At 34.5% G+C, this 119,597-nt stretch overlaps 6 protein-coding genes and 1 pseudogene across 9 annotated transcripts; 4 read left to right on the forward strand and 3 right to left on the reverse strand.

Moving 5' to 3' along the window:
• Window positions 1-14,945: 14,945 nt before the first annotated feature.
• LOC122297335 (protein DYAD) lies at window positions 14,946-20,795 on the forward strand. 3 transcript variants are annotated; one of them, XM_043107372.1, is made up of 8 exons: window positions 14,946-15,103; window positions 18,290-18,673; window positions 18,764-19,138; window positions 19,232-19,280; window positions 19,354-19,437; window positions 19,590-19,936; window positions 20,029-20,149; window positions 20,241-20,795. In XM_043107372.1, the coding sequence occupies exons 2-8, from the start codon at window positions 18,372-18,374 to the stop codon at window positions 20,364-20,366; spliced, it is 1,404 nt and encodes a 467-aa protein (XP_042963306.1). In that variant the 5' UTR covers window positions 14,946-15,103; window positions 18,290-18,371; the 3' UTR covers window positions 20,367-20,795. The 3 variants fall into 3 exon arrangements, with proteins under 3 accessions (XP_042963306.1, XP_042963307.1, XP_042963308.1); XM_043107373.1 differs by having other exon boundaries at window positions 20,032-20,149; XM_043107374.1 differs by having other exon boundaries at window positions 19,354-19,425.
• A 558-nt stretch (window positions 20,796-21,353) lies between these two features.
• Window positions 21,354-49,409, reverse strand: LOC122295900 (tetratricopeptide repeat protein 27 homolog). The gene is made up of 20 exons (XM_043105175.1): window positions 48,838-49,409; window positions 48,588-48,723; window positions 47,878-48,209; window positions 46,819-46,900; window positions 46,411-46,735; window positions 44,848-44,906; window positions 43,146-43,235; window positions 42,915-43,006; window positions 42,698-42,796; window positions 42,512-42,589; window positions 41,413-41,497; window positions 41,271-41,329; window positions 41,087-41,156; window positions 40,845-40,936; window positions 30,145-30,207; window positions 29,951-30,017; window positions 23,123-23,398; window positions 22,588-22,704; window positions 21,956-22,108; window positions 21,354-21,815 (listed from the first exon to the last, which is right to left on the reverse strand). The coding sequence occupies exons 1-20, from the start codon at window positions 49,392-49,394 to the stop codon at window positions 21,720-21,722; spliced, it is 2,928 nt and encodes a 975-aa protein (XP_042961109.1). The 5' UTR covers window positions 49,395-49,409; the 3' UTR covers window positions 21,354-21,719.
• Window positions 49,410-50,127: 718 nt separating this feature from the next.
• LOC122295901 (calcium-dependent protein kinase SK5-like) lies at window positions 50,128-56,291 on the forward strand. The gene is made up of 8 exons (XM_043105176.1): window positions 50,128-50,387; window positions 50,462-51,176; window positions 52,908-53,051; window positions 53,178-53,330; window positions 53,430-53,542; window positions 54,852-55,019; window positions 55,105-55,329; window positions 55,827-56,291. The coding sequence occupies exons 2-8, from the start codon at window positions 50,624-50,626 to the stop codon at window positions 55,977-55,979; spliced, it is 1,509 nt and encodes a 502-aa protein (XP_042961110.1). The 5' UTR covers window positions 50,128-50,387; window positions 50,462-50,623; the 3' UTR covers window positions 55,980-56,291.
• A 7,097-nt stretch (window positions 56,292-63,388) lies between these two features.
• Window positions 63,389-65,802, reverse strand: LOC122297399. Its single transcript, XM_043107447.1, has 3 exons — window positions 65,730-65,802; window positions 65,441-65,598; window positions 63,389-65,300 (listed from the first exon to the last, which is right to left on the reverse strand). The coding sequence occupies exon 3, from the start codon at window positions 65,277-65,279 to the stop codon at window positions 63,501-63,503; it is 1,779 nt and encodes a 592-aa protein (XP_042963381.1). The 5' UTR covers window positions 65,280-65,300; window positions 65,441-65,598; window positions 65,730-65,802; the 3' UTR covers window positions 63,389-63,500.
• Window positions 65,803-74,894: 9,092 nt separating this feature from the next.
• Window positions 74,895-78,512, forward strand: LOC122297057 (annotated as a pseudogene).
• Window positions 78,513-84,263: 5,751 nt separating this feature from the next.
• Window positions 84,264-96,174, forward strand: LOC122297581 (cleft lip and palate transmembrane protein 1 homolog). Its single transcript, XM_043107692.1, has 12 exons — window positions 84,264-84,604; window positions 85,288-85,434; window positions 85,620-85,734; window positions 85,865-85,959; window positions 89,927-90,030; window positions 91,332-91,369; window positions 91,830-92,065; window positions 92,631-92,724; window positions 92,822-93,012; window positions 93,459-93,678; window positions 95,111-95,278; window positions 95,866-96,174. Exons 1-12 carry the CDS (start codon window positions 84,398-84,400, stop codon window positions 96,015-96,017), a joined length of 1,767 nt encoding a protein of 588 aa, XP_042963626.1. The 5' UTR covers window positions 84,264-84,397; the 3' UTR covers window positions 96,018-96,174.
• A 701-nt stretch (window positions 96,175-96,875) lies between these two features.
• On the reverse strand, window positions 96,876-102,482 carry LOC122297580 (protein SUPPRESSOR OF GENE SILENCING 3). 2 transcript variants are annotated; one of them, XM_043107691.1, is made up of 6 exons: window positions 102,302-102,482; window positions 99,820-100,877; window positions 99,356-99,650; window positions 98,725-98,969; window positions 97,592-97,749; window positions 96,876-97,494 (listed from the first exon to the last, which is right to left on the reverse strand). In XM_043107691.1, the coding sequence occupies exons 2-6, from the start codon at window positions 100,840-100,842 to the stop codon at window positions 97,263-97,265; spliced, it is 1,953 nt and encodes a 650-aa protein (XP_042963625.1). In that variant the 5' UTR covers window positions 100,843-100,877; window positions 102,302-102,482; the 3' UTR covers window positions 96,876-97,262. The 2 variants fall into 2 exon arrangements, with proteins under 2 accessions (XP_042963625.1, XP_042963624.1); XM_043107690.1 differs by having other exon boundaries at window positions 99,820-100,848; window positions 102,302-102,481.
• Window positions 102,483-119,597: the final 17,115 nt, after the last annotated feature.

Consider the following 119,597-nt stretch of genomic DNA (forward strand, 5'->3'; position numbering starts at 1 on the left):
TGCTCAAATTGACTATACCTTCTACATTTAAGCACCGCTGCCCAAGAAGTGTGTGATCCTCAAGAAAGTCGATTCATCACAAGGCAGGACAATGCTCCTCTGGCAATTAAACCCATACTCGTCAGCAGCTTTTTCCAGCAGTTGTTGGAAAATGGTATTCTTCAAGAAAGATAGAGGAATTACAAATCTTTTCAGTTCTTTGCCCACGTAAACCACGAAGTGCCCCTTTGGTGCTCTATCTGTCCCCTCGTTTTCAATACGTTTACTGCCCATTTTTTGTCGAAGACTCTTTAACGACACTGAAATTGATGTAGAATTGAGACTGCATGAATGTGCTTAAAATGCTATCCTCTATATCTCTATATATATGTATATAGGAGGAGAAATATCTGGTCGATGACTCGATGTCAACAAAAAGGAAATAGTAACCATTGGAAAATGTTGACAAAGTACGGCAGAAAGAGGAGAGAGGGAGGAAGGGGGATGGGGGGGGGGGGGGGGGGGGGGGGGGGGGCGTGGGAGAAAAAATGGTGGTTGTTAGTGCTGTATGTTGTTCCATGGAAACGCGTTTCCCCAACACTGAATGCAGTAAAACAGTACTAAAGTACTATGCCACTAAAATTCCAACTTGAATGACTTAAATGCAAGCTTCACGTACGAAAAGCATGTGGCTAACAGCTTCTCTTGACTCAACTCATCATTCGTGCCTGCTTCCATCGAATTCAAAAATGTGTGGAACTGTGAAAAAGTACCCTTTGAAACGACTTAACATATTGAATGTATGTCTTTTATCTATATAGACATGAATAATCATGTCTTTTGGTTTGATGTCTCAGTCTAAGTCTATCCTCAACGTACGACCAATTTCTTTGTGCCTGTGAGGTGCCGACTAGTCTTATAATTAGTAATTGTCTTGAGTTTGGTTCTGTCTTCTTGGTTTAATCAGAAAGTCATACTCTAGCAAAAAGGAAAAGTTTGCAAGTTATTCTGCCTAGATTTAATAAAAAATCTAACAATCTGTTTGGTTCATGCCTATAGGATCGATGTGATCTATATTAAGCTCAAGATTCAGAAATTAATGCCTAGCTGATGAACAACAATGCTCACAGAATTTGCTTCTGGGTATCATATTGTGCTAGCTTCCCATCTCTAACTAGGATCATGATCTGGAATTCATGTTGTAATTAATTTGATTAAGATGATCATAAGACGCGTGGATCCAAATTAAGTCTAAAAAAATGATCATACAGTATGACTTCCGGCTGCCTGCCCATGTGCAGCAGATCGAGCATTAGACAATGGACATGATCAGTACGTAAGATTTGAGTTTTTGAACCAGATCATACAAGGGAGTACTACTGGCCAGTCTGTCCAAGCAATGTTGACTACCGATCATGTATATAGAGAATTACTCAGTCGACATAATTAGAATCCTTCAAAAGTTATTTTACAGTACGCTGATTTGTCGGTTAGTTTGAGTTTTTTTTATTGAGTTAAGACGGACATTTTCATTGCCAAGTCTAGCTTATGTAGATGTAGATACCAGTTAGAAATGGAGGACTTGAAATTCAAAGAATATTGCACGACATTTATATGGACCATATTCAAAATTAAACTCGAAGGAAAATTGATCATGAAAACTCTCATGTCAGCAGCCTTCATGCATGCACCTCCTATCATGTTATCAAATGAAGAGCTCGATCTAGTATCGAACGCGTACAGTTAATTCGCATGTACCCAACAAACACTCAATTACAGTTAATTCGACACAAAAAATAATAAAATAAAATTGAATAACGTGTTATGTTATCGATCAAAAGGTCCCTAACCATCCCTACCGAAAGGAACCCGTCATTTGAGGTTTTGTGCAGTCCAACTTGAGGATCACTGCGTTGCCATGGTAAGGAGCCGTGGCGTTTGGGGGTATGCTAGCTAGCTGCATCTTGTTGTTTTGAGTTATGATGGAAAACTCTACTTCCTAATCAGCTTGATGATCTTTGGTTAGGGGAATAAGCGGATAGGAGCCTATGGATAGTTCGAGTTGTTGCTAGCCAGGAATTTTCATTAGAGTCGGTTGTGCATGGGCGTGGGGACCATGTACATGGGGTATAATATTATGGGTGTTAGAGTTGATATCGTTGAGCCTTCTGGAGCCATGCGTATCGATCGGAAGAAGACAAGTCGAAGAACATGGATCCCATGCGAGGCGTAGGCTACACATGAGCCACACGCACTGAACGGTTAATTGGCTACGTACGTTTCTCCTAGTTTCTAAAGGATCGGCAGCCGATGAGTGCAATGGAGCAACGCGTGTAGAGCTTTGGACATCACAAGGTAGTAGGCCATCTAGCTCTAATAGCACTCGATCCCAATGGTTTTTATATCTTGTTTTTCAAAATATATTACCAAAGCCCAGATTTTCTATCTTACCTAATAATTCTTACAAAATATTATATATCAGCTTATTTAGTTCTTTTATATCATTGAAATAATTTTTTTAATATTATTTTATTCATTTTAAATATTTTTTCTAACTATCAATAAATTTGCAATATTTTCATATCTTTTTATATTTGTAATATCTTCTCATATATAATGTCATATAATTATGTCCTATACACACAAAAGAGAAATTTATAAGCTAGACAAAATTAAAAATAATTTATTTTCAAGAATTGTGTGAGAATATTCTTATTAGAGCCTGTGCACCTGCCTCAGAGAATAGCACCTCCTCAGAAGCTTCCAGAATAAAATCCCAACGGAATGCCAGCACCAACTCTGACAAATAAGATTCCTTTAGCACATTCTAGAGAATGTTTTACATGTCTATAAATACTGAATAGTACTCATAGCAGAAGGCAGAAAATCCTTTTCCATTTTCGGTTGTAATACCTTTCTGTATACACTCTTGTGTTGATGAATTCTATTTGATGAATTTAATCAAATACAGCATGTGCACTCTGTTTTTAACTTACTTCAACTTGGTATCAGCAGCCTGCAAGGACTAACGTCCATCCTTTCTTCTCCGTTTCATCATCTTTTCTTCTCCGATTCATCATGGCACCCAAACACACTTCTCCCAATCCTTCTATCACTAATTCTGCAGCTCAAATCATCACTATTAAACTCTCCACCGACAACTATCTCCTTTGGCAAGCTCAAATTCTTCCATTTCTAAAAGGAAATCAGCTCTTTGGGTATGTTGATGGAACTATACCCATGCCTCCCTCCACCATTAATGACGCCCCCAACCCAGAATATACTTCCTGGATCCTTCAAGATCAATTAATCATATCAGCCATTAACTCCTCTCTCACTGATACAGTGCTCTCCCACGTCTTAGAGTGCTCTACCTCTCGTCAAATATGGCAAACTCTCCATGGTCTCTACTCTGCTCAATCAACAACTCACATTATGCACACGAAATTTCAGTTGGCCACACTTAAAAAAGGGTCTGACTCTATCTCTGTGTATTTTCACAAAGCTAAGGCTCTTTCGGCTACTTTGAATGCCGCAGGCCATCCTCTACAAGAATCTGAATTTCTCATTTACCTTTTGACTGGTTTAGGGACAGATTTTGAGTCGGTGGTATCCTCTATTACCACTCGACCAGAACCTCTTACCACTTCACAGGTTTACAGCTTCCTCGTCAATCATGAGTCATGTCTTAATCATCAAACAAATTCTCTTCTCTCTGCTGTGTCCTTTTCTGCTCACTCCACAACTACACGCCCTCCAAATCAGTTTTCCTCTGCTAACCGTGGTCGTGGCCGTAGCTTTCGGCGTGGTCGGGGTGGTCGTTTCTTCCATCCTTCCTCTCCTAATTTCTTTCCTCCTCAACAGACCAATCGTCCTACCTGTCAGCTATGTCACCGAGTGGGTCACTCTGTTGTCACTTACTATCATCGTTTTGATCATGCATATCAGTCCCCTCCTCCCTCATCCTTTACTGCTAATTTTTCCAGCTTTCCGAGCTCTTCAACTTCTTCAAATAGTTGGTTTCCTGATACCGCTGCCTCCACTCACTTCACGTCGGATTTCTCTAAACTTAATATGGATTCCATTCCCTATTCGGGACCTGATCAAGTGACCATTGGAGATGGCTCCTCTCTGGCCATTCAACACTCTGGCTCTGGATTACTCCCAACTCTTTCTGGTAATTTTCTCCTTCGACAACTTCTTCATGTTCCTTTAATTTCTAAAAACTTATTATCAGTTCGTCAATTTTGTTTAGACAATTCTGTTTTCTTTGAATTTAACTCATCTGGTTTCCTTGTGAAGGATATGCATTCCCAGGAGGTACTTCTTCAAGGGCCCGTTAAGAATGGTCTGTATGTTCTTTCAGATGATCAGGCTACCTCTCCTCTGTCTCCGCATGCTTTTATTGGTGAACGAACTACTCCACATATCTGGCATTCTCGACTCAGTCATCCCTCTTCACGTATCACCTCTCTCACCATCCGACGTCACAACCTTCCTGTCACCTCTACTTCTATCCAGTCTCCTTGTTCGGCATGTCTCCAAGCTAAATCACATGCTCTACCTCATCCACCCTCATCTTCTCGTTCTACATTTCCTTTTCAGTTATTGTTTTTAGATGTTTGGGGACCTGCGCCTGTGCTGTCCTCTAGTGGTTTTCGATATTATCTTTCTATTGTTGATGATTTTACGAAATACATTTGGCTTTTTCTGTTACATGCAAAATCTGATGTCTCTTCTATTTTTTTATCTTTTGTTAAATACGTGCGAAACACCTTTTCCAAAAATATAATTGCCATCCAATCTGATTGGGGTGGCGAGTTTCGCCCCTTTCATGCCATTTTGCGAAATCTTGAAATTTCTCACCGAATTACATGTCCATATTCTCATGCACAAAATGGCAGTATTGAACGACGTCATCGTCATATCGTTGAAACTGGTCTTTCTCTTTTAACCCAGTCTTCCGTGCCTACCAAATATTGGGTTGATGCTTTTCAAACTGCAGTTTTTCTTATTAATCGCATGCCCACTCCAATTCTTCATTATGTGTCTCCCTTTCAAGCTCTTTTTAATTCTCCTCCTGATTATTCCTTTTTACGTGTTTTTGGTTCTGCTTGTTGGCCTAATCTTCGTCCTTTTAATCGTCACAAATTAGATGTAAGATCTCAGCTATGTGTCTTTTTAGGATACACATCTAATCACAAAGGATATAATTGCTTGCATATTCCCTCTGGAAAAATTTATATTTCGCGTGATGTTCGGCTTGACGAGACCAATTTTCCTTTTGCTTTGTCTCCTGCTTCCACTCATCCGGTTTCCTCTCTTTCGGCCTCTCCTAATCAATCCATTTTATTCCCTTCTTTTCCACTACAGGTCACTCCTAATACCGTCCCTCACCTCACGGCCCAGTCCAGCCCACACTCTAGTCCTACACCCTTTAACGCCTCACCACACTTCACGGCCCAGTCAAGCCCACAAACCAGCCCTTCCCCGTCTACCTCAGCACCGATTACTCGCTCACACACTGCAGCCCATGAGCCCTTTCCCTCTAACCCTACCCGCCCGATACAAGCTCCAGATAGCATCTCTCCCAATTCCTCTCCAGCGCCGTCAACCATTTCTTCTGAAAATCCATTGCCGCGCGCTGCCTCTTCAACTCCCCTCCTTCCTCCTTCCTCCAACACTCACCATATGCTTACCCGGTCTAAAGCCCATGTTGCTCGACCCCTACGACGCCAAGATGGGACCATTCCTTGGCCACCATCGAAACCATCTGCCTCCCTTACAGAAACCTCTCCCATTCCAGATGAACCCAGCTCGTTTACGGAGGCCTCCAAATTCGCTGTCTGGCGTGCTGCCATGGCTAGTGAGTTTGAAGCTCTTCTCAAAAATCAGACTTGGATCCTTGTCCCTTCTCATCCGAACCAAAATCTCCTAGGTTCTAAGTGGGTTCTTAAAACCAAACGGCTTGCCGATGGAACCATTGAGCGATGTAAGGCTTGCCTTGTTGCAAAAGGGTTTCATCAACAAGCTGGGCTTGACTACTCGGAAACGTTCAACCCTGTTGTTAAACCAGTTACCGTGCGCCTCTTAATTTCCATTGCAGTGACCAGACGGTGGCCTCTTCATCAGTTAGACATACATAATGCTTTCTTGCACGGGGACTTGGAGGAGGATGTTTACATGCAACAACCAACTGGGTTTGTCAATTCTGATTTCCCTACTCACGTTTGTAAATTGAAAAAATCAATTTATGGTTTGAAACAAGCCCCTAGGGCTTGGTTTTCGAAACTTAGTTCTAAATTGATTGATCTTGGTTTTCGTCCTTCACTTTCTGATTCCTCTCTGTTTATTTTCACTTCTACAGCTACGTCCATTTATATGTTAATTTACGTAGATGATATTATTGTTACTGCCTCAGATTCGTCTCTTATTTCTGATTTTATCTCCTCTCTGTCCATGTTTTTCCCTGTAAAAGATCTAGGCTATCTTAATTATTTTCTGGGTATTCATGTTAGTCACACCGCTACGGGTCTTTTTCTCTCCCAATCCCGCTATATCTCTGATTTATTAACTCGGACGAATATGCATGAATCAAACCAGTGTCCACCCCCATGTCATCTTCATCTAAACTTTCAGCTCTTGACGGCTCCTCTTTTGAAGATCCTCAACTGTATAGAAGTGTTGTTGGCAGTCTCCAGTACCTCTCATTTACCCTTCTTGATATCTCATTTGCTGTGAATAAAGTCTGTCAGTACATGCACTCTCCCCGTAATTCTTATTGGCAAACTGTAAAACGTATACTACGTTATCTTCGCCTCACCATCTCCTTTGGTCTTTTCTTCTCATCTGCTTCTTCTTCTAAACTTACTGCTTACTCCGATGTTGACTGGGCTGGTTGCCCAGATGATCGAAAGTCAACCGGTGGTTTTTGTGTATATTTTGGGTCTCATTTAATATCATGGAGTTCCAAGAAACAACCAACTATAGCCAGATCCTCCACCGAAGCTGAATATAAATCTGTTGCTAACACAGCTTGTGAACTTTTGTGAATCCAATCCTTGTTAAAAGAACTAGGAGTTTTTATCTCTGATGCCCCAAACTTGTTATGTGATAATATTGGTGCGACCTATCTTTCAGTTAATCCGGTTTTACACTCAAGAACTAAACATGTGGATCTCGACTATCATTTTGTACGGGATCGTGTGGCTAACAAATCTCTCACTGTCTCCTTTGTTCCAAGTAAAGAATAGATTGCTGATATTCTCACTAAGCCACTCTCCTCAGCCCGCTTTGCACTCCTACGTTTAAGCCTCACTGTTCTCCCAGTGCCACTTGAATCGCGAGGGGATATTAGAGCCTGTGCACCTGCCTTAGAGAATAGCACCTCCTCAGAAGCTTCCAGAATAAAATCCCAACGGAATGCCAGCACCAACTTTGACAAATAAGATTCCTTTAGCACATTCTAGAGAATGTTTTACATGTCTATAAATACTGAATAGTACTCATAGTAGAAGGCAGAAAATCCTTTTCCATTTTCGGTTGTAATACCTTTCTGTATACACTCTTGTGTTGATGAATTCTATTTGATGAATTTAATCAAATACAACATGTGCACTCTGTTTTTAACTTACTTCAACAATTCTCAAGATATTCTTGATTATATTACAAGAATATCAATTTTCGATAATTATGAAAGAATATTCTCAACTCTCAAGATATTCTTGAATATATTATGAAATATAATTTATTTTGAAATACTCAAAACTTTAACTATAAATAAGACCGTTTATTCTAAAGTTTCACCAACATTTTCATTTTCATTTTTTTGCACAATTCTTCTAGTTTTGCTTTCTATACACTCTTTTTGGGTCCTATCTTTGAAATTTTCCCTTCTTTGTTGTCTAATGATAAGTTGGCATTAAATTTACTTCTTACTCTCGCATAAGAATGATTGGGTAGTGAAAGAGGCTTGGCTCAACGTCACACCGTAATCCTATTCCATGCCACACATTCATATGAAGAAGTTCTTTCAAAGGCCATGCCAACGCCTTTTCTTGAATTATTTTGCTGAATCACCCATATAACCTATGAATGTATTTAATTTATAGGAGGTTTCGAATGCAACGTCCTTTTTTTTTGCATACTCATGCTACAATCAAAGCGTACGAACTATATTTTGTCCAAAAAGAAGATGTTGCTAGAAGGTTTGGGCGTTCCTATATTAAAAAAATAACTTTTGCAATGAGAGTACTAGCTTTTGGAGTGTTTGGTAATTTTGTGGATGAATACTTAAGGATTGCAAAAAATATAACAATCGAGTGTTTGAAGAAATTTTTTAAGGCTATCATTTGCATATTTTCCCATCAGTATTGGAGGTCACCAAATAATAGCTAGATTGCTAGTTATTGGAGAAAGTCGTGGGTTTTCAAGGATGTTAGAGAGTATTGATTATATGTATTGGAAATAGATTTTTTTTTTTATAGATAAAAAGAAGTTTTATTGATCCACGTAAATAGTACATAGGAAGTATATAAGAAAGAGCCTAATTACAAACTACGTGCTACTAGTAGTACCATACAAATCATTAAGACTCGTTCCATTTCATACAATAGAAGAGGCCCAAAGCAACAAAGTATGAAAAAAGAAATCTCTAAAACTGTCCGAAGAGCATTCCTTATCCTCAAAATAGTGACAATTTCTTTCATTCCATGTGCACTATATTAAACATAGAGGTACCATCTTCCATATCGTAGCGATCTGGTGATTGCCCTTAATCCCTCGCCAATAAGACGATAAATCTATGATCCTCTTAGGCATGACCCATGTGATACCAATCCTCAAGAAGATTGCATCCCACAATACCTTAACTATTTCGCAATGAAGAAAAAGGTGATCCGCTGATTCACCGTTACATTTGCACATGTAGCACCAATCCATTATGTAGAGTTCACGCTTTCTTAACTTGTCAATTGTTAAGATTTTACCATGGGAGGCCACTCAACCAAAAAAGGCAACTTTGAGGTGAACATTGCACCTCTAAATGCTTCCAAGGGAAGTCATTGAAGGAGTAGGTCGACAACGCTTTGTGATATGAACGAACTGAAAATTTCTTGTTACTTGTGCAGGTCCAGAGTAATCTATCCTCCCTTCCTGCCTTTAACTTTGGTGCATATAACACTTTGTAGAAATCAATGATGTCTCCCATCTCCCAATCATGTACAGCTCTAATGAATCTCATGGACCAACTAGTAATGGGATAAGTATTATTGCACATATAATCAACCATAGAAGAGCCTTGATCCATCGCAAACATATAAAGAGAGGGGAAAGAGTTTTTCAAAGCCACATCCTTGCACCAAATATCATGCCAAAACTTGATCCGCGTGCCCCTTCCCACCTCAAATCTGCAGTTGCCGAGAAAGTAATCCCAACTCTTTCGAATAAGTTTCCAAACTCCCACCCCATAAGCCCCTCTAACTTCATTAGAGCACCAACCTCCCCAGACACTCCCATATTTGACCTCTGAGATATTTATCCAAAGAGCATCTCCTTCAAGATGATAACGCCATAACCATTTTTCGAGAAGTGCCTTGTTGAAAGTTCTCAGATTTCTTAAGCCCAACTTACCACAAGACAACAGGGTGCATACTTTATCACATTTGATCAAATGGAATTTTTTTGTGTCCTCAAGCTCTCCCCATAAGAAATCACGAAAGATCTTCTCAAGTCTATTCGACACCCCTGCAGGCACCTGAAATAGCGAAAGAAAATATGTTGAGAGATTAGATAACCTACTCTTAATAAGTGTGATTCTTCCCCCTAGACAAGTAAACTCTCTTCCATCCTGCCAGTTTGTCTTCAATTTTCTCAACAATCCATTCCCACATTACCTTAGAATTATGATGGGCTCCTAAAGGGAGTCTAAGGTACTTCATTAGCAATGGTGAGACTTTGCATTCCAAGATGGCAGTCACCTCCTGTAAGTTATTGACTGGGCCAATGGGGACTACTTCTAGCTTAGATAAATTCACCTTTAGGCTTGTTACAACTTCAAAGCAAAGTAGTATTGCTTTGAGGGAGTGAATTTGATCCAGATCTGGGTCACAAAAAATCAACGTATTATCAGTGAAGACAAACTGTCGAGCTTCCATGTGTAGAGCCACCCACCAAGTAACTCGAGATGAAACCCCTATCCACCGCCATTTCCATCATTCTACTTAGCACACCCATGACAAGAATAAATAAGAGTAGGGATAAAGGATCCCCTTGTCTCAAATCTTGAAAGCTGTTGAAGAAGCCTTCGGGAGTGCTATTGACCAAGACAGAGAATCTAACGGTTGTAATACAAAGTTTTATCCATTGACACCATCTTTCCCCAAAATCGTACATATGAAGGATATATAGTAAGAAATCCCAATTCACATGATTGAATGCATTTTCCATGTCCAATTTACACAAGATACCTGGAATGTTGGCTCTGATTCTGCTCTCCAAGCATTTGTTGGCAATGAGGACCGAGTCTAAAATTTGCCTTCCTTTTACAAAAGCATTTCAAGACTTCAAGATGATCTTCCCCGTGATCTCACTCCACCGACCTCACCCTCTTGGGGATAAGGGCGATGAAAGAGACATTAAGGCTCTTCTCGAATTTCATATAAGAGTGAAATTCAATAAAAACTTTCATAAAATCCTCCCTCACAATGTCCCAACAAGCGTGAAAAAAAGCCATTGGAAAGCCATCAGGTCCAGAGGCTTTGTCTTTGTTCATACTTTTTAACATGCCAAGCACCTCGCCTTCTTCAAAAGGCCTATCCAACCAAGCCGTACTTGTGTGGTCAATGGAGTCAAAAGCTAGACCGTCAACCTTGGGCCTCCAAAGGTATTGCTCAGTCAGAAGCTTGTCATAAAAGTGGACAATATGATCCTTAATAGCATCTCTATCTAATAATACCCTACCCGCCTCACAAAGAACCTCTATGGCGTTGTTTATTCGATGAGAGTTTGCTACTCTATGAAAAAACTTTGTATATTATGCATATGTTGAAATTACTTTAATATTATGCAAAAACTTTGTATATTAAAGTAATTATAATGGCATGCAGAACTCGTGCTAGAAGCTCCCGACCTCTCGCTTGGAAACCTAGTGATGTGAAATTACTTTAATATTATGCAAAATTATCTTCTATCCAATTATGCAAATTACGCAAAAATTGCCCAAACTTATAGAAATTAATGTATTATGGTCACATTCATAAACCAACAATAATTTTAGAAGCTATATATAGTGTCATACAACCTTTAGATATGACATGTATTTTTTAGATTACCATGCTCTCATAACGACATTAATACCCTAGAAAATTCTTTTGTTTTTTGGAAAGCTTGCTGAAAAACGTGCTCCCAAGGTCAATTACTCAATCAATAGAAATGACTATACAATGAGATATTATCTTGTTGGTGATATATATAAGTATATATATATATATATATATATATATTTCATGGTTGACATTTGTCAAAACAATTCATGCTTTATATTGAATTTTTTTTAATGTAACTCAAGATCAAAAAGAAAAAAAGAAAAAAAAAAATGTAGAATGGGCATTTGGAATGCTTCAAGCACAATTTTCAATTATGCGAAGACTTGCTTGGTTTTTTTTATTGTTAAATGCTTAAAGTAATTATAGTGGCATGCATAATTTTGCATAATATAATCATAGAAGATAAGCATTGTTCATATGATCTTTGGCCGGTAGAAAATTTTGTTTATGAACAGAATGATGGAATATACCAAGACCCAATGTCCCATGAGCACATAAATGAATTTGTCAACTTCATTGAATACTGTCATAATCGCAGTAGAGATCAATAACTTCCTTCTCAACTCCAATTGGATCTCATCGAACATTTATAGTAAATATATATAGTCAATTACGCGATCTTAAGTACTTGTATTTTAAATTTCACATTCTTTAGTTATATTCTTGTTTTCTACAAGATATAATTTTGTATTGATCAATAAATTACGCGTGCCTGTTTCGTATTTATGTATGTTATATTTTGATGCAATCATCTTTCCTTGCACTTATATCCTGTACCAACTCAGTATAAGTTTTCTGGTTCAGCTCCATAGAGTTAAAAGAATCAGCGATCATGGTACATCGACAACCCATATAATTCTTTGACAGCCCATTTCAATAGAACTTATATTGAGAACGGCTAAAGTAAACTCCAGACGTTCATTACATTCTGACCCACAGTTAAATATTTAGAATATAGTTACTTCATAAATATTCATATAGTAGGAACTTCATCCATAAACTATATAGCATTCATAGCAACAACACCTACTTGTGCTTGCAAAAGCACATTCATAGTACAATATATCATAATTTGGTAAACTTCGTAATATTCATGGCAGCATTGATACTAATCTATATTAGTCTTGTAATATCCATAAAATTCATACACCGGCCAGCAGCATTGTCATGTACATGCCATTTGATCCAAAAAACATAAACTATGGCAAAAGGAATGAGCTCAGTAGGCATTTTAGTGTCAAAGTCTATAAACATAAAAAACCTATGAGCATAGGAGGGATCAGTTTAGTGTGCCACCCAGCTTATAAAAAAAATAACACAATCTTATCCAATTTCTGTTGTTAGTGTGCATTCACACTAGATCTTATAGCTGTAAGTTGTGCTCTTTACAAAATATATGTATATATATAATATATATAACTATTGAAAGTGGTTGCATTGGTACCTTTCAAAAAATCTTTAGTGCAGCTCATGCCTAACCCATAGTTACGGTCTTACAGATCTTTATTTTCAAGTATTTCCAATTGGATGCAATGGAAATACTCTTGCTTCGTTGAAGACAAAGTTGAGGTGACCATCCTCATAATTTCCATCTCCTCTCTTTTTTGGTCTAGCTCAAGCCTTCTTTTTTGAGGTGGATAATCTCTTTTCGATCTTCTATTTTCTCAACATTCGCTCTCTTTTTCTCTTCTTTCATCTCATTCACCAAGTCAATATGATTGAAATTTGTGATGTCTTGCCTCTTTCATTTGTTTTTGCTCTTTTTCAGCATTCTTTCCAACCAGTCCCTCCAAATCTACATGTACAAGTGGAGACATGGTGTATGTATACGTATCTAAACCCATAACTTCAGCACATGAGCTTCTTCGGGTACTATTGGGTCCAAACTAGTAGATTTTCCTCCTCTACACTAAAGTTTCCTTGTCTTGACTTTTTTGTAGTATTCACTTGTTTTGGTTTGGGAGGAGAAATTTGGGATTCAAAGTTTTTATCCAATGACGTTGTGAGGTAGTCACTATAGCTTTCTTCCCTCTCTTGTAAGAGGGTAATGAATGAAAGAAATTCATGAAGTTGTGAATCCATCCTTAAAAAGAAAATAAAAAATGTGGACATGCAACTCAATCAAACTCAATTAAAAAACTTTATGTTTTATGTTTTGATAAGTAACATCCAAACACAACTCAATTAGTTTGATAGTTTATAATTCAACAATAAAAGAGAAGATTCAAATACATACAAGGAAATGTTAAAGTGATATGACATTTGGCTAATGCAGGCAATTTAATACATCGCACTAGCTTTTTGTAGACTTCATTGACTGTTCAGTGAAAAGTGGAGGCAAATAACTGCAACTTTTATCATAAAAAATGGAGGCAGGATGTTGTCTACAATATATTCTTAGTAAAAAATGGAAGCCAAAAACAAAGGCCCCACCCCCCAACCACCACAAAAGTGCCTGTCTCCCCCCCCCCCCCCCCCCCCCCTCCATCTCTCTTTTCTTATATGGATGGTACATTGAGATCAACAACATCTGGACAATAGTGATACCGCTCCCAGTCATCATAGAAATGACACTAGTCATCTAGACCTTCATCCTTCTTTGGTGAAGGAAAAGAAAATTGGCGTAGGAAGAAAAAACATATAGAAGACTCAAAAAATAATACAAGAGGTGTCATGGACATGGGGAAGAGAAGGGAGAGGGGTAAAGGGAGGGGGAGCCGAAGCTCTTCACTCACTTTGTTCAGTGATTGTTGGTAGTGTAGGATTTGGAGGGTCTGGAAGCATTTCAGTGTGGGAGTGCTCTTGGCAGCATAAACCTCCATTTTATATTTCTAATGAAAAACTTTATTTCAAGTTTTGTTTGGTAACATATCAAACATATTACTAATATGGAAATCAACTAACATAAAAAATATAGCATAATCTTTCAATGATTGCTTTGGTCGAATAGTTAGTGATGTGTTGATACATTAGCTTGTGTGTGTGTATATATATATATATATATATTCGAATTTTAAAAATATGATTTATTGTTCTTTTACCATCTTGTAATGTGACATCAAATTTCAATTATTTAAAATAGACAACTTTTAGTAATTTATATTATGAGATGACTAGAAAATAAATAAAAGAATCATTCTACTAATCATCTTTACACTACACACCACACATGATTTTATATTTATATTTATTTTTTATTTTATTCTTGCTAAATTAAAAGAATTCTTCTACTCATCATCCATACATCACACATTTGGTAAAGGAAAAATAAAAATAAAAATAAAAATCATGTCTGATGTGTAGCGTAAAGATAATGAGTAGAATTTTTATAAATAAAAAGATGATGAGAATTTTAAGGAATGCAATATGTTCATATTAGTACAAATGAATTTTTTTATTTTTCTTTAATAATTTTTTAAACATCCTTAACCATTAAAAAAAAATAAAAATTTACTAATATCACTTTCTGAACTATAGAGAAAAATAAAAAAAAATAAAAAATAAAAATATATAAATAAAAATATTTAATAAATATATTTGATAGTCCTACCATTATTTCCCTTCTTATATTATATTATTTAAAATCTCGAAGGGTTTACGAGAAATTGGCGGTCAGGGTTTAGCTACTTAATTTTTATACCATTTTATTCTGTTGGGTTTTAAAGGCATAATTATAAAGAAATTTACTATTTTTCTCGGGGCTACAGTGTCGGCCCTCTCCTAAAACCCTTTTCCTCCTGCTCTTCTTCCCCACAGTCCAAAACCCATTGCCCTTTTTCCCTCCCCAGATCATCGCTTAGGTAATCTGTCTCTTGTGGGTTTGCTTGTGGGTTTTATGCGAATGGCAAGATTTTTTTTTTTCTGCATGTGATTTTATGTCCTTACGGTTTCTTTTAGATATTTTAGTACAAGAAGGTTCCGACCCTGTTGAGTTTTGGGCATTCTCTAAACTCCAATGTCGTTTTTTGGGTACCATTTTAGGGTTTTATGCTGTTCTTATGCTCTGTTCTAAACGGTCGCGTTTGGTTTTCAACGTTCAATACAGAATTTGCCGGTTTTTGCAGTTTCGAGGGTTTTGGATTTTGTGGGGTTTTCTTTCTCAGTGTTTGTACGTACATTGTTCCTACGGCTCTGTACTCTTGCTGAGAAAACGCAAGAATATAAAGAAAAATAAAAGGGGTTTTCTTTCTCAGTGTTAGTACTTACATTGTTTCTACGGTTCTGTATTCTTGCTGAGAAAATGCAAGAATATAAAGAAAAATAAAAGTCACGTAATTTATGTTGTTTGGTTTGTTCTTTTGTTATTGATGTAAGCAGTTTGTTTAATGCAATACGGTAATTACTCTATATACCTCTCTGTCTAGGCTAATTTTGTTAGAGCTCAATGTAGGCCTTATACATGGTGTTGATGCCCTAGTTAATCTTGGTCGGTTCCCATCTTCTATATTTTTAATCTGAACCCACCTTATTTGTCAACCTCCTCAAGGCTCTGGCTTTAGTGGTTTAATCTGAAATTATAGGTGGCCGCTAATGATTTTTCAAGGAAGTACTTTTGCTTCAGCAATGAGATGTTTGATGAAATTTGCATTATGTGGTGGATTACTCTGGGACTTTGCATTTGATCATACTTAACCATAACAATAAGATAGGATCCACGAAAAAACACACGTCATCATGAATGGGGATGGATTATGATTTTTAATATACCATATATTCTCTTTTTCTACATGCTTGGGACCTGTTTGGTATCAGTAACTGTTCTCCTGAAGTTAATGGTTCCTGCAGTGTCGGTCTTTTGGAAAAGCATTTGGAGGGGTTGGGGGGAGTTTTCCCACTTTACTAGATTTGAGGTGGGAGACATTCTCTGATAAGGTTCTAGCCTGATGTGGGGTGTGGTGATAACGCTCTTAAGATAGTTTATCCAGCACTTCTTCATATTCTAGTTGTAAGGACGCTTGAGTGGCAGACTATTTATATTTGTTTGATGGTACTCAGTAGTGGGATGTTGAATTTATTTGAGAGGCTCATGATTTGGAGAAAGCGATTTTAATTTTGTTTTTTGCATTGGGAAGAGGCAATGAGAGCACTTCATTTGATTCCATCCAAGCCAGGTTAGTATCAAGTCAGATTGTTCCATCAAGTGTTATTCCCTCTGAGCAGTATTCTCTTCCCTTGGAAACAAATCTGGAGGAATAAGGTTCTGTTGAGTTTCTTTGTTTGTTTGGAAAACGGCTCATGAAAAGATCCTTATAATTGATTGCCTCTTGCTTCACTATGAGGCAGTTAATGCTCTTTGGAACATTATTTTTGCGTTGTTTGGTTTTGGTTGAGTTATTTCATATGGAGTGGTGGATCTCTTGGCATGTTGGAAATGAAAGTGTGCTGGGTTTGAGAGGGATACTTTATGGAAGTTGGTGCTGTTTTCCTTAATGTGGTGCTTATGGGGAGAAAGGAACAATAAAAAATTTGAGAATTATGAGAAGATGGTGCTAGAAGCCGAGGATCTCTTCTTTAGAATCTCATACCAATGGATGGGTTCTCACTCTCGTTTTGTCTAGTTTCTAGTTTACAAGATTTTCTATTATTAACTAATAGAGGTTGTCTCAAGTAGGTGTAAATAATTTCTAGGGGGCCATCGGATTAGGGGATTTCCCCAATTATTTGAAGTGCACTTGTTGAAACTCCTTGCCAGAGGCTTGTGCACCCACAGGTTTAGTTTAGACTTTATTCTGGACACCCGGTGCCAATTAAAAAAATTGATTTTCTATTATTATTCTCATTTTCTAATTAGGTGTTTATCTTATATACTCATTGTGTACAATGATAACTCTCTTATGATTATCAATAAATCATTTACGTATTTATCAAAAGAAATATTTTGTAATGATACCCGTTCTTATCAAAAGAAAACCTTTTTTGTCTTTTCTTTTGTGTGTGTGTGTGTGTGTGTGTGTGAGAGAGAGAGAGAGAGAGCTTATTGGCATGCATGTATACTGGTAGGGTTATAAAACGAATGATAACTTTTAGGATAGGAGTACTGGTTGTCAGGCTAAGGAATTATGTAATAGGTGTCTAGTTCATATACAAGAAAAATAATTTCAGACAAAATATGCTTATGTAATAATGACCACGACCAGTGTTGGTAAAAGTGAGCTTAAGAAAGGCTGAAGCACTTCACTTATCACAACTTTTCTGGTGAACTTAAAGTGCAAAGTGTCCTCATATACTTTCTTGAAAAACAAATATAAAATATTTGTCTAAATCATTAATTAAGGTGACTATTGGAGAAATATGATGATGGGTACAAATCTTTTTATGAAGATGATGGCCCTATGCTTAATGATGAGGATAATTATATACTTTAGGATTGCATTGTATTTCTTGTGCTTGTAGAGGAGTCACTACCTACAGTTCTTATGGTTTTGCAGTCATTGACTCATTGTTGTTTGCATATATTTAGATTCAATCATGTACACTTTTGTAATTTTGGCAATCAAAGATCACTATCATCGATATTTTGCAAAGTATGAGAATTAAATTAAATTTAATGTTTAAATGTAATTAGTTTATCACTTGATTGCCATGTTGCATAATACTAACAAATTGAGTTAATATAGTCTAAATACATTATAATATTGCTTTTTTTTTTTTTAGATTTTTGTATTTCATTTTATGAGTATTTTGTGTCTATAAATTATTTATTGAAAGTGTATGCTTAACTTCAATCAGGTGTGCACTTGCACCTGGGCATTGGGTGGTGTTTGCGCTAAGTGCAACTGGCACTTTCACCATCTCTGCCACTGAACTCTCCCTTATTATGCCATATTCTTCAGGTGTTTAAATGTGACGATTAGCTAGGAAGTCAGTTTTCAAGTGTTAAACATGTGCTAACATTGCCCTTTGATGCTAATATGTTTATCACCTAGAGCTTTTTTCTCAAGTCAGTAAATGTATAACTGAAGTATTTGAGCACTCTCATGTTGCAGTTTCTTTGTGGCACACAAAAGTTCTGGGGATTTGACAGGAACTCATTAGAAGTGCTGTGTTGGACTTAGCCAAGAGACCGGGATGGCACAGTGGGCTGGTCACAAGCAAGTTGGGTGCATAAGTGAGAAGGAAGAAATCAAACCTCAACTTTTATCAAGCATAGCTGAGGAAGTAGAGTCAAAGTATGAAATTAAAGAAGCTGTTAAAGATGAATCTTTGGCAATATCAGAAATTAGGAAGAAAAAACGACTGGGCCGTAGTCAACTTAGAGAAATGAAAGCAGCAGAACGTGTAAAGGAAAGGCAGAGCATTAGCTACAGTATTAGGCAAAGTAAGCGAGATTCAAAGAAGCTCAAGGGTGTAGAAAGATGGTCTGCTGAGAGGTCAAGCCCATTTGTGATTTTCTTTTTCTAAAATTGCTGTTTATGTTCATAGTCTATGTGGTTTTTGAATCCTGTAGATATATCATGCAGGTATAAGTTGGCTGAGCAGAGTATGTTTGAAGTCTTGAAGGCTGAAGGAGCAACTTTTGGGAACCCAATTTCCCGTCCTGCACTGAGAACTGCTGCTCGTAAACGCATTGGTGACACTGGACTGCTAGACCACTTACTGAAGCATATTGATGGTAAAGTGGTAGGGACTGAGCGGTTCCGCCGTTGCTTCAGCCCAAATGGAGTGATGGAGTATTGGCTAGAGAGTGCTGAACTGGTTAAAATTCGGCAGGAAGCTGGCTGGCAGGATCCTTTCTGGGTTCCACCAAATAGGTGGCCAAGCTGTGGTCCTTCCCAGGATTCTGTTTCTGCTGGAGAACTAATGCTGCTTAAAACAGAAATGGTCAACCTGAAAAGGTAGTGAACTGGAATTATGAAATTATAATCATAAAAAGGTCATTATCATTGTCATTCGGTGCGCCCCTTATATTGGTTCATTTTCATAAACAGAGATATGCAGGAGCTCATATCCAAGAATCAAGAACAAGATCAAGCTGAGGTTAATTTTGAACATCTCGTGTATATTGTTAATACTGCAGTATATAACCCCATTTTTTATGTTTTATTGACAGGTGGTGCATAAGGATTTGGTGAAATATAAAGCTACAGTCGATGCACACCTGCAGGAGATTAAAAATTCTTTGGTGGGTATGAAGGTACTTAAAAAATACACAAGTCTTTCACTCAGCTTCTGAGAATGTGATAGATAAAAAAGATAATCAGGATCCTAGTGATATATTTTTTCACTCTTGGATTGGTATCTAAATTCAGCTCGATAAAGCTCCCTACGATTTTTATTTGTTGACAGGGGATGCATGAGGAATTGATAGTATGGAAAGCTCAAGTTGAGCGACAGCTGGTTGAAATTAAAAACTCCTTGAGCAGTATAGAGCAATTAAAGCAGGACACTGCCTTTAGTCCTCCGGCTTCTGAAAGATGGGAAGATTGGCTTGAGAGTAGTAATCTGAATAATATCCAGGGGTATGAATTCTTTTATAAGAGCACAGATCCAGTTAATTTCAAGCAAGCGGTTGCAGTGCAAAATCCATGCTCAGCCCTACCACCTCAGATGGTGCCTGGTGATAGCTCCTCTGAGGACCCTGTTTGTGCAAGAGATCTAGAGCTATTCAATGATGAAATGGTCAAAACGAAGAGGTAAGAGTATGGTACTAGGCAACTTTATTTTTTATAGTGCTTTAATTATGGTTGATCTTACTTGTGCCCTCCCTCCTTTTCTTGCATAAAAGTAGAGATGTGCGAGAGATGGTGCCCAAGAATCAAGAGGAAGATCATACCAATGTGACCCCAGATTCTTCTGCTACTGCCAATTCAAAGTCAGAGCTTGATAACTCATTAATTCCATTTCAGGTGACTTTGAAAAGCAGATTAATTTTGAATAGTTTGATACATAAATTCATGTCAACTCAATGAAGCTCTGTGGAATTATCTTCTTGGACAGGAAATGATTATGGAGCTGTTTAAGTGGAAGGATAAGATGGAGCAGCGTCTGGAGCAGATATCAAATTCTGTGAGCTATATGCAGGCATCAAACCAAATAGATTTTCTTATGCCCTTCAGCTGTTAGAAGATGGAAAAAATAGGATAGGATGTCAGTCTGTTCCATAGTCTGGAAAGCCATAGATACCTTTTAGACTAGTAGGATGTAGACGTTGTATAGCATTTACAAGTCGAATGCATGACTCCCTAGTTCAAACTTTTAGCTGGTAGGATCCTTGTCTACTCTACATGATGAGTCAACCTGCTAATTTAACGAGTAAATTTGTCAAAAACCTTGACTTAATTAGGAGGTGTAAATTGTGGATATTCCGCCTTTTAACTGGGATGGGGCATAAGAAGTTGGTTCCATTTATGGATGGTGTAGTTTCTCATTGAATGTGCTTTTTTTTTGGGTACTGGAATCAATGACCTGTCGACCTAACTTATTTATTTTCTTCATTTTGGATGATGTGATATGTAATTATGTTTATTAGTAGTGCTATACATTTTGGTGAAATCGTCTTGGAATTTATGGCTTGTGGTAGATTGGTGATAGATGATACTAATATGGCTGGCAATGGGTGATAGGCACACACTGCATGGAAGGATGGGGTAAGCCATGGCTTCAATGGTTTGTGCACGCAAACCACACACGAAAACCAGAGTTATACTTGCATGATTGATAATGAAAATCCTGCTCATTGGCGATATATGTACCCAGGATCAGGGATACAACTCCGATTTTCTTGCTAGAAAATATATTGAGATATCAGATTATATTAATTTATCATAAATAAAATCATATTCATAGTGTTAGTAATGTAAAAATAAGATAAAAGACAAAAAACTGTAAATTCATTCAAGGACCGAAATAGAATTCAGCTATCTGTTAGCCTCTAAAAATTATGTTGAATGGGTTTATACCAAATTTTGTAACAATTCTTCTTTTCATGTTATACGTTTATTTTTTTTATAAATATATATATATATATATATGTATTAAAATTGGTATTAAAATATATGGAAAGAATCCTAGATTTTTTATTTTTTTTAATTTATCTTGCAAATTAAATCATGACAAGCCAACACTGTATCCATTTATAATGGCTAAGGAAGCTTTAGTACACCATCCATTTTTCAAAATCGAGATGCAAACGTCAACACCACTAAGTATAACGACACAAGCTATGCTAACTTCGTTACATGAAATGCTCTCAGTTAATAAATTTAGATATTCAAGAACATCGCACAGCTCTCCAACTAGTTTATCTGTAACCATTTTCACTGAAGTGGGAGTTCACTAAAGTTGAAAGAAAATTTGGCTAATATTACAAAACCTAGTGATATCCACTTCTATGACGAAATCGATGCTCATCCATGGACTTTGTCGTCTCGGTAAACCCACAGACACACGTCCAAATGGTATCTGGCAAACGAAATTTTAAGGAGCCACAGGAGGAGATTGGAGCTTCATCTTCACTTCATCCAGGCAAGTCTGAAGATCTCTGAATTCCTCCGTGTCTGCAAAGCTGCTCGCCTGATATTTTATAAATGGAACTTTAATCCATTTTCAAACAAATAAAGAATAAAGATGATCTTACAAAATTCATGCCATGCAAAAATGATACACCAACAGATAAACCTTATCAACGGTTTTACACTTGATGAACATCTTGCCTGTTTAATTATGCTCCTTAGGTGCATATCAGCTGCATGGAGTTCTCGAACGCTACCGGTAGATGAAGAAATTTCCACGTACACCTTGCAAAGTTCCAATGATGCTTGTGCAAAACTTTTGAAACGATCTCCATCTTTCCATAGATCAGATCCCTGAGAGAGAGAGAGAGAGAGAGAGAGAGAGAGAGAACCATTTTGTTTTCTCAATTAATATTAAATCTGTATTAGAGAAGGCAACTATAGCTGGCATTAATATCCCCCACTAAACAAAGAAAAAACTACTAAGTGAGCTACTTCTACTTGGGCAATCACAATAAGGTCTCATGGCCAAAGAAGAGTTCTGCGAACAGAAATTCTGAGTTACATGTGCCAACTCTCCTCTAAATTTACAGCCTTAAAAAACATTTACAAGGTCAGAAAGAAAGCACTATGGGGTCAAACTCTGGCACACTGGGAAGACATCCAAGCCAAGCTCCCACAAATCACACGTCTTCTCCCGATGGATAAATTGGTATGCTACAAGTAGTATGATGATGTATAACCGGAATTTTAATACAAAATTGAATTCCATTAAAAGTAACCATATGGGGTAACATGGGAGAAACACACATACTGCACGTTGACAATGATACCTGGTATGATCTAACTTCCTTTAAGAGGGCTTCAGAGCACATTCTCAAATCTCCTTTGATTTTATGCCACCTTGCATATAAGCCCCAGATATCTGCCCCACAGTCGCTTTGAACTATCTGTGTCAGAAAGAGATACTAAAATATGAAATATGTAACTAGATCATACTTTTAAACTGACTGGTAAATTCACTCAAAAGATACCAAGGGAGCGTCGTGAGAACAAAGCCAAAGACACAAAGTATTGTCCACCCCTAATCATATATAATTACTAAATTGCTATACAAGTTAGGAACCATATAGAATAGCCATGGCACAGATGCACACAAATTGATAGCTGTAAGACTGTAAGCACTAATTACGTGTTCATCATAGCATGGGCATCAATGCAATGGGTGGACTGACTTTAGAATGGCCACATATATTATCCACAGATTCAGGACAAATAAAATAAACAAACCTGAAATATGAAACGGTTAGAATATACATGCAAGTTGAAAAGTGAAAGCAAAAGGATGACCATGAAGAATTTGCATACCCGCCGGAGAACTTTTCCAAGAAACTCCACCAAGTACTCAGTTTCACGTGACCTTCCCAACCCAGAGTCTGCATGTCTTGACTCATTAAGACCGTCTACTCCACAATCATCTGTACAACTTTGATCAGCACAATTATCATCATTTGTTGTCATAGGAGATCTAGAATGATCAGTTGAAGCCCTTCTTTCCACCTCTATCATAATTCTCTTTAGTATTTCAGCATCAATTCTTTTATTCCTAGTCATATCCAAAACCTTCTGTATAGCTTCCAGAGCCTGAAGGAATGAATATACAAATCAATAACAAGAAGAATGAAGTAGGATGACGTGACACAAAAGGTTACAAATGTGAAAAATTTCCCCACAATTGAAAGCCCTACATTGGGAGAGTTCACAGTAAAATCAGCTTGGGAGAAAATCAGAGTATACTTTAATGTAGTGGGATGGAGTAAATGGGTTTGGTACAAACTACTATCTCCTAAAATATCAGTTTTTATGTGGAAAAGCATTCCTTTGGCTTTACCTTTTTATTCACTTGGTGGTAAAGCAATTGTTGTTCTAATCCCCAAATAGAACCTTTGGATCATGTTTTATGTCAAGTGAATTGGCAAAAGGAGTATGGAACTACTTTGGTAATAGATTAGGGATCAGAAATAATTGTAATCAGACTGGGTGGGCTTGTGTTAGTACCTGGTTCCAGTTGCAAATAAGTCCTCTCAAGCTGGAATAAGTATTAGGCTCGTACCCTTGATTATTAGTTGGAACTTATGGGTGAGACAGCGTCTAGCTAGAATGGAAGGACGTACCAGAATCTGAGGTCTGTGTGCTTAAAAATTAGAGGAATGGTAGCTGAGATGTTCTCTAAACTCAGCCAAGTGAAAAAAGTTTCCTCTTATGACAGATTTATTATCCTACAATTTTTTACTCCCCATCGTAGAAATTATGAGACAAATCACATAAACCTTGATTTGGACTAAACCACAAGCTGTAAAGGTAAAACTCAATCTAGATGGTTGCTCTATGGGAAATCCTGGAAATTGAGGAGGTCATGGTATAGTGAGGAATGATCTTGGACAACCTTTAGTGGTTTTTTCAACCTTTTATGGGCAGGGCACAAACACTGAGGCAAAGATGAGAGCACTGCTAGAGGGATTAATGATATGTATACAGAAGGGTTTTCTAGATGTTGAGGTAGGAGGCCCCATTTGGATAGTGAAAGTGTTTCATCTCATCATTACAATTTTCTCAAATTCCCACACAAAATATAATAAACAATTCAACTTTTTCAAATCCCAAAACAATAATAATCTTAAAAAGTAATATTCTAATAATATTTTATTCAACTTTCAACTTTCATCTAAAATCATCTCATCTCATTTCACCATCCAAATTGCACCACAGATTCTATGGTTGCGGTACGATGGATGCAAGGGCAAGGGTGCTGTCCATGGTTTCATAGGGAGATGTGGGATAAGATCACAGAGGTTAAAAGAAATCTAACTATTTCATGCCACCATGTGTTCCGCGAGGTGAACCAAGTAGCAGGCCATTTGGCCAAGTTGGGAGCTACAGTGGAGACTCAGATTCTTAGTTGTTGGTCGGATATGCAAACTTGACATGGAGAAGACCTATGGTTGTGGTACGATGGATGCCAGGGCAAGGGTGCTGTCCATGGTTTCATAGGGAGTTGTGGGATAAGATCATAGAGGCTAAAAGAAATCTGACTATTTCATGCGACCATGTGTTCCACGAGGTGAACCAAGTTGCAGACCATTTGGCCAAGTTGGGAGCTACAAGGGAGACACGGATTTATAGTTGTTGGTCGGATATGCAAACTTGACATGGAGACGGCCTATGATTGTGTAAACTGGAATTTTTTGTTACACATGCTTGAGAGGTGTGGACTTGGAGCGAGATGATGTTCTTGGATCAAATTTTGCATCTCCACTGCACGTTTCTCTATTTTGGTGATCGGTACTCCAATGGGCTTCTTCAGCAGCTCAAGGGGTTTGAGGCAAGGTGATCCCTTATCTCCATTACTATTTGTTTTCATAATGGAAGCTTTTAGTAAAATGATTGCAGGTCTCGTGGAATGGGGATTTCTATCTGGCATTATTGTTGGGGATGCACGAATCAGCACACTTGAGATGACCCACCTCTTATTTGCATATGACACTCTTGTATTATGTGGGGCTAGCAGTAGTCACATTTAAGCTTTGCGGGATCTTTTACTATGCTTTGAAGCAATATCGGGCTTGAAAGTAAATCTTACTAAGTCAGAATTAGTTTCAAGTGTTTTGAGCTTGACCAACATTCTGGGGGTGCAAAGTCTCCACTCTACCAATGAAGTATCTTAGTCTTACATTGGGTGCCACCTATAAGTCGCAGTCTATATGGGATGGGGTGTTGGAAAAAATGGAATGCAAACTAGCGAGTTGGAAGAGGCTTTATTTGTCCAAAGGTGGCAGAGTTATGTTAATCAAAAGCACTTTATCCAACTTGCCTACTTACTTCCTATCTTTATTTCCAATACCAAGTAAGGATACCAAGTAAGGTGGCTCACCGGTTAGAGAAATTGAAAAGAGATTTCCTATGAGGGGGAATAGATGAAGAATTTAAATTTCATTTGGTGAATTGGTCTACAATTTGTACACCAATAACTGAATATGGGTTGGGAATTCAGAATTTGTTGGTTTTTAACAAGGCTTTATTGGGTAAATGGTTATGGAGATATCAGGAAGAGGGGAGCTTTGTGGTGGACTGTCGGAAGGATGGTGCTCGAACAAGGTGAGCGGACGACATGGGGTGGGGCTTTGAAAACACATAAGAAGAGGTTGGACCAATCTCAATTGAATAACACGGTTTGTAGTTGGGGATGGCTTTAGAATTAAATTTTGGAATGACTTGTGGTGTGGAGATTGAATCCTCAAAGAAGCCTATCCAATACCATACAGCATTGCATAAAGAAAGGTAGTGGCAGTAGTAGAGCTTATGGATATTTCTATTGGCTCTCCCCAGTGGAATGTTATTTTCCTTAGAGCTGCCCAAGATTGGGAAATTGACACATTTATAGATTTCTTCAATCTTGTGTACAATTGTAAAGTGATTGAAGCGGCAGATAAGATGATGTGGTCACCATCCAAGAAGGGGAAATTTATTGTACAGTCATACTATAAGTCTCTTATGACACACTCTACAAGAACATTCCCATGGAAGAACATATGGAAGACTAAAGCCCCCCAAAACCTTCTTTTTTTGTATGGACAGCTTCATTAAGGAAGATTCTCACCTTAGATAATCTACGGAAATGCTGATTCATTGTATTGTATTGGTGCTACATGTGTAAGAAAAGTGGCGAGTCTGTAGATCATCTATTATTGCATTGTGATATAGCCAGGAGCTTATGGAACAATATCTTTGTGAGAGTGGGACTCTTATGGGTAATGCCGAGAATGATTGCCGACTTTTTGGCCAGCTGGCAAGGCATTTGGGGTAATTCTCAAATTGCAATTAAGTGAAAGATGATACCGACCTGCCTATGGTGGTGTATATGGATGAAGAGAAACGGTCGGAGTTTTGAGGATTGTGAATGGACAATGGACGAGCTTAGAATTTTTTTTCTTCTCACTTTATTCCATTGGTTAATTATAATAGACTTTAATGGCATGAATGTACATGATTTTCTTGTAACTTTAGACAGTCATGCCTAGGTGTGGCTCTTGTATGTCTCATGTACTTGGCTTCGCCTATTTTCAATAAAATTCTTATTACTGATTAAAAAAAAAGTTGTTGGTCAGATATCCTGCGAAAGCGCGAGGGGTAATAAAACTAGACAAAATAGGAATACCATATCTTTGTTGTAAATGATCATTTGGTGGGTAATAAGTTTTTATAGTTTTGGTCGAGATGTAACCCTTAAGTGATATTTCTCCACCACAAATGAGAAATTTATATATATATATATATTAAAAAAAACACTACTAGCAGCAGTAGAGCAATGAAGAAATTCGACAATTGGGAGTTTTTGTCCTATTTTCTTGGGAGTTGCATTCCTGAGGAGAAATGGTGTTCTTAGAGCATTATTCTCTATTGGTGAATGGCACTCTCCCACTCAATAGTTATCATGTATTAAGACAGGGTGATCGAATGTCTCCATCACCTTTTGTTATGATCATGGGCTCTCAGCAAAATGTTATCAGCTATCGTTGATGGAGGTTTTCTCTTTGGCTCGTCAGTGGGGCTATTAATCTTGGTGTACTTCACATTTCCCACCTATTATTTGCAAATGATACTAATAACTCGTGATGGTCTATGGAGAGGAATGGAAGTGATTGACACCACAGTTATTTAGCGTTCCAGTCTACAGAATGACTACAACTGCTCTTTGAGGGCTCTATTCTTATGCTTTGAAGTTGATTCTAGGTTGAAAGTAAATTTGGCCAAGCTAAAGTTTGTCTATCACCTTGATCAAGAGTACTCTCTCAAATTTGCCTACATGTTTCCCATCCTTTGTTTCCTCTCCCCACCAGTGTGGCCAATCGAATTGATAAGCTACAGTGGGGCTTTTTATGAAGTGGGCTAGGTGTAAGAGTTCAAATTCCACCTAGTAAATTGAGCTAAGGCATGGTCTCCGATTTTTTAAGGAGGTTTGGGAGCTTGAAATCATCAACATGAATGGAGGCATTGTGAAAAATCATAGTGGATTCCAAGTTTGATTGTGCTTGGGGTGAGTGGTGTTCTAGCAAAGTACATGGGCCGCATGGGTGAGAGATTGTTGAAAAAATCAGAAGAGGGTGAAGGACTTTTTCTAAGCACACTAAGGGCTGATTTGGATTCAAAGATGAGATAAGATAATTTTAGATGAAAGATGAAAGTTGAATAAAATATTGTTAGAATATTATTTTTTAATATTATTATTGTTTTGGGATTTGAAAAAATTGAATTGTTTATTATATTTTGTGTGAGAATTTGGGAAAGTTGTAATGATGAGATAAGATGAGATGCTTCTAAATCCAAACGGGGCCTAAATGGGGTAAGGGTAATGGCTCCAAGAACAAATTTTAGCCCAATTTATGGTGTGGAGATTGGACCCTCAAGCAAGTTTTCCTAAAGGTTTAAAGTCTCACACATATGCAGAAGGCTTTACTGGCTGATTTATTAGTATTTTCAAGTGGTTCTCCTGAGTCGAATGCTACTTTTGTCGAGCAGATCATAGTTGGAAGTTGATGCACAGGATTTTTCAATCTCCTGTACTCTACTAGATATCATGTCTTGGACACGCAGATAAGAGCCTTTGGACCTATTCCAAGAAAATGAAGTTTACTATTTGTTTTTTCTATCAGATCCTTATAACTCCTTAGAAAACACCCTCACCATAGATAATTCAAAGAAATGTCATATCATTATGGCTAATTTTTTTTTATCAGTAAATAAGATCATATCATTACGCTAATTGGTGTTGTATGTGCAGAAAGAGCAGGAAATCTGTAGATCACCTTTTACTCCATTGCAAACTTGCCAAATTTTGTGGAATGATTTCTTCAGTAGAGTTCAGCTAACTAAAAAGAATTATATGGCAGCCCACAAATTGCAGCAGTGTGGAAGATTGGCCCCTATCTGTCTAATGTAGTGTATTTGGAGGGAAATGAATCGTAGTAATTTTAAGGACTGTGAGCAAACTATCAAAGAGCTTAAATCCTTCTTCTTCAATGCTTTGTTCCATTGGGCAGCTACTAAAACATCTTAATGTTCTAAGTTTTCATTACTTCCTAATAGGGTATTTCTCATGTATACATTATTTGTACATGGTATATGCCTTTTGTGTTTTTCAATAACTTCCGACTTCCTTTTTTTTATAAGAGGAGTTTTATTGACATGAATGCATAAATAGGAGTAGCCCAAGTACACGGGAATAACTTTAGAGTACATATGAAAAGAGTATTGCTATGAATGTGAACAAAGGAATCCAAGATGAATCTATTAATTCTTATATCTTTATATGGTAGCACTTTATATCTTTATAAATATTATATAAACCCTCCCCAAAAATTTAAGCAGGCGGTGTGACGTATTAGTCTAATCTGATGTTGTGATACCTCATATGATAAGATTAAGGGTAGGTGGTGTATGAGATCCCACATTGCTTGGGAAGGAGAAGTTGTTGCTCTTTATAAGGTTCTAACAGGGCTCCAATTGTATCATTGAATAGTCCTTTTGGAGTATAAGCCATGTGGTTTGGGCCTTCTATTGGGTGTTACAGATGTTGGATCCAATAGAGCAGTTTTGAAGGCATCCACTGCCACATTCTTTATGAAACTATCCTATCAAAAAAACAAATTCTTTATGGAACTATCATACAGCAGCAGCATGGAACTATTGCTTGAGTTATTCCACACAAACACAGAGAGAGAGGAATTATTTCTGTATAACCTAGATTAAGTGCAGTCCGACTAACAGCATCCTGTTTAAACCAGTAACTCCCCATATCCATAATCCACAAACCTTGCATGATTGTTTATTAGGGCCGTCTCAAGCACAGAGGGTGGCCTTATATGTAAGCATACTGACATATAATGTGCATCCATATACCCAAAACGACCTTAAGCTAAGTTATGAGCGTAACAAGTTATCAGGTTTGTCTATTTAATAAAGTGGAGTGTGTATGGTATGCCAACTGCCTGCAAGCATTCATCGTTTGAAAGCCTGACAAAGTGCTTCCTTCTGTTAACTCCTCACTTGAAGGCATAAAGCATATAAAGAAAGGCTTAGGAAAAGACTGGCCTTAAATGTCAAAACAGATGTACTATTTTGCAAAAAGAAAGCACACACCTGACCAATATTGCCCACATCCACAGCAACATGACCGTAGTTCTCCCACAATTGCCAGCTGTCTCGCCTGTCACCAAATCATGTATGGTCACTACATATCATACCTTTAAAACACAAAGTGAAATTGTGTGTGAGCATTGCATGCAGGTGTGTGTGGAGAAATGGCATTCTATTCATGGGAAGAAAAACCAAACTTGAACTTTAAGGCCTCTTTAAAAGCAATGAAAGCCTCTTTGCTCCTCTTCTTGATCATATGCCTGCATAATTGGGGACTTGCATATAATTTATGCCAAAAACAGAAAAGAAAAAAGTGTGCATATAATTTTAAAAGGGGGAATTACACTTTTCACCAAAAAGTACAACCCGATTTTCACTTTATTTCCTAAACTAACGGTTAAGATTGTACCACGTGGCCAAGTTTTAGTTTATTTTAACAGAGAGTGCAAATAGAATATCTTGGTAATTTAGGGTACAATCCAAAACTTTTAGTAGTTTTTTATCAGTAAATAAAGATTTTAGCAGTTTGGCATGTATGGTGAAAAACATATGGTGGTTTGTGGGTTAAACAGAGTAATTTCCCCTTTATTATAGCTAGATGGAGGAATTAAATGACAAATATATATCCAAAGTAATAAATGACAAGCCATTCAAAAAAAGACTTTTAAATATGAAAAAATGATTCCTATTCTTCATTAATGGTTCAAAACAAAACCCTTGGTGTCTGATGTTATTAAGAGAGACACTAATTGATATTTCAAAGTAATAGAGCATAACAAATGATTATTAAGAGATAAAACAGGTACAAATGACAATTCACTTCTCACAGACAGGAACCGGAGCAAATGCCTGCCGATCAATGAAGACTTGTACCGAACTCACCCATATATAACATAAAATTTCTACGCCAATTCCTTTCCTGATTCTCACAAAGGAAAGTATTTCAATGCAAACAGCCTATGTTCTGGAACGATAGGAGAAAATCCTATAAGGTGAGTGTTGAACTCAAGGTTTCAAGTTTCATGTGATTATAAATCTACACATGGATTTTGATGATAACAAATGAATTCAAAGAATAAAGAAGTCTCAAGCTCAAGTTGTCTACACAATGGAGTCAAGCACATCAAGGAAACAAGCATGAGCAAGAAGGGAACAAGTTCACATTAAAATTATAGAGTAATGTTGTAAATCTCTTCAAAATTCGAAATTAGGATTAATGCTCAAAATTAATATTTTATCATAAAGCATTAAAATACATTTTCCACATGTGCATGAATATTTTTGAAAATTAAATTTGAAAATTTTGAAAGATGATTGATTGTCATCTTTTGCATGTGCATGCCTTGATTAAAGGGTTGAACTTTGAAAATATTAAAGATGATTGATTGTCATCTTTCACATGTGCATGTTTTATTTGAATATTTTCAAAAGTGATTGATGCTTTTTTAGACTTATACAAAAAGTAAAAGATTAGGTTTGAATTTTTTGAAAATGAAAGTGTGCTCATTTTGTCATATGCCAAAAGTAAAAGATTAGGTTTGATTTTTTTGAAAAAGTGAATGATGTTGTCTTTGACAATTGATAAAGAAGAACCTTTTATTTGAATTCTTTGAAAAAGTGAATGATGTTGTCTTTGACAATTGAAAAAAAAGAAGAACCTTTTATTTGAATTCTTTGAAAAAGTGAATGATGTTGTCTTTGACATGTGAATCTTTTTAAATTTGAATATGAAGTCTCATATGCCTATAAATAGATCATTTGAGAGCTTCACATTTACAACACCAAGAGCATACAACATTCATTCAAAGCTTTCATTCTCTCTTCTCTAAACATTGAGCCTTAATCCTTGTTCATTTTGAGAGATATAGCTTGCGCTGTATTGTTCTTATTTCACTCGTTGAGGAGTGTTTTCTGATAACCTACCCACTATCAGCTTTTGTATCAGAAAAAGGGTGTGTATAACCCTTGTGTGTGTAGAAAGTATTCTACACAGGGAATAGTTGAATCACCACGTGTAAGGTGATTGCAAGTGTAGAGGGTGTTCTACACGGATCCTTTGTAGCGGTGTTGTTCAAAGGTGTAATAAGTTTCTATCTCCACCTGAAGGAGGTTGAATAGTGAATTTGGGAATCCTCAAGGGGTAGCTTGAGGCGAGGACGTAGGCAGTGGGGCCGAACCTCGTTAACATACTGAGTTTGCTTCTCTCTTACCCTTACTCTTTATATTTATTGTTATTTCATATTTTGTTTATATTTTATATTATATATTTGATTTATAATTGTTATTTTTTTTAATACAACTCAATTCACCCCCCCTCTTGTGTTAGTCATCTGGGCAACAATTGGTATCAGAGCTAAGAGCTCTATTATAAGATTAACTATCTTTTGAGTTAAGATCTTATGGCTAACATTGCAGCTTCATTTGGTGAAGGTCAATCTAGTAGTCGGCCTCCACTCTTTTGTGGAGATAATTACTCATTCTGGAAAGTTAGAATGAGAATATTTCTTCAAGCTCAAGGTAGAGAAATATGGAAATGTATTGTAAATGGACCTTATATTCCAACAAAAGTGGTTGGTGGAGTAAAGGTCAAAAAGGAAGAAGAAGAGTTTGATCGTGAAGACGATAGACTTTATACTTTAAATTTAACTGCTATGAATTTATTATATAATGCTCTTAATGGAAATGAGTTTAATAGAATAATGAATTGCGCTACGGCAAAGGAAATTTGGGATAACTTGGAAGTAACCTATGAAGGAACTTCGCAAGTCAAGGAATCAAAAATTTATATTCTTACTCATGAATATGAAATGTTTAAGATGAATGATGATGAATCTATTTCTAGTATGCACACTCGTTTTACTAACATCATAAACAGCTTGACAGCTCTTGGCAAAGTTTATTCCAAGGTGGAGATAGTAAGAAAAATTCTCAACTCTTTACCAAAACGTTGGGAATCAAAAGTTACAGCGATTCTTGAAGCTAGAGACCTCAAGAAGCTCGAAGTCAATGAACTCATCGGGTCACTTATCACCCATGAGTACACATTGAAAAGAGGAGAAGAAGAAGGAAAACCAAAGAAGAGCTTAGCACTTAAAGCTGTTCCTCATGAAAGTGAAAGTGATGAAGATGAGGACAATGACGATAAAGATGAAGAAGTTGCGATGATAACAAGAAGAATTCAGAGGTTCTTGAAGAAAAATAGAACTCCTCCGAGGAAATCTTTCAAAAAGTTTTCCAAGAAAGATTCAGGTAAAAACGACACTTTAATTTGTTATAAATGCAATAAACCTGGTCATATCAAGCCAGATTGTCCTCTGCTAAAGAAAGATCGAAACAAGGGCAAGAAAGCAATGAAAGCTACATGGGATGATGATTCAAGTAGCTCAGATAGTGAAGCAAGCAATGAAGAATCAGCAAATCTTTGTCTTATGGCTAAAGATGACATTGAGGTAACAAATCTTGATAATATTGAAAATCCTTCATATGAAGAATTGCAAAATGTTTTAGAAGAGATTTATGAGGAATTTGAAAAATTGGGTATCAAGTATACTGCTTTGAAAAAGAAAAATTCTTCTTTAACAAACGAAATTGAAATTTTAAGAAAAGAAAGTATCATTTTGAAAGATGAAAATCTTGAATTGAATAAGAAGAAAACCGATTTAGAAAATATTATTGAAAACTTTACGAATGGAAAAAGAAATTTTGAAAAACTTCTTGGTAGTCAAAGATGTGTTTTTGACAAGGCAGGTTTGGGATATATGCCAAAACAAAAATACAAACCTTATAAAAATTTCTTTGATAATCATTCTACCTCAAAGACTAATATTCAAAATTCTTTTCATAAAAATAATTTTGTCAAAAAAGGATATTATTATAATCATTCAAGTTTTTCATATATGTCACATGCTATTTGTAATTTTTGTAATAGAAATGGTCATAATTATCATACTTGTCCTATTAGAAGAAATCATACAATGACTATTAGGGCCATATGGGTACCTAAAAATCTTGTTTCTTCTAATACTAATAAATAAAGGACCCAAAGAACTTGGGTACCAAGAAAAATCATTTTAATTGTTTTTATAGGTATGCATGAAGTCATCCACAAGCAAAAATAAGTGGTTTTTAGATAGTGGATGTTCAAGACACATGACGGGAGATAAGACTAAGTTCTTTGATCTTAGATCTAAAGAAGAAGGACACGTGACATTTGGAGACAACTCGAAAGGGAAGATCGTGGGAATAGGTAAAATTGGTAATGAATCTTCTCTCATAATTGAAGATGTTCTACTTGTTGAAGGTTTAAAACATAATCTTTTGAGCATAAGTCAATTATGTGATAAAGGATTTACAGTTACTTTTAAAATGGATAAATGCATTATTTTGAATGATCATGATTGTAATATTTGTTTTATTGCTTTTAGAAACAATAATGTTTATACAATTGATTTTGAAGAAATTACCTCACAAGATGCTATTTGCTTGTCAGCTCAAAATGAAACTAGTTGGTTATGGCATAGAAGATTAGGTCATGCCAACATGGAACTTATTTCCAAACTTTCAAAAAATGATCTTGTGAGAGGTTTACCAAAAACATATTTTCTTAAAGACAAAATTTGTGATGCATGTCAATTTGGTAAACAAACAAAAACTTCTTTTAAAACTAAGAAACATATTTCCACTACTAGACCATTGCAACTGATACACATGGATCTTTTTGGACCAAATAGAGTTGCAAGTCTAGGAGGAAAATATTATGCATTTGTTATTGTTGATGATTTCTCTAGATATACTTGGGTCATCTTTCTTGCTCATAAAGATGAGGCACATAATGCCTTTACCAAGTTATGCAAGAGAATTCAAAATGAAAAGGGCTATACTATTTCAAGTATCCGAAGTGATAGGGGAAAAGAGTTTGTTAATAAAAATATTGAAACATTTTGTGATGAAAACGGTTTTATTCATAATTTTTCTGCTCCTCGAACTCCTCAACAAAATGGGGTAGTAGAGAGGAAAAATAGATCTCTTCAAGAGATGGCAAGAACAATGCTCAATGAGAACAACTTGCCTAGTTATTTTTGGGCCGAAGCGGTAAGTACTGCATGTTATGTTATAAATAGAGTTATGTTAAGGTCTAAATTAGATAAAACCCCCTATGAGCTTTGGAATGAGAAAAAGCCCAACATTGGTTACTTTCATGTATTTGGATGCAAATGTTTTATTTTGAATGACAGAGATAATTTAGGCAAGTTTGATGCAAAATCTGATGAAGGTATTTTTCTCGGGTATTCTACTAATAGTAAAGCTTATAGAGTATTCAACAAAAAGACTTTAACTGTACAAGAATCTATGCATGTAGTATTTGATGAATCTAATTCTCCACTCTCCAAGAAATCTATTGATGAAGAAACAGAAGGTATAAATAACACAGAAAGTCTCAATCTCAACAAAGAGAAAGCAATAGAGGAAGTTCAACATGGAGCCATCAGGAAAGATCATCAAAATTTAATACAAGATGCAACCAAACAGTGGAAATTTGTGAAAGATCATCCAGTTGAACAAATTTTGGGAGAACCTTCACAAGGTGTAAGTACTCGATCATCTCTTAGAAATATTTGTAATCATACTGCTTTTCTATCTCAAATTGAACCCAAAAATATTGATGACGCACTTCTTGATGAATCTTGGATTCTAGCTATGCAAGAAGAGTTGAATCAATTTGAAAGAAATGATGTTTGGACACTTGTTCCTAGACCCAAAAATTATACTATTATTGGAACAAAATGGGTTTTTAGAAACAAGAAAGATGAGTCTGGAGTCATTACTAGAAATAAGGCTCGACTTGTAGCCCAAGGTTTTAATCAAGAAGAAGGAATCGATTATGATGAGACATATGCACCTGTCGCAAGATTAGAAGCTATTCGAATGCTACTTGCATATGCTTGTTATAAAGATTTCAAACTTTTTCAAATGGATGTTAAAAGTGCTTTCTTAAATGGTTTTATAAATGAAGAGGTATATGTTGAGCAACCTCCAGGTTTTGAAAATCATATTTCCCCAAATCATGTTTTCAAACTCACAAAAGCACTATATGGACTTAAACAAGCTCCTAGAGCTTGGTACGAGAGACTCAGTGGTTTCTTGATTGAAAAAGGTTTTTCAAGAGGAAAAATCGACACAACTCTTTTCATTAAATATGAAAATGATGATATTCTTTTGATTCAGATTTATGTTGATGATATAATATTCGGTGCTACTAATGAAAATATGTGTCAAGTTTTTGCTAAGACTATGCAGGAAGAATTTGAGATGAGCATGATGGGTGAACTTACATTCTTTCTCGGATTGCAAATTAAGCAAACAAAAAGTGGGACATTCATCAATCAATCAAAATATATTAAGGAATTACTGAAGAAGTTTGGGATGGAAAATGCTAAGGAAATTGGAACACCAATGAGCCCATCAACTAAACTTGATAAAGATGAATCCGGTAAGCCAGTTGACTCGAAGATATATCGAGGTATGATTGGTAGCTTATTATATTTAACAGCCAGTAGACCAGATATTATGTTTAGTGTGTGCTTATGTGCACGTTTTCAATCATCTCCAAAAGAATCACATTTAATTGCAGTTAAGCGCATTCTTAGATATCTTAGTGGTACAATTAACCTAGGGTTATGGTACCCTAAGCACACATCTTTCGATCTAATCAGCTACACAGATGCAGATTATGCTGGCTGTAAAATAGATCGAAAAAGCACTAGTGGAGCATGCCATTTCTTAGGTCATGCATTAGTTTCCTGGTTTAGTAAAAAACAAAATTCTGTTGCACTATCTACTGCTGAGGCAGAATATGTTGCTGCGGGTAGTTGTTGTGCTCAAGTTCTCTACATGAAGCAACAACTTGAAGATTTTAAACTCATGTATAATCACATTCCAATCAAATGTGATAATACAAGTGCTATAAATCTTTCAAAGAACCCAATACAACATTCTAGAACTAAGCATATTGAAATAAGGTATCATTTTCTTCGAGATCATGTGCAAAAAGGTGATATAATGTTAGAGTTCACAAACACACACGATCAGTTAGCAGATATTTTCACAAAACCTTTACCAGAAGATAGATTATGTATGATCAGAAGAGAAATAGGTATGATGCATGCTATGAATATCTATTAAAAGATAGACCAGAGTCAATAAAAATAGAGATAGATTTTTTTTAATACTTTTACATAAATTTGAGATTCTTAGCCTCATGTTTGAGACGCTCATTCTCTTCATACAATATCATGTCATTCTTATTCATGGGAACCGGCAAGCGGAATGAAGAATCTAATAAAGATTTCAACTGTTTATTCTTCTGCCGAATGATTCCTTCCCTTGTGTGAGACTCTTGAACAATTTGTTGAAGTACAACAATTTGTTCTTTGAGCTTTTCAACTTCGTGATTTTTGGCTTGTAGCCGCTGAGAAAAAGCCACAATAGAGGAAGAGTAGCGAGTCCCAAGACTCACCAAGTCATAAATAGCATCAGAATCTGACTTATTAGTCAGATTATTATTTTCTTGCTGCAACATGGCACCAATGGTAGCTGCAGAAAGAACAGGAGGTTGAGATGCAGAATGCCTCATGGATGGATCTAGAGAAATGTTAGAAGAATGAGCCATTGAGAAAAGAATAGAAGGCTTAAAACGAGAATGCTGAAGGAATGCAGATGAGTTATAGAGATGAGATGAAAACTTGATGCGGATTAGATGAACTTCAGGACTGATTTTATAGAGATAGCATAAAGAATAAGACAAACTATTTTATCTTCAAATCTTATTTAGTCAAAAGAAATACAAGATATGCTGGACACACATTGTCAAAAGTTTTCTTACTAAGCCAGCGAGATTAACAGTAGATTGTCCCTATTTTTCTAGTAAACGATGAACCTCTGCTGTTATCTGCCGATATTGACCTTGTATCTGAACCCTTTCTCGTTCCAGCTCTTCTATTCGTGGTTGCAGATCATGAGCATACCAATCTGCAAATTTTTTCAACTCTTGGTTTTCTTGCTTTAGCCTTTTATTCTCACTATCCTTATTAGCAAGCTTCTGTCGTAACTCAGATATTTGCATGTTAAGATGATCAATCTCACTCACCCTCGCCATTAACCTTCGAGACATGATCGTAACAGAGGCAGCATATTGATTACTGAGCATTCTTGATTCTGCAATAATCTCAGAATCAGCCTTACTAGAAAAACGGTTCACTGCTCCTATCATGGTATTGACGGCCTCAGGAGAGAAGATTGATGATTGATGCGTCAAGGGTTCCTGATTCAAGTCTGGAACATTAGTGGAAGAGAATTGCTCAGCCATTCTATCGTTGTGGAAAAACAGAACTCAGGTCAAGAAGTGATTATTTTTTTGGCATCCGGTAGATGAAAATGATCATTTTTTTATAGAAACTCGAAACCTTCAATCCCGTTTGTCAACAACATCAGGCGATTGTTTAAATCTTCAGCCGTATTAAACTCATAGAGTTAGGCCTCGAGGCTTTGCAGCACTTGTCGGGTCACGGACGGCTCCATTTTTCAACTATCTACAGTGACTATTAAACGCATCGTTTTCTTCAGTCCATTTACTTGTTGCGGATCCTTTTTAATGATGCCAAAAGGGGGAGAAGTGTTAGACTAGAACATTAACATTGTTTAAATTGCTAAACTTGTTATATATGCTTGGAATTATATTTATACTTTTGCTTGAAAAACTAACGCATATTTTCAGGGGGAGCTTAAGTATTAATATAGGTTTCAAGTTCTATCAAATATTTGTCATCATCAAAAAGGGGGAGATTGTTGAACTCAAGGTTTCAAGTTTCATGTGATTATAAATCTACACATGGATTTTGATGATAACAAATGAATTCAAAGAATAAAGAAGTCTCAAGCTCAAGTTGTCTACACAATGGAGTCAAGCACATCAAGGAAACAAGCATGAGCAAGAAGGGAACAAGTTCACATTAAAATTATAGAGTAATGTTGTAAATCTCTTCAAAATTCGAAATTAGGATTAATGCTCAAAATTAATATTTTATCATAAAGCATTAAAATACATTTTCCACATGTGCATGAATATTTTTGAAAATTAAATTTGAAAATTTTGAAAGATGATTGATTGTCATCTTTTGCATGTGCATGCCTTGATTAAAGGGTTGAACTTTGAAAATATTAAAGATGATTGATTGTCATATTTCACATGTGCATGTTTTATTTGAATATTTTCAAAAGTGATTGATGCTTTTTTAGACTTATACAAAAAGTAAAAGATTAGGTTTGAATTTTTTGAAAATGAAAGTGTGCTCATTTTGTCATATGCCAAAAGTAAAAGATTAGGTTTGATTTTTTTGAAAAAGTGAATGATGTTGTCTTTGACAATTGATAAAGAAGAACCTTTTATTTGAATTCTTTGAAAAAGTGAATGATGTTGTCTTTGACAATTGAAAAAAAAAAAGAACCTTTTATTTGAATTCTTTGAAAAAGTGAATGATGTTGTCTTTGACAATTGAAAAAGAAGAACCTTTTATTTGAATTTTTTGAAAAAGTGAATGATGTTGTCTTTGACATGTGAATCTTTTTAAATTTGAATATGAAGTCTCATATGCCTATAAATAGATCATTTGAGAGCTTCACATTTACAACACCAAGAGCATACAACATTCATTCAAAGCTTTCATTCTCTCTTCTCTAAACATTGAGCCTTAATCCTTGTTCATTTTGAGAGATATAGCTTGCGCTGTATTGTTCTTATTTCACTCGTTGAGGAGTGTTTTCTGATAACCTACCCACTATCAGCTTTTGTATCAGAAAAAGGGTGTGTATAACCCTTGTGTGTGTAGAAAGTATTCTACACAGGGAATAGTTGAATCACCACGTGTAAGGTGATTGCAAGTGTAGAGGGTGTTCTACACGGATCCTTTGTAGCGGTGTTGTTCAAAGGTGTAATAAGTTTCTATCTCCACCTGAAGGAGGTTGAATAGTGAATTTGGGAATCCTCAAGGGGTAGCTTGAGGCGAGGACGTAGGCAGTGGGGCCGAACCTCGTTAACATACTGAGTTTGCTTCTCTCTTACCCTTACTCTTTATATTTATTGTTATTTCATATTTTGTTTATATTTTATATTATATATTTGATTTATAATTGTTATTTTTTTTAATACAACTCAATTCACCCCCCCTCTTGTGTTAGTCATCTGGGCAACAGTGAGATGCTAAAATACAAACAGGAAAAACAAATAAGCAAGCAGTACTGAAAGCAGTGAAAAAACACTCTTTCGTTGCTCCCAACATTTCAATCCTTTATACAAAATCTTGGTTCCCTTATCCCTGGTACTCCAAGTCCCTCAAATATTCCAACTGATTTAAAAATGTCTAACAGTATACATTCTGGTCAAACTAATATGGAACTTACAAGTTTTGTGATCAGGATATACAAGACTAAGCAATAACAAAACACAAGACCTTGCAGTACATGACATTAAAAAATCCAGTCTTGGCAGTTTGTAACATAAAAAGAAAAGGCCCGGCAAAAGAGCAGAAAATATACCATTCTAAGTTAAATAAGAAAAATATAGAAACTCAGGTTTCATCTTCAAACAAAATCTTCTTCACTAGGGATGTCTGACACAAGAAAGTGGTACTGTTCCTGTGACAGCCGAGGCCATTATAAAATTCTAAACAATGATCAAGGTTATTGTCCAAGAAAAAAAAAACTATCTCATTGACAGAAGGATAATGTATGCAAAAAGCTTAGGCCAATAAAAAATTAAAATGGTAACGCTGTATAGATGTGAAATAAAACTAAAAACAGCATAGTTCAGAATGCAAGATGAAATACAGAAACAAGAGCATACAAACAAGCAATGTTATTCCAAGCCTCCCCGTTATCAGGATCAAGTTGAACAGCACGAGTAAACCCATCCAGAGCCTTTTCAACATCTCTAGCCTATAAAAATTCATCAGCAATAGTTTCAGAAATTTCTGATAAGCTGAAAAATAAAAGGACTTCACCCATTTTTGTAGAACCTATGCACATAAATTTGTGCAAAATCCCATAGAACAGAGAATTAACCCAAATGCAGATCGCATAAATTACCTTCAAAGCAGCCGCACCAAGGGCAAACCAACCATCTGGATACAAAGAATTCAGGGCCATTGCAGACTCCCTGAAACAAAACAAGAAGGATGTAGTTGTAAACCCAAATAATTATGCACTACATTAGTTACATTCAATGCCAACTAATGGGAACAGTATGTAGAAGGCACTAAATCAAACTAACCAAAGAACTTTTGATGTCTCATAGTCCCCTCTATTGTATGCACTGCGAGCAAGACAACGCTGTCAAACCAACTCAATCGTGTTAATAAAAAATCCACCAAGAAGCAGCCTGATTAATAGTTGTTTATGAGGAATGGAAACACCTTAGCTCTAGCCGACCTACTGTTTGAAACTTCCAAGGCTTTTTCGTAGCAAGCATCATTATTTGTAACATCACCCAATGAACACCTAGACATAAATTTTGAGCAAGTGAGATAGATTGTGGAAACCATAGGCTAGCTCTTTCATAATTCTGTTTTTGAAAGCTTAGGATCATCACTCACACTGACATGCATTGGTTCATGCAAGGTGACAACAACAGTAAGGGTACATAAGAGGGGACATATAGCCTCAAGATAAACAAACAAAAAGGCAAAGAGCTGATAAGACCCAAGTTAGTACCATTCTAGAAAAACTACTAGCTACAGAAGTTGCTTGAAGAAAAGTTAAAAGAGTTCTGTTTGACCATAATATGTACAGATCCTATAAAAAAACAAGTGGCGTGGCAAAAAACATGACTTTGCTCCATCATGATAACAAAGGGGAAAGACCATGAGCTATAAATGAAAATTTTAGTGAGAAAATCTGTGACTTCAAAGGCAAACTTTATGTCAAAATCAATGATCAACTGGTGGGAGTCCGCCATTAGTTAAGGCCCCAGGAAGTTCAGCTGAGTGTTTTCCTGAGAGGTAGTTGAAAGATAAGTAACTGCTGGTTCGAGCAGGCTCTATGTAATGGTAGTCATAGCCTCTATAAGACAGTCTTTGCTGCAAACCTTTTGCTGATTATTCATTATTTTCAAGCGAGAGATAAAGGATTGTTGTAAGTGACCTTATACTGATCATTAAAATACACATATAAATGCACATATATGTATAGTCAAATAGTACGGTACTCAGAATAAATTAATCCAACAATCAAACTGAGATAGATCCTTATAGGGTTAGAAAGCTAGGAAACCTTCGACATGATGCCACCACCACAATAACACGGTTTTGCAAATAATTAAACATCAATCCACCTGCCACTTTCTTGCTTACTTTAGTTATTTCCATTCTAGACATTTACCAAAAAGTCTTGCATAATTTAACTAGAAAAATAGATGTACATGCTACAATTGTATGAACAAAATGTCAACCGGATACAAATCCCCATGAGTTCGACCAAAAGGAGAAGTAAAATACAAACGAACAACTAGCATACCATAATCTGGGATCATTTGGCATTTCAGATAGCCGTTTCTTTATGAGTTCAACAGCGGCTGCTTTCTTCTCCATTAGGCTGTTTTACATTTTGTAACTCCCATGAAACTCACAGCAAGAAATACATATAAAAAAAATTGAGGAAGGAAAAATCAACTCGTACAATGGTTGTCAAATATTAACATACCGGTAGCAAAATATTAGATTATCCCATAACTCTAAATCCTCGAAAATTTTAACTGCCTCTCCACTCAAACCACAGCGCACCAAAAGTTCACCATATTCCCTAATATTAACAGAAAAAAGAAAAGGGAACACAAAGAAACAGCAGTTAAGTAAACATGAAAGAAATAAAGATAATGTAGTAAATTCTCTCTTTTCTTTTTTTAAAGGTGAAGTTATACTTTCGCAAGGCAGGAATAGTAGGGCTATAAACCCCAAAACAAAAAGGAATCCGTTGTGCCACTCCCAGAGAAGGATCACAGATCCTCTGGACCTGAAATAGTGCAAAAATTATTTGTGAGAAGCTGTTGTTGTATTGAAATAACTGGATTTCTTTAAGATCTAGTGAACAATGATACACATCACACAACTGGATTTCTTTAATATCTAGTGAATAATGATAAACATCATACCAATTTATCCATCATCAGCAAAGCACGCTCCTTTGTGCGACTACGAGTTGACTCCCATCGAATACGTAAGATGTCACAGACAGATTGTATCTGAAGAGGAAAAATATTATCAACTGTTAAGAGGGTTTAATGAGACTAAAATAATATGTTAGTCAAGGAATTTGTTCCAAAGGTAGTTTTGTCACATTACTATATTGTAACTTATATGTTTCAATAAGAGTTTGAGAGAGGAAACATGTGTTTTCTGCCTCCTTCCCTGGAAATTTGGTAACAAGTTATGTATGTTGGGTTGTAAAGGTATTATTCATGAGACCTTGTGCGTTCACACCCCACAATGAAATGGTATGGTTGAACACAAGAATTTTCATTTCTTAGACATGGCCTGCGCTCTCTTATTTCATATGCCTGTTCCCAAACAGTGTTAAAGTGAAGTTGTTCTTACTGCTCTTGCTATCTCATTAATCAAATGTCTCCTGTCTTATATCGTGCTTCTCCCCATTCTCTTATATTTCCTTCTTCAAATTCATTCCTTTGCCATTGAATACTTTTGGGCGTATCCTCTATGCACATCATTTGGGTCCAGGTTTTGATAAGCTTGAACTTTGTGCCACTAAATATGTATTTCTAGGTTATTCTACAACACAAAAGGGATCTCGATACTACAGCCCTGTTCTTCGACAGGACTTTATGAGTGCAGATGTCACGTTCATTGAATCCACTCCCAGGTTTTCATATGTTCCTTCTTCATGTCGTTATACTCTCTCGCCAACTGTTTCCCTCTTTCCGCTCCTAGTTCCATCTCTACATGGTCCCATTCCTAAGTCTCATCTAAAGTCACCTTCTACACTGCATTTGCCTGATCCACTTCAAGTATATACACATCACCCTTGGCCATCAATTCATGTACCTCCATCATCATCCTTAAAATCTTCAGATCTAGTGCCTTTACCTACATCTGACAGTTTGCCAATTGTGATTCAAAAAGGTAAACATTCTTGTACCACCCAATATTCTATTAGTTAGTTTGTATCTACTCATTCTTTGTCTCATTCCACCTCCTGCTTTATTCCACATCTCTCTAGTGTTTCAATCACAAAGAAAATGAAAGATGCCTTCTCTGACTTTGGGTGGAGGCAAACAATAGATATGGGAATAGAGACCTTATATGTTGGTCCTTATATGTTAGTAAAGGAATTTGTTACAGGGGCAGCTTGTCAGTAATTGTAACCTATGAATATATCAGTAAGAGAGTGAGAAAGGCAATGTGTGTTTTCTGCCTCTTCCTTTTTAATGCAAATATCATCACATTAACAAGGTAAATAGGAGTGAAAAATCATTAGATAAGTGAAATTAACTGTTAGACGACATTGGTTAACTAAAAGGCTCTAAAGCCCAGAAACAGAGAGTCAAGTGCTATCAGAATATTTAAAATACACATCTATAATGGAGTCTCAAGTAGGTAAACTAGGTTGATTTCATCTAGCAATTACTAACAAAGCCTTGAATACTTTATCAATTATCGCTTCCTTGTACTTGAAGGTAGTGCCCATCATTATAAGCCTCATCCTTATATCTTAAGGCGCAAACTTCAATTATGAGAATTTAGACAATCGATAAATTGACAGTTGAAGCAAGGAATGGTCTAGACAGAAAAATAGAAAATGTAATGAGTAATTACATAATGCAGTAATCTTATACATACAATGAAGTATGATGATTGCTGAGAATCGATTGCCTCAATGTATGGAGCCATATCCCATCCTGAAACAGAAATTAGGCACTTGAATAACCAAAGAGAGCCTTTTCAGAAACTCACTTTAGAAAAAAATTAAGATAAGACCAATGGGTAGAGGAACTCTTGTAGAAAAGAATCCTTGCTCTATGGATAAATATCAAATGAGTTGAGACAACAGTAGAAGCAAATACTGGGTTGATTGATTGAGTCATTTTGGTGGTGGAGATTTTAACTGCTTTGGCTCCAGTGGCAAAAGTCAGCAGTGGATCTCACATTTCAAAGTAAATTCATATCTTCTTATTTGTTGCTGTCATTCATTTTATGCTTGATTAATCTTTTTTTTTTTTTTTTTGATAGGTTGGTTAAACAATCATTTGTTATCAACCAAATGGATGGATTGGTTTTCTGTAGTTAAAGAAACAAGCAGCAGCATAAAATAATTTGTGACATACTGCTCCTTTTTTTTCTCTCTTTTAAAATTATCAGAAGAAAAGAAAAATGGAGAAGTATTTAACATATTATGCATACAAAATTAATAAGCGACTGATCTAATGACAATGCCAACAAAGTCTAAGCCCTTCTGGTACAATAAGACAATCCTTCATTACCACAAAAAACGAATAATCAGGAAACAATATAGCCTTCATTTCAAAATGACTGTTAAACTATTTCATTTCACAGGTTTCCTTTTTTATTGGCTTGTTGGAAGGAGCTCCAATGCTGTCCTCAAGTGGCGGCAGTGTGGAAGATGATCCCGTTGTGTATCATGTGGTGCATATGGACGGAGAGAAATGAGAGGTGCTTCGAAGACAGGGAGCATACAATGGCAGAGTTGAAGAATTTTTTTATGCGCACTTTAATAATTTGGTTCTCAGCCGTTGTATTTGATGGAAACAATGTTCACGACTTTCTTTCCTTAATCTAGAATGTATTTAGGTGTTCTTTTGTATACTTCCTATGTACACGGGCTATGCCTATTTCATTCGTATGAATAAAATTTCTTATTATCTATAAAAATAAAAATAAAAAAAATAAAAAAAATAAAAAAAAAAACTATTTTTTTTTATAGGTAAAAAAAGATTTTATTAATCCACGTAAATAGACAAAGCCCGAGTACACAGGCGGTATACAGGAAAGAGCCTAATTACGAACTATGAGCTACGGAAAGTAGCGTAAAAGTCATTAAGACTCGTTCCATACAATACAATGGAAGAGGCCCAACGCAATAATGTGTGAAAGAAAAAAGCCCTAAAACCATCTGGAGAGCGTTCCCTATTGTCAAAACAGCGGCTATGTCTTTCATTCCATATGCACCACATTAAACCTAAAGGCACCATCTTCCATACAACTACAATCTGACGATTGCCCCGAATCCCTCGCCAACAAGACAATAAATCTATCACCCTCTTAGGCATAGCTTCTTTTTTTTTTTTAAATAAATAAATAAAAATAAAAAAACTATTGCTTCACTAAACATGTAAAACAAGCTAAGGCCCATATCACAACCATAAGTATGCATCTAGAACTCACTTTGCATTTCATCATGCCGAGTGCTCTTCTCAATAAGAAGACATTGGGCTAGAATCACAGCCTGTTGGATTCCTATTAAAGGAGCCACAGCAGGAACACCATTTTGAATCCCTTGCAATCTAGTTCCTTCACTATTATTCACTAACAATTTTGGGGTCATCAATATGTCAGAGACATCACAGGTTTCATGTTGATGTTGACATGAATTATCCTCTGTATTACTGGAAACATTTTCCTGGAGGCCAGAGCTTTCTGAGGGGCGTCTACCATCAAAGTTTGATGAACTTGTGTTTGCAACAAGTACCATCTGTGCCTTAGGTTCCACCTATACCCAAGAGTGATTGGAAAAGCTTAGAAGAAGTAAGTCCTCCAACAAACTCATAAATTATGTTACTTCAAACACTATACCTGATGCACAGCTCGAAAGCCAAGAACCCCGGTGACAGAAAGCTGAAGCCCAGCTGCCAGTTCAGCTGACTCAAAGTGTTTCCTGACAGCAGGCAGGTACTTCAGCAAATAAAGATAAGCTTGGGATAATTGAAAAACAAAATCCCATTTCAACATTAAACAAAAGCTTCAAATAACAATTGAAAACACCTTCATAGAGGGAAATTGTGGATTTCATGAAATCCACTAAATGCTTTCAAACAAAATGTTATACACTAAAGTTTCTTTTTTCTGATTAAAAGCAATATGAGGTGTTGTCTAAAGTTTTAAAAGGTGTTTTTAAGTCATTTTCTGTTAAGTCATTTTATAAGGTGTTGTCTGCTCAACAGAATTTTTTTTTTTTTTTTTTTTGTGGAAAGAGCATTTGGAATGTTTGTGTGCCGTCTAAAGTTGCCTTTTTTACTTGGACCGCTGCACTAGGGAAGATTTTGGCATTTGATAATCTGAGAAAGCGTGGCATGATTATTATGGAATGGTGTTTCATGTGTAAAAAGGATGGTGAATCGATTGATCATCTTTTTCTTCGTTGTGAGGTGGCTAGGGAGTTATGGATTAGTATTCTTGGTAGAGTAGGGTTGAGTTGGGTTATGTCTAAGAGGGTGGTGGAGGTTTTAGCCTGCTGGAACAGAAATCATAATAGCTCTCAATTGGATGTGGCTTGGAGGATGATACCATTGTGCTTATTGTGGTGTGTATGGACAGAAAGGAATGACAGATGTTTTAACAATAGGGAAAGAGTAGCGGGGGATATCTGGAATTTCTTTGTGTCTTCTCTTTTTCAGTGGTTTTCTGCTATTGTATTAAAGAGAGAGAGTGTTCATGAGTTTTTGTTTTCTTTTCAGCTTTCTAGAATGTAATTAGGTGTCTCATCTTGTATACTTCCTATGTACATGGGCTCCACCTAGTTCATTCATTTCAATAAAGTTTATTATTTATTTTTACAAAAAAAAAAAAAAAAAAAAAGCAATAGGACCACCAATTAAGTTGATTAAATAAAATAGCTTACTCGTGATGACTCACCTGCAAGAATCTAATCTTCCATATGTGTACTCCATTATTCCAGCTTCTAAATGAACCATTGAAACGATTGCTGAAGCCTCTCCATCACGTAAACTTGAACCAAAATAGCTTGTTACTTTTTCTGAAGTGTCAAAATGGCCTTGAGTCTCACCCATATACACGTGCAACAGATCAAACAATGAAGACGACCTCTCATCCAAAATTCTTTGTTGAAGAAACACAATTCTAGCCAGCCACCACGAGATGCTACTAATTCCATAAGTGGAAGACACATCTCCTCCAAATGAAATGTCTTTTGTCCTCGTGACCAACATCTTAGCAAATACTATATACTTCATTGCAACCAAAAAAAGATTATTTAAGATTTCAATTTAACAACGACAACAACAACAACAACAACAACAACAATGATATGATCAACAGACAATATTTTTTGATAAGTATGATAAAAAGAGAATATTACCAGTCAACAATATTCAATCTATTAACAGATTGAAACGATTCAAAATTATGGATTTTCGCAACCTATTCCAGTTAAAAACTCGTGTAACTTAGTAAAAAGAACAAAAAGAAGATGTCTTTCCTCATAACAACGAGTGGCAATGTCCAATTCTCGACCATCCACAACAACGAATGGACCTCACTACATGTGGGGATCCTTGGGACACCACAAAATGCAGCGATTTTGATAAAATAAAATTGGCAGATACCTGAAGATTTGAAAACTTTCCAAGCAAGTCAGAGCCAGCAGCCATAAGCTGATTACGAGCCCAATTCTCCCATTCCACCGCTTCTTTATCTCCCATTAATGCCAATGGACATTTCGGCATTATTTCCTTCAAGGGCCTAAAAGGAATCGAATTTCAAATTTAAAAAATATGGATTGTTTGGTATGCAAATTGCAACTTTTGGTAGTTCATGGTGAAAAAATGAAAAACAGAGGTACGTGGTCGGGCTCACCCTGTCAAGTTGCACCTAGTAAACCCGAGGAACGCCGCTATGGCGACGCACATCACAAGCACTATCCTACAGGCCTTGTCCTTGTCCCTTTCGTCCTCTTGGGATTCATTTTCTTCTAAAATAAATGACTCGACGCGGTCGAGCGACTCGGAGTACACTCGGTCGGCGCACTCGACGGAGTCAACGTAAGAGTCACCGGAGAGTTGGAAGACGAGTCTTGCTGCGTCAGAGGAGAGGGCGCGGAGATAGTCACCTGCCTCAATTAAAGCGAGGATGTCTTTGATTAGTGCGTGGAGAGAGGAAGTTCGATCGGACGGCACATGGGGCGGTTGAGGGGAGGAATCGGGCAGTGAAGAAGCGAGGGTGCAGCGGAGGAGACGGAGCTCGTACTCGCGGAGGAGCAGCTCTGTTTCGGTTTGGAGTTGTTTCGACATGTCTGTCGTGTTCTCAGCAGAGGCTCCGAAGCACAGACTACAGAGACTAGAAAGAGGTTTTAGGTTCTCCTTTGTTTTGGGTTTAAAAGCTTTCGAGCATTGATCGGATGATGTAGCGTCCATCGTAAAAGGCCAAGAATTGAAAACTTTAAGTAAATAATTATTCTAAAATGTTTGATAAACTTGTGAAGTTTATGGAACACACAATCAAATTTCTTTTAGACATATTTAAAATTTAGAGATAAAACGAGATGATTTTAATTAAGAGATAAAAAATTAAATAAAATATTATTTTTTTTAATAATATTATTATTTTAAAATTTTAAAAAATTAAATTATTTATTATATTTTATATAAAAATTTTAAAAATATTATAATAATAAAATGAGACGAGACAACGATAAAAAAAAAGTGAGACGAAATATGTGTTTTACTGTTTACAAACTTAGCTTTTGACTTTCTACAGATAAGATGACGAGTTGAACAGTAAAAGTGCATTAAAAGGTACATTATATAACATAGATATTATTGAATATAACGTTTTAAACAATCAAGGAATAATTGAGATTCTAAAAAAGAATTGTGTATTTACTTATAGTTTTACTTATATTTTTATTTAAAATATTCATTTTATTAATTTTTTTAATTTAAATTTTAAATTTCAAATTTTATAATTTTTAATATATCAATAATTGATATATAAAAAAATAAATTTTTTGTAATTTTTTTTAAGGTATATCTAGCATTTTCTTTCTAAACAAAGAAAACTAATTTAATTATTGTTTGAGCACTAGAAAATATGAAATAAAACAACCCCATTTTATCTTATTTTGTGAGAATTTCTCTCTCACTTATAAACAGTCAAAGTTGCACCAGTCAACTTGGCTTGGCTATTGAGCTCGGATTTGGCCTCTTTGGAAACAAGATGAAATTGAAGTAGCTCAATGCATGGCACGATCTGCACTCAAGAATAAGAAATGATCAAAGCAAAACGAATCTAGTCCTAGACAGCTGCAAATCATGGCAATAATAAAGCAAACCAAAGACGACAGAACAGAGAAGTGCCCAAAAGAAATTTGAAAAACAGGACCAAAGAGAAGAAGACAGATCAGAGAGGTTGTACAGGATCTTGGTAGATTCCAAAAGAAATTTGAAAAACAGGACCAAAGAGAAGAAGACAGATCAGAGAGGTTGTACAGGATCTTGGTGGCGAATCTACACTCTTTGAAGCAAGCTTTTTTTTTTTTTTTTTTCCTCTTCAAAAGCAGAAACGGTGGGTCAGCTTGGTCTCTCCTGGGTCTTCCCTCTCGACTATTTTGATCTCTTCTACCAATAGCTTGACATTGGAGATCATGAACGAATCTACCTCAGCTCCACCTCCAAAAGATTCGAAGCCTACATGGGTACTTCCCTACAGGACCCAAGACCTCGGAGAAATCTACACACTAGGTCGAGAACTCGGCCAGGGCCAGTTCGGCATCACATACCTCTGCACAGAGATATCCACTGGCCACAAGTACGCCTGTAAGTCAATCCCGAAACGCCATCTCCTCTATGCAGAGGACTACGAGGATGTGTTGAGGGAGATTCAGATAATGCACCACTTATCTGAGCATCCACACGTGGTGAGGATCCGAGGCACGTATGAGGACTCTGTGGCTGTGCACTTGGTGATGGAGCTCTGTGAGGGTGGAGAACTCTTTGATAGGATAGTGAAGAAGGGTCATTTCAGTGAGAGAGAGGCTGCCAAGTTGATAAAGACCATCCTTGGGGTTGTGGAGACGTGTCATTCGCTGGGGGTTATTCATAGAGACCTCAAGCCTGAGAACTTCTTGTTTGATAGTGCGGAGGAGGATGCTGCTCTTAAAGCCACCGATTTTGGGCTATCTGTCTTCTACAAGCCAGGTTCTTTCTTGGGATTATTTTTCTTCAAGTTTATCTTCTATTCTGTGTTTTAGCACTGTTTTATGGGCTTTCTTTGTTTATTTAGATGTAATTGTTGTTTTGAATTTGTTTGGATTGTTTCCAATATAGGTTTCTTGAGATATTATTTTTTCAGGATTTGTTTTTCTTATTAAGAATGAGCCTCTCCTACAGCTTATTTGCATGATTTACCAACCAGTCCATCAATTGCCAGGCATTTTATGTTTCCTGCAATACCACTTCTTTCCCTGTCGACTGCCCTGATTTTATCTTACTTGAGGTGTGATTTTCTAGAAATTCACGCCCCTCCCCCCCAAAAAAAAGCTCCAGACATTATGATTTTCTGGATGAAAAATGTGTTTTGGGGATTCTGAGATTCTAATACATATCTCTCTTGTAGAGTTCTTAGTGCATTACTAAACTCTAATTAGGTACTTCTCATGTATACTCTCCCTGTACTTGGGCTTTGCCTATTATTATGAATAAAACTTCTTGATTACCGATCAAAAAGAAGATTTCTCAGTGCATTACTTGCAATGAAGGCAGTGGATTGAAGCATATTTTCAAATGCAGTTTCCTGTTGTTTCTCATTCATTTCACCTCCTACGTAGAATATGGACTTTGGAGCATTAATAGAATGCATATATCAAAAGGGCTAATGAGCAAGAGAACTGATGCTCATGAGTTCTGATGGAAACGGGCCAAACAAAACAGAGGAAGAAAGAAGAGAGAACTGAGCTCTTTACACCCGGAAATTGGTTTCTGATGGCTTATTAAAACCAAGGAGAATATAACAGACCTATATTTTGTTCTTATGCAGTCTGTACTTGGTTTCCATGAACATGAGAACACAATGACCAATGCCACCTGCAATCTCTAGTGATGGAGATTTCCAAACAACATGGAATTGAAGATTCTCTCTCCCTTTTTTTCCTTTGGCTAGAGAACATGTGCATGCTTTACAGCTAGAACTACCAATCTGAAAAGAACTTGACAGATTCGGAAGATTTGGCTACTTCTGTGGTAGATTAGCCCATGTGACTGGACAAATGGGGTCTACTCGCTTTTTTCTTTCATTTATTCTCGGCCTTTTTGTTTTTGTAAAATAACTAAATAATTGTGATATGCCTTGCTGAGTGAGTACAGGTGGTGAGCGGGACCCTGCACTGCTTGGAAAAGAAATTCTTCCTCTTTATAATGATTCCAAAGAGCTTCAATTGTACCATTGACTAGTCATTTTGGAGAATAGGCCCATATGTGGCTTCGGCCTTCTGTGGATCGATACAGTGATATGCTTGGGTTTCTCCAAGAAATTATTTATGATCCAAAACCAGATCTACTTGTATGTGTCTTCTATGTGCAACTTGTACATGTTCTACTGCGTTTCGGGTTCATATGGATTAATATTGGGGTTTTGGAGTACCCAAAAAATTGAAAACTAAAACACATCATTTATGTCTGGTGGTTCACAGGTTGTTTGAAAATGATGTGATCTGTACACATGGAAACTAGTGTTGTCTGCAAGCAGCACGTCTTTTGGAAAGAAGTTACTAGAAATCATAGCTGATTATTGAAAATTTGGCATTTTTTTTTTGGGATGTTGCTGCTTTCTTGTTTTGATGTACTTGTGACATGACCTAATGCTTTATCGTTTTAATATGGTGCTTTCTATCTATTTGGAATAAGTGGTGATTTTTCTATGGTTTTTTCCAGGTCAAACCTTCTGTGATGTTGTTGGGAGTCCATATTATGTCGCACCAGAGGTGTTGCGGAAGCATTATGGACCTGAAGTGGATGTGTGGAGTGCTGGAATTATATTATACATCTTGTTAAGTGGGGTGCCACCTTTCTGGGCTGGTAGCCATCTCTGAATTCATAATTGATCAATGAATGAGGATATATAGATACACCATTAAAAAATTCATGTTGTATACCTCAAAGTCATAGTACCAATGTGGTTTTTGCATCTTTTGTTATTTACAGAATCTGAAAAGGGGATCTTCCGAGAGATTTTACAAGGTAAGTTGGATTTTCATTCTGAACCATGGCCTGGGATCTCCGAAAGTGCCAAGGATCTCATACGGAAAATGCTTGATCGGAATCCAAAGAAAAGACTAACAGCTCATGAAGTTCTTTGTAAGTCTTTTTTCACTTGTGTAGCTGTCTTAAGCAAGGTGACGTGTTAAGGTTTCATAAGAAGATGAGGCTTAACAAGTCCTAACATGATCCTTGCAGGCCACCCGTGGATTGTAGATGACATTGCTCCAGATAAACCTCTTGATTCTGCAGTGCTATCTCGCCTAAAGAAGTTCTCCGCAATGAACAAACTTAAGAAGATGGCTTTGCGGGTAAGGCTTCAAAAGATGTGTAGCACTACAGTTTAGTTGCATATCTTTGAAAGTTCATTTCTTGGACTTCTGAGCACTGCTCTACAGTTTCTAAAACATGCACACACCCCATTTTCTTACTTATTTTTACCAATTAACAATTTCCAACCAAATGCAGATCAGTTGTTGAGCACATAAATGATAGACCAACTAACATCGTTTATGTTGTTTGCAGAGGTTTCAACTGTCTGTGTACAAAATTATTAATTTCTGGCCTGATGCCGTGTAAATCTTCAGCTTCATTTTCATTCTTAGTAGCAGGACCCTATTGAGGAACATTGACTTCTAAACTTTTGAGAAAAATAGTCCTGATTGGAAATTCCCGCTCTCTAAACTGTGCAGTACTTGTGGTCAGAAACATAATGTAGTGCTCAGTTAATTGGTTCAAGAGTCATATGAATGAAGCTAGTTGTTAGGTTCCCTCCATATTCATGAGCATGTCAGAATAAGATTTGATACTCCCTCTCCTCGTTTGAGGAAGAGGAAAGAAAAAAAACTCAACTATGGTATTCACATACACGCTATGCACTCTCACACATCTACATATTTATGGAAGCTGAAGCAACTGGAGTTTAAGAACAGACTATGTCTACCAATTGTTGTTGTGTGCAAAAGAGGCACTAAGACAAGCTTGATTCTAGAGTTTTAGGCTGGAAAGCTGCCGACTTGCGAAAGTTGAATAACTCTACATGAGTTAATATCTAATTTTTCTTCCGAAGCTCCACAATCTTATCTACAGACTGATAATACAAATTGTCAAGAGGATTTTTGTTAGGGTATTATTATAAACTTGAAATATCCGCTCAATTTTTCATAGCCATCATAACAGATTCAATGATGTTGGCCAATTATCGAAACAGATGTGGTGTAGAGAGATCATCTATTACTAAAACATTCGTGCATGTCCCAGTGGTCAATTTCATGTTCTCCAATTTTATATTGGAGAAATGTTTAGTCTACACAAAAATATATAAAAAAAAAAAGGAAATTTACGAAGTAATGTAGATTGAGTACTTTTTGTTGTAAAGGAGATATAACATATCATGTTAACCCTTGTCAGTTAATAAACTTGCTTTTTTAAATTTTCTTGTAGACCTAGCACTTCTCTTTATATTATGAGTAATTTTCTTTCCATGCATAATACTTTGATAAATATGAAACGAACAGTTATATATCATGCATGTAAGCCTTACGTTGGATTGCACTCCTAGAAGGGGTGGCCTGTATCATTTGCATGTGAATTAATTTTGAACTCTATTGTATTATATAGGTCATAGCTGAGAAGCTTTCTGAAGAAGAAATTGGTGGTTTGAAAGAGTTATTCAAAATGATAGACACGGACAACAGCGGAACAATAACATTTGATGAACTGAAAGATGGATTGAAGCGAGTGGGCTCTGAACTTATGGAGTCCGAGATCAAGGATCTTATGGATGCAGTAAAAAAAACAATCTCCATAATCAATATAATCTGCTGTTATTTTTTTATGCTGGATAAGAATCTTAGTTGTGGGTGTTTGGTAGGCAGATATTGACCGCAGTGGAACAATTGACTATGGTGAATTTCTTGCTGCTACCCTGCACTTGAATAAGCTAGAGAGAGAGGAGAATTTATTGTCGGCCTTCTCCTTTTTTGACAAGGATGGTAGTGGCTACATAACCATTGATGAGCTTCAACAAGCCTGCAAAGAGTTTGGTTTAGCTGAAGTCCATCTTGATGAAATGATTAAAGAAATTGATCAAGATGATGTAAGTTTGCTTGTTTTATCTGACCATGATGAGATAGTTTTAGTTTCATATGAAATTTCATTAAGCAATCTTTACTACACTTACATGCTACATGGTGCCAATGGGGCAATAGCCATAACAAAATTGAAAAGACATTCCTTTTAATTGGTGACTATTAAAAAATTAGAAAATGTTACGACTACTGGTAGTGTTCTGTGTGGAAGGAATTCATCAAAACATAACTTGTATTGTGTTGTGTAGAAGATGAACTGAACCATGCATCTGTTCTTTTGTAAATGGCATCTCTCTCTCTCTCTCTCTCTCTCTCTCTCTCTCTCTCTCTCTCTCTCTCTCTCTCTCTCATAATCCAAGAACTTTATTGCTGATCCTATGCTAGCATCACCACTCTTAACTTATGGCCTTATATAAATCAAGAGCTGGACCAGCAATGTGTTATGAGTCAAGAATCCCTTTCTCTACTTTTGGAACTTTGCACTAATTAAAATCCTACGTTGCAGGATGGACAAATTGATTATGGGGAGTTTGCTGCAATGATGAGGAAGGGCAATGGAGGAGTGGGGAGGAGAACCATGAGAAGCAAATTAAATCTGGGAAGCGCCCTCGGACTGGTGAGCAACAGGTCTAATGAGCTGATTGATTGTCCACCTTAAGTAATTAAACTTTTGGCAATTTAATCTTATGCAAGCATCCTTATGGAAAGAAAAACACTGATTAAATCTTGGAGTGGTGTTGCCATGAAGGCAACCTCATGTTTCTTCCATTTTAAGGCATTTGGGAGGCAAAACTATATGCCAGACAGCTTTTTCTTATTCCAAACATTACATTTTCATTGTAATATACATGGTAGAGGCAAAACTCGAATGGCAGGTAGATAAACAAGCGAAGACAGATGAAAAAGCAGACCAACAATTGTCTTTATGAGAAGATTTGATGCTATCAAGGTATTAATTTTACATCGTGAACTTGGTTGGTAAGTATATATATTTTTTTTTTCTTTTTTCTTTCTTTTTTGTAAAAAACATGTTACACAAATCAACACTTCAATAAGTTATTTCTAAATGTTAATGATAAAAAATAACCCATAACTTTGAATCTAAGGCCGTGTTTGGGTGTTGAAGTCTCTTCAACACTTCTCAACACTTCTCACTACTATTCATTACTTTATTATTACTTTTCACCTACTTTTTTTACTATTCATTACTTTTTACCTACTTTTTATTACTATTCATTACTTTATTATTACTTTTCACCTACTTTTTTTACTATTCATTACTTTTTACTTACTTTTTATTACTATTCATTACTTTATTATTACTTTTCACCTACTTTTTATTACTATTCACAACTCTCATCCACACTTCTCAACACCCAAACCCACCCTAAATGTTAAGTCCTCGTTTGTTTTCGCAAATAATATGAGATAAGTTACCAAGGGCGAGCTATGGGTAGGCAAGCACGAAGCTAGTCGAGCAAGGAACAAACGAGCAAGTATCAGGCGAACTAGGAAGGCAAGCAAAGTATTTGGACGAGCAAACAAGAGGCAGGATTAGCAACGAGCAAGCAATGCGCAAAAGACTATGAGCAAAAGGGCAAGCAAAGTTGGACAAGTGAAGTAATGGGCATGCAAAGGTAGGCGAGTTGGTATCGCTCCGCTAGCTAAGCGATATGAGTCCTAGCAAGTACTTGGAACACATTCCGAATTCATTCCCGCGCTGTGATGTGAAATTGAGCAAATGCTCGGAATCTGCTTCACTATACCTTTTGGAAAGGCTTGAGCAAGTTCTCGAAAACAATTTAGACATGCTCGGAAGTAAATTAAGAGTGCTCAAAAGTGACCCAACCCAACCAAGTACTCGAAGATGTACAAGCATTCTCACATAACCCTCAATTCCCACCAACACGATACCGTTTAGAGAAGACTCAAGAGTTTACATGCCACCCAACCATGCGTAGGCATTAGTAACTTTATCACCACATTTACAACAGTCACAAGCGGTAGATTGGAGGAGTACAAATCCTGCTTGAGGGACTCATCTCTCCTTAGCTAAGCATCTAGACAAGACTTGAGAATTCCATGGGTGCAGCAAATCCAAATGAAGAGGGCCCAAAACTTGAAGATTTCTTAGGTTGTTACCCCAGCTCTCCACCTGATGAAACCAAAGTCTACTGCAAATCCGAGAGGACCATGACCAAAATAATGTCTTCAAAATGAAAATGATTCATATATTATAATTTTTTATTTTATAATGTAATGTATAAATAAAAAATAATGTAGTGAATTGCATACATTTTTAGATGATGAATATTGTATATATTTTCTTTTGCATCCATTTAGTTAAAATGGTAATTAGTTTCTAACTTTAGTTATTTTTTTACTTAGAATTTAGTTTTCCATTTTGATATATTTTTATTATTATGGACAATATTTAATGCATTAGTATTATGTTTTTTTAACATGATTTTTTGAAATATAGGCTTTTAAAAAAAAATTTTAAATATGCTTTTCAACATTAATAATTTTTTTGACAAAAAATTCACAATATATAGGCTTTTCTTAAATTTAAAAATAAATAAATAAAAAGGTACAAGGCGAAACCCAGATTTCTAGGTTTTAAAAATCCGGATTCATCCAGGTTTCAACCTGGATCATTATCTGGACAAACTCAAGTCAGAATCAGGTTGAAATCCAAGTTCTGGGCCAGGTATAATAGGATACCTAAACTAGAATCCGGATGAACAGCCCTATATACGATCATGATAGGGAAGGTCATGGTACACATGTTAACAAAGAATGAATGGTTTAAGGTGGTTAGGGGAATGGATGGCCTAGGGCTCTCAGATAGCGAACCTTGTGTTTAATGTTCGAGCATTGGATGCTTTGGATGCTTACTATGTTAAAAGATAAATGCATTTATTGATAGGTGTATTATTTCATGTTGCTTGGAAATATTTATATTGGTCGAAAGATAACCATTATTACTCGGTTTTTGTGTTGTTTGATTCTTAAATGCACATATAAGCATGTTGATAGGGGTGTCATATATATCCCGCCGAAGTAGAATAAGGGATGCTCAGGTTCTTTCATCTGATAAAGCATGCATTATTGCTCGAATTTCCTTATGCTTCGTACTTGCATTATTCACTATCATCACATGCATTTTGTGTTTTGCCATTGATTATAACTTAAATCTTACCATAGTAGTCTTACTACGATCTCACCCATTGAAACTATATTGACCCACTTCTTTCAAAAAGAATAAGCAGGACTTGCATACCGACATAGAATTGCAAATATCATTTCTCAGGTATACATATATATACACACACATTTATAATCTACGCTAGTAGATACGAGGGAAAGTAACTCCCAAAACTAACTAATTACCATGTTTTCATGATTTATTATATATGCTCGACTACAGTAGTTTTTCATGATGGTACAAAAGTCATATACGTACCTTATAATCTATGTATTAACATTCTTAGCAATTGTTTTGTCAGCATAAATTAGCAATCGATCTATCAGAAACTGCATGTCTTTCACGATCTAGCACATAATATTCTAGTTATTTTTGCAATTTTCATGGCGAAAAAATAAATACATTTTTCGTAGACGTACATTGTATATATAGTATTTGTTTCACCTTGCATGAGGCTCATAGACATGGAGGTTAGCTAGCTAGTATCAATTCAAACTTTGTTTCTACGTACTCATGTCAACTTGACCATTAATTTTCATTAGAAGAAGTTTGGGGAGTGATATAAAAATGTTTTAGGATCAGGTCCCAAAACATGCATGCATGGGTCCGCATGCCCTAGCTTAGCTTGTGCCTGCATGCATGCGAAGACACAATAATCTTAAGAAGATAATTATCCATTTTTTAAATTGAAAACTTTTGAGTTGTTAAATTAACCATATATATTTATATGCATGTTGTTTTTCTAACTTTAGCCTAAACTCAATGAGAGAGATCAAAAGGGAACAAAAGCAACTATTTTATATATGTAATATATATCTATATCTAAAGAAAAAAAGAGAATGTTATAAGAGCTGCCAGGCACTACTCATCAGCATTGAAATCACACTTGACATATTGAAAACATAAGAACGTTCACCACTGCATCTGTCACATGGAGTATGACCCTTAATCCTCCATACACAAGTAAGGGATGCAGGTAGATGTCTAATGAGTAGGTTTTCCCAAATTTCATATATACAAAGGCCCCAAGAATGCATCTAGGGTGAGTAGGAAAACCAGATCTACACAGTAATGAAACCAATGCTTTGGATTTCGTTTTTCTTCACAAATACCATAATAATATTCATTTGGTTCATCTTTAACAGTATAAAAAAGCTTGAATACTTTTTCAAAGAAGGATGATTTGTACCTTATCCTACTGGGGTAATGTGGAGTGAAATGAAGTCTAGAGCAAGTTCACAATTAGCAAAGCGAAAGATGTTTTCCCAATGACCACATGAACTACAATTAGCATATCCACTAGATAGAATAAGTTGGTGCTCGTGACCATCATGGATGAAGATGTCTGAAAGAGAACCACATTGGATATTAAGGTTGAACCTGCATCTGCCACAATGGTAGGTGAAGCCACTGCAAGGAATATTGCAGGCAAGATATTAAAAAAACACACCACTATAAGATGCCTATGGGAGGAGGGTGAGAGGGGTTGGTGAAGCGAGTGTCGCTTTTTCGGGATAATTCAACACAAGATTTGTGAAGAAAGAATATACACTGAGCACAACTGTAAAATAGAGAGAATATATACCTTAGAGCATTGGCAATAGATTCTTTATCTTCATATGCAAAATTATATCTTTTAAAGATTGATTTTGAATATAAAGAAAAATTCCTACATTAGATTATGTATTTTTTGACCAAATAATAATAAAATAATAAAGAGAGAGAAGAGAAAAAAGAAAAGAGAGAGTTGGGAGGAGAGAGAAAAAATAATAAAATATAATTTGAAGAAGGAAAATGAGGTCTTCATCTTTGAATAAGAACTATACATAGTTATTTATAATTATAGATATAAATAAACCAATGCAAATCATTTTAAGGGCATATTTTTCAAATTCAAAGATGAAGATGAAGATAAATAACCCATTGCCAATACTCTAACACACACATTACATTTTTCGTTAGTTTCAAACTCCTCAGTAAGCTCTAAGTCATGTTCATGACTAAAATGTTCGATTTCTACAACTATTCCTCTTTTTATTTGGAAAATTCTTCTTGTCATCCTCACACTCCACACACCACATTTATTTTAATTTTTTTTTCATTTTTTCTATAATAAATATGTAGTGTGTGGATGATAAATAGAATAATTCAATTAGTTTAATAAAAATAAAATGAAATAAAAAATAAAAAATAATATTTTAATATATAAAGTGTGTGGTATGGGATGATGTGTAGCATTTCTCTTTCTATTTTATTCTCTCCCAACTTTGTCTTCTTAACAAAATAAGGCAATGCATCAGTGTATTCATCAAGATTTGAACTTTAGCATATAATCGTTGATTCAAAAGAATCATTATCTTGCAAGTCAAATGTTTCATCCATGTTTCGCTCGTAAGTAGCGCAATTAAGATGAGCAACAAAATCACAATTCAAGCAACAGTATACCTTATAATCTGTGTCGACCTTTTCAACACAAAGTAGGCAACTTCGATTGTGGTAAAACTCATTGAACTGAACAGAGTAGGTGAGGCTAAGAAGGTGCTTGTGTCGTATATATTTGACCATCAATGGTAAAAACACACAATCTAGGTGAACCAAGAATGGACAAGTTGTACATAAGTAAAACATACACACACCTTCTATATGACAAGCATCGCAACTGAGCAAGACTGCTCTCCGCATGAGATTCAATGGGTGGTCATAAATTTTAGATTTAATGCTGAGCGGCAAAGCAACATACTTCAGATGAAGTTTGAAATCACACAGAGCAATGGTAATTGTAGCCTCATAACTCTACACTGCAGCCACCACATTTGCTCAACAACCACTCAACTGGACATAGATTAAGACAATACTTTGGGTGTAGTGGTTGCTCTAACTCAAGGGGTTGTTCGGCACATGATTCATGAAAGTAGAAGTTGCACTCCTCACAATTGAAATGGAAATCCCATATTCATTTCCTGTAAGCTTTACACAAAAAACATAGCAGGCTTTACACAAAAACATAGCGTCGTCCTTTTTCTCAACTTCATGGAAGATCAAGGGGTGTTCATGGATCAAATGTTCAAGCTCTATCTCTCACTCCCTTTCAATTTGGCACACAACGAAGGCAGCGAAAAGACCTAGATTTTGCAGCAACTTTTTTATTTTTATTTTTTTTTTATCGTTACTTGTATGTTGCTAAATTAAAAAGGCAAAATGGGAGAATCCGCACTTGTAAAAAATATGGATTTAAAAGAGAGATTCAAATTCCAAAGGAGCCGTAAAATCTCTAGATTAGAATAGAAAAGAAAGTCGTGACTAGAGAGTCTAACTTTTTACCTCACTTTTGAATACTTTGGTTGTTGAGACTTTACAAAATTGCGATGGGAAAGTCAAAGTTATATGGCCAACAGAAGTTGCTAAATGATTTGGTGTGCTCATGGGTGAGAGCATGAAGAATGTGATCGGTCTCAACTTTTAAGGCTAGGAGTGGGGAGAGTTGGTGCGTTGATCTAGAATAGTAACGAGAGAAAAGCAACAAAAAGAAATGTAATCATTACCATAGGCAAGTGATCACCTATGGTTTTTTTTTTTAATATCATTAATAATCCATAAAACATCTTTTTCTTGCAATTTTTTTAATTAGATTTTAAAAATATATACTTTCGCGTGTTCAATGTATAGTTGCCAATTTTTTTCCTTTTCGAAAAGAGGACTGGTGAAGGACTATAATTGACTGTGCAAATGGAAGGAAATTGTTCCAGAAAAACTCTGAAACGGCACCATACCTTACCTTGGATTAAGATGAAAGTGTATAGGAAAAAAAAAAAGAGTATATGAATTATTAGATTAATAGAGGTAAATAGAATAAGATAGATTCTGTATAAACATTAAACAAAATTATAGTGTCAATTTGTGATAGTAATCTTGTCACAGATTCTGAAATAATCTATGAAGTTTTTCCAATCAAACAAAAGCATGACATTAGAGTGCATATTGCTATATGTGTATGAAACCTTTAACCCGTTAAAGCCATAACCAAAAATAAAAAGCAAAATAGTAAAGAAAGAAAGACAAAAAAGCAACTGGATAGAAGCATGCATGTATATGATCACCACAATATTTTAATTGGTAGTTTCATTTCTTTAATTGGTAGTGTTATGGGTTTAATTTGAGTAAAAATGTGTAAATAGAAAAATTAAGTTAAACATGGAAATGACAGAGTGACTCCTTCAATTAAATTCGGGGGATTTTGTAATTAGGCCTGGGATTGTTGATCATCTGTAGGACCGCAACTAAAGTAATGAGTAATAAATAGCAGAGTAAGTCGAATACAAAAGTCACGAGTTCTTGAACATCTTAGCAAAATTTCTATATGCAAGTTAATTTTCATGTTAAATGTGGTGATGATTTCCTGAATTAATTCTATATATGTTATTGATTGATTTTGGATCTCTAATTAACTTTAGGCTCAATGTTTTTACATAAACATCTATTTATCATTTATCTAGAAAATGGGTTGCTAGCATACTGCTAAGTATTTTGTAGTAACCCATGAAATAGTTCCAACCTACCAATATGATCAATTAATGTCCATATATATACAAATTATATGTAGCTGGATGGATGGTCTTAATTAGGGACATATATAAGATTATTGTCGTACATACGTACTTACAAGAGAGTATATATATATATATATGGCCCATCGATCTTGTTAATTGCATGTACATAATTACCCCGTCACTCATCATAAATATATAATTAACTTAAATTCAACCACCTACCTCCACTTCTTTTCTTCTTTTAATAACCACTAATTATTTATTAAATAAAATAACTAACTGTTTGTGTTAAAAAACAACTTTAATTTCTCTTCAATATGAAAGTAAGTGGATATACACGAAGTGACCTTTACAAACGTTCTTCATGTAATTTTTACTACGTGGTAGGTTATAGATGCCTACCATGCATATCTTTCTCTCAATTTCATATGCACCTTCTATGAACAATGAAATTACACTCGGCACATTCATAAACTAAATCTATGAGATTAGCAATATCACCACATTTCAAGTGTTGAGAAGTCTTTTGAACCAAAGCAAGAGGATGCTGGTGAAAATCATACTTGAAAGTTTTTCCAAACTTGAGATTTCTGTATTTCCCGAGAATGCATTCAGGATGAGCAGGATAACTGCAATCAACACAATAATAGAACCAGTACTTTTGATCTCGCTTTTCTTCACAAATGTCACAGTAATATTCACCAGAGACATCTTCTAAAATAGAACAAAGTGTGAATGGATGATCATGTTCCTTGTAGTATATCGTTTGCGGTTGTGTCAAACACTTGAAGTCTAGAGTGAATCCACAATCAACACAACTAAATTTGTGTTTACTACTTGATCCACAAGCACTACACACTTTATCTTCTGATGACCTAGCAAGAATTAGTTGGTGTTGTCCATGATTAGGATGTGTAAGGATATCAGGGATTAAACTGCATTGCACATCAAGGTCAAAGTCACATTCATCACAACGATAATCAAAGCCATTACATGGAAGCGCACAAGCATCACATCGAAAAGGCTTTTGTTCTCTCAAGAAGAGCTTGAGAGGGTGTTGGTGAAGTGAGTGTCGCAAATTTCTTGGTAACTCAACACAAGATTTGTGAAGAAATAATCCACATTGAGCACATGCATAAAATGGAGGAAAGATAGACTGTATGCACGCATCACACTTTTGGTCGATCCCATGCTTGTCGGTCATGAGTTTTAAGTCATGTTCATGATTGAGATGCTTGATTTCTGTATTTATTTCAGTTCCATCTCCTTCTAGTTTGGTCTTTTTGACAGTGTATGCCAATAAGTCAATAGATTTATCATGATGATCCTCTTTAGAGTTCAACACAAATGTTTCATCTCTTTCTTCCTTGCTTGTAGCACAATGAAGATGAGCAACAAAATCTTGACTTGAGCAACAATAAAGCCAAAAGTTCGTGTCCACCTTCGTAGCACATAGTTGGCACACTCTATGTTCAGATTGGTCAGCTGGAAGAGAGTGGATGAGATTGAGAGGGTGCTTGTGCCTTATTACTTTGGAGATTGATGGTAAAAGGGCACAATCTGGGTGGACCACAAATGAACAAGTTGCACAAAAGTAAAACCTATCCTTAATTTTATCCCCACAAACATTGCAAGTGAGGGAGATCAGAAAACTTGGCACAAGGGTTAGTGGATGGTCGTGAATTTCAACTTGTTTGGTTGATGGTGGTACATTCAATGGTAAAGATGTACATTTTGGGTGGACCATAAATAAACAGGTGGGACAAAAGTAAGGCATGCTATTGTCTTTCTTCAAACAATGATCACATGTGAATGGCAGTAGTTTTTGCATAAGGTTAAATGAATGGTCGTGATTTTCAACTTTTTTGGTGAGCGGTAGAAATGCACATTTTGGACAAAGATAAAAATTACAATGAGAACAAGTATATTTAAAATTCATCATAGTAGAGCTGCAATTAGCGCATGTATTCCTAGAATGTAATTCGAGGAAAAGAAGATGTTTGGGATGTAAAGGGTGCTCCAACTCACGGGGATATTCAGCACATGATTTATGTATGTAGAAACTGCACTCTTTGCATTTGTAATGATCAGAAACCCTTAATATTTCACCACATATCTCACAGTCTTCATAATAATCATCATTCACTTTGTTGACGAGGACTAACATTAAGGGATGCTGGTGGCTGAAATGTTGATAGTCCATTGCTCCTGGCCTCTCTGTAGTCTATATTACACACCCAAGTAATAATAAATATCAAAACGAGATAGAGAGAAATTCTTTTATTTAGTTATGAGTGCAAACCTACATGCTCGATGTTGGTATGCCTATGTATTATTTTTTCCTTTCAAATTATTCTTAATTACCTGAAAAATAGGATCAGATTTTCAGATTCGATAGATGTGGTTTGAACCTCTGATCAACTCCTTTCAAAAACTTTAGATCCAATGAATGGCTAGCTCTTTCTCTAGTAGTTGTATTCTGATCTAGCTCTTGTCGTCTTCCCTTACCATAAAATCCAACCCTAATAAAAAACAAAGGGACAAATTACAAGTTGTAATTATAAAAAGAGGAAGTTGTGAGGGAGTAATTACAAAAAATTATTTAGAAAAGAAGCATATAAATACAAAGCACATAATAACCATTAATACTCACACCAACAAATGAAAGCTAATTTTCAATTTAGCCCAACTTTAGCTTTATATGATTTGTAAAATGAAGGTTCGTAACGATTCAAATAAATCATGATATATATAATACTCGACGAGCATCATTTGTTTTTATTAGCCACGTAAAGTACTATACGAATAAAACCCGAGACATTTAGAAAAGGTTTTAATACTTTGCTTTAGATGGAATTAACCAAAGCACGAAATGATTCTTGGAGTAAAGCTTTTTCACTCTTTCGTCTCATGAAAGAAAATAATGGAACTATACGATTGAGAAGTGAGATGAAAGATTATCTCAAAAAATTTTATAATTTTCTTTCTAAATAATATCACACAAATACAAACACTTTTCAATTTCAAATCTTTAACTTTTCATTTAATTATTATCTAATCATTACAAATGCAAACACTAATGCTTTTCAATTTCAAAATTTTAACTTTTTCATTTAATCATTATTTAATCATTATAACTAATCCAAACTTCCAAACAAAACACAAAAATAATTCAACTTTTTTAAATAAAAAAATTACACTAAAAAATTATATTATAATAATATTTTAATTTTATAATATTTTAATTTAATTGTCTTTGTTCTTTCCTAAAACTCAATAAAATATTTTAACTCAAACTATTTCATTACCATTCACAAATCAATTTTATTACTATTCACATAATTCTCAACTCATCTCATTATCCAAAACATTCTTAACGTTTTTTTTTTCACGATTTCATCTCGTGGAAGAAAAGAAAGGAATTGTACGATTATATATGCACGGAATATTATGGTATTTGATATGCATGTCTTAATGATACTTTGTGTGCACAAATTGTAAAGTGGAGGCCTTAAAATATAAAATGTTGGTAGCCAACATCTAGACATGATTACCAGCTTCTCGTTGCAAATAATTAAATTCTCAAAGGAAAAATGCTAGATGATTAAAAAAATCATTATTAAAATTTTACAAATTTACTTGTTGTAATACATCAAAGTTATTATATAATAACAATTTTTAAAACCTATCAATATTTAATAGTTTAGATTTTGTCTTGTATCCTATTTTAATTGATAATTGACACTCAAAATGTAATTCTCAAGGGAGGGCTAAGCTATATCTAAGCCAAACTCTAAAAGAAACACCAAGTTAATGGTACAATTGGAGTTGCATTAAAATTATTATAAAAAACAAGAACTACTCCCTTCCAAGAAAAATTCCTAACATCCTCATTGGGCCATTCAATTATAGGTAACATGGCTCTAGTTCTACAATACGTATGGTTAGGATAGGCATACCCACATTATACTTTGTCGTTCTCCTCTCCTCTCTTCTTTCTCCACCTTTACAGATTAGTCGTTCTATCCTCTCAGCTCCTCCTCCTCCTTTTCCTAATTTCAGTTTTTATTGCTATTTTTTTACTAATTTTTTCTGGCGCAGCATGTTGATATAGCTTCTTCTTTTCTTTTTTTTTTTTTAGTTTTTAAAGCTGATTATGCATTTAGACAAATGTCTCTACCCAATTAATAGATGAAGAATGTCACAACTACATTTTCCACTTATGACTTTTGCAAAGAATGGCAAGATAGAGAATGAATTAATTACTTCAAAGTTTGGAAAAGTATCAAAGATGGTTGCGATACTTCTTTTTATCTAAAATAGAATATAGTTGTCCTTGGTCACAAACTTACAGAGAAATTTAGTGATGAATATTATCAAAGAATTTTGTCTCACTTCCACCTCAAAAAAGAAAAGAATGGAAATGTATGTATGATTAGGAATATTGAAAGAATATATTATGCACATATTGTTGATGATACTTGGCATGCCCAATTTGTAAATTGAGTGGTACTAAAGCATAAGCCAATATCTGATTAATTATATTGTTTGCAATGAATAAATTCTCAAAAGGCCATAAATGCTACATCTACAAAAAATTACAAAAATAATGTTAAACATATCATGTTAGATAGACGTGATACATTTTATTTATTTTATATGAATCATCATAAAATTACTAGATAGTTTAGGAGTATGGATGGTATCGGCATACTTCCAAGCTATTACTATGTCATGATATATATATTTAAAATATTGTTTATATGAATATATTAATTTTTAATAATATGTTATTATACGATATGTTAAAAGTATCACATGTCTGTAATCCAAAACTATGTATTAATTAGTCATAATCATATATCTATATATACCATCGGCATCATTCAAGACTTAATGATTTAAATGGTATTGTATATCATATTTTTATCGATGTTAACAATATTGCAATCATAACCAATATGTAAACAATCAAAATGAAACAGTTTGAGATATTGCCTTAAATATTATATAAGTGTATTGTATAATTGAATTAGGAGCTTAAAGAAGTGTGGCAACTCGAACTAGCATGCAGTGGGTAGTCGAAATTTGTTCATTTAACTTTTATTTAAATATAAGTCATACTCAAATTTGTTATGTAGAAACATCTCATTTATTATTCAAATGAGTTATTTAATTATGGTGATTGTGTGTCACCGCAAATGTGTCATAAAGTCATCGTAAATGATCTGTTAAATCATAGTTAAGTGTCACCGCGATGACTTTCTGGCAATATCTTATGCGGAAATACATATTTGCATGTCGAGCGTCGAAAAAACTTATTTGTGTCGATTTTAGGGATGTAAATAACTATTAACAATGATTTAATATCGTCAGAAATAGTTTTACATTTTTCAAAAAAAATTATCAATCTTCGAAGATGTCCCCTTATAAAAAAAAACATTAAATAGGATGGAGTCATCATAGATTTCAGGGTAGAAGTTAGATCCAAGATTCCGAAATAAGTTAAGAATATAAAATACGAAAATGCTTTTTGCAGTAGGGTTAGGGAGCGGCGGCGTAGTCAGCTCCAAAGTAGCATAAATAAAATGGTCCAATTGAAAGCATTTTAATGAAACAGTTCATTTCATTCAATCGTAGCCCATCCCGATTTCAATCTTTCTTCCCTCGTGTTTTACACTTCGATTCTTTTCCTTCTTCCCCCTACCATTTTCAATCACCATCCCTGATCAAGGTGTCGTCGTCAGATTCGATGAAGGTCCTGAAACCCTCCATACAATCAGACTTGAAGACGCCCTCATAGGTGGCCTTGGAGGGCCACGAGAATTTGCCTTTCCCCAAGGCCTTCCCTCTCCGCCACTCCCCCTCATACATGCACCCGCCAGACCATAGGTACTTTCTGAATCCGTGTGGCGCGCTCCCAGTGAAGCTCCCCATGTAGAGATCACCGTTTGGGAGGGCCTTCTAGACTTTGGAGGCGGAAGGTGACGCCACACTGGTAGTCAAGGCAGGCGAGGTTGTCAACATAGTCGACGTCACCCTTCGCGTAGTGGTTTGGTATTGGCTATGGCCTACGCCAACTACTTGAGATGGTTTCTAGGTCTCTCTACCTAGCTTGTTAACCTCCAATTTCTTCTTTTTATCTCTGGAAACGATGCCGTTGAACTCATCAAAGAGTAGTGCTGCTGCTTCATGAATTTTCAGGTCATTCATAAAAGCCAAGCTCTTTCTCACCCTTCTTTTAATCTCCAATATGCGAACTATTTACAAGTGCTCACTGCATTTGCAAGTTTCACTATGATTATATATCTAGAAGGAAAAGATTGGCCAGAGTTTGGAGCAATTAGCGACAATTTCTCTCTCTTGAAACTACCCTTTTTCTCTCACTCTCGCTGGTATTTCTCACTCCAAAACTCTCTTTTTGGTATTTCTTACTCCAAACCATGGAAAGAATCAACGAGTGTTGGAGCTTTTTGGATCTGTCTCGCACCCTCAAAGCAGAAGCGGGAAATTGAAAAGTGAAATGGCTTTCAACCATTTTGCATTTTCATTTTTTTTTTCAATAAATAGCAGTTGGTTTGGCATGATGTCAGACGACTGCATGACGTCTATATTCGATGACTGTCTATAGAACTACTCTATAAAATATTATAATCACAAAAAATACATTTGGTGGATGTAAGAAAATACCTAATTAGAAAAGGTGGTGCAGTAGCTCAACTTTATTAATGGTGAAAACTCGGATACAAACAGGTGAACCTTATGCTATAATTGTAGAATCATGCCAATATATAGGGTTCCAGAAAGATAGAAACCAACTTAAATCCATAAGTTAATATGATAATAACAATTACAATACCTGATAAACAATACAATATAGTTGGCGAAAATTGATTTCCACATTGTCATTTGACTGATCATATCCATAAGTAGTAATATTATCTTGTCATCATATTCTTTCTTATGTAACACTTCAAGAGCAATATATGTAGGAGTTCCAACAGTTGATTTTGGTTGTGAATTCAACACTGAGAGCTGGGGAAAAAAATATGAGTCTAAATATGAGGATATTGACAAAAACTAATGGAGCAAACAAAAATAAAGATACCATAGATAAAGCCAACAAATTGCCACATTACTGAACCAACATACTATTAAAGAAGATGCAAATATATTTTAGTTATATCACTACTCACTAGCATGAAAATACCACAAGAGATGTCCATCAATATTGGGATGCCTCAGTGATCTATGGTTTATAATTTCCGTTTGTACATTCTCATCTATCTGTTAACACAATATATAAGGCGGGTAAGATACATTAACAAACAGAAATCCAAAGAAGTTCCAAGACTTTAAGCACAACATGACACTATATTTGCAAAGCATATTCAGACGTGGTCTGTAGCCTATATCAAAGGGACTGAACGACAGTTTTAGCCACCTCTATTCAACAAAAGGATAGAAATAGGGCTTCAGTTGCCATGAAAATATATACAATGAGATCTTGAACAATTACATAGCATGTCAGACTGTTTGCATTATAAATAGGATTAGTTTTACAAGTTTATCACTACTTGAATAAAAATTTGTGATCAAATAAGATGGTTTAAATTTTCAAAACTATTTTATAGAAGAGTATAAATGCAGGACAGTTAAGGCTCATCAAATGAAATTCTAATTCATTTATATAACTAAATAAGATTTGATTTAACGCCCTCATATCTTAATAATTTGGACACAACCCATTCAATTAGGAACCCAGTGAACTATACAAAGCCAAATAGCATAAATATAAACAATCCATGTAAGTTTGTAAAAGTTGAAAATCAAAAATGAGTTTCTAAAATCTTTAAATTCCTTCTGTTTCATAGAAATGAACGCTATACAATTAGAGGTGTAAAAAAAACCGATAAATTGGACTAGACTGGACCAAACTGGTGGGATCTGTCCGATCCCGAGATTGGTTCAGTTCGGTACCAATTTTATTTTTATTAAAACCGGTCCGATTCTAGTTTTTCTTTTTCTAAAACCGGATCAAGCAAAACCGGACCGGACCGGTTTATATATATATGTTAATTTTTTTATATTGTATATAATATTTATATATAATATATAACTATATATAAAATAGTTTTGTATTATATGACAAATTACTAATTAATATAATATTAAATTTTAAAATCTTTTATTATTTTGCTTATTGTATTAATAGTTATACTATATTATATAATGCATATTAATAGTTATACTAATACTATATCATTATATATTATCATTATAGTATTATATACTACAATATATTATCATTATAGTATTATATACTATAATATATTATATTCTATTATATAATATAGTACATTAAAATCGATAAAATCGGACCGAAAATCGGTAAAACCGAAGTATCGGTTTATAAGGATATGTAGTATATTATCATTATAGTATTATATACTATAATATATTATATTATATTATATTATATAGTACATTAAAATCGATAAAATCGGACCGAAAATCGGTAAAACCGAAGTATCGGTTTATGAGGATAACTGGTGCGTAATTGGTTTTGAAAAATACAAAACTGGTACATATCGGTTCGGTTCTAAATTTTATCTAAAACCAGAACGAACCATACTATTTACACCCTTATCTACAATTCGTATATTGCACAGGCAAACTACATTATAGAACTTATTCCTCCCGGTACATAAAATTGATAGATACATAAAATTAATAAAAACCCTACAGCATGCACATTTCTTCATAGGTAATAGGACTTATAACATTGCAGCATGCATATTTTTGATAGGTAATACTAAAAGAATATCAGAGCTTTAATAATGGAGAAACCCAACACATTCAAAGGTATTACCAACAACACAAACACTGCAATATCACCTCCTAGCTCCTGCAATAGCACCTCACAACACCTCATATTTTGCCCCAACAATGCAAACACTAAAACAACACCAAACACAACCCATCCAAAGCCTAAAATTAAGATATTACCAACAATCCAATTTTACTCACACAAACACATGGGGATCATAAATGAGGTATGAGAAACATGATAATTTCAGCAAGTTTATAAAAGCTACCCTCATACTCAAAACTGAAAAGAAACTTCACAATCATTGAACAATGGAAGAAATTAAAAACCAATTTCAATAAGGCAATAACTAATCGACCCAGAGCAAGGAAAGCTAAAAATTTTACAAATTGGAATATGCCCAAACACTAAATTAGAAAATGGGTCTTCCCAAATAATAAAAAATTAGAGGGAAAGTGTGGGGCTTACCCGGAGGCTTGGGAGAGGCATCTTAGTTGGCTGTGCGTGGCGGCGACAGCGATAGCACCTCTGTTATTTCACCCAAATTGCTGAAACTAGACACAGATAGAGAAAAATGGAGATAGTTAGTGTAGGAGAGAGGCGACGAAGAGGGAGAGAGAAGTATGCTCACTTGAGACGGCATCGTTGAATGATGGCGGCGATGCAGAGGGGAGGGGACGCTTGATGCAATGGGGCTTCTAAGAGAGAGAGAGAGAGTGTGAGTGAGTGAGTTGGCGACTGTGGCCAGTCTCATTTTGTCACCATTGACAGTGGCTCTTGGGTGTAGTGGAAAGAGCCAGGGTTAGGGAGGGGAGGGTTGGGCAGCGCTATAGGGAAAATAAGTTTTGTTTTAGGGCTTGGGAGTATGCGCGCTGGGTTTTGGATTTTGTAAAAGACTATTTCCGGTGCTTAATTATCGTCGCAAAAAATGATTAATTTGTCGCAAATAAATCCCATCCTCGTTATTCTCTATGTAGTTTAAAAAAAATACCGTTACAAGTTTTATTGTGGCGACTTTTTTTCACCACCAAAACTTGATTTGCAGCAATTTTTCTCTCAACAAAAATAAAATATCACTACAGTAAAAGCATTTGTTGCGACAATAAAACTGTCAAAATAGGTGTAGAGTCGCCGTAAAAGATTTCATAGTGAATTCTCCATTAGCATTTCCCAACTTCGCGCTACAATTTAGCGGTGAAATGAAACATTGTACTTAAGGTCCTTTTGCGACGATTTCTTTTGCATCTAAATGAAAATCGCCACAAAATACCTATTTTCTTATAGTGTATAGACTTTGATGTAGATGATCAAGGCATGCACGAGCAAGAAGACCCTGTAAGCCCAAAGAGTAACATGGGGGCATGTCCCCATTTGGGTTATTGTCCTATATTTGACCATTTTTGTTTGTTTTAATGACTATGATGGATCGTTTATTGTTGTAAAGACATTGTGATGTTAAGACCGTGTGACTTATGAATAGTATATGATGCTCAAGTTAATATTTTAGTATTTTTTCTGGTATTGGTATATGTAGAAAATATTTGTTCCCTTTATATTTTTTCACTGTGAATTTTTACACACTCGCATGCTAAGCATATGAGCTCACAAGATTATCACAATTGTGAGGGAAGTGAATTGTGCAGTGTACATTCTGACGTCCTAACTTTTCTCTAAATCACAAGTGGGAATCAAGAGTGACACAGCTTGTGAATAGAATAACTATTTTATTTTATTGTGTCAGCTTTTCTATGAAACCCATCTTTCCTTTATACATATAAGGTTTTGATGTAATTGGAGGGAAGAGCTCTGACTCCTACTCCTTCATATTCTCCTCTCTCTCTCTCTCTCTCTCTCTCTCTCTCTCTCTCTCTCTCTTCCAAGCCTTAGAAGTCAATATTATAGAAGTTTCTATATTTGTTCTCCTAGGACGGAAAATGTCATTGGAGAGGCAAATATATCTTTTGAGAAGAATGTGGAAGTCTCATGATAATACATTGTGCAATCGATCTTGATGCTCTGACTTGTTTTTATATCCAAGGTTGTACGTGGAGTAAGCAAACTTCTTCAACAGTAGCAACTCATTTAGAATTGGTACAATCTTATCTACTACAACATCATTCTCGCTCTTAAGAGAATTGCCAATAAAAATACAAGCTCCAACCTATTTTTTCTTTAACCATGTAGTTATCTACTAGCCAATAAACATAGGATCTAGGCTACTCTATTAGTTCCACCTTTATTTTCCTTTTACATTTCTTTTAACTATTCATCACCAAGATAGCAACATTTGGGGACAATTGTGGATCCCCAGCCAACCCCAACTAAAGATCTGACTAATTGTTGCCCTAAGAAACTTTGGTGGAAGAAGGTATATTAATATATAGTCAAGAATAGATAGAGATGTTTTTATTTATGGAAAATACTTTAACTATAAAGAAATTGTATAAAAGTAAACCTAAAAACCGATGTAGCTTGATGTTATGCGCCAGATTGTAAAGTTATTTTTATAATAAAGTAGATCTAATGAATTTTATGAAATAACATTAATTTGTAAATTTACTTTATATAATATATTTGTATATGTAGCAATTATCTTTATTTATTATTATTTTTTAGGTCAAATAGTTCTCTACTTTGCATTTACAATCACGTTCTAAACTTTTTAGCATCCACCATTTGTGAATAGTTAGCCCACTTGCAAGTTACACTTTATCTCTTCTCCCTTTCTAGAATTATAAAATAGAACGTGGGTTGCACATGTGTAAACAAATTGCACATGGCATTAAAAAACTAAAAGAACAAGTAGACCCACCACCAAGATGTACATGCAACACCTATATCAAGATTGATAAACACTAATATTTCTTTATTTTTTTCACCTAAATAATCTCTCAACTTGACTTATTTTATAGCCAATTTGTTTTCTCATATGCATGCGTTAGTACGTAACAAAGCCACAATAATTATAACCTATCAAGACTAAGACAAATGAAAGTTCCTTTAAAATCCGATGTTAGATTACAAAACTCATTGATTAAGAAGAACATTGGGTAAGTGCCGAGAATCAAACCATAAATGGTGGAAAAAGATATAAAAGCTGAAGACAAGCTAGAAGTAGTCTTAATTCCTTATCGACAAAAGCCAGAGGAATAGTTACCGCAGGTTGTAGGTGTGTTTAGGTGTTGTAATCTCCCTTTAATCATTAACAAATTATTAAGCTCAGCTACATTGCCAAGGGATTCAAAGACTGCACAGATCCTCCCCTACCAGACTCAAAACCTTGTGGACCTTTATACACTTGGCCACAAGGTCAGACATGGTCATTTTGGCACCATATACCTCTCCACATAAAAGTCCATTGGCAAAAGCTACTCCTACAAATCAATCCCGAAGCGCAAGCTCCTCTATACAGAGGACTACAAGGACGTTTTAAGGAAGATTCAGGTAATGAAACACCTATCTGAGCAGCCACACGTGGTGAAGATCCGTGGCAGCTACGAGGACGATGTGCATATGCACTTGGTGATGGAATTATGCGAGGGTGGAGAGCTACTTGATAGGATTGTGAGGAGGGGGCATTACAGTGAGAGAGAGGTTGCCAAGTTGATGAAAACTATAGTTGGGGTCGTGGTGGCTTGTCATTCGCTTGGGGTCATGTATAGAGACCTTAAGCCTAACAACTTCTTATCTGATAATAATAAGGAGGATGTTGCTCATAAAGCTGTTGATTTTGGGCTCTTTTTGTTCTACAAGTCAGGTTCCTTGTTGGGTTTCTTTCCTGCTCCTTGAATTTATTTTTGTTGTGTTTAATGTCTATTTTCTTATGAAATTTCATTTCAAATGCATTATGGCATTCAGTTGTTGTTTTTAAGTCTCTATCCTCAAAGATATTGGTTAGAGGTTGCTTCTTGTTCTTATATTTGTTTTTATTTTTCTATCTTTCTTGTTCATGAACTAATATGGTTGATTGAATTAGTTTTCAATAAATTTAAATCGGAAAATTCACTTCTTGTTCATGATTTCTTGATAAGAAACGTTTGTATGATAGGCTACAACTGATTCATATGTCTTGAATCTTTTAATAAGCAATTGTATAAATTTAAAATTGGGTATATGCTTTGCTTTTTATGGTAAATTTCCTAGACACATTTTGTGACTCCTTTTCTTCAATTGTCATATTCTGTCTAGAATAGAATTTACAGTATATAGTAAATGGCATTGTAAGGTCATGGATTCATTAATGTTTCCTATCCTATATTTCACATTTATTTTTTGGATATTTATATAATCCAAGAACATGAAAACAAGGATCTTGCCCAATGGAAACAGAGCACATGGGGCATAGCAACTCCCAAAAATCTAGATGAAAGAGTCACAACTATCCGCTCATTTGGAATATGCACTATTTTTAGCAATGTTGGAATGCTTATAAACTTAATTAGAAGAAAGTTTAAGACTCTTGATCAAAGAGCATGACTGATATGTTAGTAAGTAAAATATGCTACCTTCCCTATTGAAAAATTTGCACTCTTTATATTTGCATGATGTTATATTGCCTATTGTGTGTACATATATTGTTTTTAGGCCAAATATTCTTTGATGTTGTTGGAAGTCCATATTATGTTGCACCAGAGGTGTTGTGCAAGCATTATGGACCTGAAGCAGATGTATGGAGTGCAGGAGTCATATTATACATACTGTTGAGAGGAATGCCACTTTTTTGGGCTGGTATATCTACTACTCATCTCTCAAGAATCCGAAAGGGGGATCTTTCAAGAGATTTTACGAGTAAAACTAGATCTTCAATCTAAACCATGACCTAGCATTTCAGATTGTGCCAAGATCTCATACGAAAAATGCTTGATAGGGATCCCAAGAAAAGGTTGACAACTCGTGATCTCCTTTGTAAGTACTTCCACTAGAACCAAGCACCATCTCTTGTTTGTTGTCTTTCATAAGAAGATGAGACTTGAACAAGTCATGGCACGATTAACAACATTTATGTTATGCTAATTGATCTTTATACTGTATCAGGCCACCCGTAGATTGTAGATGACATTGCTCCAGACAAACCTCTTCATTGTGCAGTTTTATCACGTTTGAAGAAATTCTTTGCAATGAACAAGATTAAGAAGATGGCTTTACATGTAAGATAGATAGATAGATTAACACAGATACTTTTGGGCTATATAAATTTTACTGCTACTTCTTGGAAACACGCCCTCACCCAAACCCACAAAACATAAGAGTTGTTTTTTCCACTCATCAACTACATTTCGGAACACTAAAAAATGTGAATCTATTAAGTATTAGGTTGAACATCCGGTGAACTGTTTCTGTAACTCTTTTGTTTGGCTCTGTTAATTTCCCTCTTGCATACCCTTGCTAAATTTTTTGTGAATTGAAAGCTCAAAACTCAAAATTCTCTCATTCTTTGGGCACATAATTTATCATTCTATGAAGATACCTAGCAAAGAGTTGAATGGTGCATTCAAACTGAAAAGGCAAAGATTTTCCATTATCGAAACACTCCTAAGAACAATACATGGATGGAAAGAAGATAAATGGCTGCATTTCTAACGATACCCAAGGCATACATACATTATGGTGGCAACATTTTTGTGTATAAACTAAGCTTCAATCTTCAACCCAACTTTAGGCAGTTTATAGCTGAGAGGCTAGCTGAAGAAGAAATAGGCGCTTTGAAAGAATGGTTCAAAATGATGGATACTGACAACAATGGAACAATAACATTTGAGGAACTTAAAAATAGCTTAAAGGAAGTGAAGCATGAACTTATGGACATTGAGATCAAGGATCTTATGGATGCAGTAAGAAAAATTGTCCCCCCATTTATGTACTACACTTTTAAGTTCTTGATAATATCTTGTTCTTCTGGTCCTCTAAACTTGATGGCTGATTAACTGATTTTCCCTATGGTGTTTGACAGGCAGATGTTGATAACAGTGAAACGATGGACTATGGTGAATGCCTTGCTACCACGTTGCACTTGAATAAGTTGGAGAGAGAAGAGAATTTAGTGTTAGCTTTCTCTGTTTTCGACAAGGACGATAGCGGTTATATAACTAGTAATGAGCTTCAATAAGCTTGCAAAGAGTTTGGTTTCAGTGAAGAATACCTTGATGAAATGATCAAAGAAATTGATCAAGATGATGTAAGTTTATTCACTTAGCTTTCTGTCAATTTTGATAGAGCAAAATTTCAAGTGATTTGAAGACTAGTGCCAATGAGTATCGGGACTGTAACTTATCATGATCAGCTACAGATCATGAAATGTGGGTTTGCAATGTCCCAAGTTCTTGATATATGTTCAAAAGCTGTCAAGATGTTGATTTGTACTAATAGACGCTTGATTTTGTGTTTCAGGATGGACAAATAGATTACGGGGGAGTTTGCAGCAATGATGAAGAAGGACAATGGAGGAATGAGGAGGAGAACAATGAGTAGCCAAATAAACTTGGAAGATGGCTTTAGGACTGATCAAAAATATCACTCATGAACTGATTGATTGATCGCCTTAAGTAATCATTTGGTGATTTTATTTTTTGACCATTTTTATCGAATGAACTATTGATGAATATTAATCTTTACGAGCAGTTTGGTAAATTTTTATATGGTTTTTCAATTGAAACGTCAACTACTCATAGGCTAACCCTCTTTTCACACACAAAATATCCACTTCAATGGAGTAAAATAACTCAAGTATGATGGTGTACTTGTAAACCAAAGCAACTGGCTTGCCTCCAAAAGCTTAGGCATTCAAGTCAGCATGCTTTACTTGCAAGTTATGACACAATAAATGACACAAGTAAACTCATTGATTAAATTAAAAATGAATTGGTTCCTTGATCTGTTGATCCAATGTACTCAGTGTGTAGTATATAATGTGCCTTTGAGGATGAGTAGAATCCCCAGCTACAAAAACATTTTTCCTCCTCTCCACTTCAATCCAGCTGCATTCATTTCTAGGAATTGTTTTTTGACAATAAAAAATAAAGAATTATTTATAGGTTCACCTACTTGCCAATTAATTACCCTATATTTACATTCTATGCATGCATATGTAACAAAGCCACAATAATTATAACCTATTAAGACTTAGACACAAATGAAAGTTACTTTAAAATGCAATTTTAGATTACAAAACTAAGTAATTAAGAAGAAGAGTAGGTAAGTGCCAAGAATCAAACCATAAAGGATGGAAAAAGAGTATAAAAGCTAAAGACAAGCTAGAAGTAGTCTTAATTCCTTATCCGCAAAAGCCAAAGGAATAGTAGACCGCAGGTTGAAGGCGTGTTTGAGTGTTGTAATCTCTCCTTAATCATGAACAAATTATTAAGCTTAGTTACACAGCCAAAAGTACGATTGCTACCCACACCCTACAAGGTAAGATAGGCCCCTCCCTGCCCTAGCATGGGCAAGGGGTTTTACACCCCGAAACCCACCCCCAGTGTGCGGGGGTGGGTACCTCATTTGGATATCGAGGTGCGGGGGCAGAAACAACTGAAATGGGCCTAAAACAGTCCAAAACCAGGTTCTAGGTCCAGAAATTAACAAAAAAATACAAATAACAAAAAAAAAATGAGTTTACAATAATATACAAATTAAGAGAAAATAAAGTATAAATTAACAATAATAACTAAACCGTTACAATAATACAAATTAAGATAAAACAACTACAAAATTACAAATATAAAATGGACATTGTATCAACATTACAAATAAATGAATCGCTAAATGCAACTAAAGAGTTGTTTGACATTTGGGACAGGTGGCCAAGGTTGAAAAGACATGTAGTTAGTGATGCCTATTGTGAGATCATAAAATCTGAAACATTAACAATTCATTAGGAAAATAAATTAGAATTATAAAAATAAATAAAAATTAAAATTGCAAATATATTTTAGAAATGAAAAAAATTACAAACTAAAATCTGACTAACCAAGATGAGATGGGGATCAAGATGAGTATAAATCATTTGAGTTTTGGTCATTAGGCTTGGGATTAGGATTGAGGCTTGAACTTGGGATTAGGATTGAGGCTTGAGCTGCACATATGACAGTAAGATTATAAAAGCTACAAAAATACAAGAAAAATAATTAGATAACAAAAATTATATAAATACAAAAAATAATTAAGAGACAATACAAATTGTACAAACCTATGGAAAATGGCAATGGTGGGTCCAATATCATGAAGTCATATTGCAGTGGAGGTAGACGCCGTCTCACGTATTGCTACAACCAATAAAATGAATATAAATAAATCAAAATAATAAAATAAAATCAACGATTACTAGATCCAACCTAATTACCACCCTCCTTCTCGTCGGTCTCCTTAAAGTCAAGAACATCCAAAACATGAATTTCTATCCCATTGATCAAATTCTACGTGCAAATCAATGCCTCCACAATGGTAACAGACAATGAATTTCAAAATGGATCTAATATGCGCTGTCCAGTATTGAAGGTCGACTTTGAGGCAACAATGCTAATAGGGATGACCAAAATATTGCGGGTTATTTCTCCAAGGACGGGATATTTCATGGCATTGGTCTTCCACCATGCTAATATATCAAATTCTTGTGTATATGGGAGAAGATCCTCTGCCAAATATCAATCTACCTCCGACTTTACTTTCGTAGATTGACGAACTAGTAAGGGGTTCTGTAAGAGCCTCTCATTCCACGCCAACCGACTCTTTTTCCCCGCCACGACTTCTAGATGAGGCGGTTGGGTAGGTGTAGGAGTAGGTACATTACCATCCTTGATCATGGTAAACTCATTAAATAATTTACCAAGAGTTTCTCTAACCATTGTCCCAATAAGCTCAGCCCATGTTCTCCCATGCTTAAGTTCCAAATCATATACCATGCCATCAATCTTGATCTGGGGGTCAAGAACAACAATTACATATAATAAAATATTTAGCCTACTTAAATCTCCCCAATACTTATCATATTTGACCCTCATCATCAATGTCATCTCCTGTATCCTAATATAATTACTCGTACACATTTAATCCAATTTTTCTTTCACCTTATATATTTGTTCATAGAAATCATTGGATATATGGTACAATGAACTAGATAGTCTCAATGTAATCTCATAGAAAAACTCAAAAAATCTACACAAGTAGCAACAACCTCCCAATTATCATCAATAGGCTTTCTTAATCCCTCATGCTCATCAAAACATTTGACACATTGAACATCTTCTTCACCTAATAATTCAAAGACCATCTTATATTCTTGTGCCGCCTCCAACATCAAGAATGTTGAGTTTCATCTTGTAGGAACATCAGTACAAATGCTCATCTTGGATTTTTTTTTTTTAAGTACTCATCTTGGATGTTATGCCCACATTCTTTAAAACAACCATGAATTTCTCCAATCTAGTAGAAGAAGATTTCATAAATTTTGCAGCTATTCTGACTTGTACAACCGAGTCATCAACATTTTTCAAATCATTAGTGACAATTAAATTCAGAATATGTGCAGCACATCTAATATACAAACAGTCACCACTCAAGATTGTCTTATTTGTCTCTCAAAGCAGGTCTTAAGATATCTCAATGCGGCATCATTAAATGAGGCATTATCAACTGTAACTGTCAAAACCCATGCCAACCCCCACTCTTTTATTGTGGCCTCCAAGGCCTTACCAACCATCTCAACATTGTGATCAGAAATTTGATAAAACTTCACAATTTTTTTTATGTAGTGTACAATTACAATTAATGAAATGCACAATTAAAGATATATAATTATAATTTTGGATAGATGTCTAAATATTGGTAGTGAGGCAAACTACTTGACCCGCCAGTTGACTCCTCAACAAATCTTTCTCTTTCTTGTAATATTTTTTAATATCATTTGCCATAGTGTGGCAATAAATAATATTAAAGCTAGGTTCCGTGCAATTAGACTATTCTTGAAACCATTTCCCCTCCACAAACTAAAAATGTAGCTCGTCCATGATAACCATACGAGTTAACTTTTTTCTATAGTCATTGGGATCATACTTAATATAATCCTTCAATGTTGAACCTTCGCTACACCCATCCGACATGTTTTTTAGTCTAATCTCTAGTCTAGATTGAATTTTCTCTTGTAAAGATTTCCCCTTACATGATGGATCACCTCGTCTAAATAAACTCATATTTGCTTGTAATGGAAAGTGCACAAATAATACACCGAAAAAATGGATGCGCGCGCATGGGAATCAGGTCATACAAACCAACTTTATCACCAATAACAATCTATCAAATATTAAATCATATAACCTTATGAAAAACTGTATCCTTCTTCTTGTGTGAAGTGAGACGTGAAAGATATTAGGAGAAAATATGCCGATGAGAGAGCAAAAGAATTCATCTTTTCACAATGTAAGCTGAAAAATATCTAGTATATCACTGCACGTAGAATGCAGAAGATTTGACACGAGACAGCAATAACCATTGTATGTATCCTTTTTTCATGGCATTAGAAAAACCTGAATGACATTAAAGAAGAGAATGAAAATCAAAACAATTTATCATTATTAAGACCTCCAAGACCTACATTGCCATATTAAATACATTATAGCAGGAGATATTTAAGACTCCTATTGTAACATCAAGAGAATGGTATCCAGCAGTAGAAATTTGATCTTTTCCAGCCATTTACGCACATAATAAAATATTACAATTTAGGGGCATATACCATATTTAAACTTCTACCATTTGAATATCACAGAAAACTTACTACAAGAAGTGAACATCCTCTGAGTAATAGATGAATAATAAAACCATTTCAGGCGGGTTTTGAGTTTTTCTTTGGTTTCTTTGGCTGGCCTTAATAATTACTGTTCAATCCAATCTAACCAACCTAATCAATCTCACAGACACAGCCTTCCATGAATGTCAAGGCCTAATAAAATCTTGTTTCAATAAGAATTTTAGTACTACATAAAATTGCCAGTTAAAATTTCTAAACTCCATTGTGTCCTTGATTTTTTTTTCCTTAAAGAAGTTTGTGCCAGAGAAAAAGACTTTCGATGCATGAGTGATATGATAACAAATATTTAGAAAGGGATACACAAAATGGGTTTGAACTTGAAGTAGAGAAAGATTAAAGGGGAACCAAAGGAGCAAGGATTGAGGGGGAAGAGGAGGCAACTAGGATCAACAATATTAATATGGACACCTCCCGTTTATTTTCACAAAATTTTTCATCTCATCTTATATTATTCTATCTAATAATTACAATTTTTTCAAATTTCAACATAAAATAAAATAAACAATTCAACTTTTTCAAATTCTAATACAAAAATAATATTAAAACAATATATTCTAATAATATTTTATTCAATTTTCAACTTGAATCTCAACTCATCTCGACTTATCTCATAAACGAGGTTTTCAGATAAATTATTTATAGATGAATAATTTTACTTATCATCTTCACACAGTACTACACATTGTACCTATTTTAATTTTTTTTCATTTTTTTATGACAATTATGTAGTGCTTGGATGATAAATAGAACAAATCAATTAGTTTAATAAGAATAAAATAAAATAAAATAAAAATAATAAAAAAATAAAAAGTAATACTAAAATATATAAAATGTATGGTGTAGGATGATAAGTAACATCCATTTTAAATTTTATCTATATTATAAATTTATCTATAAATTTTGACACGCCAAGTTTGAGTTTTTTAATATCTATATATAATTTGTACAAGTATATATATATATATATATATATAAATGAATATATTTAAAAGAATCTGAGCATGTATCTTATTATTAATATTATACCATCTTATATTTTTATATATGAAAATTATGTTCTTATTTATAAAAAATAATAAATATGAAGATTAATTCGTTTGGATTCAGAGATAAGATGAGATGTTTTTAGATGAAGATTCGTTTGGATTCAGAGATGAGATGTGATGTTTTTAGATGAAAATTAAAAGTTGAATAAAATATTATAAGATCATTATTTTTTAATATTATTATTATTATTTTTAGATTTGAAAAAATTAAATTAAAATTTTAAAAAATTAAATTATTTATTATATTTTGTATGAAATTTTAAAAATTTTATAATTATAAAATAAGATGAAATACTTTAAATCCAAATGAATCATAGAGTTTGATATGTATTTATAATCTTAATCTGATGCAGCTAATTATATTAATAAAATATATAAAAATGACTGAAAATTTTCATCTAACAGCTCGTTTAGAAAAAAACAAATGCCAATTCGAATTCGAGTATCCGAAACAGGCTTATTTGTTTTCGGCTCTAGTTGCATGTACAGCCGAATCCGGTTTGGCGAGATTTCCAAAACACCATCGTAAGCCAACTCATTACAAATATCTTTTCCTATTCGATTTCATCAGTCTCTCTCAGGTTTGTGCGAAAAGAGTTGAAGGGAAAGTTGGGAGCGTTGCAGGGTAGAGAATCAGAGAGAAAGAGATGGCGCCGCCCCCGGGGACGGAGGGGCAAGTTCAAGGGCAGCAAGGTAGACAGCAACAGCAACAACAGGGTGGGTTCTCTCAGATGATTACGGGTGTCATAAGGATGGCTGTCTTTTGGTACTTCGCTTCCAAATTCTTCTCTCCCAAAACCCCATCCGACCCTTCCCAACTCATCTCCAATCTCTTTCACAAGGGCGAACCCCTGGTAATACCCTACTCGTGCCTTTAATCTCTTTCTCTCTCTCGACGTATTCTTTCTCCTACTTACTCTGCGATCCCTATCTACGATTTTATTTGTTAACAAGTTTTTTTATTTGTCGTAAAAATTCATTCATGTTAGTGATCATCCAATAATATTAAAGTTCTAGTTGTTATGCTTTTGGCGCTGCTTTGGCTGATTATTAAGGTATTTTTTGCGGCTAGGTTGTGTGGCGATTTGGAAATTATGGTTTTTTGTTTTTTTTTTTTTTTGTTTCTTTTACGTGTTTGAGTTTTGATAATTGCATCGTTATCTACCTGATATAAAGTAGAGTAGATAAACTACAGTATCGAGCAAAAATAAGTAAGTGGAATTTAATTTGATATGCCAACATAGTAGACTCCTTAAAACCCTAACCATTCATTACCATCTTTAGATTTTGCCACTTACGTATAACGCGGTTGCCCGAATTTATTTTTGGCTGCTATTGCTTTACACTGTTTTTCATTGTGTGCATAGACCAAATATTTCCCATTCATGTATTCTATTTTCTTGTTTATGTCGTGTACATCACCAAAGCAGGGCCTATTGGACCCAACCATGGGGAGTAAATCGGGATGCATGATCCCATTTTTGTGTTCTTCTCCTTCCCGTACTTATATTTTATTTCTTGTTTCTTGTTTGATTAGGATATGTGGTTATATGTCTCTGAACATGAGAAGTTCAGTGACTTCGGCAACGAACAGGCACTTATTTGGCATGAAAGAAATATTCCGTATGCAGTTTGGGGACCGGAGAGTACCAGGTCTCTTTCTTTGAAGTATTATCCATCTGAGGTATCTCTTGCAGTAGGATACACTAGATTTATCCGCATTGTTTTTTCTTTGTATGTGTACATTATTAAAGATATTGGAAAATGTGTAATCATTTCCTTGTTCTTGTTGCTTCTGATAAGTTATTTTCTTCTGAGCCATGCTTTTGATAAGTTAATATCCTAGAAGGTTGATTTCTTTTTTTCCAGGCTTTGAAGCACAATGGGAGTCTATATGCTCACGTTTTCTTTGCACGCTCTGGTTACCCACCAGATCCAAATGATCCGGAGTACCAACCTCTGGCTGCTTTCGGAAGGACACACTGTGAGAATCTCCCTGGGCATTTGCCATATATCCATTCCTCTTTTTATTCTTTTGGTTTGTTATTGTGTATCAATAATTAAGTGATGAATCTGATCAGCAGTAAAGAGAGCTTCTATTTAATTGATTTCAGCTGTTGTAACATACTTGCCCAAGTCAAAAGCAGATAAAAGGAAGAGCTTATTGGGAAACTCCAAAGGTTCTGATGAGGTTGAAACAGTGATTGAGGTTTGTCCTTTCCTATTAAAATGGTTGTCAACTTATGTGATGCACAAGAATAACTAAATTTATCAAATAAAAAAATTCTTTATGTAGCTAAGTTACCATACCTTCAGGGATCATACTGTGAATAGAATAATTAAAGGAGTGTCAATGTTAGTAGCATTTTGATCACCAAAATTTTGTTTCTTTGTGGGATCAACTACCATTTACATATGTATATCATTGTAAAAAGGGCATAAGTTGAGAAAACAAAAAAGCATGTGTTAGGAAATTTTATTTTAATTAAGAATTAGAAATTAATTTGTAATTAAATATATTGTTTTGAATTTAATAATTTTATTACAAGCTTTTCGGGTTTTTTTTTTTTTCGTAATTTGTAACTAGGTGTACTCTTTTGTATACTTCCTAGGTACTTGAATTATGTCTATTTCCTTGATTCAATAAAATTTCATTTCTTACTTATCATAATAATAATAATAACAATTTTATTTTAAATAAAAGCACTAAGCACTAATTTAATTGGATATGATTTGTTGATTTCAGAATTTCAACTTAATGATATATATTATTTGGGTCATTAGGGGCGCTTTATTATGGGCTAGATGTTTTCTTGTATACGTTCAGTGTACTTGGTTACTCCTTTTGATATATAAAATATTTTTACTTATCAAAAAAAAAAATTAACCCAAATATGGATTGAATGATGACGTTGCTAAACACTATTAGTCATTTAATAATAAAATAGTGGTGTAGTTGATGATGTAGCATTATATGAGCTAAGTTTCATAGTTTGAAAATTATGAAATATGATATAGAGATACAATCATCCATAACTTTAGGATGACATGTTGCAAGCAAGCTTTGATTCTCTATGCTTTGAAGTTGCTTCTAGGCTGAAAGTGAATTTAGTTAAGTCGGAGCTAGTTCTGGTGGAATTTTACCCATGAAATACCTTGGCCTCCTCTTGGGTGCCTTTTTATTTTTATTTTTATTTTTATAGGTGTCTTGGGTGCCTATTTCAAGGCTATCTAGTTGGGATGGTGTGATCGAGAAGTTGAGTGCTAATTGAATGGTTGGAAGATGATCTATTTGTCCAAAGGTGGTAGGATTATCCTGCTAAAGAGCACCCTCTCTAATTTGTCTATATATTTCTTCTCTTTGTTTCCCCTCCCTATTCGTGTGGTCAATTGAATAGAGAAGTTACATCTATTGTTTTATGGAGTGGGCTAGATGAAGAGTTCAAGTTTCACCTAGTCAATTGGGGACAAGTTTCTCCAATTTTAGATGGCAGTTTAAAAGTTTGAAAGTTGCTTCTATTCAATAGTGCCTTTCTAGAGAAATGGCTCTAGTAGTATCGAAATGAGATATAGGCCTTGTGACCTTGTGGAAATTCGTGGTGGATTCAATATTTATGTGTGCTTGGGATGGATGAAGTTTTAATGAGGAACATTGGCCATATGGGGTGTGGTTATGGAAGAGTATCAGAAGAGGATGTGAGTGTTTTCTAGTTAGACTAGAATTGAGGTGGGTGATGGCTCTAGGACTTGATTCTGACATGATATATGTGTGGCGATAGAGTCGGGGAGCCCTCAAGGAAGCTTCTTCCTAGATGTATAGTCCCCTACGCAAAAAGTTTCGATGGCTAATCTATTGAAGTTCTCTAGTGGCTCCTTGCAAGATTGGGAAGTTGATGTCTTTGCAAAGTTCTTCAACCTCTTGTACTCTAAGGGGTTGTGTGGAAATAATTTTCATTTCATCCCATCTTATATCATCTCATTTCTTCCTCAAACATTACGTAAATGCAAACACTTTTAAACTAATTAGTACAACTTTATCAAAATTTTAAACAAAATACTAAAAAATAAAAATAAAAATCAACTTTTTCAAATTTCAAAATAAAAATTATATTCTAACAATATTTTAAAATTTTTAACTTTATAGTATTTTTTATTCAACTTTTTCTCTCTTCTTTTTCAAAACGCAATAAATACTTAAGTCAAACTATCTCACTAATATTCCAAACCATCTTATTACTATTTACAAAATTCTCATCTCATCTCATTCTCCAAGCATCCCCTAATATATTACCTATTGGAGGTTTGGATAAGATGCCTTGGGTCCTTACTAAGAAAGGGAATCTCACTGTCCAATCTTTCTATAAGGCCTTTGCACCTCAGGATAGATACCCATACCCTTGGAGGATTATTTGGTAGGCTAAGGAGATGCTTGAGGAATGAGATGAGATAATAAATTTGTGAATAGTAGTAAAATGGTTTGTGAATAGTAGTGAGATAGTTTGAGTTAAGTATAAAAAATATTATAAAGTTAAAATATTGTTATAATATAATTTTTGTTTTTTATAATTAATAAGAAACTTTATTACCAAGAATAGGCAAGGCCCAAGTATACATGACGTATACAAAAGAAATACCTACTCTCTAGAAAACAGAAGAAAAGCTAATCCAAATCCAGAAAATGAACATCATTCAGTACAAGAGTTTTAGACTGCAAACACAAAGTACTAAAGAAGAAATCCCTAAGTTCTCCCATTGAACGATTTTTGTCTTCAAAACATCTACCATTCTTTTCCAACCAAAGACACCACATCAAGCATGAAGGAATCATCTTCCATATGGCAGCTCCACATTTTCTTCCCTCATAACCATACCAACCTGTGAGTGGATCCACCACATCCTTAGGCAAGTTGAATTGATTTTTGCGTTTTGTTAGGAAGTTTGGGAAAGTTATAATAATTAGGTAATGATTACATGAAAAAGTTGAAGATTTGAAATTGAAAAGTATTTGTATTTGAGTGATGTTTGGGAAGAAAATGGGATGAGATGAAACCATCCTCATCTTCCAAGCAACCCCTAAGGCCCCTATTAGAGCAACCTTTTTTGTTTGGATAGGATCTTTAGGGAAAATTCTCACTATGGACAGCCTAAGAAAAAGTCAATCATTGTGGTAGCTTCATGCTGCATTTGCAAAAGAATCTTAGACCACCTTTTCCTCCATTATGAGATTGCTAGTACATTATGGAATGACGTTTCAGTTGGCTTGGGGTATGCCTTGGAGGATAGTAGACCTCTTAGCCAATTGGAGGGGGTTATATGGCAGCCCACAAGTTGCAGCAATGTGAACGATGGTCTCTATTTGTACACCATGGTGTATTTGGAGATAAATGAATCATTGACATTTTGAGGATCTTGAGCGGATGTTGGAGCGGTTTAAAACTTTATTTTTTATTACTTTGTTCTTTTGGGTAGATTCTATAGATTGTAATGGGTTGTACTTCCGTGAATTTCTCGTCTCTTTTCCTATCCTAATTATGCTTTCCTCTTGTATACTATCCATCTATCTGTGCGATACCTCTTGTGTTTTTTAATAAAATCTTTGATTATCTATATCGGCTATAGCATTTCTAGAGATGGGTCACATATGCATGCTTTTTCAATTGGATAGCTATGAGGATTGGTTTCCATATATTATGTAGGAAGTTTATAAAATCATCTATTAGATCTGATTTTGGTATGGGGTAGTCACCTGAGTACTATAATTTTTTTCAAGTTCTGTATATGTCAGACGTTCCTTTGGTAACCAGTGTCTGATTTTGTTCAGAGGGACATGCAAAGGCTTAGAATGTATTAGTAATTATATAATCAAATCCACTGTATGAATGCTAGGCCCGTTTAGTTGACTGTATGCAATCTTAGGATATAAAGTGGGAAGCATACAGTAGTTATATAATTTAAATACAAGCTATTCCACCCAGCATCAACTCTGATTGCAAATACATGGCGTCTTACGTGTAATGCAGTATATGTCAACGTTGATTGAAATAGAAGTCTCTTATATGGTATTATATATGTTAAACATAATTTATTTTCTACAATCATGATAGTTCATCATGATTTCCATCTTGTACTTCTCCATTTGGTAATCATATCCTAATGAAGATTTGCTTGGGCTTCAGGTGGTTGATGGTACTGAAGGTGATTCTATAGATGATAAACCTGTGGAGTGGGTTTCATATTGGAAGCCAAACATTACAATCAATTTAGTCGATGATTTTACAAGGTATGTGTTTATGAGTGTCTCTAATTCAGTGTTTATCGTGTACAATCCCTATGTACATAAACAACACTCTTGATTTTTAATAACTTATTTAAAAAAAAAAAGAGGTATACCAATATAAAAACTATAAGAGGTATGTTTAATGAGTGTTAGTTCTTTGTAAGGTTTGGTTTGTGGTAGGAAGTTTGTTGAGTTTATACCGCATTATTGTTTTCATTGGCACCGGGTGTCCAAGAATAGTGTCTCAACTAATCTCAGAGGTGCACAGATCTTTGGCAAGGAGTTTCCCGCAAGTGCACCTCGGGTAATTTAATGGGAAAATCCCCTAGTTCAATTGCCCCTAGAGATTGTTTGCACCTAAGGGGATTTGAACTTTAGACCTGGGGGGGAGCATACCCCCAAGTCTAAGGCCTTTACCACTTGAGCCAACCCCTAGGGGTTATACCACATTTTTTATTCCACTTCATTTTAACTTGGGAGTACCTTGGTTATGTTCATTTCTTGGATTTTTTATTATTTCCTTGTGTATATTAATAAAGCCATATATTTAGGTCATGGTTTCTTATAAACAGAGCCAAAAAAAAATTTAATTTGTTTCTTGTAATCATTTCTATGTATATTTCACACGTTATGTTATTGAAAATCATAGATACCACAAACATTGATGAATTGAAGTGACAGGATGTAGTTAGCACGTTAGACATAACAATTTAATATGTAATTTCTCAGATGGTGCATAGGAAGGTGGTGAGTGGGATCCCACATTGATTGGGAAGGAGAAGTTCAAGCCTTTTACACTAATTCCAATGGGCTCTCCAATTATAATCTTGACTAGTTTTATAGAGTATGGACCCAAATGCGGCTCAGGCCTTTCTTGAGTTGTTACATAATTGCTTGGAATCAGATGTTGAAACATCTACGCTGCCTTAAAATGCTATTGGAATGGTGCTTCCCCAATTTAAATTCTAACCCTAGATCTTGATAATAATTTCATTTCTTCTTATGATAAGTTAATGACAATAATTTTATTACAATCAATGTCTTATGATGCGAGTGTATCTTTTGGTCCTACCTTTTGATTTCTAGATTTTTATCTAAAATGTTTCTTGGCTGTAATGGTTGTGTATCTGTGAATTAGTTTAGCTCATTTTCTTTGAAGTGTATTAACTAAATGTCCAACTGATTTAGAAATAGAAAAATCAAGATTACACTTATTCCGTTTTTTCTCTTTTCAATTTTATGAGCCTCTTTGTCACTGAAATTGCTTATGCCTCCCCCCCACCTTCCCTCTCTTTTGCCTGCAGATACCCCCATAATGCTGCACCTCCAAATGTTGCGCCTTGTATCCTTCAAGATCTTATTTTTGTCATCTAGCTTTAGTTTTGTTGTCATTCTCTCACTACTTTCGTAATTAAATGGCAATTTCCCTGGAGCTTTTCCAGTTTAGTATGTTTCTGTTTTTTCAGTGCTTTTACAATTATATTAAATGTGATTTTTCTGATTTTGTTCTGTGCTTTTACTATTCTAGTAAATGTGATTTTCATTTGCTGAAACAAATTAGAAAAGGGTTTCATACACATGTAAAGGGGCCTATAAAAATTTTGATTTTGATACATATGTAGATATGCACCAAGATTATTGATGCAACCAAATGTCTTTAGTGATCTGGTGTGCTATAAATTTACTGGACCTGGAGCTACATGTTAAAGTAGATCCCGCATTTCCCTTTTGGACTGGGCTACACGTGCTAGGGAAGAATGATGTCATTATCCCATCTTTGAGTTTCTTGACTTGAGTTGTAGATTTGAATGTTGAGCCTAGTACAGGGAACTACTATCCTACCATATTCTTCAATGAGTTTTGGTTACTCAAAGATAAGTTGATACCATTGAATGAAACAGTGACAGAATTGCCACTAAACCTGGAGGTGGGTTCCATAAGCATGACCAAGTGGCAAATATTCCTGCAGATTGACCAATCTTTCCAGATTCACCGTAGTTACGGAAGCATGCTTGAAGGCGAGGCTGATGAGTTGAAGGTATTGCTTATCTGTCACCCTAGCAAGTTTTTCTGGCATGAGCCAATGATTAGTTTTGAAAATCTCCTTGGGTTTTGAACCGTTCCCTTGTTGCTGTATTTTTATTGAAATAAGCTCTGCAAGTTTTGCAATGTGAACTTCAAGTTATTTTTCTTCTTATTATTTGCAAAGTTGCCATTGGGTTTGACTTTAGATTGTGTTTGGTCAGTGAGGTGATCTCAGATCACCTCACACTACCTCTCTATTATTCACAAACTATTCAATATTTTTTTACTACTATTCATTACTTTTTCACTAATATTCACATGGTAACTCGTAAGATTTACTCAGATGATCTCAGATGATTAGAAAGTAGAAAGACCATTTGGAATTTTTATGGACATCTATGAGGATGAAGTTACCATAATTACTACTTATAAAATTTCATGACAAGTTATTCATGTCTGAACCTGATAATGTTTTATGGAATCAAATATCTTATTGTATTTCTTCTAGCACCTATCATGCAACTTAAAATTTAGTTTCCTTGTTTCTCTAAATGTCAGTTATCTGATAATTTTCTCAGAGGGTGTTCTTGGAAGGAAATCCATACCTCCTGGCAATCACAATGGTTGTTTCCTTGCTTCATTCAGTGTTTGACTTCTTGGCATTTAAGAATGGTATAGTAATTTCTGTATAATGCAGTTCTCAAATTTCGTCCCGTAGATGTTCTTGGGGATTAATATTAGTAATTAATCTGATTGTTTCCCAATGCAGACATCCAATTTTGGAACAAAAATAAGTCTATGGAAGGACTATCTGCAAAGTCTGTTGTAGTGAGCTTTCTGTGTCAGCTCATTGTTTTCCTCTATCTACTTGATAATGATACCTCATGGATGATTCTGGCAAGTTCTGGAATTGGTTGCTGCATTGAGTTTTGGAAAATCGGAAAGGCCATGCACATAGAGGTATCATCTATAATTGGATGTTAGAATAATGTTTGTTTGTGCATGTACGTCTCTTTTTAGGTTGGCACAATTACACTGGCTGTTTGCATGCAAGAGAATCTGCTCAGAGATGTCATGCCTTCCATATGTTTTGTGTTTATCACTTACCTGCAGTTTGCTTGTAGACTTCTTTTTCAATCATTTGCCGCATACCACATTCCTTGGGTTTCACTGTCTGTCATCTTTACATGTTTCGCTGTATATATATGGGGCATGCCAGGTATCCATCTACAAATGCATTTTGATTTTGGGCATGCCCTTCTAATTGGTGTCATCTTCTAATGCCCTGAAACCTACACTTTTTGACACTTCCTTATTATCTACTAGGGAGCTATTTATATTGCACTGAATCTTTGGTTTACCCTGTTGTGATAGCAAATTTTGTAATTTGTGCATTTCATCCCCAGATTGATAGAAGTGGGAGAATACCCATGCTAAGGTTCCGGGATCGCGAGTCCTATGCAGGGAATAAGACAAAGGAATATGATGATATGGCAATGAAGTATTTGTCCTATGTACTGTTCCTCCTTGTTGCATGCTCATCTGTATACTCGCTCATGTATGAGCGCCACAAGAGCTGGTATTCTTGGATTCTATCATCACTGACAAGCTGTGTATACATGTTTGGTAAGATTGTTCCTCCAAAACTTGTTATATTTGTAGTTCTATCTATCCCTTCTTCTTAACCCGCTTGTCAAGTCATGGAGATTTTGTGCTATCATCTTTGGAGTTTTGAAAAAAAAAAAACAGTTTTTCCTACTCAGGCGTTGGGGGTCATCTCTTCAAAATTTTCTTTTGGAAGGGCTTTATAGTTTTAGGCCTTGTTTGGCTATATGTTCTAATCTCATCTCATTTAAAAACTTCTCACAATTTCCTTCCCAAACGTTACTCAAAACACAAAATATTTCTTAATTTTAAATCTTCAACTTTTTCATCTAATCCTTAATCATTATCCAAACACAAAACCCTATACAACTTTCCCAAACTTCCAAACAAAATACAAAAAACAATACAACTTTTTCAATTTTCAAAACAAAAATAATATTCAAGCAATTTTAACTTTATATTAATTTTTATTCACCTAAATCCAATAAAATATCTTAACTCAAACAATTTCAGTACCATTCACAGAATTCTCACAATTTCTTATCTCATCTCCCCTTAGTTGTCTTTTGCTTATTCTGCCTCAAAAGATCTGTGCTGCCCTTACAACTATTCACGATGAATTTGTCCTGACCCCCCTGTACTGTATGTCATAAAACTTATTGAGTAGTAAATCTCATAAATCAAAAAGATGTTTTCTAACCATGTATTTATCAAGGCTCAGACCTGTGATAAATACATGGTTATTTGATAGAAGGAAATGAGTGTGTTAAAAAAGTGCATTGTGTTATCAGTCCCATAATGGGTCCTTACTGAACTCAGATTTTTAAGAACTCTAAGGAGCTTCATACCTATAAAAAAGGAATTCTTTGGAGTTCCATTTGTAACAACCTAAGGAAAAGGCTGAAGCCACATCAAAGCTATTGTAATGTCCTGCTAAGGCCCACATTGAGTGAGATATATGGTAGAAGTAAATGAGTATGATACAAATGCAGTGAGTGATTTATAAGTTGAAACATTGACTAGCCTTTTGGAGTATTAGTTCACATCTAGCTTGAGTTTTCCTTGTGATTCCACAGTTCTGTTATATGCTAGGGCTTTCACTGTGACCCTTTTGACCACCATCATCAATAGTAACTTATCAGACTGCTTCCTTTGTTTGCTTGTTTATCTTAGAGAGTTTAACTTGTCAAACCTGTTATTGGCACACAACAATTGATTCATTATGGTGAGCCCCACCCCCTCTTTCTTCTCTCCTCTCTCTCTCACTGATGGTAAATCATCCAAAGATTTTTCTGCCTGCTCAAACAAAATAATATGCGTCTTACAACAATGACTTTAGATCATCTGCCAATTTTGCACTTAAAATATCGCCTGTGTTATAACCTTTTGACTTTATGATTTGGTAGAAGTGTGACCGGTTTTTTTCCCTTAGCATTTGAATTCATTGTTGCAGGTTTCATAATGATGTGCCCTCAATTGTTCATAAATTACAAGCTGAAGTCTGTGGCTCATCTACCCTGGAGGCAGATGACATACAAATTCCTCAACACCATCATTGATGATCTCTTTGCCTTTGTCATAAAAATGCCAACACTGCATCGGCTGTCTGTCTTTCGTGATGGTAAGATATAATTTACATCACAATGCATACTTATTTAATCCCCTTTGTAACTGTTCTGGTTCTCCCTTTTTTAACTGACATATGCCTGAATGAGGGATTGACAATGGAAGTGTGATGATGCTAATTATGAAAATTTCATAAGAGGAAAAGAGGTAGAGGAAGTCCAATGATTCAACGGATGATACTGACGTTAAATTAGATTCTTGATGGTTTTACAATGATCATGTAGTATATTCAAAGGACAACTGATGCCACCATCTGAAAGCTGCATAAATTAGTGGTAGAATTACATTGAGAATGAAGTTCCTCTAGCAGTGCAGCATTCAAACCTGTGTAATGGCCCCAACAGGCAAACAAGGATCTTCATGCGAATGTTGATTTTTTTTTTTTTGTGGTTAAAATATTCTAGTCTTGTTTGTCATGCGGGGTGCCATTCATTGTCAATGCATATGCATCCTTTCAAGGGGGTTATCATAACGACTCTGTTGATGTTGTGATTCTGTGTTGGATTGTGGGTTAGTTATATACTCTACACAGACTACATATATGTTTACGTTCTGATTTTTGTCCATTTTTCTGCCTTGCAGATGTTATATTTCTGATCTATGTGTACCAGAGGTGGATATATCCAGTGGACAAGAAACGCGTCAATGAATTCGGTTTTGGTGGCGAGGATGATCAGGTCACTGATGGTGCAGAGGTGGCTGCCACAAATGAAGAAGAGAAGAAAACCAACTGAAACGGTTTTCAAACTTTCAATTGAAACCATATTACGGCGCATAATTGTAATATTTAGTTAGGATAATAGATTATCTTTTTGTTTGTTTGATTTGTTTGACCGTTTTCATCAGAATGCTGTTTCAGATTTAAAAAAAAAAAAAGGTCTCTTCCGGATAGATTTTTTGGGCCCAGGAGGGTGGTTTTGATATTTTCGTGTTTTTTCCTTCTTTATTATTATTATTATTATTATTATTTAATTTACTCCATCAATTATGCAACATTTTTTTTTTTAGGTAAACATGCGCCTTTGTGTTTCATACTGTTGTAACTCAATTATTACAGTGGATGTCATAAGCACGACTGATTTAGAAATTCCTTCAGAAGTTAAGACTTTTTAGAAAAGACTTTGTAGTCATTCTCCTTCTTGATTTTGGGAAGAAATTTTTCGTCTTTGTGTAGCACGTAAAGAGAAGAAAGCTAACCGTTATACGGTTATATATATATATATGTATGCTTGGTAAAGAGATTTTTATTTTTTTTTCCCCCCTTCATGATGACTAACAGGTGAGTTGTAATGATAATTACCATAATAAGAACTGAGGGGAGACGAGATAGAGGAGAGGGGAGAGGCGGAAAGGAAGATCCTAAAATAAAATGTAGTTACTCTTATGTTATGGCTACCCACAAGAGTGTAAGCCGAAGAAATTCATAGACTCTTGCTAACCAATTCGGCTGTGTCAAACACCGACCGTCGTCAGATCAAGGTATCAAAAACACGTTGCAAGCAAGTCCACACACCATAAGATTGACCTAATTGAAACCGAGAGGATAAAGCGACAGCCCACCCTCTGTTCAAGTTTAAGATGCAAATCATGCATTTACGACTAAAATTTTGCACACTATTAATAATAATAGCAACAGTTCTCAAAAAATTCATTCACAGAAAACTAAAAGCACCACCAAAGGGCCCCCAACGAAACCTCTTAATTAACCTAACAGCAAATCATACCAGAGTTACGAAAACCACAAAATAAAACAGCTTTCCAAACAACTGTAGGACACTTATCAGGGTCCACACGCGCTAACTATTATTTTCCCTGTTTCTTCTATCTTTGGAGGAGTATATTCTTTGAGCGTACCATTAACCAGAGGTAAAAGTTTATAGCGTCTTTTAAAGGAATTAGTGGACAAAGTGTGCATGGATCTTTCTGTTTAAGGAGCTGGGGGAGGGGAGAAGCAGGAAGCAGGCTTTTCCACTCAACCGTCAAAAGCTGTTGTTGGTGGAATCATCGGGGCGCGGTGGGGGAGTGTACTTGTCCATGAGCTGGGTTAGTTCAGCATTGAACTCTTTTTCCAGCTCTACTTCTTCATCCCAGTGCCTCCGCTTCATTGCAGCCATCTTCTCTCCGTGAACTTTAATTAGTTTGTCTCTCTCCTCCACAAAATCTTCCATCTCTCTGTCTTGTACCTTTATGTATTTTGCAATTTCCTCCACCCTATGGACAAAACGAATGGCAAAATGCAAATAGAACAAAAAAAATTGTTATTCTGGGCACGACTCAGCTGAATTATTTACCCAAAAGTATATTTTACCTAAGCTTGTATTCGTCTGCATTTGAAGGATTTTCATTTAACTGCTTCACCTTATCACGCTCTTCTTGCTGCATCCTCTCAAAATCTTCTTCCTTGGCCTCCCTTGATTCATGTATGGTTTTGATCTGGTCCTTAAAAAATTGTTCTTGAAGGTACATCTTCATTTAAAAAAAAAAAAAAACACTTTAAAAACTAAGTCCACTTGAATAGATTTACAGAAAAAGAACGGATATCCAGCAACCATTAAGAACCAAAGAGAAAAAGGGCAGCAAGCATTTCATCCCGATTTCCGACAACATGAAAAATTAAAAAGGAAAAAAGAAACTCAAAGATGTTTCTAAGTTGTAAAGGGGCAAGAAAGAGTGAGTGACTCAGAGACAAGCATGGTAACATTGTTTATCATAAATACAACCACAGTCATAGTAACATAAATATAATATTTTTTCAAATGACACCAACAAAATTTATTCTTTTGGTGTAATTCGCAAAACCCACACACCATATCAAACAATAACCACAATAGCGCATGCATAAGCAAGCAAAATCCCAGTAATTGAAAAAGAAGATCATATATGCAAAGCCAGAAAAGCATACTAGCCTTTCCTTGATGTCTTATGGCTAGAAAATGAAAATGAAATGACAAACCATTAAATGGATTGATACGAAAAACTAACACACAGTATGCATATTTTCTTTTACTTTTCTGATAATTAAAACTTTGCAATCTGCTTTAATGGTATATAAGCATAGCAAGTCTCAGCATGTAATATTTATACAAACAAGATCTTTCATCTCAATTGCTAAGTTACCATGGACCTATTACTCATTACTGAATTTGTTTACTGATCAGAAAACCGTGGACCCATTGCAATATTATATAAGCCCATTTACCATGCCCATTCCTCACGTCAGAAATTATACCTACAAAGTCATCAAAAAGTAACTGATAGTAATAAGACACCAACAAAGTCGTCTAATGGGTCGGAAGCCTCTACTTTAGTCATCATTTCAGGAACAAACTCTGGAACCCGAACTGCTTTATTATTAGTCTCCACATAAGCACATGAAAGCAGGGTCTAACAACTGTTGCTTAAATACACCACTAATGTGTATCTCAACCAGAGTAACATTACCTCTTCCTTGTTCTCTTCATGCTGCAGTTTGGTTCTGTGTTTTACAATGCGCATCTCCTCCTGTGCCTTGCGCAGCTTCTCACTCGTAATATCAAGACATTCTTCGACAGCTTTTGAATAACTCTTTTCCTTCACAACCTTGTTCTTCAAATAGATAAGCTGCTGGTTGTCCTCACTCATCTGCCTAATTTGGTTCACAACCATCTCCTGGTATGATCTAATCTCGTACTTCAGCTTAGATTTTCCTAATCAAATCATAAAGCATGTCAGAGGCACATTTAAAAAGACAGAAATTTAAAGAGAACATTATGCATTTAAGTTAGTTATTATATTTTTATGAGGAGGAATCCCAAAGACAGCAAACACAACAAGTCTTTTACCAGGTTAAACCCCAACCCGCGTAATGCGTTCCCATCACACGGATCAGGTAAATAATAGGCTTTTAAACAATGGAACGTGGCCCTTAGAAATTTTTTGCACCAAATGATTCAAACCTTAGACATGGAGGAGTATACCACGAAGGCCTAGGCCCTTATCATTGGAACCAACCCCTAGGGGTTATCCACTTAAGTTACCACAAGACCTCGAGGGATTCAACCAACAGGAAAGAGATGAAAAAGACGGGAAGAACCTTGGGAATGATAGTTAAATATATCCAAATCCTCTTTCACTGCCATGTAGCCATAAAGCTGGCGCTTCCCACCTTGATAAAATAAGACACGACGACGCTCCCAAGCATCTCTGTCAGTTCCTTGCTCGGCAAAATGCTTATGCAGGCGTTCAGCTTCCAAATAACCCCTTGCAGATGCCTCAAAGATCAAAACACTCATACCACGATGCCCTTGTGGACCATACGAGTGTCGAGCCTTAATAGCAGCATATGAGCTGAAGTAGTCGAGAAGCTCTTGATTCCCCATTCCTACCCACTGAAATACATTTCACACAAAGTAGAGTAAAACAAGAGTAAATATCAAATCAATCTTTTTCTTTACAAGGTTAAAAAAAGGAAATCTTTATATGAAGGATAAAAGACTACATTTGTGATTACAATTTATTGTATTGATTTGCAAAAAAAGAAACAAAATATGATAATACCTTTTCATTTTCATCCTGTTCAAGCCTTGTGTTCATGATGACAACCATCGGAGGCCAAATTATTTCATGGTCTTTTTCATCTTTCAGACCTTTCCATTTACCAAATGCCTCTCCAGCCGGAATAACCGATGTTCCCCTCAGGCGCAATTCTTCCTCCAAGAGTTCAGCCAGCTCCCTGTGGATCTTCATCCTGTTTGCCCCTTTGGTTTTGGCATGTGTCATCAAAGGCTGCAGCCCTCGATACCAATCAATGGCACCAGGACCACCTTGGCATGCAGGACAATGCCACTGCCTTGTCGGATTATTTATGTCGTCTACAGACAAGCTATCCAAAATTTCAAAGAACTTCTTGAACCATCTGCTCTTCTTTCGAGTGTTATGGCTCTTTTGGCTAGCATCAGAGTCATCATCATCACTCATATCCTCATCAGTATCTTCCATGACATCAGAGTCCTCGTCATCAGCCTCATCAACATTGTCATCCTTATCAGCATCGACATCATTATCATGACGGGAGTTCAAAATGGTTTCATCCTTCAACTGGCCATCTTCTAAGCCCTTGGATTGAGTGGAAACAGATATAGCAGGCCAGTTCCATCCATGCTCCAATGGAGGGCCAATTACAGGTTGTGGGGCCACATAATTACCCTCAAAGCCCCTAGTGGATGATTGGTGCCTTGGCTGTCCCCTGCCTGCAGGTCGCTTAGAATCAGCAGTTTGTGTTGACCAGGAATTCACAGAAGCCCTTCCTGGGGCACCGTTACCTCGCATCCATCGTTTTTGACCCATATTTGGATTTCCCCAAGCTCTAGAACTACTACTACTTTGAGAACCCATTTGTTTTGCAGCACTGCTTCCAGCTCTGTTCTTGGGCTTCCTTGCAACCTCCCATTGACCATCATCTTGTTCTGAGTTCAGGTTGATGTCTGCCATTTTATTATTCAAGTGGTCAACCTTAGGGCTATTGACTTCTGATAGATTCTTCCCCTTGGATGATTGATCACCTCCTCTACCTGAACTCATCTTTGCCTGTAACAGAATGTGCACAAGTAATACACCTAAGAAATGGATGCGCATAGGAATCAAGTCATAGAAACCAACTTTATCACCAATAACAATCTATCAAATATTAAATCATACACCCTTATGAAAAACTGTATCATTCTTCTTGTGTGAAGTGCGAGGCGAAAGATATTGGGAGAAAATATGTCGATGAGAGAGCAAAAGAAGTCATCTATTCACAATGTAAGCTGAAAAATATCTACTATATCACAGCACGTAGAATGCAAAAGATTTGACACGAGATAGTAATAACCATTGTATGTATCCTTTTTTTCATGACACTAGAAAAACCTTAATGACATTAAAGGAGAGAATGAAAATCAAAACAAAATATCATTATTAGGACCTCCAAGACCTACATTTCCATATTAAATACATTATAACAGGAGATATTTATTGTAAGATCAAGAGGATGGTATCCAGCAGTAGAAATTTGATCCTTTCCAGCCACTTACGCACATAATAAAATAGTACAATTTAGGGGCATAAACTATTTTTAAACTTCAACTATTTGAATATCACAGAAAACTTACTACAAGAAGTGAACATCTTCTGAGTAATAGATGAATAATAAAACCATTTCACAGAATATTATTTTCCACCAATGCTTCTGTTAGAAAAATTGCTTTAAAAAGACTTAAAATGTGCAGATAAAACTAAAAATGGCGTCCCTTATTTTGTTTTTTTATTCTTTAATAGCAAAGTTGTTGAATGTTCAGATTCATCTTACCACAAGCATTCGTCCTTTTCATTAACTTTTCTTTCTCGGAAACTAAACAGAATATATGAGTTGTTTGGTCAAGAATAAACCAAATAGCACCAAGTTGATTTTTACATATTTACAGATAAAAAATGCAGCATCAGTATACCTTTTACTTTTTGCATCAGTTTCTCAGCAACCAAATGGAGCATAAGGGACATTAAACCCAAAAAATAAAAATAAAAACTTTCTAATAAAATAATATAGAATACCCCAATTAATACAAGAATACCGACAGACACCAACACCACGTCCATCGCACATGCCAGGCCATAGATCAAACGGTGCAGAACACAAGTTCAAAAACCTCGACTGAACGCGAGCTACAGTTTTAGAAAGAGCGTAGGCTAAATGCATCTTTTGAAAAAAAAAAAAAAAAAACTCTAGCTTGCAGAAACTGTTCGGATTCGACAATCCATTTGAGACAAAGATCAACAAGGAGAAATAAGTACATATGCATAGACACCTAGATATAGCGCGTATATTTATACACACACAGATGGAAAAATAGGGAGAAAAGTATAAATAGGTTCGAGTTCAACGAGATGTAATGCAAGTAGAGCAAACGCAAAAGCGATACATATTGAAACATAAAAGTAAATAGTGTACGGAAAGAGGGTTTGGTGAGAGAGAGAGAGAGAGAGAGAGAGAGAAGAGTACCGCAGGTGGTATCAGTGAATTGGAAGCGATCGTTTCCGAAGAAGGAGGTAGAAGGGCGAGGTTAGCTGTGAAACCCGGCGGCGATTTGTTCGGGAGAGCGGTAGGATCGGGCGTGGGAGACGGAGAGTAACCGAGAGAGACTGAGAAATAATGGGGAAATGCTTGCTGCGAAAGTTTTGTCTAAATATACAGGTCCCGGTCCAGTAAAGGTCCCGTCAGTCGGCTCGGACCCAGATATATTTTAAAAATAAATTAAATACTGACTTTTAAGAAAAAAAAAAAAAAAAAGATTATACTCAGTGGGCAAGCTAGTTTTTATTTTTTTATGACTTAAAGTGTGATTATATTTTTATGACAAAAGGAATCTCTTTTAATTGTCGGATTGGATCTTTTATTTTTTGTGTTATTTTTACCAAAAAAAAAAAAATAGTAAAAACCATTCTTTTTTTTTTTACATTTAAAATCTATTTAAATAATAATGAAATTATTTGAATTAAAATATTTCATTTAGTTTTAAACAATTAAGAGAAAAAATTAAATAAAAATATTATAAATTTAAAAAATTATTTGAATATAATTTTTTATATTATTTTTGTTTGAAATTTAAAAATTATAATTTTTTTTATGTTTTGTTTGAAAATTTGAAAAAGTTATATTAAATTTTGTGTTTAAATAATAATTATGTAATAATTAGATAAAAAAAAGTTAAAATTTTGAAATTAAAAAATATTTTGTGATTAAACTCATTGTCCAAACAAGTCCTTATTCTCTACTCCCCACTTATACTTATGTTTTGCCTTGTGGCTAATAACACTACTATATATACTAGTATTATATATATTGACAGTTTAGGAAGAATCTTGTTTGTTACAAATATTGACTTGATATTTACAGTCTTAGATACGAAAGGAATATGTATATTGGCCCTTTAATTATTGTAAGGAACTACAAATTGAGCCTTAGGTAACATGATTGCTTAATGAGAAATGATTTGTGCAGTCGGTAAATGCAGTCAGTGTGCAGTCGTTTTGAAAAAAATAAATTAATATGGGACCTATATGAAAAAAAAAATTATTTTTATAACTTTTTTTTATTCATTCTGTACAACTATAAAAAAAAAATATTTTTATAATTTTTTTTATTTATTCCGTACAGCCGACTGCGTCTAGCAAAACCCTTGCTTAATTATTGATGAAACTTTGAGTATACCAATTGTACTAGCAGAAGTAGGAAAGATTCAATCCAATATTAATATAGGTGTGACACTTGTGGATATGTAAAAGAAGTGGATTGTATAGCAAAGTTAATGACATTTGAATATCTCACTCTTCCTTTCATTTAAAATAAAGCGAGAATTATTTTCTATTTTTAAAATAAAGTGAGTTTTTATAGTACTATAATATTGTTTTAGCCTGTACAAAGCTTATACAAAATTATGTTGTCCTTGATGAATTTTATATATGGCTATGCATGAGAAAATGTGATGAATATTTTATATATGGTGCTATATATGATGTAGATTTTTACCATAACTGCTGAAGTTGTTAAATATGTTAGCTAGTGAAAGCTCTGTAATATTGTCCTAAATAAAAACTAACTAATTGATGTGGTTTCTATTTAGCTACTCCACATGAGATATTGATAAGATGTTGAATATATAGTACTCCAACAATATTATTGTTAACAATGGATGAACATGTCTCCATTGGGGTAAATTAAATACTAACTTTTAAGAAAACATAAAAAATAAAAAGAAAGATTATAACTTAGTGGGCAAGCTAGTAAAAAGGAATCTCTTTTAATTGTCGAATTGGATCTTTAATTTTTTCTGTACTTTTTTTTAACCCTAAAAAAATAATACTATTCTTGGGTCTTCTATTTTTACATTTAAAATATTTTAAAATATACTTTTATAATAATAAAATTATTTGAGTTAAAATATTTCATTTAATCTTAAACAATTAAAGAGAAAAAATTAAATAAAAATATTATAAATTTAAAAAATTATTCGAATATAATTTTTTATATTATTTTTGTTTTGAAATTTAAAAAAATTCTAATTTTTTTTTTTTTGTGTTTTGTTTGAAAATTTAAAAAAGTTATATTCAATTTTGTGTTTAAATAATAATTATGTAATAATTAGATAAAAAAAAGTTGAAATTTTGAAATTAAAAAATATTTTGTGATTAGACTCATTGTCCAAACAAGCCCTTATTCTCTACTCCCCTCCCATACTTATGTTTTGCCTTGTGGCTAATAACACTACTATATATGCTAGTATTATATCTATTGGCAATTCAAGAAGAATCTTGTTTGTTACAAGTATTGACATGATATTTACAGTTTTAGAGAGGAAAAGAATATTTATATTGGCCCTTTAATTACTACTAGGAACTACACCATTAGGAACTTCAAATTGAGCCTTATGCAACATGATTGCTTAATTATCGATGAAACTTTGAGTATACCAATTGTACTAGAAGAAGTAGAAAAGATTCAACCCAATATTATAGATGTGACACTCGTGGATATGTAAAAGAAGTGGATTGTGTAGCAAAGTTAATGACATTTGAATATCTCACTCTTCATTTCATTTAAAATAGAGCGAGAATTTTTTTCTATTTTTAAAATATAGTGAGTTTTTATGGCAATATAATATTGTTTTAACCTGTACAGAGCTTATACAGAATTATGTTGTCATTGATGAATTTTATATATGACCATGCATTAGAAAATGTGATGAATATTTTATGTATAGCTACATATGATGTAGGTTTTACCATAACTACTGAAGTTGTTAAATATGTTAGCTAGTGAAAGATCTGAAATATTATCCTAAATAAAAGCTAACCAATTGATGTGGTTTCTATTTAGCTACTCAACATGAGATATTGATAAGATATTAAATATATACTACTCCAACAACATTATTGTTAACAAGGGATAAACATGTCTCCATCGGGGTAAAAAAAATAGAAAAATGTTAAACGCGTCTCACTTTTTTTAAAAGCATTTGCAATATTTCTATACGGTCATTTTGTTTTCCCTTATACTTGCCAAGAATATAAGGTTAGGATGTGTGAAAAATTGCAAATATAAATCTTATTTATATATCATATGAGGATTCCTATTAATCTATCAAACAGTCCATATAAGCTAATATGGAGATGCACAACAAGTAAATAATTTCCTGTCAAAAGTGCATATCACCTACAAATAGAGATATTGGATAGAACTAAAGGACAATCTTCAAGATCAGTTAGCAAGTAAGATATATGACATAGAGTTTGCAAATTAAAAATCCCTAATGCAGCAAAAGTCTTTCTATGGAGAGCTTGGTTAGAGGCATTACCTACAAACTTAAACCTTTTCAAAAGGAAAGTAGTGAAATCACCAAAATACTAAATATGTTTGGAGAAAGAGGAAAATATTGCTCATGTTCTTTGAGAGTGTACAACAAAGAGGATATATGGAGTCTGTGCTCCAATAATATACAGAAAAGTAGTCTCTTAGCATATTGTTTTAAGGATTTTTTTGAAATCATATATAAATCATATGAGGATGAGCATATAGAAGAGGTAGTGCTGAATGTAAGGAAAATTTGGCAGAGAATAAATAGCTTTGTATTTGAGGACAAGTTTTCTCACCGAAACTAGGTAATGCAGCAAGCAAAAAATCTACTACATGAATTCAAAGAAGTGCAAGTAATTAGGGATGTAAAAAAAAAACTAAAAAACTGGTTGAACCGGACCAAACTCAATGATTCGGTTTGATTTGTAAATGGTTCGGTGCGGTACCAGTTCGTAAGAATCGAAACCAGTCATAAACTGGTGCAGTACCAATTGCCATATTTTGAAAACCGACTTAAACTGAACCCGACCGATATATATATATTTATAATTTTGTATTATATTAAATATATTATATGCTAAATTGTTAATTAATATAACATGAAATTCTAATCTTATTATTCAAGTCTACTGTTCTTATAACATAAAATTAATATAACATGTCATATAACATAAAATTAATCTTATAATTTTTAATATAACATATAAATTTTAATCTTATAATATAAAATGAATATGACATAAAAATTTCATCTTAAACATAAACATCAATATTAAGTTATTAATATAAACTTACTTTTGATATATATATATATATATATATAATGTATTTATACTATAACATAAATAGATTAATAGTTTAGTAGTATTAAATATCATCTTATTACTAACATAGATAATCAATAAAACTGAAAAAATCAGACTGGTTGCACCCCTACAAGTAACTATTGTCAGACTAGAAGAAGGTAGAGAAAAGGTGACAAGCAAATTGGAGCCTTCTATGGGTGTAACACTGTAACACTTGGTAAATTCTGAATAAAGTTGGCATTAACATTATAGTAAGAGATGGACAAAATAGTGTTTTGGCTTAAAAAAGAATACAATGTGACTTTTTCTATGATCCATTACAAGCTAAATCTTTTAGAGCTCTTCAAGCAACTATTTTGGAGAAATGAGTCTAAGAATAATTGTTTTGGAAGGTGACTCTCAAGTGATTAACAGTATCACACAACAAGATTCATCTTGGAATTGTGTAGGGATGATAATAACATATGTAAAAAAACCGTCTTTTATTTTTTAAAAGGTAAGATCTTAAACATGTTAGAAGGAAAGTTAGTAGTGTGACTCGTTGTTTAGCCAATACTGCTTTCAAATTAGAGGAGGATTCTATTTAGACAAAGGAGTGTCCATCTTGTATTCTTGCTCTTCTTTGATGGAAACTTATCAATAAATATACATTGTTTCTAAATATATATATATATATATATCGTATGAGTAGTTTCAATGCGTGGACTATAGTTTATGAAATATATGATAAGCTAAGTTGTGATCTCTAGGGTTGTAAATAATGTTGCTTGTTAGGTAAGGTTCTAAAAAAAAAGAGACAGATAAACTATCTATGTAGTCATTAATACTAATGACTCAATTCATTTTTGACACTTTAATCAGTTGGCTCAAGGTGGTCTCAAAATTTTGCAGCTGCTCACTTACACTATAATACTATATAGATGTCAATAGTGGCCAAAAAAAAAAAAAAAAAAACATAAGAAGGTAATATTTGCTAGTTGTTATCCACTCTCATCAAGAATCCTCTCATAGTTGCTAGAGATATAACGGAGACCTGGAAACTATACATCTCCCAAATCCTTGGTGTGAAAATACTTGTAAAGGCATGATGCTGGGAGATTATGAGGGAGACCTAACATTAATTATCTAATAATATTCAAACAGAAAATATCGTAGTAATTATACAGTAGTGATCAGGTAACTAGTGGCAATGATAGTAAGTGAAAATTAGTTACTTAAAGAAATCAAATTAATTGATGGCTTTGGCCTGTCACCTCGATCGATGAAATGATGCCTCAAATATATTGTTGGTGTTAAAGCATGTTTTTAAACTACTAGATCTGAATCATGTTGAGTGCCTATAAAAGAAGAGAATAGGGTGGCCAGATGTGTCACGAACATTTCCAATACCAAAGTCAGAAATATATTTCCATTAGAGAAAATATAGAAAGAGTTAAGAATTTGTTCAGAGTGTTTAACATCTCTTTTGCCTGCTCCTTCTTATTTATAAACTTATCCCTTGAAAGATCTCTATCTTCTCTATCACTATAATGATCATCTGCTCTTCCAGACGCATTGGTGTCCTATTTAATGTGTTGTTCTTATTAGTAACAGGAACTCGACCTTTAGTGCTGGCCATTCAATGTCAAATTTAATGAGGCTAATTCTGTCAGGAACAAGTTCACGACTGGCATTTCCCTCACTAATGTGGTGCGTCTGAGTGTATGATGCATGCTTCTCCCCTCTTGGGCCAGCCTAGACTTTCTCCCTTTCATTTCTTAGCCCGCCAAGTCATGGGCCTCATGTTTTGGCAAAATGGGTTGGGCTTGGTCTGGTTGGGTACAAAAACTTACTTCCAGTTTGCTTTGGCTAAAGATCTAGTTGAGGCAGCTAAAGTTTCTTCAATGCTGATCAAGAATTAAGCTCATTCAGTTATCGACATTTATAGAATTGTCGATAAAAATAGTTATTTAGTAACATTTAGCTTTTACGCTGATAATTACTGGTGTGAATGCTTTTATGATAGTAATCAAATATATATTTTTCATCGTTTGCATAAAAGTCAATAAAGTAAATAAGATATAGTGGTGTTTCTATTATCGAGACAAAGAGTTATTTACTTACGTTTCATTTTTATTTCGATGATTATTGGCATGCATGTTGTTATGCTAGCAATTAAATATACATTTATCAGTGTTTGCATAAACTTCGGTAATGTAAGAGTTGTTGGACAAAATTATAAAAATGTAATAGATCCCTTGTACCCTTTGTAACCGCACACCATATATTCATGATACGGATTGCCATGTTAGAATTCAAAAAAATCTTCTTATTTCCTCCCTTCAAACCCATGTTCTTTCTCTAGCAAACTCTCTCCATCAAACTTGTGAGATGGAATAACCAATAAAAGAGAGCAGCTAAGTTGATTTAGTCGATCAAAATAAAGTAACAAAGTTGATTTAGCATGTTTGACAAAGAGACATTGTTGGACTTTGAGGTGGAGTTGGCCAGTTTGGATTTGGGAGATTTAGGGAGATTGGGATTGGATTTGGAAGTTACGAGAGATTGGGTTCAGGAAACGCATAGGTGTGAGATTTAAGGCTCATTTATGGGATATGAATGAATTTTTCATATAAATTCAGCATTTTTATAAATTATAAAATCTATAACCTAATGATGCCAAGCATATTGATAATAGCGGAGTTTATGTGTAACTTTGCTTTTTTAAATAAATCATTATCACAATCATATAGTGTTAATGCTTATATTAGTCTTAAAACATTAATTTTTCTCACTTAATGATGACTTGCAAAAAAATTTCGTATTGTAGATTTTATAAGTTCGCTCGAGCGGAAACTTTTGGCCGCTTGAGTGAATTCAGGCAGATTCAAACGCTCGACTGCCGCTCGACAGGGAGCTCGAGCTGGTTGCTAAAAAACAAAGATCGCTCGAGCGGAGACATTGGCCGCTCGAGCAAAATCAGGTAGAGTCGAACGCTCGATGTGTGCCTGATAGGACGCTCGAGCGAACTCAGGCAGAGTCGAACGCTCGACGTGCGCTCGACCTCCCGCTCGAGTGAACATCGTATTTTGACAGATCCAGGGTTTTCCGCCGTCAGACGATATAAAAAGGGATTTTTCACCCTATGGCTGTACTTTTTGACTGGAGAACATTTTTTGAGACAGAAAAACATAGCTAGAGGGATTCAAATCATCTGTTTTGGAGAGGGAATTCCAATTATTGCACGTACGTTGGAATCATACACAAGCACGGACGGGAGAAAAGCGTTGAATCGTTCCCTTGAGTTTTTGAAGACGAGTTGTGCTGCAAGGAGGATTTTTCAGTGTTTATTTTCTTCCAATCTTCTCAGAACAATTATGGTGAATTCGTTTATGTTGAATTCTATTTCTAGCATGAGTTAAATTTTCTTTATTCTAGGAAAACGATGTAACCTATTTCCGAACTATGTTTGATTGTCTACGCTAATTTAATGCAATTCTCTTTTTGTTTATCTGATTTATTCTGAGTTTATTGCTTCTAATTAACTGGCCATTGATTAGATGATTTTTAATCTTGTAATTTGCTATCGAAAGAGGGAATCATAGGGTAGATCTTGAATATTTCAGCATAGGTAAGTATAGAGATCGAAAGACTTGTATGAACCTATATAGTAATTAAATCATTGGTTTTATTGCTTTCTTACTTTATTAAATTTGCATATTCTTGTGTGAATTGATAAACAAGAATCATTTCCAATTGACTATCGAAAGAGGCTTTTGGATGATTTAGAGATTTGCTAATAGATAAAAGAGAATTAAATTAAGTTAGCTGGATGAGAAAAGCATAGTGAAGAATTAGGTGAAATCGATTTCCTAGAAGTTTTCTTCCCCATTAAGTTGATCTTCGAACGTCAGTTTTGTTTCTCTTGCATATTTCCCTTTGAGTTGATCTTAGTTTAATTTGTAACTACAGAAAAACCTTAGCGATTCCTCTAGATAAAATTGAGATTAGTATAATTTTGGTATTTGGCAAGAGTAAGGTACCAATCCCTGAGGACGATACTCTTCTTATCACTTTACTATAAAACTACGATACTGTGCATTTGCATTTTTGAACCGGTCACTTAACTTCAAATTTTATCTTAATGAAGATATTGAAATATTTGAAGAAGAATTGTAAGGCTATTATGATGTTGTTGTGTGCTAGAAGATAAATTTCTATTCAAAATATATGCAGCAAAGAAAAATGGGCCTTCAACTAAATGTAATAGATAATGAAATAAAAGACAAAAAAAAAAAAAAAAAAAAGCTCGTCGTAATGAAAAGTAGGGCCACTATTCACATGGAAAGAAAGGAAAATGTAAATATGAAAGATATCGTGAATATAAAAAAATAAAATAAAATAAAGAAGAAGAAAACAAGTCAATATCCAAAAAGGTTACAAAACTATTAATAAAGTTGTCTGCATTTTTTAGGGGAATTTGTTTCAAGACATTGGGATAAGAATATTTAGACCCTACATACTGTGCCAATTAGAAATGATCTTTCCACCTGAATTCTTCATGATTATGGTGCATTACATTTAGTTGTGAAATGCACCTTTGATGGGCTAGTTTATTATCGATGGATGTATATATCCAGTAGAAAGTTATGGTATAATTACTATATCTAATATTATTGATTTCTACAAAACTGTAACAATTTCTTTAAAAATATCAATAGATTTCTTACCATATTATATATTTGCATCGGCTTAAATTTCATATACGTAAAAAAATTGTATCGGAAGACTTTATTTCTTAAGGGTACTCATTGAAGGAATTGTTGACATTTTAATCTCATTATTTGGAATTTGCACAAATAATATTTAATAGACCATCTAAAAATCTATAATATTTAATAGACCATCTAAAAATCTTAATGTTTCTAGTGAGAGGTTGTTGCTTTTCATCTTGACATAAAGTCATTGAATCAGGCACATTAATATATACTCTTCAATACCGATGATTTAGTCCATTCGGCAAGTGAATATTTTACTATTAAATTCTTAATATATACTACTCGAATTATATTTTAATTATGTTGGTAGAATTACAAGATTCATTTTAATTAAATATATAAGATCTATATAGAAATGCTAAGGAATTCATTCAACCAAAATGAATTGTCAAAAGACAATCTACAAAAGAAATATTGAGACCAATTTTGTGAATGGTTTCGAGACTATATAAGTTCTACATTGCATTTACTAATATATCACAGATTCACACATAAGTATAACTCACACTACATTTAGTTTGTTATATTCGCTTTAATGTATTTGTTGTAAATCAATTCTAAGATCATGAATATGGATGACAATTGAAGAATTAAGTTAAGTTAAAAAATTGAATTACATTTTAAACGGCTTGGACAAATAGCTAAATAATTTAAGCAATTTGTTATAAATGACACCAAATTTTGTACAAAAAATCATAAAAATGGAAAGATAACTCAAAATAATAGAGTTAGTGTATGCATAAAAGATGGATCTACTTTGTACAACGTACCATCATGCATAATTGACGTGCAGTATTATGATGGATCTCAATATATACTATTTAAGTGTGATTGGGCAGACATTCCTGGGGGTAGTGATTACAAAGAGGACAAATTTGAATTTAGCCATATGAATTTCTCACGTTTAATACACACTGGGGAGTGGATTACTGATGATCCGTTCATATGATTCTCAGAAGTCTTCCAAGAATTTTATGTTGCTAATGAAAGAGACTTAAACTAGTAAGACAAAACCGAAAGATATAAATGACATTGGTGAAGAAGAAATGGTAGACGATGAAGATGAATACATACTCAACGAGTTAAATAACCCTAAAATTGATAATGCTATTGATGTAGTTACTGATAATGTTGTGTGAGTTCATAATGACATAGAATGAATCACAATCAATCTCATTTGATCATTAAAAATGGAAACCCAAACTTAGAGTGTTAATACTAATGTATTCACTATATTTTTTTTTTTATCACTATGTTTGCATTTTAATTCTTGAATTGTATTGATGTCATTTTTGTTGTTGTATATTTGACACATTAATTTTTTGGCCAGGTAGAATGGTACCAAAAAAGAAGATAAATACTATAAAAAAAATGTTACAAAAATTATTAAAATATGGTTCACAGTATGGGATCAAAAAACTATGCCCGATATGCCATTGAGTGAGGATATATTTTATTTTTTAGTATTCATTAGATTTTTGTTTTCCTATATATTTTTTGATCAGTGGCTTTCCTCTATATATATGAACTCCTTTAAGTAGCTTATAGGGAAAAAAAATTGGAGCCTTGTTAGGTTGAGCACAATTATTTATAAAACCCACAAACGTAAACACAACATACATTTTAACAATAAAACTGAAAAACTAGTGGTGTGTCTAATTTATGTATTTATTATTTCTTTTACATCTTATTAAGTAAATTAATAAGCTTATTAGTGTATTCTTTTTATGCTTTCTTATAGACTAAAATGGAGGAGCTTTTTGTCAAAGACCCAACCTCCAGACTGGGGGTATTGGAGGGACCATAACTTGGGCTTTTGATGATATTTATTCCAAAGTCATAGGCCTATAACGTCATGGGCGTGTGCATGGTTTAGGTTTTGGACCAAACATAGATAAGGATGCATTGCGCATTCAATGATTACATTCACATCTAATGACGTTAGCCAAATTGCCAAGATGCAATTGACGATGGATAAAATGCAAAGTGAGTTAACACAATTAACTGTGTTTAAGAACATGTTTTATGGCTTCATTCAAGCACATATTACTTCTTAAAAAACTAGTTTCACATGAACTAGTTTGTTTTATTTATTATAAGTCATTTTATATATTTTTCCTTGATGTTGTCATTGAACGTTGTGTATAGATTGAAGGGAAAAATATTGTGTAGGGAGCATCCCAAATGAATTTCAGAAATTATTCGTATCGAATCAATTGGGTGATATTTATGCTTTGCAACATAATTGAGAGAAAACATTACCATCAATTAATTTTTCAATTTTAATACTTCTATGAATTATTTTATTTGATAAAAATGTGTTTGTGCAATGAATTTCATTTTGAATATATGCATACTATTATGCAGAAGATCACAATAAAGATAATGAAAGATGATGATAATGATAATGATGGAGGAGATGACATTGATGATGAGGATGGATATGATTAATTTTGGCTAGTTTTCTATTGTCATATATTGAATCTTTGCATATGAATTCTTAATCAGTTTAAACCGTATTCTTGACTAGTGTTTTTAACTTCATTTACATTTTCTTAGTTACTCCCACATCGTACAACAATTATTAAGTTTTATTTAGATTTTCATATGCACATTTTTACTTAATTACTATGATCTAATTTAAAACTTATTTTGTAAAAATAAGTTAAATTTAGTTAAACTTAATGACTTTTTTAACAAAGAACTAATCACCTCTTTTTTATAGTTTTTCTTTAGGGTTGGTTTGTTTTCACAAACCATATTATCTAATCAATCATAAACAAAATACAAAAAGTAATTCAACTTTTTCAAATCGTAAAACAAAAATAATATTTAAAAATTATATTATAATAATATTTTATTAAATTTTTAATTTTCATCTCATTTTATCTTACATGTATAAGTAAATGAGGCCTAAGTCATTACTATTTTTCATATGTTTCTCTCAAATTTAAAAGCTATTTCCACTTAATTCAAAATAATAAAATAACTGTGTACCCCAAAACCCTATTAAAAGTAAGTTAGTTGTAATAAAAAATTTAAGAGAAAAGAGTACTACACTACCAATCGACCAAGTAAAGACCACATATAATAAATCTAGTACCCAATTGAAAAGATTGTTGCATGTGGCTATATGTTCGAACGTATAGCTATTCACATTTAAACATATTTAATTAATGTTTAAATTTGTAGCGATTAGAAGATATATTCAAACGTATATACATGATTAAAATTTGAACATTTATAAATAAAGCCATAGAGGTTTGAACTCTAATAGGTAGACATTTGAAAGTTAATAGATGCATGTTCAAATGCTGCTAATAACTAGACATTGAAGTGTTAATTCACTACATTCAAATGTACAAACAATGTTTGAACACAATTCAAATAAGTTCAAACTTACCAACATTAATATAAGTTCAAACTAAACAACATTAATTGTGATATGTTTGAACATTAATGATAACAAAAATCCCATAAAAATGAAGATGATCAACACCTTCAAAATCTACATTTGAACTTTAAACTAACTTTGAAATGAAATTTAAATAAATTAAAAAATTAATTATAATAAGTTCAAATATTAATAATAATATGTTTGATGTCAGAGATTGTAATATTCATAACGAAAAATGAGTGCATAATCGATGATCAAGATAATTGTAAATTGTAATAGTGGACTATTGTAAAAGTTAATAATGCCAGACAAAATTTAGATTAATTTTGACAGCTAGTTTTAATAAATAATTAAAATAAAGAAGACAAAAGATTCGTCCAAAACATAGAGAAAACTCCGAATAATATTGATTAATAGTAAAATTTGAAATTATTTTATAAAACCCACAAGCCAGACTTAAATAGCTATAAAATTTGAAATTATGAAGATTTTTTCAAAAGTAAAAAAATCTAAATTATTGTATGAGAAATAAATACATAAATAAACAAGAATCTCACAAAAAATTTGGCCAAATCAAAATTAGAATAACTTTCAAAACTTGTAACCAGATATTTACTAACAAGGCAAAAATGATCATAAATATATGATTTGATGGAAAATAACTAATATTGCCCTACTCCAAGGAAGATATTAAGTTTTTCCTTCCATATTTGTACAGATTCATTTTCTTACAATAGTACTTCTATGCTATCAATGTAGAATCTGGATTTCGATACCTCATATCAATTTGGGTTTGTATTATTCTCACCAAGCTGGAGAGAATTCATCCTTGAATTCTAAACTTTATTACCTCGATCTTTTGGATGTCCAATTAAAACATTCTTTCTTTCATTTTGTTGTATTGTCCCGATGATCATGGAAAAATTAAATTGATTTGATCGGCTGAAAATAAAATAATATTAAATATCTTATACTTCAAAATTAAGTTTCTTTCCCACTTCTCAAATCTGAAAAAATTCTTTTGCTTATAAGAATTTGAAAAACAAATCCCCAATTTCAAGAAAATCAACATAGTTAATTGTCTCAAAATTTGTTTCATGATGTTCAAATTTCAAAACTTCACCACCATTTTCTTTTTTCAAGTTTTCTATATTTTCAATAAAAATAGTTACCTCATTCAATAGGTTATCTTCATCAGGATATGTATCACAGATTGGTATAGAGTTTCGTCCTATGAAATAAGGTCCATACTCAAGCTCTTTTTCATAAGAGTAGTAAATCCACATTACTCAACCTCATACAATAAATCAACAAAATTTTCAGTCTAAAGTGTACTAGAAAATTCTAGTAAATCAAATTTAAAACCGAAGTGCCTATGACACTCCCCCTACCACGGTGCTCCCAAAATAAAGCACGATTGTGATACGAGTTCTCAAAACTAGAATCGAAATCGTGATATTCTATCTCATAATCACCGATATTTTGTACCGCTAGACACTGGATTAACTCTGCAACTTGTATTTGCAAATTCTCAATCATCACATTTTGAACATTATGATCGTGGTGCGGGACTTTCTTGTTTAGAACGACTATGACCACCAGACAAAATTTAGATTAATTTTAGCAGTTAGTTTCAATAAATAATCAAAATAGGGAAGATAAGAGATTAATAATAAAATTTGAAATTATTTTATAAAACCCACAAGCTGGACTTAAATAGCTGTAAAGTTTGAAATTATGAAAATTTTTTCAAAAGTAAAAAAATCTAAATTATTATATGAGAAATAAATACATAAATAAACAAGAATCCTTCAAATAGTTTGGCCAAAATTGAAATTAGAGTAACTTTCAAAACGTAAAATCAAATATTTACTAATAAGGCAAAAATGATCATAAATATATGATTTTATTAAAAAAAAACTAAAATTGCCCTAGTTCAAGGAATATATTAAGTTTTTCCTTCTATATTAGTACATATTGAAAATTTGGATCTAGATATCCCATATCAATTTGGGTTTGCACCATTCTTATCGGGTTGGAGAGAATTCATCCTTAAATTATAAAGTTTCTTACCTCGATCTTTTAAATGTCTAATTAGAACAATATTTCTTTCCTTTTGTTATATCGTCCCGATGATAATGAAAAAATTAAAATTGATTTGATCGGCTCGAAATAAAATAATATTAAACATCTTATATTCCAAAATTAAGTTTCTTTCCCATATCTCAAATCTGGAAAAATAAAAGAAAAAAGAAAAAAGAAAAAGAAAACTTTTGCATACAAGAATTTGAAAAAAAAAAAAAAAATCTTCAACTCCAAGAAAATCAGCATAGTTAATTGTCTCAAAAGTTGTTTCATGATCTTCAAACTTCAAAACTTCACTATCAATTTCCTTTTCCAAGTTTTCCATGCTTTTAATAAAAATAGTTATCTCATCCATTAGGTTATCTTCATTAGTATAGGTATCGTAGATTGGTAGAGAGTTTCACCTTATAAAAGAGGGTCCATACTTAAGCTATTTTTCATGAGAGTAGTAAATTCATTCAACTTCATGCAATAAATCAACGAAATTTTCAGTCTAAAGTGTACCAAAAAATTCTGCTAAATCAAATTTGAAATTGAGGTCCTCATGATGCTCCTCCCTACAACAGTGTTCTTAGAATAGAGCACGATTGTGATATGAGTACTCAAAACTAGAATTGAAATCGTGATCTTCTATTTCACGATCACTGATATCTTGCACCGCAAAACATCGAGTTAACTTTGTAACTTGTCTTTATAAATCTTCAATCATCACATCCTGAATGCTACGATCAAGGTGCGAGACTTCCTTGTTCGGAACCTGCCTACGACGACCACGACCACTAGCCATGGAAATTGATGAGATATAACACCAGGAAATATTCTTAAGTTTTGATGCCAATTGACGCTAGATATAATTTATATTAATTCTGACGGCTAGTTTCAACAGATAATCGAAATAAAGAAGATAATAAATTCGCCCAAAACACAGAGAAAAGTCTAAATAATATTGATTAATGGTAAAATTTAAAAATATTTTATGAATCTTATAAGCCAAACTTAAATAGCTGCAAAATTCAAAATTATGATGGTTTTTCCAAAAAATGAAAAATCTAAATTATTGTATGAAAATTAAATACATAAATAAACAAGAAACCTAGAAGAAATGTTGTCGAAATCAAAATCAAAATCACTTTCAAAACTTGAAACCAAATATTTAATAGCAAGTCAAGAATGAGTATAAAAATATGATTCTGAGGAAAATAACTAATATTGGTGCAGTCCATGGAAGATATTAAGTTTTTTCTTCCATCCTAGTATAGATTCATTTTCTTAAGATAGTATTTCAATGCAATCAACATAAAATTTGGACCTAGATACCTTATATCAATTTAGGTTTGTACTAATTACAAAATCATTGTATAAGTTATACTACAATACGAAAGTTGATAAACATCAAAACTAAGTAATATATACATTTATATATATATGTATACATGTATATATCTCGCTTATTATCTACAAGGGTAAAATAATAAGTTAATAGTTAAACTATGGTTATAAATGAATATATTATTAAACTTATAAGCTATAATGAGTTCGCGATGCTTGAAATTAATGCCTCATTATTTGGATCATGTTGATACGAAATAAAATGAAATAAGATGAAAAATCTATTAATAGAAGTAAATAATAATAAAATAATTTGAGATAAGATATTTTATAAAATTTTAGGAAATTAAAGAAAAAAATTTGAACAAAAATTATTATAAAGTTAAAATTTTGTAAGAATATAATTTTATTATTATTTTTGTTTTATGATTTAAAAAAATTGAATCGTTTTTTGTATTTTATTTAAAAGTTTAAAAAATTTGTAATAATTAAATCATTATTAAATAAAAAATTAAATTTAAAATTAAAAAATATCTATATTTGAATAGTATTTGAAATGTTGAGATAGCCTCAACATTCAAACTGCGGGGCCGGATTGATAGATCAGTAGTTGACTATCCTCTGGTTTCCAATCCGAATGGTACTGTATACATGTGTGTCAGATCTCAAGCTAGCTCCAAGCTAGATTATAAAAGGTGGGCATCGATCCGCAGGAGTTCCAACAACTGATCATGCTGCTTTGGAAAGTGTTTGATACATTAACCAATTTGGTTTTCTGATCGATCGAGCTTCTTTAGGATTGATCAAGTTTTCCTCGAGCCAAAACATATGTAGGTGCAACTTTATATATATAAGGAGAAAGACTTGATCAGTACTGAGTACTATTATCCACAAAGAAGGGGGACGACACTGGCCACTAGCTTTAATTAATTTCCTTCCTCCGATGTAGTCTATTCAGAAACTGTCTATACTCGATTAAATCGTTTAAAATTGAGTAACTTAAATTATGAAGTTGAGTTAAGATCAGATTGAACGTCTTACTAGTTTTTATATATTGGTTTGTCAACATCTGACCTCATGTTAAAGAATGTATAAGTACTATATATATATATAAGTATGATCATCTCGGTCGATCCCTCCACAGGCAATCATGCATTTGGAATTTGATCGTACCTGCAGCATGCATGAGTACCACATGATGTGAGTAGACAAGACGTGTGCATAGCACTTTGTAGAAACGCGTTGAGCTGCATGCGCAATACCAATTACCAACTCTTGTCGCCAAATACGTTCCCTCCACTTCACCCAAAAAGAGCTAGCTAGGGACCTTGATTATTTTAATTCCTTTCAAATGGAAGCCAGCTAGCTGCATGCACTTCCTCCCACTATCACAATCTCACGGCCACCTCAGCCCCACTATACCCTTTTACTTTTCTCAAACTAATCCGTATATACATGTTGCATGCTCTCATCAATCGATCTCTCCTTAGCCACAAGGAATTAATTTAACTTCAGTTTCTAGCAACTTCCATGTCAAAGTGATTTTGTCAACCCACTGCCGCCCCAATTAA

The sequence above is a fragment of the Carya illinoinensis genome, chromosome 15 (assembly GCF_018687715.1).
Source record: "Carya illinoinensis cultivar Pawnee chromosome 15, C.illinoinensisPawnee_v1, whole genome shotgun sequence".
Lineage (NCBI taxonomy): Eukaryota > Viridiplantae > Streptophyta > Magnoliopsida > Fagales > Juglandaceae > Carya > Carya illinoinensis.

What these genes read in the sequence shown, in the direction of transcription:
- LOC122297335 (XM_043107372.1), top strand. Translation starts at nt 18,372, where the DNA reads ATGGCACAGTGGGCTGGTCACAAGCAAGTTGGGTGCATAAGTGAGAAG. An exon ending in AAGAACAAGATCAAGCTGAG is followed by an intron (nt 19,281 to 19,353) that starts GTTAATTTTGAA and finishes TTTTATTGACAG; the next exon opens with GTGGTGCATAAGGATTTGGT. An exon ending in ATTCTTTGGTGGGTATGAAG is followed by an intron (nt 19,438 to 19,589) that starts GTACTTAAAAAA and finishes ATTTGTTGACAG; the next exon opens with GGGATGCATGAGGAATTGAT.
- LOC122295900 (XM_043105175.1), bottom strand. Translation starts at nt 49,394, where the DNA reads ATGGACGCTACATCATCCGATCAATGCTCGAAAGCTTTTAAACCCAAA. An exon ending in AGCAATCATCATACTTCATT is followed by an intron (nt 43,236 to 44,847) that starts GTATGTATAAGA and finishes TTTCCTCTTCAG; the next exon opens with ATACAATCTGTCTGTGACAT. An exon ending in TGCTGATGATGGATAAATTG is followed by an intron (nt 43,007 to 43,145) that starts GTATGATGTTTA and finishes GCACTATTTCAG; the next exon opens with GTCCAGAGGATCTGTGATCC.
- LOC122295901 (XM_043105176.1), top strand. Translation starts at nt 50,624, where the DNA reads ATGAACGAATCTACCTCAGCTCCACCTCCAAAAGATTCGAAGCCTACA. An exon ending in ATCTGTCTTCTACAAGCCAG is followed by an intron (nt 51,177 to 52,907) that starts GTTCTTTCTTGG and finishes GGTTTTTTCCAG; the next exon opens with GTCAAACCTTCTGTGATGTT. An exon ending in GGTGCCACCTTTCTGGGCTG is followed by an intron (nt 53,052 to 53,177) that starts GTAGCCATCTCT and finishes TGTTATTTACAG; the next exon opens with AATCTGAAAAGGGGATCTTC.
- LOC122297399 (XM_043107447.1), bottom strand. Translation starts at nt 65,279, where the DNA reads ATGGACTATCAACATTTCAGCCACCAGCATCCCTTAATGTTAGTCCTC.
- LOC122297581 (XM_043107692.1), top strand. Translation starts at nt 84,398, where the DNA reads ATGGCGCCGCCCCCGGGGACGGAGGGGCAAGTTCAAGGGCAGCAAGGT. An exon ending in AAGCTGTGTATACATGTTTG is followed by an intron (nt 93,679 to 95,110) that starts GTAAGATTGTTC and finishes TCATTGTTGCAG; the next exon opens with GTTTCATAATGATGTGCCCT. An exon ending in GCTGTCTGTCTTTCGTGATG is followed by an intron (nt 95,279 to 95,865) that starts GTAAGATATAAT and finishes TCTGCCTTGCAG; the next exon opens with ATGTTATATTTCTGATCTAT.
- LOC122297580 (XM_043107691.1), bottom strand. Translation starts at nt 100,842, where the DNA reads ATGAGTTCAGGTAGAGGAGGTGATCAATCATCCAAGGGGAAGAATCTA. An exon ending in ATTTAACTATCATTCCCAAG is followed by an intron (nt 98,970 to 99,355) that starts GTTCTTCCCGTC and finishes TGATTTGATTAG; the next exon opens with GAAAATCTAAGCTGAAGTAC. An exon ending in GCAGACGAATACAAGCTTAG is followed by an intron (nt 97,495 to 97,591) that starts GTAAAATATACT and finishes TTTTGTCCATAG; the next exon opens with GGTGGAGGAAATTGCAAAAT.